The 126630-nt window shown below is 42.8% G+C and overlaps 1 protein-coding gene across 1 annotated transcript; it reads right to left on the bottom strand.

Moving 5' to 3' along the window:
• Nucleotides 1-38493: 38493 nt before the first annotated feature.
• LOC140468002 (adhesion G protein-coupled receptor E3-like) lies at nt 38494-99571 on the bottom strand. Its single transcript, XM_072564132.1, has 18 exons — nt 99507-99571; nt 86143-86312; nt 83546-83626; nt 80321-80455; nt 78686-78817; nt 77681-77736; nt 75561-75659; nt 70076-70253; nt 67026-67142; nt 63376-63578; nt 62741-62911; nt 53372-53563; nt 48940-49175; nt 46853-46919; nt 45495-45586; nt 43696-43864; nt 42027-42113; nt 38494-39447 (listed from the first exon to the last, which is right to left on the bottom strand). Coding segments are annotated over exons 1-18 (2202 nt in total). The 5' UTR covers nt 99509-99571; the 3' UTR covers nt 38494-39432.
• Between the last annotated feature and the right edge of the window lie 27059 nt (nt 99572-126630).

Below are 126630 nucleotides of genomic sequence, written 5' to 3'. Positions count from 1 at the left end.
ACAAAACTCTGGTGCGGCCACACTTGGGAGTATTGTGTACAGTTTTGGTCACCGCATTATAGGAAGGATGTGGAAGCTTTCGAAAAGGTTCAGAGGAGATTTACTTGGATGTTGTCTGGTATGGAGGGAAGGTCTTACGAGGAAAGGCTGAGGGACTTGAGGCTGTTTTTGTTAGAGAGAAGAAGGTTGAGAGGTGACTTAATCAGAGGGTTAGATACGTCGGACAGTGAGAGCCTTTTTCCTTGGATGGCAATGGCTAGCACGAGGGACATAGCTTTAAATTGAGGGGTGATAGATATAGGACAGATATCAGAGATAGTTTCTTTACTTAGAGAGTAGTAGGGATGTGGAAAACACTGCCTGCAACAGTAGCAGACTTGCCAAACTTAAGGGCATTTAAATGGTCACGGGATAGGCATATGGATGAGAATGGAATAGTGTAGGTTAGATGGGCTTCAGATTGGTTTCACAGGTCAGCACAACATTGAGGGCCGAAGGGCCTGCACTGCACTACATTAATGTAATGTTCAATGTTCTGTGTACCATTCCTCTTTGTTTCCTATAATTTTGGATCCAACTCACCACAATCCCCTGCTGAATTTTTCCAGCAATTTCTGTTTTAGAACACCGAACTTAGAGCAGTACAGCACAGTACGGACCCTTTGTCCCCCAGTGTTGTGCTGACCTTTAATCCTACTCTAAGATCAAACTAACCCAAATACACTTCATTTTGCTGTCATCCATGTGCCTATCCAAGAGTCACTTAGATGTCCCTAATATATCTGACTCTACTACCACTACTGGCAGTGCATTACACACACACCCACAACTCCCTGTCTGAAGAACCTACCTCTGATATCTGCCCTAAACCATCCTCCAATCACCTCAAAATTATGCCTCCTTGAGATAGCCATTTCCACCCAGGAAACAGTCTCTGGCTATCCACTCTATCTCAGCCTTTCATCATCTTATACACCTCTATGAAGTCACCTCTCATCCTTCTTCACTCCAATGAGAAAAGCCCCAGCTCCCTCAACCTTTCTTCATAAGACACACCCTCCAGTCCAGGCAGCATCCTGGTAAATCTACTCTGCACTCTCTCTAAAACTTCCACATCCTTCCTATTATGAGGTGACCAGAACTGAACATAATATTTCAAGTGTGGTCTGACCAGGGCTTTATAAAGCTGCAGTATAACCTCGCGGCTCTTAAACTCAATCCCCCGCTCATGAAAGCCAACACAAAATACACCTTCATAACAACCCTATCAACTTGGGTGGCAACTTTGAGGGATCTATGGACATGAACCCCGGGATTCCTCTGTTCTTCCAAACTTCCAAGAATCCTGCCTTTAACCTTGTAATCTGCATTCAAATTTCACCTTCCAAGATGAATCACTTCACACTTTCCAAGGTTGATCTCCATCTGCCACTTCTCAGCCCAGCTTTGCATTCTGTTAATGTCCTGTTCCAACCTACAACAGCCCTCCACACAATCCACCACTCCACCAACCTTTGAATCATCGGCAAACTTACTAAAGTGCCCTTCTACTTCCTCATCCAAGTCATTTATAAAAATCACAAAGAGCAGAGATCCCAGAACAGATCCCTGTGGAACACCACTGGTCACTGAACTCCAGGCTGAATACTCTCCATCTACTGCCTTCTATGGGCCAGCAAAATTGGTATCCAGATATCCAAATTTCCCTGTATCCCATGCCTCCTTACTTTCTGAATGAACTTACCGAGATGAACCTTATCAAACGCCTTGCTAAAATCCATGTACACCATATCCACTGCTTTATGTTCATCAATGTGTTTTGTCACATCCTCAAAGAATTCAATAAGGCTTGTGAGGCATCCTTTCTCTCAGAATCCACTCTTATAGTTTGCCTATCACTGATGTAAGACTGACTGATCTGTAATTCCCGGAGTTATCTCTAGACCCCTTCTTGAACTAGGAAATAATATTTGCCATCCTCCAATCATCTGGTACTACTCCAGTGGACAGTAATCTTGCAAAGATCATTGCCAAAGGCGCAGCAATGTCTTCTCTTGCTTCCCGTATAAACCTTGGGTATACCCTGCTCGGCCCATGGGACTTATCTATCTTCATGTTTTTCAAAATTTGCAGCACATCCTCCTTCTTAACATCAACCAGTTTGAGCATATCAGCCTGTTTCACATTGTTCCTCAGAAACAATTAAGTCCCTCTCACTCATGAATACTGAAGCAAAGTATTCATTAAGGAACTCCCCAACCTCTTCTGAATCCAAGCACAAGTACCCTCCACTATTCCTGCTCAGCCCTACCTTCATTCTGGCCATCCTCTTGTTCCTCACATATGTATAGAACACCTTGAGGTTTTTCATAATCCTACCGGCCAAAGCTCTTTCATGCCCCCTTCTAGCTCTCCTAAGTCCATTCTTCAGTTTCTTCCCGGTTACCTGGTAACCCTCTAGAACTCTGTCTGACCCTCGCCTACTCAACCTTAAGTAAGCTTCCTCCTTCCTCTTGACTAGGTGTTCCACGTCTTGTCGTACAAGGTTCCTTCACCCTACCATCCCTTCATTGCCTCAGTGGGACAAATCTATCCAGTACTCACAGTAAGTGCTTCTGAAACAATCTCCACATTTCTGTCGTGCATTTCCCTGAGAATGCCTGTTCCCAATTTATGCTTCACAGTTCCTGCCAAATAGCATTGTAAATCCTCCCGTCCACAATTAAATACTTTCCCATACCGTCTGCTCCTATCCCTCTCCATGACTATAGTAAAGGTCAGGGAGTTGTGATCACTGTCATGAAAATGCTCTCCCACTGACAGATCTGACACCTGACCTGGTTCATTGCTAAGCACCAAATCCAATATGGCCTACCTTCTAGTTGGCTTATCTACATATTGAGCTTATCTACATATTGACGTACCTGGCAATTTGAGCATCCTGAAGCCGTGCACCAGGCAGTCAACATAACCTTTAGGACTCTCAATCCTGGCCACAGAGAACAGGATCTATTCCCTTGATTGCAACCACATTTCTTTTTCTCCCCCTTTTTGAATGGCTCCCTGTATGACAGAGCTATGGACAATTTGCTTATCCTCACTGCACTCCCCACTCTCATTTATGCAGAGTAAGAATCTCAAATCTGCTTGACAAACCTGTAAGGCTGAGGCTCCTTCAGCTCTACCTCCTGGATTTCTCTACCTGTCTTGCTCATAGTCATTCATTCCAGTTCCTGACTAAGGACCAAATTTGAGTTACTTAATCTAAAGGGTGTTACTGCCTCCTGAAACACAACAAACAGGTAACTTTCCCCCTTCCTGATGTATTCAAAGCTCTGACTGTAACTCATCAGTAACTCTGAGCTCGGAGTTCCTCAGGGAATCAACACTTGCTTCAGATGTGGTCACGATAAATTGCAAAGGGGTCCACCAACTCCAACATCATGCAGTTCCAACATGTTGCCTGACCCAGCAACTCTGTCTTAATTAGTTATGTGATGATACTATGGCTTTAAGGGGTATGTTTTGTCCTTTTGCTTTTGAAGAGAGGAATTGAACTGTCTATTGAAAGCACATAATGGAAACAGCTTGAGAGGTCTTGGGTCTTTTCTTAAATAAGGACAACAGAAGCAGCCTGAATGGGTAGGACAAACTTGCAACAGAACCAGGCTTTTTGGTTTTAGATTTTCAGTATTACCAGTTGCTGAGGTCTTGAAGTTAGATGTAGAAGGTTTTTTATTCCTATCTCAATTAGGAAGCTGGGGGCTCTCTTCCTGTTGCTGGAGTTGCATGTGAGACAATCTGTTTATTCTGCCTTTGCCTTTGTCAAAGGTGTGTTTAAGGGATTTATTATATTGGAACAGTTACTCTTTTGGAGTTAAATAATCTGTTATTCTGTGAAGGTTGCCAATGGAGCTGTTATTCCAATTTCTTCTGTTTTTTGTTGTATTTTATCTACAGTGTATGAATTAAGAGTGTTTTGCTTAACGTTACACTGAACTCAAAAATAAGAGAAAAGTTAGGGTCAAGTCTATCTTCTGAATATATTTTGAGGGGATTTGGTCTGGTCCATAACAAATTCGGGGCTCTAGTCAGGATCAAAATTTCTAATTCAGGTTTGGGTTTTAGATTGTTGGTGTTAAAGCCAGTGGGTGGTGAATGGTAATGTTTTTTAGTTCGGGTGTTGAATTGAATTTGGTTGGTTTAAACAAGGTGTGCCTTGTGTAGTATTGCCTCCTTCAGTCACTAAGAGCTTCCTGACAGTAGAAGTAGTCTCTTCAGGAATTTTACAGAAAGTGAGTAAGACAAAGCTTTTTAAATTAGTAAATAAGCTGAAGTTGGTGTTGCCTGTGTCTGTGAGAAAATGGGAGAAAATTGTGGCAATTGTTCAGAATTTACAATTGCCAGAAACACCATCCGTATCTTTGGAAATGGCTAAAATGAAGCAGCTTGAACATGAAAAGGAAATGAAACAATTTGACTTACAATTAAAAGTGGAGGGGAGAAAGAAAAGGAGTGGAAGACCTTAGCTGAAGAAAGGGAGAAAGAGGGAGGTATTGAACTTCAGAGGTTGGAAACGAACACTCAACGTCGACTTTAAATGGCAGAGGTAGAGATGAAAAGTAGGAATAGTGATGAGGACAGTGATGGGGAGCAATCCCATTGTAGCCAAGGGCCTGGTGGGGATCTTTGAGGAGAAAGTGAGGACTGCAGATGCTGGAGATCAGAGCTGAAAACGTGTTGCTGGAAAAGCGCAACAGGTCAGGCAGCATCCAAGGAGCAGGAGAGTCGACGTTTCGGGCATGAGCCTGAACTTAGGGAAGAAAGATCAAAACCACGGTACAATAAAACAAGAGAGGGAACAGGGGCCACATAGGAGGTAAAAAAGAAAGGAGTAGTGAACCTGCACAGCTGATTGATTAGGCAAGAGCTTTCACAGCTGACTGCCTATGCTGTTTAGTTTCAAGAATCTGTGGACATCAGAGTTCGGTCTGGAAAAAACAACGGGCTGTCCAACTTCACTTTATAAAATGGAAGAGTGCTCTTTTTACCATGAATTCCACATATTACCATCGTTTCTGGCAATACTCCTTCTGAATTACATACCTTCTCAGCTTTCACCTTCAAAGATTGACTTGTTCCCACATCGCTGAGAATCTTAATTTCTTTACTTGCTCCTCCTGGCATACATGTGTAAACCTTACTCAAGCAAGCAAGTTCTTTAAAGAGATCAGGCACTTTCTTCTCAACCAACCCCTGATCAGGTTGTACATTGTTTTGCAGCTTTTTAGCTTCCTTTATCACCTTAACAAAACTCACTGGCTTATCTTGTTTAATTGTCTGTCTTCCCAGTGCTTTTTCTAAACCACCAACACTAATTTTTTATGGCCAACTTTATTGCAGTGAATGCACCTTGGCAGCGAATACACCTTTGTTTTCCCCCTCAAGGGTTTCCTTTTTACCCTGTGCTAGGCTACCTTCACTTTCTTCAATGAGATCTTTTTCCATCACCACCTGAGGATTTCTCTCTTCCTCGATTTCTGTCCCGCACAGATTGAAATTGATGTTGGAAACCAAATTTTGATTTATAAATCAAACTCTTAATCACCTGCCATTTCAGCTGCTAATCTTGCATTCTTAACTCTCTGCTCTTCCACATGAGTTCTCACGACGTCAGGAAGTGAATTTTTGAACTCTTCCAAAATAATCATCTCCTTGAAAGCATCATATGTTTGATCTATTTTCAATTGCGGTATCCACCTATCAAAATTACTTTGTTTTTTCAAACTCAGTGTACGTTCAATCAAATTCTCTCCTTAGATTCCTGAAATGTTTTCCGTAGGTTTCTGGTATTAGCTATATGCACTTTAGATGGCTTTTGTTAAACCTATCGTACTCCCCAGCTACTTTCCCTGATGGTGATGGAAATACCTCACTAATTCTACCTGCCAACTTTGTTTGGATCAACAATACGCATGCGGTCACCGGCCATTTCATTTGTTTAGCCACATTCTCAAATGGAATGAAAAAGACTTCTACATGCTTCTTGTCAAACTTGGACAATACTTGGACATATTTAAACAGATCCCCACCAGGCCTAAAAATGTGTTGCTTGAAAAGCGCAGCAGGTTAGGCAGCATCCAAGGAGCAGGAGAATCGATGTTTCGGGCATGAGCCCTTCTTCAGGAAACTCAGCTTCAGGAAGCTGAGGAGATATGTAATTCAGAAGGAGTATTGCCAGAAACAATGGTAATATGTGGAATTCATGGTAAAAAGAGCACTCTTCCATTATATAAAGTGAAGTTGGACAGCCCGTTGTTTTTTCCAGACCGAACTCTGATGTCCACAGATTCTTGAAACTAAACAGCATAGGCAGTCAGCTGTGAAAGCTCCTGCCTAATCAATCAGCTGTGCAGGTTCACTACTCCTTTCTTTTTTACCTCCCATGTGGCCCCTGTTCCCTCTCTTGTTTTATTGTACCGTGGTTTTGATCTTTCTTCCCTAAGTTCCAAAAGGATGATTTGGATGTGAACACAGGAGGTATGGTTAGTACGTTTGCAGATAACACCAAAATTAGAAATGTAGTGGAGAGTGAAGAAAGTTACCTCAGAATACAATGGGATTATGATCAAATGGGCCAATGGGCTGAGGAGTGGCAGATAGAGTTTAATTTAGATAAATGTGAGGTGCTGCATTTTTGGAAAACCAAATCAGGGCAGGACTTATATACTTAATGGTAAGGTCCTGGGGAGTGTTGCTAAACAAAGAGACCTTGGAGTGCAAGTTCACAGTCCCTTGAAAGTGGAGTCGCAGGTAGGATAGTGAAGGCGGCATTTGGTTTGCTTGTCTTTATTGGTCAGTGCATTGGGTATAAGAGTCAGGAGATCATGTTGTGGCTATGCAGGACATTTGTTCGGCCACTTTTGGAATATTGCGTGCAATTCTGTTCTCCCTGCTACAGGAAGAATGTTGTGAAACTTGAAAGGGTTCAGAAAGGATTTACATGGATGTTGCCAGGGTTGGAGGGTTTGAGCTATAGGGACAGGTTGAATAGGTTGGGGCTTCTTCCTTGCAGTGTCGGAGGCTGAGGGGTGACCTTATAAAATCATAAAGGGCATGGATATGGTAAAGGGACAATGTCTTTTCCTCAGGGGTAGATGAATAGGAAGGATTTTGAGGGATTTGAGCCAAATGCCAGCAAATGAGATTAGATTTAATTAGGTTATCTGGTCGGCATGGACGAGTTGAACCAAAAGGTCTGTTTCTGTGCTGTACATCTTCCTGACTTTATGATTTAATGAATGCAACAGCTTATAAAACAGTAATTACTGCTCCAAGAATTTGAGGAAATCAGCTCCAACAGTGAAAAGAAATCTCAAAACAGGAGCAGCTCTTACAAACACAAGTTTCTCCCATCTTCATTCTTGGTTTACCCAGAAAGCCTGGGATGGCTGAATGAAATAACAAGAGTCCAGTGGCAGTATGTGCCCATTAGGCTGAAGGACAAGGCTGGTAGACGTAGGGAATGCTGGATGACTAGACAAATTGAGGTTGTGGTCAAGAAGAACAAGGAAGCATACGTCAAGTACAGACAGCTGGGATTGAGTGAATCCGTAGAGGAGTAGAAGGGCAGTTGGAGAAGCCGTAAGAGGAAAATCAGGAGGGAAAAAAGTGGACATTAGATAGGTCGGGGAAATAGAGTGAAGGAGAATCCAAAGGATTTGAATAAATACATTAAGCGTAACTAGGGAAAGAACAGGGCCTTTAAAGGTCATCAATACTGCCTATGTGTGGAACCGCAGGAAATGGGTGTGATACTAAATGAGTATTTTGCATCAGTATTTACTGTTGAGAACAAAATGGAAGCTGGAGATATTGGTCAGAACATTGAGTATAGGAGTTGGGAGGTTCTGCTGTGGTTGTAGACAACATTGGTTAAGCCACTTTTGGAATACTGTGTTCAATTCTGGGCAGGATTCAAAAAAGACTGACAAGGATATCACCAGGTTTGGAGGGTTTGAGCTATAGGGAGAGGCTGAATAGGTTGGGGCTATTTTCTCTGGAGTATCGGAGGCTGAGGGGTGACATTATAGTGGTTTACAAAATCAGGAAAAGCACGGATATTGTGAACAGTCAAGGTCTTTTCTGCAGGGTAGGGGATTCCAAAACTGGAGGGCATAGGTTTAAGGTGAGGAGGTAAAGATTTAAAAGGGAGCTGTGATGGACCACGCCAGACTCCTTCAAAGCATTTCAAGGAAGTAGCTCAGACCCTAATTTTGTGAGTTGTTTTAAGCAGGTGTAGAGTGGATATTCCAGGAGAGATGCAGCTGGTCAAACCACTCAGCTGTAAACAAAACAGAATTTATTTACAAGATTACTAAATGAAACACAAACAAAAGAGAACATGACTTAACCTATCCGACAACCCAACAGTTTATCCCAATTGAATGATGCTGTTCCCAATACTTGCAAAATCCCCATCAATACCCCCTGGCACAAAAGGGAGCATCAAACCCAGGAGAGAAGCCAGGGAGAGAGGAAGATCAGCCTGGACCCGCTTCTTTGGGTCCAGCAGCTTTTTTCAACTCTACTGTGCTAAAACCAAAGCAAACCAAACCAGAGCTTGGAGAACTGGCCACTCCCTTTCTTTGCATAAGCGTTTTTTGTTAAAACTTAAAAGCCTTTTGCCTGAGGCAGTATCTGTTAGCTACTATCAAGTTGGCTATAAAACCAATCCAAATCTAGACTTTTTGAAGTCTGTGTCTTTTATAACCTCTCTGAAAAAAAGCCAAGGACAACATAACATTGTTAAAGGAGCAGCATTGTCACACCTCTCTGCTTAAAAAAAATCAATATCCAAAGATGCCTTAATTTTAAAATCTCTTCATCCGAAATTGTTAGTATTCTACAACACACATGTGCAATACATTACATTGACTACAAACATACAAACATGCAAAATGCACTACTACATTCTGTTTCAGTCTATTTTGCTCCTGCCACCGAACACCTGTTTCGCATTTAAGCCTCGACAATGTTGGGGGCGGCACGGTGGCACAGTGGTTAGCACTGCTGCCTCACAGCGCCAGAGACCTGGGTTCAATTCCTGCCTCAGGCGACTGACTGTGTGGAGTTTGCACATTCTCCCCGTGTCTGCGTGGGTTTCCTCCGGGTGCTCCGGTTTCCTCCCACAGTCCAAAGATGTGCAGGTTAGGTGAATTGGCCATGCTAAATTGCCCGCAGTGTTAGGTAAGGGGTAGATGTAGGGGTATGGGTGGGTTGCGCTTCGGTGGGGCGGTGTGGACTTGTTGGGCCGAAGGGCCTGTTTCCACACTGTAAGTAATCTAAAATCTAATGTATTGGTGTAGGTGTGTACCTTTAAGAGAGACGGGAAGCTGGCACAGACTTAGAGAGGCACAGAGTGTGATGAAAGAGTTTAAAATGTAACATTTGACTCTGGAACCAATAGTGCAGCTAAGATGCCATGATACAGAAACAAATTCAAATTTGGCCAATCAGTTTAAATTATGCCCCAGATACCAAATATCCAATCAAATTTGAATTTAATATTTTGGCAACTTCAAACCAATGAAATGATCTGTTGTTTTGGGGTATACACCCAGACATTTCGAACAGTTATGGGGAGGACTGCCAAGAAAACCAACAAGTAGACTGCTAGCTGAATAGCTCTCTGAAAGGTACCTGTTCACATGAAAAACCTATGAAGCAGAATACTGAAGAAAAGATGACAGAGAAAAATCTACAGAGGAAGATACAAAGAGAAGATACAAAGAGAAGATTTGAATTTTTTTGTAAATCTTAATTGTGGTTTTTCTCAGACCAGTATTGTAGAGTGGGAGGTAAAAGATAGGTTGAAGAGAAAGGAGTTGTACATAGTTGTTTAATGTTCTCTTTTGGACTTAATGAATAAAATTGTTAATTTTTACTTTAAATAGTGACCTCTGGAGATAATTCTTTGCCTCTCGAAATTTAACAGATTACGGTGTGGGGTGAGCTTCTCTGTGTGTCGAGTTTAAATTAGCAGAGGGGTTTATCCTGCTAATTCTCTATCACCCTATTGCCAAGGTCATTTCATGACCCCTTCTTACTGTCCTAATTTCCTGCTTGAGTTCCTTGCTGTTTTCTTAATATTCCTCATGGGTCCTGTCCAATTTTAGCTTCCTAAATCTTATATTCGCTTCTTTTTTCCCTTTTGACGAAAGTTATAACCTCCCTTGTTATCCAAGAGTATTTTACCTTGCCATCCTTGCCCTTCCTCCTTACTGGAACATGCTGGTCCTGAACTCTCATCAGCAGGTGTTTAAACAATTCCCAAATGTGGACTTGCCTGATAAGAGTTCCTCCCAACTATTACCTACTTCCTCCCTAATACTGACATAATTTGCCCTCTCCCAACTTAGTACCTCATTTATTTGTTTATACTTTATAATATTCCAAACTCAATGTCAAAATACAGGGTGGGCATTCCAGCCTTCATGCTGGGGAAGTTATTAGAAAGACTTCTGAGGTAAAGTAAATATCCGCACTTGAAGACTCAGATTATTCAGGGATAGTCAGCAAGAATTTGTTAAGGGAAGGTTGTGCTTGGCAAAATTGATTGATTTGTTTGAGGAGTTAACCATGAGTATTGACGAGGGTTTTTGAGGTGGTTTGCATAGACTTAAGCAAGGCATTCAATAAAGTCCCTCATGGCAAACTGATGAAGAAAGTAAGACCTCATGGGATCCAAGGCAAACTGGCATGTTGTTCCAAAATTGGCTGAGACATAGAAAGCAGATTTTTGCAAGGTTTGTGAAGGTTTGTAGCTCAGGTTGAGGTTTAGGGTGTAGGTTTGCTCGCTGAGCTGTAGGTTTGATATCCAGACATTTCATTACCTGGCTAGGTAACATCATCAGTGGCAACCTCCAAGTAAAGCAAAGCTGTTGTCTCCTGCTTTCTGTTTATATGTTTGTCCTGGATGGGGTTCCTCAGGTCTGTGGTGATGTCATATCCTGTTCGTTTTCTGAGGGGTTGATAGATGGTATCTAGATCTATGTGTTTGTTTACGGCATCGTGGTTGGAGTGCCAGGCCTCTAGGAATTCTCTGGCATGTCTTTGCTTAGCCTGTCCCAGTCGAAATGGTGGTTTTTTTCATCCGTGTGTAGGGCTACGAGGGAGAGAGGGTCGTGTCTTTTTGTGGCTAGCTGGTGTTCGTGTATCCTGGTGGCTAACTTTCTTCCTGTTTGTCCTACGTAGTGTTTATGGCAGTCCTTGCATGGAACTTTGTAGATGACATTGGTTTTGTCCATGGATTGTACTGGGTCTTTTAAGTTTGTTAGTTTTTGTTTGAGAGTGTTGGTGGGTTTGTGTACTACTAGGATTCCGAGGGGTCTTAGTAGTCTGGCTGTCATTTCTGAAACTTCTTTGCTGTATGGTAAGGTGGTTAGGGTCTCTGGCTGTGTTAGGTCTGCTTGTCATGGTTTGTTCCTGAGGAATCTGCGTACTGTATTTTTTGAGTATCCGTTCTTCTTGAATACATTGTATAGGTGGTTCTCCTCTGTTTTCCGAAGTTCGTCTGTGCTACAGTGTGTGGTGGCTCGTTGGAATAGTGTTCTGATACAGCTTTGTTTGTGTGTGTTGGGATGGTTGCTGGTGTAGTTAAGTATTTGGTCAGTGTTTGTCGGTTTTCTGTATACACAGGTTTGTAGTTCTCCGTTGTCCTTTCTTTTGACTGTGATGTCCAGGAATGCGAGTTTGTTGTCGGTTTCTTCCTCCTTGGTGAACCTATACCTGTGAGAGTGTTGTTGATGATGTTAAATATCTCTTCTATTTTGTTCCGTTTTGTGATGACAAAGGATTTATCTGCATAGCAGACCCAGATTTTTGGTTTGATGGTTGGCAGGGCTGTTTGTTCTAGTCTTTGCATTACCGCTTCTGCTATGAATCCTGAGAGCGGAGATCCCATGGGTGTGCCGTTGGTTTGTTTGTAGACTATGTTGTTGAAAGTGAAATGGGTGGTGAGGCACAGTTCCACTAGCTTCATGATGTTTTCGTTAGTAATGTGATTGATGGTGGTTGGTGTGCGTGTGATGGTCTCTTCTAAAAGTGTGGCAAGTGTTTCCTTTGCCAGGTCGATGTTGATGGAGGTGAACAGTGCTGTTACGTCGAATGAGATCATTGCTTCATCTTCCTCTATTTTGGTGTTTTTGATGATCTTTAGGAATTCCTGGGTTAAGTGGATGGAGTGCTGTGACTCTTCTACTAGGTATTTCAGTCTTGCGTGTAGTTCTTTGGCCAATCTGTAAGTTGGTGTTCCGGGTAGTGAGACTATGGGTCTGAGGGGGACTCCTGGTTTATGGATTTTTGGTAGTCCGTAGAATCGTGGGGTGTTGGTCCCATCTGGTTGCATTTTCTGGAATTCCGTCTTGTTTAATTGTCCGGAATTGTGTAATTTTCTTAGGAGATATGTAATTTTGTTTCCTAGTTGTGAGGTCAGGTCTAGCATCACCTGTTGGTAGGTGTTGGTGTCTGCGAGTAGTGCATTGGCTTTCTCTATGTAGTCCCTTCTGTTCAGAATGACTGTGAGCCGACCCTTGTCTGCAGGTAATATGACGATGTTTTTGTCTTTTTTGAGGTTTTCTAGGGCTTTCTTTTCTTGTTTGTTCAGGGATTATAAATAGTTGGACCCTGAAAAGTGCTGAAGTTCAAAGGGAAAAAAACATAAAAAATGTTGGAGAAACTCAACAAGTCCAACAAATCTTGGAGAGGGAAGCAGAGTTAATGCTTCAATGTCCAGTCTGACTCTTCTTCAGAAATTCAAAAGATGACAGAGACCTTGTTTTGAGTATCACAGGTCTCTGAAGATAGCAGGGCAGGTAGATAAGGTGGCTAAGAAGGCATGTGGGTCATGTCCCTTTATCACCCAAGACAGCACACAAGACCAAAGGGGTCAAGTTGGAACTGTATATCATGTTGGTTAGGCCACAAATACAGAACTGCATGTGGTTCTGGTTTTCACATTGCAGGAAGGATGTAATTACTTGGAGACAGTGGGAAGGAGACTCTCAACGATGTGACCTCAGCTGGAGGGTCTGAACTTTGAGGGAAGACTGGAGAGGCTGGGCTTGTTTTCCTTGGAACAGCAAAGGTTGAGAGATGACCTGATAGAGGTGCATCAGATTATGTGAGGCATAGGTAGGGTGGATAGAAAGGTGCTTTTTTCCATTAGTAGAGAGGTCAGTTACCAGTGGGCATAGATTTAGAAGTCTAAGAGAAGGGTTGAGCAGCAATGTTTTTTATGCAGAGGGTGTTGGGCATCCAGAACTTAGTGTCTGAAAGGGTGGTTGAGTCGGAAACTCCTGTAACATTGAAGCAGTATTTAATATTCACTTGCATTGCTGTAGCCACCAGGGCATTGGGCCAAGCACTGGAAAATGGGATTAATGTAGTCAGAGCTGTGTTGACTGGGTGGACACGATGGACTAGAAGGCTCCTTCTGTACTATATGTGTCTATGAGATTATGAGCTATGATGAACAGGGATAGATGGGCATAAATATCAGTACAAACTAGCTGGGCTAAATGATTTGTATCTGCACAGAACTTTATATTCAATTCCATGTGGCTGAGAGTCATAGAGTCACAGAAATGTACAGAACGGAAACAGACCCTTCGGTCCAACCTGTCCATGCTGACCAGATATCACAACCCAATCTAGTCCTACCTGCCAGTACCTGGCTCATATCCCTCCAAACCCTTCCTATTCAGATACCCATCCAAAAGCCATCCAATGTTGCAATTGTACCAGCCTCCATCACTTCCTCTGGCAGCTCATTCCATACACGTACCACATTCTGTGTGAAAAAGCTGCCCCTTAGGTCTCTTTTATATCTTTCCCCTCTCACTCTAAACCTATGCCCTCTAGTTTTGGACTCCCCCACCCCAGGGAAAAGACTTTGTCTATTTATCCTATCCATGCCCCTCATGATTTTGTAAACCTCTATAAGGTCACTCCTCGGCCTCTGATGCTCCAGGGAAAACAGCCCCAGCCTGTTCAGCCTCTCCCTATAGCTCAAATCCTCCAATCCTGGCAACATCCTTGTAAATCTTTTCTGAACCCTTTCAAATTTCACAATATCTTTCCGATAGGAAGGAGACCAGAATTGCATGCAATATTCCAACAGTGGCCTAACTAATGGAATATTGCATACAACTCTGGTCTCCTTCCTATTGGATCTTTGTGTCTTTTATTGAAATTAAATGGCTTCAGGTTGCAAGCTTTGTTGAAATATTCATCAGACTGTTAGCAGTGGGAGTTACAGAACAGTCACTTTGTCACACAGCTAATATCTGACTCACACCCAAACTTATCCTTTCCTGTTTCACAAATATAGCATGGTTTGGAGAGTCTCCAGTACCTCCAGCTATAATGGAGACCGTCTTACCTGACGATTGGAAACACAGTAGACGATGAAAATAAAGAGGCCCTGGAGAGTGTTGATGGCAATGAATAGGTAGGAGAGGAAGACAGTGCTCTTGTTGATATTAAATATCCTAAAGATCCAAATACATCCCTGGACAAACAGCCATGCAGTTGCCTTAAGGGTCAGGAGCCTATCCAAAAGGCACAAAATAAAAGTATATTCATGTCAATCCATCTCATCATAATGAAAAAAAAGGTACCCATTTGTACCTGGCCTTTCACTAGCTCAGGATGCCACAATGTGCATAGCAGCCAGTGAAAAGCATTTGCAGTGTTGGCACTTTTGTGATGTAGGAAACATGTGGCCAATTTACACACAGGAAGCTCCTGTCAGTAGCACTGCAATAGTCTACAGTTGATGTTGTTACTTGAGAGATAATTATTGGCCAGGACACAAGGGAAATGTTTTGTTATAATTGTGCGATGGAATCTTTTACATCTAGCTGAGATAGCAGATTCGCTTTCAGTTTGAAAGTCTCATCTGAAAGAAGGTTCGTCTGACAGTGAAGCATGCCCTCTGTATGGCTTTGGGGTCTCAACCCTGCCCTGCACCATCCCGTTCTCAATATGAAGGCAGAATGGACCATCACAGAGACACCTCCCTTCAGCCCACCGCTACTGGGTGGGAGTGAATCATACTGTTGTTAGTGAAGAGGTGTGTGTGTGGTTTGTGTGTCTTTACTGTCATGTACTCTAGTACAGACATGCAAGAATATCGTCAAACGTTTTACAATGTTGCCATTTCAGCTACAAATCTCAGATACAAAAGAGGAATAAAAATAAAAGTACTTGCATTACTTTATAGTGTGTTTTAAATAATTTTAGAAATAAGATGTAGTCAAAGGATTGACATTACAGTCAGATTTTTAAAAAAGTTATGCAAAAAATGTGAAATAAATCAAGATGCTGGAAACACTTAGGTCAGGCAGAATCTGCTGAGCGAGAGATGGATTGAGACTAGAATTGAAAGAATCAAAGTAGAGAGCTGAGAATTTTCAGTGGCAACTGACTTTCTGCCCCACAACAGAGCTGCCAGATTGCAGACGAGCCCGTTAAGAGCTAACTAGTGAACTGCTTAACCCATCACACACTTTGACAATGGAATCCTACCTCATTGGAACCTGGCAACGTCCAGGTCATAAAGACATCAGGCAACACCCAGTCTTCAGAGGATCAAATGAGGAAGTGTATTTTCTTATTGGTTGCAAGGTAGGATTTATGGAAAGTGGGGCTCAAGTGGATTGCTTTCAGAAGCCATCCCTGCTTCTGATCATTCCAGGCTGGAAGCAAATGATGGTTGTGTCTCCGTTACCCCTGTACCATCACCAAACAGGCAAATCAACCCCCTCCCCAATCCTCCCATTTCATTGGAGAGAAGAACGTCTTTGAGCTTTGACACATTCACATCACGAGTGGACAAGTGATGTCTCAGTAAACAGAGTGTCCAGACAAACAACACCATGTTCACCTGGAGTGGAAGAGAAACAGAATTTGGGAAGCAAAGGTAGAATGATATTTTTGAAAGTCTCAGTGCACAGAATGCTATCTGTCTCGCCATCCCAATTATTTATCTTCCAATCCTTCTCCTTGTTCATTATTGGGAAGTGGGCACAGCTAGTAAGGCCTGTATTTGTTGCACACCCCTTATTGCGCCACAAAAGTGGTGGTGACATGTCTTCTTGATCTGCTGTCAATCCAGCGGTTAAGGGTTGCTGAGGCAACTGAAACCAATATGTTCATTCTAGAAGATGAGAGACTAAATAAACAATCCAGGTCTTTTTAAATATATAATTTCAGTTACATCACACTGTAAACTTTTGCTATAAAATCTGGGTCTTAAGATCATATACTCCACAACCACCTGATGAAGGAGCAGTACTCCAAAAGCTAGTGCTTCCAAATAAACCTTTTGGACTATAACCTGGTGTTGTATGATTTTAAATTTTTTACAAGAGTTGTAATTGATTGCGTAGGGCCCCGATGTAAAACAAGAAGGGGAATCAGTATTTGTTAACAATAAATGGATGTGTCCACTAGATTTCCAGAGGCCATTCCATTACACAATATCACAGCTAAAAGGACTGTAGAGGAGTTACTCAAACTTTCACTAGATACGGACTAACCATAGAGGTACAAGCAGATCAAGGGTCAAACGTCACGTCAAAATTATTCAAGGAACTTATGGACAGCTTAGGAATAAAACAATTCAAATCTAATGTAAACCATCCAGAGTCACAGGGAGTGCTAGAAACTTGGCATTAGACATTGAAGACCATGCTGAAGACCTTGGAGGGCTTGTAGTCAAGACTACCATGATGATTGTGAAAAAGGAATTCTGTTCATACTTTTGCGATCAGAGGTGCACCAAATGAATCAACCAAATTCAGTCCATTTGAATTAGTTTTTGGGCATGAAGTGAGAGGACCACTAGAAGTCTTTAAGGGGAAATTGGCGAGTCAGAATTCAGAGATCACATATTTGAAATATGTGTCAAATTTTAGGGAATGGTTAAATAGAGTGAGGGAGTTGGCTTGAAAGCATTTAAAAGTATCAGAGGATACAATGAAATAGGAGGCAAACAGGAAATCAAAACTTCGCAATTTTGCTATCGGAGATAAGGAGTCAGCGTTACTTCCAGTGATAGGTGATACCTTTAAAAGCAAGGTTTAGTGGACCTTAACAAGTCAAAAGGAGATTGAGTGAGGTGAACTATTTGATAAGGCCTAAGATGACAAGAAATCTCGAGTGTGTCATGTGAATATGCTAAAAAGGTATTTTGATAGGGAAGGAAAGCCAAAGGAGACTGTATTACAAGTTACAACATGGAGTGAAGAACCAAATTCAGAGGATTCTGAATTAGACTTGAATCGTCAGCTCTTTTCACTCCTTACAGATGCTGCCAACCTGCTGAGATTTTCCAGCATTTTCTCGTTTGGTTTCAGATTCCTCAAATTAAATTGGACAATGAAGAAGTTGTCAAAAATTGGGATAAATTATTAAGTTACCTTCCAGAGGAAAATCGAAATGACCTGAAAGAGTTATCGATATCGCATGGGGAAATATGTGGAAATAAGCTGAGAAGTATTAACCTAATCATGCATGATGTAGATACAGGAAACCCTGTTCTGATTAAGCAACATCCTTAAGGCCGCAACCCTCTAAAGGTGGCACAGGTTCAAAAGGAGATTGAACGCATGCTCCAAGACGACATAATCGAAGTGAATTACAGTGACTAGAGCTCACACATAATAACAGTGCCAAAACGATTATATGTGGACTATCGCAAAGTAAACACAGTTATAAAGACTGATGCATATCTGAGTCCATGTTTGGAAGACTGTATTGAACAGAGGGCGGCACGGTGGCTCAGTGGTTAGCACTGCTCCCTCATAGCGCCAGGGGCCCAGGTTCAATTCCAGCCTTGGGCGACTGCTTGCGTAGAGTTTGCACATTCTCCCTTTGCCTACAGTCCAAAGATGTACAGGTTAGGTGAATTGGCCATACCAAATTGCCTATGGTGTTCACGAATGTGGAAGCTTGATGTGTTAGTTAGGGGAAATGTTAGAGTAATAGGGAAGAGAATGGGTCTGGGTGAGATACTCTTCGGAGAGTCAGTGTGGAATTGTTGGACCAAATGACCTGTTTGCACACTGTATGGATTCTATTTGTTCTATTCTATTCAGATGGGACAAGCAACTTATATTTCTAAATTGAACTTATTCAGAGGATACTGGCAGGTACCTTTGACCGAAAGAAGGAAGTCAATTTTGGCTCTTGTCTTTAAATTGATACAGTCCATTCAGCATTACATGTCGTTTGGTATGAAAAATGCATCAGCCACATTTCAGAGACTAACCAATAAGGTAATTGCCAGATGACCCAATTGTATGATATATATTGATGACCTCGTGATTTTTAGTCACACATGGAAGGAACATTTATCAAAATTGTTCCATCGACTTCAGGAGGCAGGCTTGGTGATAAACCTGATGAAAAGTGATTTTGCCAAAGCCCAAGTCACCTTCCTGGGCCATGTTATTGGACATGGACAAATGGCTCCATGGGATGCCAAAACAAAGCTAATTGGAGTGGGGGGGGGGGGGGTGGTTTCCCATACCATTGACAAAGAGTACTACAATTCCTCAGAATGAGTGGGTTCTATCAGAAATTTGTACCAAATTTTAGCAGTGTCGCTGCTCCACTCACTGAACTGCTAACCAAAGATGAGACATTTCAGTGGACAGTGGACTGTCAGAAGACATTTGACAGCCTGAAAGCTGTGTTAATTACTGCCCCAGTATTAGCCACACCTAATTACCTAAAGCCATTCAAGGTGGCTATTGATGTGAGTGATGTGGGTATCGGTGCTGAGCTCTTACAGGAAGACGATGAGAAGATAGAAAGGTAAAAACAATGACTGCAGATGCTGGAAAGCAGAGCCTAGATTAGATTAGATGGAAAAGCACAGCAATTCAGGCAGCATACAAGGAGCAGTAAAATCGACATTTCGGGCAAAAGCCCTTCATCAGGAATACAGGCAGAGAGCCTGAAGGATGGAGAGATAAGTGAAGAGAAGATAGAAAGACCTATTGGTATTTCTTCAGGAAATCAAACATTCATCGGCAGAAATATTCGACAGTTGAGAAGGAGACTTTGAGCTTGGTGTTGGTGTTACACATTTCGAAGCTTACGTTGCCAATACTGTATCTGAGACAATCATATACACTGATCATAACCCATTGAAATTTGTGGAGAAATTTAAGGACAAAAAGAGCTTGTTACAGATATTCAATTTGAAAATTGTGCATGTGGCAGGACGAGAAAATGTGATTTCTGACGCATTGTCGAGACTTGAGTGAGAAAGGGAGGCATTTTGTGGCAAATGTAAATGGACTGAAACAGAATGTAGTCGTGCATGTTTACAGTCAATGTAATATATATATATATTATATATATGTCTTGTAGTGTAAGATTAAGGGATTTTAAAATGAAGCATCTTTGGATATTGATGGTTCACTTTGTGTCAGGGCAGAGGTATGATGATGCTGCTCCTTCAACAAGGTTATGTTGTCTTTGGTTCTTTATTCAGAGGGATTGTAAAGGCAGAGGTTCCGATATGTCTGGAAATATCAACTTAGAAAAGCTTTTAAGTGTTTTTTTTAAAAACACTTGTACGATAAAAAGGGGTGTGGCCAGTTCTCTCAGTTCAAGGTTGGTTTGGTTTGGTTTTAGCAAGCTGTTTTGTTTGCAGCTGCTGGTCAAGTTTTAGCTGGGAACCCAAAGAAGCAGCTCCATGCTGATCATCCCTCTCTCTGACATCTCTCCTTTAAGAACCTGTGTATGATTTCACCTCTTTCTGCCAAGGGGTTATCTATGAGATGTTGCAGGTATTTGGAACTAAGGTGTGTTAGAGTCAGTTGGGTTTTCAGATAGGTTGTTACAGGATGTCATTTCCTGTGGTGGCATCATTTCCTATGGTGATGTCATTTCCTGTTCTTTTTCTCAGGGGCTGGTAAATGGGATCCAAGTCAATGTGTTTGTTGAACTGACATCACCAACCCAAGGAAACCCAAACATATAAATAGACTGGGACCCACGGGCACAGCCTTGCAGCGAAAGGATGAGGTTTTAGAACTGAAATGTGGAAAATTTCTTCAGCCAGAAGCTGCTGATTGTGGAACTCATTGCCACAGAATGGAACTTGAGTCATTGAGTGTTTTTAAGTCAGAGGCAGGTAGGTTCTTAAATAGTCAGGAGTTCAAAGGTTACAGGGAGAAGGCAGAAATGACCTAATTCTGTTCCTTTATATTCTAGCCTTTTGTACAGAGGCAGGAAGCCAGAATGATATCAAATTCCTTAGCCCTGTTTCTGTAGAAATGTGATAATCATGATCTTGGAACTTCCTCAGCTCTATGACACAGTATCATTGACAATAATGTTTCTGTATATTCCTTAGAACAATGAGAAAATATTGTTTTGAAATTTTTAATCAGATATCACCATTTAAACTGATACACTGCTTTAATTGAAGAGCCAATTGGCTGAGAAACTAGAGACCATAAATCTGGAAAAAACCTTTTCTTTGATTAAAAGACTCCCTCTGTGTCAACTCCACATCAAAAGGATTAGCATTTGTACTGAGTAATACTTTACCGAAAGAGTCTTCTGAGATTGACTTTGTTCCTCCACTGGGCAAAGTCAAAGCAACAGCCATTGCCATATTCTCCAAGATGGTCGCTGCTACATTTAACCATTGTCTGTTGGTCATGTTCTGTAGCCGTGAATGCCTATTGAGACCATTTGAAAAGTCTGTGATGGTTTAATGATAGAAAAAGAAATGGCTTCTTGAACTAATGGGTCTGTTTTCTTTCCCTTATTAATTTTCTCTCTGAACCACCTCATTCCTCCTCAAATTTTGTTATCTAACCTCCTTTTCCCACACCCCTGTCACTGAGATTGTCTTAGAATCTATTTTTTTTCCCTCTCCCTTATTCCCCCTTCTGTTTTCACCCACCACCCCCTCTGCTTGTGATGCCAATTATCTACCTCAATAAATGAGGTTAATGCCTCTCTCTCTCTTACTATTTGGTGACATATCACAAACAGCAGTGAACTGCAGTTCACAAAAATAAACTTTGAAGTTTTAAAAAAAAAGCCAAAAATAAGCATTTTCACAGAACTTTGACAGTGCCAAAGGAGAACATTCAGCCCATACCAGTTTTGTTTCCTGGCCCCAATCTCCTGCCTTGTCCTCATTGCAAATTACCAGCATCTGTTTCCTAAGCCAGTTCCAGAATGCAGCTCAGCTTCGATTCTATTGCTGTGGGTCTGCTGTCACATGCAGCCCAATTTGTTTTACCGCTGGCACACATCACTCAGATCTACAGTCTGTGTTTGAATGCCCCTACCTTTACAAATGGTCATCTTTGCACCTGCTTCACACATTGGTTCATCAATTTTGCAGGGAAGTGTTATGGACCCCAACAAGTGACAATAATGGGACACGATGCATCCATCAGATAAGAACATCCCATTGGATATCAAACCCGAACTCCGTCTCCTTTCAAAAGGTGGACTTCATTAATGGGCCATCAGCTGAACAGAAAATACAGGCTTCTTTTCCCAATGAGTGTAGGCCATCACGACATGAGGATTATTAAAGTAAGGTACCAAGTGACAACAGTCACATCATGATAAAAGGCTTGGTCAAGGAGATACCTAGGAGGGTTGGCCCATGGAGGCTGCAGAGATAGTTATGCCTCCCTCAGTTCCTCTTAAAATGCTCTTGTTCTCCCTCTGATATAAAGATTATATCTAAATACAGGAACATGTACCATCTACCATCAAAAGACGACAAAGGAAAAACACCTCTTTGTAAGGAAATTTGCCACATCCAAAGTGAACTATTTGACTGACAGGTCGAGCAATTCACTCACTCCTGCTTATTACAGGGTGAAACTAAAGTCAGGTGCAATCCCAGTAGAAAGAGAAAGCTGGGGTCTTAACTCATATTATCCATATTTTAGTACACATGCAAGTCTGGTGTATCAGATTCACTTGCCAAATTCTCATCCTTTGTGTTCATCGTTAACAAGTGTGTTTAATTATGAGCTAATGGAAGGCATTAACTGGGGTCACAATTGAGTCCAAATAAAGAGATGTTCATGATCTACTCCTGGGCCTGGCAAATTAGCCATAAATAGGTCCAGGCAAGCGGGCTGCGGATGGGGTTGTTATGGCTGTTTGCCTGTCCCTCTGCCATGGTTATGTTCAAGCCCAGGTATCCCTGGAGAAGGAGCACGCGGTCTCAACCATCACCCTGGAGTTGTTCAGGGAGAGGTGGGCAACGCAGGGAGTGGAGTGTTTATTTCCTCCTTCAACTCTATTTTGATTTAATCCCTGCCCTCCCCTTCACCTTTTTGATCACACAGCATTGCCCTTTGATGTGAAGGGCACTGCTTGTCACTGGCCACTCGGGTGTTTCCTTTCTTCCTGGTGGTGGGAAATGAATAAAGATTTGTCCACCTGTTGTCTTTCACTGTGTCACACACATCATGGATACTGGAGAAAATATAAGGGGAAAAATAAAAACAAAGAGAAAAAAAACATATAAACCAGGAGATACAGAACAAAAACTAAATAGATACTCAAGGGCCCTCTTGTGGAGCAGTGGTAGTGTCCTGATCACTGGACTGAGGGAACCTGCTTTAATACCCACTTGCTCCTGAGGTACTCAATAACACCTTTGCACAGGTTGATTAGAAAGACAGGTCAATTAAAAATCATTAACATTTTAAAAATTAAACAGACATTCACTGAGAGTATAGATGTTGAGTTTGGAGGCACATGCTTTCACTGTTTCACTCTGTAAGTAAATGTAGGCTTATTTTAAGATTGACTCCAGTATCATTTGTCACTGACTGGCTTTGTCGAGTTGAACACTCTGCACTAGAACCGTGTCACGTTTGGAGTAAATAAAAACACTAGGCCTACGATTCCTTTCCTGGATGGTGTCTATGACGCTGAAACTCTGACAGACTTTACCAAGTAATCGACAATTCAACCTAGAAAATCCACCAAAAGCAATTGTCTCAAGAGCAAAAGACTGGAGAATTGTTTGGATGTAGGGACCTGATACTGCTTGCGTCGATAGTGGTGACGCTGGGATTGTACCAGTTAGTAACGTCTGGTTCTATCTCTCTGGAGTTCACAGCATCAGTGTCAGGGCACCTTGTTGGTATGGGACGTGTAGGCAAGTACTTCCTGAAGAAATAAATTAAGACTGAAAATTATATTGCACCCTTCATTCCCTTTGGATATTTAAAAATGCTTCACAACGAATTTTTTAAAAAATTATATGTTCAAGGGAAATGGGTGTCACTGATTAGGCCACTATTTATTATTCATTACCCATACCTAATTGCCCTATAGAAGGTGATGGTGAACATTTTTCTAGAATTCTTGCAGTCCATCTAATGTCGGGGGCACCTGGAGTGCTATTCATGAGGAAGGGGTGCAGGGTGTTCCAGTCTTTGGACTCAGTCACATTAAGGGAACAGCGATATCATTCCATGTCAGGATGGTGTGTGGCCTGGAAGGTGATATTGTTCCCAAGTGTCAGCTGCCTCAGTCCTAGAGGTGACAGTTTTCTGATGTGCTGCTGCAGGAGCCTTGGTGAGTTGCTGCAGTGTATCTTGTTGATAGCAGACTGTATTCCCACTGTGTGTCAGTGGTGGAGGAAGAGAATGTTGAAGGTGGTGGATGGGGAGCCAATCAAGCGGGCTGCTTTATCCAGAATAGTAACCAACTTCTCGAGTGTTGTTGGAATGACACATATTCAGGCAAGTGAAGTGTATTCTCCCATATAGCTGACTTGTTTTTTGTAAATAATCTACAGGATTTGGAGAGTCAGATGATGACTTACTCATTGCATGCTTTGGTAGCCCCTGTACTTTTACAGCGCATCCAGTTCAATTTTTGGTCAATAGTAACCCCCAGGACATTGATAGTGGGGGATTCAGTAATGATCGTGCCATTGAACGTCATGTTCAGACTTTCTCTTGTTAAAGATAGTCATTGCCTGACACTTGTTAGTGTGAATACAACTTGCTACATATCAACCGAAATCTGAATGTTTTTCAGGTCTTGCTGTTTATGGACACAGATTAGTTCAATATCTGAGGACTTATGAATGATGCTAGACATTGAATGAGCTCCTTGATGCCAAACTTGGCCTAAATGTGAGCTTGATGGAAGGCCAGTCACACTCATCTCACCCTTGCAGGGTAACTATTTTGTCCAAGATATTGATATTGATTTTGTCACAGTTGTAATGTAGGAAAAGTGTCACCCAACTTTCACACAGGAAGTTCCCACAAACAGCAATGCCAAGTAATTAGATAATGACTAGATAAACTGTTTGATGTTTTGTAGTCAGGACTAAATCTTGACCTTGATATCACTGAAAGCTCCACTGTGCATTCTCCACAAGAGTGTCACTGTGATGTTGGTTCTATCCAAGAAGGCTCATGGGATCTGAGTTTAAAACATCTGATTTGAAAGCCGAGCTTATGGTCATGAAATTTGAAACTACAAACAATCATTACCTGTGACCATTATGATCATCCTGTAGCCATTTCAAATCCATGCTCATGTTCAATCAAAAATTGTGGGTACAAAGAAATGAACCCCATTAAGTAGAAGGACTTCTTCAGTCAGTTAGTTTGAGAATAGAACAACATGGGTCACATACCTGTTCAAGGGTTTGTGAATGCTTCCCACCACATTGCGCGAGGGTGGAATTATTTGGCTTTACTGGTTTGGGAAAGTTGAGAGGTTGCGCTGCAAAAATTAGAGTAGTTAAGAGATCTTTCAACATTAGTGCCCAGTTCAAAACTCTGCCATCTTCCTATTACTGATCTCTGATGCTCACCTGATTGGGCAGATGTGGCTGAGTTTTGAAGTCTCACCTAAAGTTGCTCCTCCAAGAGTGCAGCACTCCCTCAGTACAGCACTGGGGTTTTGTGGGACATTATCAGGGGAAATCAGCTTAGATTACACTCTGAAATCATGGCATGATTTCATACCAGTGTCCTTCTGACCCAGAGTGGTAATAACCGAGCCAAACTGACATGCACAATATCAACAAGCCTGCTTAGATATTAGTCTGAATTACAGATTAATGCAGATCAGTTTTTAGGCATCCATTAAGGCCTGTAAATCTGTCAAAGAGGGAACTAGCACCTCTGGGAAGTCCCTGAAAGTACAATTTGCTCCACAGGCTGAAACCTGTGATTCTTGGCATCCAGCAACTAAAGATGAATTCAATTTAATTTCAGTTCCACAAGCTTTCTGATAAATCCTAAAACTCCCACCATTGCCCTTTCTAAGCCCCTTTTCCCCAGAATTGACATCACAAAGGTCCCAAAGGTGACGTTTCAGACCCAAATTCTAAGGCCTCAGGCGCCTCTGGTCCATGAGGAAGCTACCTCTGTATCAGGAGTCTAGGTCTTGTCTTGGGCCCAAATTAATTTCTTCCCCAATATGTGTAGCCTGACCATCCCTCCCCACAAGCCCACAGACCCAAACCTCTAGTGCCAATAAACATTTCTATGCAGTTCTGTGTGTCGGGCATTGCCATCGCCTGTGCAGGTCTCATGTATTTGTTCTGGCGCTGACTGAAATCCTGCCCAATAGGTACAGCGGTAGTTCCCAAAAAGTCATGACAAATTGCGTTCTTGCCATACACATCCTCATCCCCACACTCGTCCACATCTGTAGTGAAGAGGAAAAGAGGTCATATCAACTGCTCCAGAGCTCGACTAAACAGTTGAGCTCCAACTTGAGCCAATGCTTGGTAACTTGGTGTTAATCAGGAGTAGTTCTTCGATCAGGAGGTGAATGCTTGTAAAGTGTATCTCTGTAAATAAATGCCTTTAAAGTGTGCAAATATTAGCTTCAGTTTTATATCAATCATGATTGCAGTAGTAATTTCAATGGTCTCATGCTCTTGTTCTTCTTGGTATTGGAGATGCATTGAAGAAGTTTCATTGAGCTGCTGCAGTTGAGTTTGTAGATAGTACACAGGCACTGATAGTGGGTTGATAGTGGAAGTATGAGTACTTAAGATTTTATCTGTGACATTGATAACCAAAGCATCAGATCCTGCACTTATGCTACGGTGTTCTAATGGAACAATTGGACTTTCTGTAGGCGAGTGCATTCTGTCTTGATCATTCATTTTTTCCTATCTTCATGCACACACCCTCCCCTTTGGGAAATAATTGGGAAGGTTTGAAAGGAATAGCAAACTGATTATTAGCTTCTATTAGCTTCCCAACTTCAATGTGTAGGCCCTGAGCTTCTTATCATAGATTAACCCCTCCCCTCAGGAGGCACCCAGTGAAATTCCAGTGAGGAGTCTCCAAGGCAAGTACATCCTTCATCACAAAGGGCACCAAAACCATTAGGCATGGCTATTAAAGGAGATGGAACAGAGGCAGCTAGTTGGAGTTAAAATGCAGATCAACTATGATCTCACTGAATGACAGAGATGTTTCTGGGGCTGAATGTTCTCCTTCTCTGCCTATAGGCAGTCTACTCTTTAGAAGCTACAGAGCTGAGCATTTTGGCCTGGATCCAGACTCAGATTCCAATGGGGGCAGTAGCAGTTCACCTGATTCTAATGGACAATGTTTTTAATAAGGGTTTGAAGACTGTGGCCAGGAGTGCACCAAGTTTGGAAATGGTCTCTGAACCTTCAGATGGGGTCCTGGCATATTTGGATCCTGGATTTGTCCTCCACTATGTTACTGGCGCTGCATGCACAGGTTTGGGCCCTGTGGAAACTTCAGAATCCAGGAGATCCTACAATACTGATCGTACCCAACCTCTATTTCAAAATGGCAAATCTGGTTCAACAACATTCTGTTTCTTTTTCTGTTTAGAATATGTCAAGAAAACTGAAAAGGTTGAACAGAATGGAGAATGACAATCTGTCTCTTGGGCTACAATTACTAGCAGACACGGGTTTAAGGAAAAAGGGGACAAGTTTAAAAGAGATGTGAGATACAAGTTCTTTTTTTAACACAGAGGTTGGTAAGCGCCTGGAATGTGCTGCCAGAGGAGGTATGAAGGAGGATACAATAGCAATGTTTAAGAGGCACCTTGACAGATACATGAATAGGCAAGGAATAGAAGAATATTGATCATGTAAAGGAAAAGGTTTTTAGGTTAGAAAAGCATCATATGTTAGCACAATCTTGGTGGGCCAAAGAGCCTGTTCCTGTGCTGTACTATTCTTCATTCTTTGTTTTCTTCATTTATCCCTCTGATTTTTCTCCCTGATTTGACTTGGTCATCAGTCTTTAATTCCTTTTGAGTCCATGACCATCCTGGTGAACTGACCAACCTTATCACAATCAAGAGATTAGTGCCTGCTGTTTAATTGTTTGTAAGATTATCATCCTTACCTTCACAAATTGTTACATTGCCAGAGCTCCCAGGAATGGGGATAAACCCTTTGCCATAATATCACTCATAGTCCCAGTTAAGGTGCAATATATTGCAGATGGATCACACGGTGAAGATTTATACTCATCGAAATCTGTGTGAACAGTATTGTTTGTTCATGGCTAGATCACTATTCTGGTGTAATAAGTACCTAAGATACACGAGCGTGACAAGGCCACTTGGCCTCTCAAGCCGGCTCCAGAATTCAATTGCTGACCTGAATGTGGCCTTAAGAAAAGATTTACAAGGACGTTGCCAGGGTTGGAGGATTTGAACTATAGGGAGAGGCTGAACAGGCTAGGTCTGTTTTCCCTGGAATGTTGGAGGCTGAGGGGTGACCTTATAGAGGTTTACAAAATTATGAGGGGCATGGATAGGGCAAATAGGTAAAGTCATTTTCCTGGGGTTAGGGAGTCCAGAACTAGAGGGCATAGGTTTAGGGTGAGAGGGGAAAGATATAAAAAAGACCTACAGGGAAACCTTTTCACGCAGAGTGTGGTACGTGTATGGAATGAGCTGCCAGAGGAAGTGGTGGAGGCTGGTACAATTGCAGCATTTAAGAGGCATTTGGATGGGTATATGAATAGGAAAGGTTTGGAGGGATATGGGCTGGGTGCTGGCAGGTGGGACTAGATTGGGTTGGCATTACTGGTCGGCATGGACGAGTTGGACGAAACGGTCTGTTTCCATGCTGTACATCTCTATGAATTTATGATATGGAGGAAAAGTGGAATGATCAGTGAAGATCTTAATAAATAGTTAAACAGGCTTGAAGGGCCGAATGACCTACTGCTGCTCCTGTTCTCAGTGTGTCAATGACTTGACTGTAGCCTGCTGACAATAATGACACAGTTCCTTTCTTTCAGTCTGTGCTGAATAGCAAGGCCAGGCAGAAATAATATGAGCAACATATTGTTGATACCGGAAATTTGACATTAAAAAAATCAGAAAGTGCTGGAGAGACTCTGGCAGCACCTGTGGAAAGAAAACCTGAGTCAACACTTCAATTCTGATATGACTTTTCTTCAGAAGTAGTATGAGCCCGGTGTGTGGGACTGAAGGGGAAAGCACTAAAAGCCAAGGTAATATAAGGCAGGGATACTGTGGGTATCTTGGTAAAGCCCACAGTGAGCAAACAGCCTGGTGCAGTCCATGAGCTGGGTGTGTGTCCCTGAACACCCTTGAGTGTCCTTGCTGCAGCATGATAATGATCTATGTTGGAGCAGCATTGAAGTGCAGAAGTGGATCAGAAATGTTCAAAAGGGTGCATCGAGGTTCACACATGTTAGATGTCAATGTATGTGGATATGAGCTATGATTGGCCAGTAAAATATTGGTGCCTGGTGTCCAATTTTGAGGTCCTTCTGAGTAAGTGGTGAGCTGTAGTCACCAGGTCCCTGTTCTGACCTCTACGTTGAGCATTCCTGACATCAAGCTTGTTTGGTGAATTTTGTCAGATTGGACGCTGAATACTGATGAGGTGAGTGTCGCTGTTAACAAGGTTCAACAAGGTATAATCCCCTTTCATTGGCAACCCACACTGCGCTGGTATGAAACTCTCCTCGTAGCTTGGCAAAAACATAAGATGCTCCCGGTGTCAAGATGCGCCTTCCCTGAATTCTGGCCCAATTCTGCAACACAGCTCACCATGCCTATCTTGCCCAGACCTTTATGAAATTCCTCCCCACCTTTTATTCTTCCAATGGGTAGAGACTCACCCAACTCTTCATGAGATAATGCCTTCATCCCAGGAACAAGTCTCATGAATGTTCTTCCAATTCCAAATATGTATGCTCTCCCAAAGCCCTGGCTATCTGTCACAGGACTCCTTGCTTTGCTGCTCCATTCCACTTGCAAGAAAGGAAATTTTCCTTCAATTTAAAATGCAAAAAGATGGCTTTTGCAGACAGGCCACCATTGCTCACAGGGTGACGGTCATGGGAATGGGTGTGAAGCATGTGTCTACAGCATGGGTTCAGGGCATGAACATGAGGCATGCGTGTGGGTATTGGTGTGAGCCATGGGTGTGAGGCACAAGTGCTGGACAGGGGTGTAGGAATTGGTCTGAGGCATGGGTGTGAGTCATGGATGTGCATATGTGTGCAGGGTATGGGAGTGGGACATTGTGAGTGAGGCACAGATGTTTGATATACATCCATGCCGCAGGATAAAGACATTGCAGCCTCCTCTTAGCCCCACTGAGAGAGTCAGAAACTGATGGGGAAAGACCTGATCATTGTCTTCAATCATGTAGCTGTCTCATGATCTTGCTGAACACTTACCCACGCACGCATGACGTCTATGACTATAATAACCTGGTGGACAAAAATGAGTCTGGCACAGCCTCCAAATGCAGCAGACCACTCAGAGAAAAAGAAAAGAGGCATTTTAAAATTTTGTTCCTCAGTTGCCTCTCTTCCTGCCCTGAGAGAATTTACTCATTATCCAATCCTTCACCTATCCCCCTTGCACATCCCCCATCAACTTTTCAACCAGCAGGGATTGAGGATGAAACTGGGTTTGTTTGGAACCACAACCAAGGTCCCACTTCATTGTCTGAGTTTGATACATGTGCAAGTTGGCTTGTCCCTTTCCCTGAAAACCGTTGTGAAACTAGTTGGTTTTGTACAACAATCCGGAAACTTCCATGTGGATATTTTATTTGAAGCTAAATGTCAAATTAAGAGACATAATGAGGTCAGTTTCACAACTTACAACATTTGACTCCACCAACTGACCTGGTTGATAAAAATCACTGGCTTTGATTTTAATCCACCACCCATTGGGCAGGGAAGAGTCAAGTGAGGAATTAACTCTTTAAATATTGACTTCCCACCCATTGTGTTGCCAGGTGATGTAATATTAACAATGGCAATTCAGGCTGTGGACAAGGCTCCCAGTAATAACAAACAGGGACCTGCTTAAGACACAGTCGCAATGTAATGACATCACTGGTGTCATGATGCAGCGTTGATGTAAGACTTGCTGGAGACCATGTGACCTGCTACCCTGAGGGGTCAGGTTGTAAAGGATGTTAAGTGATGGACTGGAGGTGGACTTTCAAAATTCAAGACACCTAGCCCCTTCCTATACTAGGGTTAAACTCTAATTGTGTTTAATCAAATTAAGTGTGTATATCTTCTATTTTAAACAATGTGATGGGAGTTTCTACCCCTGCTGCAGCTATTGAGCTCCTGATCCCCATCACCCTGTGGTTGCAAAGATCTACCTGTCGACTTCACTGTAATTGGATTGTCTTATGAGCAAAGATTAAACAGGCCAGGTCTCTACTCACTGGAGTTTCGAAGAATGAGGTGATCTCATTGAAACATGAGGGGCCTTAACAGAGTAAATGCTGACAGGATGTTTCCCCTCATGGGGAGAGGGGTCTAGGACCAGAGGGCAGAATCTCACCACTATGGAGCACCAATTTAAGACTGAGATGAGGAGCACTTTTTTCTCTCAGAGCATTGTAAGTCTTTGGAACTCCTTGCAGAGTCCTTACAAAGTTAAAGTCGCTGCATCCATATCAGACCATGGGGCTGCTCTCTTATTAGACAGTGACGACTGGTCGTGGTTTAACCCGAGGGTCACTGCACCTCAGGTGAGGGGAGAGGTTGAGAAGGAAAAGTCCTTCATGGTAACCTCATCTGGTACGGAAAAGGAACCCACACTGCTGGCTTCACTTGGCAGCATAAATCAGCGTTCTAACCAACTGAGCTAACCGACCTCCCCAGAGCTGTACATGGTACTTGAGCTGAGCTTAATCAGAATTTTATCCTTTTGACCCAATCATTAATGTCTCTTGAAAGTTACCTTCAGTGAACTTACTAGGAAACTAAGACATTGCCAATAAGGTGTGGTCTGTTTATTTCTGTCTACATTACAGTTTTCAGTGACTATGTGGAATCAGCAAAATTTCTCAGAATGGGGAAGACAAGTTAGTTCTGCAAATGCTTACATTTCCTGCCTCACTGTTTAAAATCTTAAAGCTGTATTTTTAAAGAACAATGGAGGAATTGTCTCTGCTCATGACAAATAATCGATCCAGAGTTTTGTCCCTGTGGCAAATACAGGTAATCATGGATTACACAGGATTCAAGGAGGAGAGTATTGTGAGGAAAAACAACAAGAGCAAGAGGTCAGTCATTGGTCTGTTTTCAACAGTGAAAGGAAAACGGGATAGGAGAGAGGCGCAGGGGAAGGGGCGAGAAGAGGTGGGAGTTAGAGCAAAGGAGGAAAGTGGATGTGATAGGAAGGGAGGAGAGGAGACGGGAGAGCACGAGTGAAGAGAGGGGAGATGAAGAGCCAGTAGTCAGAACTGGAGTGAGAACAGGAGAGAAAGAGGGAGAATGCAAAGCTAAAGTGGTGAGAACAGAAAAGTTAGGGTCAGGAAGAGTTGTAAGGGGGAAGGGAAGATGGGCTTGCAAAAAGTGAGCAGGAGGAAAGGGAAGGTGGAGGGAAGAGGGGATGGATGAGGGGCTGAGAAAGAATCGAAGATACAAGATGATAGAGGATAGGAGGGCAATCAGAAAAATACTTTTTAAATACTTTTTACACAAATATGGCAAGCCACAGCTGATTTTCATGTCAACAGTCCTGTTTTCCTTAAATGCTGTAATTGTTGCACTATATTTGCACCCAATATGAGCAAATACTTTCTCTGCATTATTTTTTATTTGTGATGATTCAATCAGCACAGGCAGGACATTAAATCATTTCCTGGTGCCCTTAATAACATGCTTCTGCAGCTGTACAGGGCCCTGGTGAGACCACACCTGGAGTACTGTGTACAGTTCTGGTCTCCAAATTTGAGGAAAGACATTCTGGCTATTGAGGGAGTGCAGCGTAGGTTCACGAGGTCAATTCCTGGAATGGCAGGATTGCCTTACACGGAAAGACTGAAGCGACTGGGCTTGTATACCCTTGAGTTTAGAAGACTGAGAGGGGATCTGATTGAAACATATAGGCTTATGAAAGGACTGGACACTCTGGCAGGAGGGAACATATTTCCGTTGATGGGGGAGTGCCGAACCAGAGGACACAACTTAAAAATACGGGGTAGACCATTTAGGACAGAGATGAGGAGAAACTACTTCACCCAGAGAGTGGTGGCTGTGTGGAATGCTCTGCCCCAGAGGGCAGTGGAGGCCCAGTCTCTGGATTCTTTTAAGAAAGAATTGGATAGAGCTCTTAAAGATAGTGGAGTCAAGGGGTATGGAGATAAGGCTGGAACAGGATACTGATTAGGAATGATCAGCCATGATCATATTGAATGGCGGTGCAGGCTCGAAGGGCAGAATGGCCTACTCCTGCATCTATTGTCTATTGTCTATTGCCGTTGGGCTCTGCGATAATCCTCTTCACTGTGCACTACATCATCTAGTTTGGTGTCATCTGCAAACTTATAACTTTATCTTTTAAATTCACCTCCAAGCCATTTATATAAATGATGAAAAGCTGTGGATCCAGCACCAATTCTTGTGGCAAACCGCTGGTCACAGGCCTCCAGTTTGAAAAGCAGCCCTCTCCTACCACTGTGTTTCCTAACTTCAAGCCAATTTTGTATCCAATTGGCAAACTCTTCCATGTGATCAAACCTTTCTGACCAGTTCCCCCGTGTCAAATCCTGTTGAATGCTTTGCTGAAGCATTCTGTCTGACACAGTGTGGGACTGCTGTCTACCCTCCTTTTGCCAAATATTGTCCGCTTCTTTATATTGCTCCGTGAATGTGAACTTTGGCAAAGTAGAAGGATCATGCCAAAATGATGCAGGGGCAGAGGAGTTAAACATTAGCTATCAATGTTTCCTTGCTAAGGCAAGTGAGCTCATCAATGTTGATTCCTTTATCCGGGTGTCTGCTTCCCAAGGATTGGACATTGCCTACCACAGCTACATCGAGCTCTCCCTATCTATCTTCAATCACACCCTTCATAGCCTCAGGTTTTTGGTATGTTATGTCCAAATCGAATCTCCTGGGGAAATAGGAAAGTTGAGACTAGCCGTTGGTCTGGGTTCAAACATATTGACAGATCGTCCTTGAAGATTGTCTATGTTGGTGGCAGCACATGACAAAGTCGACAGAGTGGACACAGGGGTCTTTGACCTTACTCCACACACACATGATGTGTTAGCCTGTCTGGGTCCCTCACAGGGAACTAGGCTGTTCTTTACAGGTCTGCTCTTCAACTCCAACAGGTTGACATCAGACTTTTGCCAAGTGTCACATCTGACATGGTGTACTTGGTGTAATTCTGGGATTCACCCTCGACACTTTGAAAGAAAAGGGGAAGAAACTCAGGGAGATTGTGAACTTTGATGATTCTGAGCTGAGTTGGAGGGTGAACTGTGAGGAGGTTCCAGAGATGTTTCTGTGTAGTTTAGACAAGTAGAGTGAGTGGGCAAATGCATGGCTGATGTAGTATAATGTGGATAAACGTGAGGCTATCCACTTTGGCAGCAAGAACAGGAAATTGGATTCTTATCTAAATGGTAATAGGGAGGTGCAATGAGACATTGTACACCTGTCACTGATAGTAAGTATGCAGGTGCAGCAGGAGGTGATGAAGGTAAATGGTACAGGAATGGATCCCAATGTAGTTATATGCTAAAAGCTGGATCCTTTGGAAGGTACCAGTCTTGCTAGTAAGCTGAGAAATTCTTCACGAGTAAATGCTGGACATCATCCCAACTTGTATCACTTGCTCAGATCGAAGACAAGGGAATGCTGCCACTGATGTGGACTCCAACATTCTAGCAATTGTAACACGATTGATCCTGCTAAGCACAAAACTGGTGAGCAAACAGGCACTGTGTAGTTGCTGGGATGGTAATTTTCAAGCAGGGAAGTGTGTAACAGATCCTTCAGCAGCACGTGAAGGTGATGAGGGAGAACCACAGGAGCAGTTGATCGTACCCTCTCTGGGAGAAAAAGAATGTCTCTGGGAGGAGTCTCAAATGAAAAAGGAGCAGACAGACAAAAGCTTCCTGGACCTAATGTAAATCCCAGGCTTCATTCCTTGTAAATGTCTCCTTGTTTAATTTTATCTTCATGATTATAATGACTCGATGCCAGTGGAGTACAGGATCCTTACTTCATGGTCTTTGGGCTGTCCATGTATTCAAATCTCATGCCATAATAGGCTACTGTTAGGCAAGCCCCCTGCTTCCTTGACCCTGGAGGAAAGAGCTCTAACCTGTTCAGTCAGACAGATGTACAGCACGGAGACAGACCCTTTGGTCCAACTCATCCATGCCAACCAAATATCCACATTTAATATAGTTTCATTTGCCAGCATGTGGCCGATGTCCATCTAAACCCTTCCTATTCATATATGCATCCTGCAACCTTCTAAATTTTGTAACTGTACCAGCCTCCACCAATTTCTCTGGCAGCTCATTCCATATACATGCCACCCTCTGTGAAAATGTTGCCTCTTAGGTTCATTTTAAATCTTTCCTCTCTCACCTTAAACCTATTCCCTCTGGTTTTGGACTCCCCCCATCCTGGGAAAAAGACCTTCTTCGGGACACCTGCACCAATCAACCCCACCACCCTGTGGCTGAACATTTCAACTCCCCCTCCCACTCTACCAAGGACATGCAGGTCCTGGGCCTGCTCCGTCACCACTCCCTTACCACCTGACACCTGGAGGAAGAACGCCTCATCTTCCGCCTCGGGACCCTTCAATCCCAGGGCATCAATGTGGACTTCACCAGTTTCCTCATTTTTCCTCCCCCCCCCACCTTACCCCATTTCCAAACTTCCAGCTCAGCACTGTCCTCATGAACTGTCCTACCTGTCAATCTTCCTTCCCATCTATCTGCTCAATTCTCCTCTCCGACCTATGACCTTTACCCCCACCTCCATCCACCTATTGCACTCTCAGCTACCTTCTCCATTGCCACACTCTCTTCCATTTATCTCTCCACCCCCGAGGCTCCCAGCCTCATTCCTGATGAAGGGCTTTTGCCTGAAACGTTGATTTTCCTGCTTCTCGAATACTGCCTGATCTGCTGTGCTTTTCCAGCACCACTCTAATCTTGACTCTAATCTCCAGGATCTGCACTACCCACTTCCACCTACCTTGTCTATTCATCCTATCCATTCCCCTTGTGATTTTATAAATCTCTATAAGGCTACCCCTCAGTTCTGACACTCCAGGGAAGTTAACCCCAGTATATTCAGCCTCTCCATATACCTCAAACCCTCCAACACTGATAACTTCCTTGTAAATCTTTTCTGAACCCTTTCAAGTTTCACAACATCCTGCCTATAGCAGGGAGACAAGAATTACATGTGGTATTCCAATATTGGCCTCACCAATATCCTGTATAGCCTCAACATGGCTTCCCAACTCCAATATTTAATGCACTGACCAATAATGGCAAGCAAACCAAACGCTTTCTCCACTATCTTATCTACCTGTGATTCCACTTTCAAGGAACTATGAACGTTCACTCCAAGGTCTCTTTGTTCAGCAACACTTCCCAGGACCTTAACATTAAATGTACAAGTTCTGCCCTGATTGTCCTTGCCAAAATGCCGCACCTCACATTTATCTAAATTAAACTTTATTGATCACTCCTTGGCCCATTTGATCAAGATCCTGTTGTATTCTGAGGTAACTTTCTTTGCTGTCCTCTACACCTCCAAATTTGGTGTCATCTGCAAACTTACTAACCATACCTCCTCTGTTCATGTCCAAATCATTTATATGAATGATGAAAAAAGTGTGAACCTAGCACCGATTCTTGTGGCACGTTGCGGGTCACAGGCCTCCAGTCTAAAAAGCTACCCTCCACCACAACTGTCTGTCTTCTACCTTTGAGCCAGTTCTGTATCCAAATGGCTAGTTCTTCCTCTATTCCGTGTGATCTAACCTTGCTAACCAGTCTTCCTTGAGGATCCCTGTTGAATGCATTACTGAAGTCCATATAGATCACATCCACTGCTCTGCGCTCATCAATCCTCTTTGTTACTTCTTCAAAAACCTGAATCAAGTTTGCAAGACGCAATTTCCCAAGCACAAAGCCATGTTAACTATTCCTAATCAGTCCTTACCTTTCCAAATACATGGAAATCCTGTCCCCATCTACACCCCCTGAGAAAAAGAACAGGAAATGACATCACCAACCCAAAGAAACCCAAACATATAAATAGAAGGCAGGAATCAGCAGCAGTGCTTCGCCTGGAGACCAACTGAAGAGGTTACCCAGGAGGGTGATGAAAGGTCTGGAAATGACCTTTCCAGCTCAGCGAGCAAACCTACTCCCAGAACATCAATCTTAGCTACAAATGTTCTCAAAACTCGCTAACCTGCACACCTTTGGATTGTGGGAGGAAACCAGTGGGCCCAGAGAAAACCCACACAGACACGGGGAGAAAGTGCAAACTCCACACAGACAGGCACCCAAGACTGGGATTGAAACCAGGTCCCTGGCACTGAGAGGCAGCAGTGCGAACCACTGAGCCACCATGCTGCCGTCGTTTGATTTCTTTTCCCCCCAAAGTTTCAAAACATTTCAACAGCTTATAAAACTGTAATTACTGCTCCTTGGATTTGAGAAAATCAGCTCCAGCACTGAAAATACCTCAAAAAAGGAGCAGCTCTCATAGCCGTAATTTTCTCCTCTCCTCCATCTTAGATTACCCAGAACCTGGGGACATGTACTCAAGGTCTCTCACTTCCTTTACCCCTTTCAGTGCCCTCCCTCCCAGTTATTATCTATTCCCTTGCTTTGTTTACCCTCCCTAATGCATCACCTCACACTTCTCAGGATCGAATTCCATTTGTCAAGATTCTGTCACCTCAACCAAACCATTGATGCTCCTGCAGGTCATAGCCATTCTCTTCACCATCAATTGCCATTCCAATTGTTGTGCCAGTTACAAATTTCCCAATTGTACCTCCCACATTGAAGTCTAAATGATTAACATATACCACAAGCAGCATGAGACCTAACACTGAGCCCTGTGGAACACCATTGAAATCCATTCATGAAAAACATCCATTCATCATTATTCTTTGTTTTCTATTACTGAGCCATTTTCGGAACCAATTCACCTCAATCCTCTGCTGAATTTTTTCAACAATTTCTGTTTTAATTTGAGACATCCTGAACCCGAGCACCAGGCAGACAACATAATCTTCAGGACTTCCATTCCTGGCGACAGAGAACAGGGTCTATTTCCCTGTCTGCACTATCCTCGATTATAACCACATGTCATTTTCTCCCTTCTCTTGAATGGCGCCCTGCACCACAGTCATTTTGCGGTCATTTTGCTTACCATCGCTACAGTCCCCATTCTCATCCACAAGGAGCAAGCATCTCAAACCTGTTAGACAAGCTCAGGGGCTGAGGCTCCTTCAGCATTATCTCCCGGATTGCTCACGCCTTCCATTCCCCAACTACTGAACAAATTTGAGCTAGTTATTCCAAGAGTGTGACTCTTTCCTGAAACACAGCAACCAGGCAATTCTCCCCCTCCCAGATGTGTCACAGCGTTCAAAGTGCAGGTTCGAGTTCATCAATTGAGCCGGAGTTCCTCAAGTAATCAAAACTTGCTTCAGACGTGGTCGCAATAAACCATAATGGCCATCCACCAACTCCAACATAATGCAGTTACAACACGTCACCTGGCCCAACATCTCCATTTTAATTATCTAGTACTTGGTTTTAAAAGCTTTATACTGCTCTTTTGGTTTGTACCTGTAAATGGTTTTCTGATTTACCTTCAATCTGAAAGTAACTTATTATAGATAGAAGGCCCATGATGCCGGGCTTCAATTTATTCCGTTAAAAAAAAACCCATGAAATTATGAGCCAAAGAAGGCAAGCAAAAAGCACCTCTTCCCCTCTGCAATGAATTCCCACAGTGCCTCCAAATATCCTAAACTAGAAACTCACTTGGGTTCCTTTATTTGCATTCCAAAACTAATTTTCAAAGCCAGAGAGTAAGGAAGTCTGTGAACTGACACCAACGAGTCAGGCAGTAATTTCATTGTAAGTTGGGTCGAACAACAGTTTATTTAAACATGTCACGAGGTGTGACAGCAGACAGAATCTATTTCACACCAACGTTGTCAATCATCTCCATTGTAGCTCGATCTCATGGTGTCTCCATATAGAGCATAAAATAAAATCTCATTTGCTCACAAATATTACTCAATACACCTAGAAGAGTAATAACCGTAACAATAAACTTTATTAAAATACAATTGGTGAAGCATTATAATTAGCTATTAAACTATCCAGGAAATTTCATGAACAGGTTCTTTTACAAATATGGTTTCATTGCAATTTTAAATCCTGTTAATTGACATTTCCACTTCAAATTTGAATCTGAGAAAAACATGTTCCGGTGTTAAACAAATCCAGAAAGCAGTGTGTAAGACCAGTATCTATAACACACTTTGTTGTCATTCAGCTTGCATATAAGTCAGTAACATGGAGCTAAAGCAAACAATTCAGAAAGCCAAATGTGGCTGTTGTTAGCACTGAATCAACCAGGGTAGGGTGGGAATATGAGCATTATTCTCAATACCACCAATATGTACGTGAGAATCTTGTGTGTATCTGTTATATCTATGTCTCTGATGGCTGTGTATGTGGTTTGTTATATATACGTTGTGTGTGTGTTGTTTACGTATACCTGTTTGTACAACCACACATGCACGTGTGTGTGTGTGTGTGTGAGTGTGTGTCTGTGGGAGCTTACCATTGAAGCCCATATCCCATGAAAGAATGAAGAAAAAGTAACAACTTGTGCGACGAAACAAAATAACTCGCCTGGCAAAGCTGGAAAAACCAACAATACACAAATCCAACTTTTTAAACAATGGACATGCTGTACTCACAGACAGACAGAGATAGAGACACAGACACACAAACCAAGGATGGTCTTATCGCTGTCACCTCTGGAGTCCTCAGGAGGGTTACGTTGTTTTAGTCTAGTTGAGAAAATAAATGAGGATCTTTTATTACTTGCCCCTCTTCAATTCAGCAGATATTTAAGAAAGACACAATTGGCCTGAAACCCCTCGGGTTGCAATGATGATTGTTATGCCTGGGTGCATGGTGCCCAATGATGCCTGCTGGGGTTTGCAGGGTCAATGGGAGATCATAAGATATGTAAACAGAGATAGGCCATTCGGCCCATCAAGAAGGACATCACAGCAGCAGACGTTGGATTGGCACTGCCATGTTTTGGCAGGGGAGCACCAATGCACATCTGCCCAGCCTGTTGGAAATGTTTGTGCCGTCTTGAGATGTAAAGTTGAAGGGCTTAAGACCTCTGTACCAAACATGCTTCTCTTTAACTCCTGAGCAAACAGTTTATTTTGCATTAACGTGTAGCTCACTCCATCAGTGAGAGGGAGACAAAGAAGGTGTGGCAAGGTATAAATACTCTTGTGGTGGACACTAACCCTCCCACTTACTGAGGTAACAGTTCACCACTTTGAATCTGGGACACCCCATGCTGGTCTAGGAGCAGGAGATCAAAGATTGGAGTCTCTACACTGCAACTGGCGGAGAGGGGGCTTAGTGTAAGAAAATCAAAGAAAGAATGGAGAATGAGGGGAGCTAGATTAATCCAGTTTTCAGATATCACCCTCAAACCTTCCCACACCTGCCCACCACATTGAACTGACCACAGTCCCTCCAGGGCCCACCTTTCTCTTGCTACTTTTGGAAACAGTGGAGTCCCAGGAGCCATTGGTTTTGAGCTAAGATTACACAGGAGTTCAGTGGAATTCCTAAGGAATTTTGTTCCTAACTTGATAGGATCAGGTAACGGGTTAGCAGCATGACTCTGTTGCCCTTCATTATATTGACTTCACTTATTTCCCACCTTGTTTGGAGGAGATCGTGATGGTCATGGGAATGCCACTAGACCCAGAGGTCCAGGCTAACTTTCCACAGACAATGGTTTCAATCCCACCATGACATCTCTGAAAAGGGCAGGTGAGGAACCAGGATATGCTCCTGTGGACACTGGGAAGCAAAGTGAAAGCATGTGGTTCTGAATCTGAGCATCGTTCCACAAGAGAAGGTGAACAACCATCACCTCACAGTCCTCCACCCACACATATCCTGTGAATACATACACGTCCTGAGCTCAGACAGACGGCTGGGAACTTGGGATTAAACAGTCCGAGGTATTTGATGTTTATGCAAAGGTGCTATCTTGAAAAGACCACAGAGTGGTACAAAATGCAATTCACCAACACACATTTTCATTGGCAAGGTCAAATGAGGGAACAAACCCAAACCTATCCCCAATAGTTGCACATGACATTGCATAACCCAATGAGCTCCCACACACGTGATGTGTCATTGTCACTTTGGGAATGATGGGGAGTGATGTCTCTTTCAGTATTCACCGTGTGAAACGAGCCAAATAATGGGATGTTAATACATGGCCACAGGTGGTAGGCTTTCTACATTGTAGTATTCAAGACACAGGCTATGTCTTGGGATTACCCTGTGTTTTGTATATTAGTACAGGAATTAGACTCAACAGATACTTTCAAGTAAATTGAATCCATTTAGTTCATTTGTATTATATTTACTTAACACAAAAATATTACTCCAGTTTTGAGCAATATAATTTTAAAAGCTCAATACATGTTGATTTGGTTTGATGAATGTAGATGCAAGTTAAGTATTAATTTCTCAGAGATTAAGGCTGCCTTACGAGGAAGGATTGAGCAGGTTGCACCTGCACAAATTGGAGTTCAAAAGAAAGGTCTGCACTCTCATTGAAACACAATCTCTGAGGGGGTCTTGACAGGGTAAACACGGTGAAGATATTTCCCCTCATGGGAGAATCTAGAACGTGACAGCAGAGTTTCAGAATAAAGGTCTCCCAATTTAGACAGAGATGAGAAGGTGTTTCTTCTCTCAGAGGGTCATTACTGTTTGAAATTCTCTCCCCTCAGGGGGCAGAGGAGGCTGGGCCAAAGAAAGCATTCAAGGCCGGATTCGACTGATTTCTGATGGACAAAGGAGTCAAGGATTATGGGGGACAAGCTAGAAGGTGGAGTTCAGAACAGGATCAGAGGGTGGAGAAGCCTATTTCTGCACACTCTTATGGTCATGTTGAAGACTCTGATGATCTTATAACATAAGATTAGAGTATTTTAAAATAAACATATTATCTGATGGTATTAATATTTATCATAAGAATAATGCCTGTCCTTTAGTTTCTAGCTGAAGTAATTTTACATATGATAATTAATTAAATATTGAATGCATGCAGATTAATTCCATTTAGTAGGGAAAAAAAGCAGAAAACTATTTATACATTCTCTACGGTCCCTTTAATTCAGATTTTTTAAGAGAGACAAGTCGGTGGTAATGAATTGGTGGGTGGGGAGGGACAAAGTATAGTATTCCAGGGGTAAGGTGGCTGGGGTCCATGGGATCTTTCTGCCCTGCCTATAGTATTCCATAGATAGAACTTTTCTCCTCTCTCACGAGCCAATGTCATTGCACATCAATTGTCTTTTGGAGCCTCACTTCTTACCTCGAGAGAACTCATCTGAACATTTGAGGTGTTGTTGGTTGAGTATGTGCTTGATTTGATGAACCATTTCCGAACTTCATCCCTCACCTTCAACAAAATTAAGACAATTAAGTCAGTTACAAGAGATTAGGTTAAGCCTGTGGAGAACCCTGGTTGGACCCAGCTCACACAACTGTGAACATTTCTGGTCTCCACTGTGTCAAAGGAACACACAAACCAGGGTGAAGGGTAGAGATAAAGATTGATTTGGATGGTATCAGAACTGAGGGGCTAAGCAGGAAACATTGAAGAGGTTGGGCCTGGTTTCCCCAGAATAGGGGACGTTGAAGGGTGACTGTTGAGTGAAGGGAATTGTACTTTTATTCATGGAATAGCTACAGAACATGTGCCCAAGGAGCTATGACATAGTCATGGGACTAGAACCTGACTGTAAAGTTCTGGAAGAATCCTCTCTTCTCTTGCATATACTTATCTTTATTGAGGCCTTTTAATGTTCACTTGCAAGATTGCAAACTTGATCTCATGACAATGACTGGAAATCTGTTTCCAGTGAGGATCCACAGAACTCTTGCTGTTTTAGTGTACATTATTGATGTGGACTGAAATAAATGAGGCATAATCAAGAAATTTGGATCTGACATGAAAATTGGTGATGCAGTTAGTGATGTGGAGGCTAGCTGTAAACAGAAGGAGGATAACAATGGGCAAAATTCAAAAGGAATTTAACTCAGAAAGGTGTGATGTAATACACTTGGGGAGGACTACTAAGGTAAGGGATTATAAATAGTAGGACACTGGGAGGTGCTAAAGATCAAAGAGAAAAAAAATCACAGAAAATGTTGGAGAAACTCAACAGGTCCAGCAGCATCTGTGAAGAAAGAAAGAGAGTTAATATTTCAATGTCCAGTCTGACTCTTCCTTAGAACTTCAGAAGATGAGAGAGACTTTGTTGTAGGTAAGCACAGGGTCTCTGAAGATAGTAGGGCAAGTGGACAAGGTAGTGAAGAAGGCAAATGGGAGATGTGCCTTTATTAGCCAAGACATAATACAAGACCATGAAGGTCAAGTTGGAACTTTATAAAGCACTAGTTAGATCACAAAGACTGTAGTGCATGTCGTTCTGGTTTGCACATTGTAGAAAGGATGTGATTGCACTAAAGAGAGTGGGGCAGAGATTCACGAGAATGTGACCTCAGATGGAAGGTCTGAACTTTGAGGAAAGGCTCAAAAGTCTGGGCTTGTTTTCCTTAGAGCAGCAAAGGCTGAGAGGGGACCTGATAGAGGTGCCTCAGATTATGTGGGGCATGGATCAGTGGATGCTTCTTCCCATTAGCAAAGAGGTCAGTTACCAGGGAGTGAAGATTTAGAAGATGAAGAGGAGAGTTGGGGAAAATGTTTTTTTACCTGGAGGATGATGGGAGTCCAGAACTTACTGCCTGAAACAGTGGTTGAGTTAGAAACTCTCATAACATTGAAGCAGTATTTAATATTCACTTGCAAGCATTGGGCCAAGCGCTGGCAGTGAGAGTTACTGGACAGTCACTTTGTCACACAGCTAATATCTGACCCACACCCAGTTCCACTGGGAAACTTATCTTTTCCTGTTTCACAAATATAGCATGGTTTGGAGAGTCTCCAGTACCTCCACCTGTAATGGAGACAGTCTTACCTGGCGATTGGAAACACAGTAGACTACGAAAATAAAGAGGCCCTGGAGAGTGTTGATGACAGTGAATAGGTAGGAGAGGAAAATGGTGCTCTTGCTGATATTAAATATCCCAAAGATCCAAGTGCATCCCAGGACAAACAAACGTGCAGTTGCCTTAAGAGTCAGGGTCCTGTTGAAAAGGGACAAAATAAAAAGAATATTCATGTTAATCCATCCCATCATAATGAAGAAAAAGGCACCCATTTGTACACTGCCTTTCACAACTGCAGGTTGTTACAAAGAGCGTAGGCGGGCAGGAGGCTGGAAGAACACAGCAAGTCAGGCAGCAACAGGAGGGGGAGAAGCCGACATGTCGGGGTAACATTCTTCTGGACTGGGGTGGGTGTGGGGAGAGCTGCAGATAAAAGGGGGTGGTGGGGGCAGGGTGATGAAGTGGGGATAGGTGAAAGCAGGTAGAGAGCACAACCTGGTTGGTCATTGGGAGGAATGAATCTGGTTGGTTGCAGGGGACAGTGGAATGGATGGGGAGGGGCTGGAAAGAGAACTGGGGCATGGGCTGGGAGGTTATTTGAAATTGGAGAACTCAATGTTGAGTCCTCTGGGCTGTAGGTGAAAGATGAGGTGTTGTTTTTCCAATTTGCTGTGTGGTTCATTATGGCAATGGAGGAGGCCAAGGATGGTCATGTCGGGAAGGGAGAGGTTAGGGGAGTTAAAATGGGCGGTGACTGGGAGGTCCGGTCAGCCTCTGCAGGCCCGGCTGAGATGCTCACCAAACCATTTCCCAAGTTTACGTTCGGTCTCCCTGATGTAGAGTTCCCTAAGTTTACGTAGACTTAGGGAATAGTTTGCCGAGCATTGCACAAGTCAACCGGACATCCCAGTCACCGCCCATTTCAATTCCCCTAACCACTCCCTTTCTGACACAACCGTTCTTGGCCTCCTCCATCGGCATAATAAACAACACCACAAATTGGAGGAACAACACCTCATCTACTGCCTGGTCAGCCTACAGCACAGAGGATTCAACACTGAGTTCTTCAATTTCAAATAACCTCCCTCCCCATCCCCCAACTCCCTTCCCAGCCCCTCCCCATCCCTTCCACTCCTCCCAGCCACCAACTGGATTCATTACTCCCATTCACCAACCAGGTTGTACCCTCTATCTGTATTCACCTATCCCCACTTCACCACCTGGCCCCCGCAAACCCCTTTATCTGCAGCTGCCCCCACACCCGCCCTCAGTCCTAAAGAAGTGTTACACCCGAAATGTCAATTTCTCTAGCTGCTAATACCACCTTGCTTGCTGTGTTCTTCCAGCCTCCTGCGTGACTACTTTGGATTCCAGCATCTGTAGTTTTTTCTCAAACAAAGAGCACAGCAGCCAATGAAAAATGTTTGCAATGTTGACACTGTTGTGATTTAGCAAACATGGCAGCCAGTTTGCATGCAGGAAGCTTCTGTCAGTAGTACTGTGATAGTCTTCATTTGGTGGTGTTATCTGAGAGATAATTATTGGCCAGGACACGAGGTATATGTTTGTGCGATGGGATCTTTGAGATCCAGCCGAGAGAGCAGATTAGGCTTCAGTTTGATGCCTCATCTGAAAGTGGGTACTTTTGATAGTGAAATATTCCATCTGCATGACACTGGAATCTAACTGCAGCTCTGCACCATCCAGCTTTCAATATGAAGGTAGAATGGAGCATGCAGAGATATATTGTTGCAGCCACCACTGGGTGGGACTGAATCGTGATATGATCTGCAGGCAGTGGGCCAAGGACTTTCTGCTTGGTACTTACGTGGTGTCTTTAATCTTTGAGACATTCACATCACGATTGGTCAAATGATGCCTCAGTAAGCAGAGTGTCCAGACATACAACACCATATTCACCTGGAGAGGGAGAGAAACAAAGTTTGGGAAGCAAAGACAGCATAATGTCTTCGAAGTTCCCAGTGCACACCATTCCAATTATTTGACTTCCAATCTTTCTCCTTGCGCTTAATGGTTATTTGTTGTTGGGAAGTGGGCACGGCTGGCCCGGCCAACACTTCTTGCTCATCCCTAATTGCACCTGAGAAGGCGGTGGTGAGGTATCCTCTTGAAACGCTATAGTCTGTCTGGTGTGTTAAATATCAGAGATTAATAGTTGCTTCAACAGAGTCCAGCCAAACACCTTTCTGATTTAATTCAACTGATACACCGGTGACTTAAACCACACTGCTAACTTCATCTCTACAATACAGCCAGGGAAGATGGCATAGTGGCATTGTCACATGCAGAGACCCAGAAAGTGGCTTGGTGTTAAATCCCACCCAGGTAGATAGTAAATCGTGTTGACTATCGTTAAAAATAGAGTCCCATGGGCGTATCACAACATGCGTAGGCGTTGATTAAAATATCTATACCGAGTCAAGTTCTCATCCGCCATTGGACTGTTGCTGAGAAAGAGCTTTTTATCTATTTGATATATTGAATATGTGTTAGGAAGGTGTAGTTCAGTTGGCTGGTCAGCTGGTTTGTGGAACAGAGTTACAAAAACAGTATGGGGTCAATTCCCACATCAGCTAAGGTTACTGTGAAGGTCCAATCAGATTAAACTCTGCCCCCCTCATCTGAGGTTTGGTGATCTTCACACCTCCATCAGTTGTCTCTCTCTCTCTCTCATGAGAGAGCAGCTTTATGGTCTGGTAAAACTATGACAACTTTACCTTTATAACTGAGTGTCTTGCTTAGGTGGTTAAGAATCGATAATATTCACAGTATCTAGAGTCAAATGTAGGCCAGAGCAATAAGTTTGACAGATCTCCGCCTTGATGCACATTTATGAACAGGACAATACGATTTTCTGATAGTTATTACTGAACTGATTTTATCCCAGATTTACTAATTGGGGGAATTGCCTTGCTGAGATTTGAATTTTAGTTCCTCTCACACCTTCTTTGCTCTATGGCTTTGCCTATACCTCCTTTTCTCCCTTCTGTTGTCTAAAACTCCTCTCTTCTCTGTATCTTGTGTACATAAATTTGGGCTGATATCCTGATGTCCTGCTGTCTGTCTCTCTCTGTCTCTCCTGAACAAGGCCTTGTGACTGGAGAGGTCCCATATGGTCACCTTAGTGAATATTAGGGGATGTGGAAACACCAGAAGAACACGTACCACAATCACAAAGCAGACTGGCCCTTGGAAACTCCATCGAAAACCCCACTCTAGGCTCAGCCAGCAGCTGTAAGAATCAAAGAAATCATTACTGCATGTCATCCAGTCATTGAAGTACCTTTGCAGTGTTGTTGCTATTGTCATATAGAAAACACAGAAACCAGTTTGTGCACAGCAAGATCCCATATGTGGTATTTGTAGTGACGGGGTTTACTGTATGATATGTAAATGAGACACAGTATACATCATCTCAGGAAGTGATAGGATCTCACATGATATGACCATGGTCTTGCTTTTGACTACAGCTTGGTGGCAAGATAAAGTCTCCATTATTTGTTGTTACTTTCGGTTACGTTCATAAATATTAATCTCCTGCACGCAGCCTCAGTAGACACTGTGGGTATTTGTCAACACAACAAGATCAAGAATATTATAAAGTAGGAACAACTGGCAATGTTACAACAATGACCAGGTATTAATGACTTAATGTTTTAATGAGATTGGTTCAGAGGAGACCCCAGTTTGAGGACTTTAGGGAGATCTCCCACACCCCTTCTCCAGTCTGTCATCAGAAGTCAATGAAAATAAAATCAAAGAGATGTGAAGGGGTTGCTGACTTATTTTATATTCATTCCAGAAAGTCAGGGCCCACTAGAGAGTGAGGAGTAATGAGATTTTTGATGCTGAAAATGCTGCCCTCAAACATCTGAGTAACAGTAAATTCAAAAGATTTGGAGTCAAAGCTATAACACGCCTCCAGCTAGAGCACTCCTGTGTATTGTCTATTCAATCTGCTTAGAGATATTATTACATATATTACACACAGATGGATCTTGAGGTCCTCTAATACAGACGTCTTAAGGAAGGTTCAAGGAGACAGTCTGGCAACTGGTGATGTGCAAACAAAATCTTGTGATGTGAGAAAAAAACATTTTCACACAGCATCTCAAGCGCACAACATGCTTACACAGTGGCACCCTGCAATATGGGGGAAGGCTGCATTCCTGGAGGTAGGGTCAATTGAGGTAATCAAGAGAGCATTCATGATTTTGTTTGGATGTAATGGTGTGAACAGATATAGGGAAAAGGCAGAAGATTAGGGTTAGGGTTGGGTTAAAATAGTTGGACTAGGTAAGCGAACCAAACTCAACAATTGAGGCATATTACGTAATAGAGTCCTACCATCACACAGCATGGTAACAGACCCTTCAATCTAACCAGTCCGTGCCGAACATAATCCCAAACTAAAATAGTCCCACCTCCCTGCTCCTGACTCATATCCCTCCAAACCTTTCCTGTTCATGTATCCATTCAAGTGTCTTTTAGACATTGCAATTGTACCCGCATCCACCACTCCCTCCGGAAGTTCACTCCACAGTCGAACCACACTCTGTAAAAAACTTGCCTCAAGTCTTTTTTAAATCTCTCACTTTAAAAATGTGCCCCAATATTGACATTCCCCATGTCAGGGAAAAGACAATTACCATCAACTCTATTTATATCTCTATTTTATAAACTTCTGAATAGAACTGGACTGGACCATAAACACTGATTAGATAATAGAGCTGAACTAGATAATAAAAGCTGATTGATAATGGAGCTAATGTAGTCACTATATGCTCTATGGCCTCCTTCTGAACTGTGATTCTGTGAATTAGTTTCTGGGATGACAAGGTTCTCCTTTGATGAGGCTGAGTCAATTTTAAAAAAGGTATTTCAAGAAAATGCCCAAGAGAAGTTATGAGATGTAACCACTGTATTTTGCCATAAAAACCCACCTGGTTCACTGATGCACCTTTGGGGAATCTGTTCCCCTTACACATTCTGGTCTACACATGACTCCAGATCCACAGCAATGTGGTTGACTCTTAGCTGCCCTCTGGACAGTTAGAGATGGACAATAAACGCTGGCAGAGCCAGCAATGCCCACATCCCATCAAAAATAAACAAACATTCAGAAGAATGAAACATTGAAATATACAAGATTCTGAAACAGCCCCTCAAAGTAGAGACAGTGGCTTGACACAGCAAGTGACTCCTTCAGTGCTGTTCATTCTGTGATGTCAACTAAACATAAAGTTACTCACTCTTTTTCTGATCCGTAACCATAGGGACGGATTGCTGCCGATATAATTACAATCAGTGCAGAGACAGCATAGCCAGAGGGATACAGGTATCTCCGTCTGATGACGTATGTGTGGGTAAACTTTGTGACTGTGAGGTGTCTGCACACAATAAAAACCTGCAAAGCATCCAGGAACATCCAGGCAAAGACAGTTAGAAAGAAGTAATGTAGGCATCCTGCAACCAGGGCACACACCACCTGGAGGGAAGATCAGAGTAATTGGTTAGGCTTCAGCAGTGAGCAAAAACACACAGCCACAAAGACAGAGAGAAACACAGGCAGACACACAAACACGATAAACACAAAGGCTAACACTCTGAAGGCAGACATAACATACAGATACAGAGAGAGACACAGACAGAAACACATATGGAATAACATAGACAGATCACCTCGACAGATATACAGGCGGACTCATAGAGATAAACACAGACACAGGAGACACACGGGCAGAGACACTTGGACAGAGGCACACATAGATAACACCCACAAGCAGGGAGAGACACTGTGTGAAGCACACACACAACACAGGCAGCAACATACAGAAATAAATACACAGATAATACAGTCAGAGAGACACAGTGATAAACACACATAATAAATTCAGAGAAACATAGAGATAAAGACAGAGACATGGGCAGAGACACAAATACAGACAGTTGTAGAAACAGGCAGAGACATACAAATACATAATACACACATTCACAGTCAGAAGCAAGGATTTATGAAATCTATAACCACAAGATTTGAGATGTAATTTAAATTATAATGATATGGCAAAGTCTGTTGATTTTAAAGATCATAGAACTTCAGCAGGGTCCTGACCTCCTAATAAATTACCAATAGACAGAGGCAGATGGAGTCATGGAAAGTTATATTGGTGAGTGGGAGATGCTGTTCTGAGGTGAGGTAAAATAGTAAACAGTGAGGAGAACAGTCTTACATTACAGAAGGATATAAATGGACTGATCAGATGCTTCAGTTATGAATAAACCTTCCAAAGTCTGATGTTGTTTTCTTTGGAGAAGAGGATACTAACAGGGGACACGATTGTGATGTTTAACATTATGAAGTGGAAATGCCGGTGTTGGACAGGGGTGGAAAAATTTAAAAATCACTCAACACCACAATATAGTCCAACAGGTTTATTTGAAAGTACAAGCTTTTGGAGCGCTACTGCTTCGTCAGATAATTAATGGGGCAGGATCATAGGGCACCGAATTTACAGTAAAAAATCAAAATGTCATACAACTGATGCGATGCATTGAACAAACCTAGATTGCTGTTAAGTCTTTAATCACTTAAAATGGGGATGCAGGTTTCGATTAATACGTAAATTGCAGAACTTATTTCAAGTCACTGACCCTCAACAACTTAATGTTTTATCAGTATTAAAAAAAGTGATATCTCAATTCAAACAATGCATTAAAGGTATGAGGTTAGAGTCTGCTTGTACCCAAACCTGAATCAGACTGGTTCTATTTTCAAAGTGGGAATTTATAAAATGTCTCAAGGACTGACTACCTACAGATTATCTGCTTTTGAACAAAGTAGAATGCATCTGCAAATACAAATATGCAAATACAAATTCACAGCATTGACTTCTATATGTGTCTACGAGCATATGTGTGTCTATGTGAGGGAGGGCTGGGGGGGTGAGAGAGAGAGAGAGCACAAGTGTGTGTGTGTGTGTGTGCGTGTGTGTGTTTGATAGAATGTGTGCGAATGTGATAGAGTATATGCCTGTGAGAGTGTGCACGTGAGTGTATATGAAAGAGAGCGTGTGCATGAGAGAGGATCTGCGTGATTGTGTGAATGTGATCGTGTGTAAGAGTTTGTGTGCTTGTGTGTGAGTGTGTATGTGAGAGTAGATAATGTAGTGGGGACACCTGTAGGATGACATGAACCCAAGATCCCAGTTGAGGCAATCCTCATGGGTACCAAACTTGGCTATCAGCTTCTGCTCGGCAACTCTGCATTGTTGTGTATCCCAAATCCCGCTTTGGAGGATGATCATCCAAAGATGAGGCTGAATGTCCTTGTCTGCTGAAGTGTTCCACCATTGGGAGGGATCATTCTTGTCTAGTGATTGTTGCGTGGTGTCCATTCATTCTTGTCATAGCGTCTGCCTGATTCAGCCAATCTACCTGCCTTGGAGCATCATTGCCTGCAGTGTACAGACGACGTTGGCCAAGTCACTTGAGGATCTGCTGCTCATGTGATGGGTAGTCTCCCTATGTGTAATGGTAGTATCCATGTCGATACTCTGACACATCTTGTCATGACAGGGTAGTACGGTGTTGTGGTCAAAGTTGTCCTGAAGGCTGGGCAGTTTGGTGTGAACAATGGTCTGTTTAATGTTCGGTCGATGTTTCAAGGTAGAGGTGGAAGCCCAGGAAAGGTCTTGGCAAGGTGCTCATCCTCATCGATAATGTGTTGCAGGCTGTGAAGAACATGGCAGAGATTTTCCGCTCCCAGACAGTACTGGACAACAAAGGGCAGCCTATTGGCTGTCTCCCATATCTGTCTCCTGAGGAGGTCATTATGGTGGGCATCCTTCAGCACCTTCAGGTGTCCGTGGTGTTCATCCTTATCTGAATGTGTAGGACTTGTCTGTAGGGGATGGCTGTTTTAATATGTTCAGGGTGTGCCTTATGATCCTGCCCCACTAATTATCTGATGAAGGAGCAGCACTCTGAAAGCTTGTACTTTCAAATAAAGCTGTTGGACTATAACCTGGTGTGTGATTTTTAATATTATGAAGGCAGAGATAGAGTAGGTAGGAAGACATTTTTCACCTTGTGGAATGGATCAATGACCAAGGAGCACAGATTTAAGGTGAGGGGCAGGAGGTTTAGAAGAGCTGTGAGGAAAACCTTTTTCATCCAGAGGGTAGTGGGAATCTGGGGCTCACTGCCTGTGATGTTGGGAAAGACAGAAACTCTCATAACATGTGCACTTGTGATGCCAAAGCATACAAGGCTTTGAGCCAAGGGGTGGAAAATGGGATTCGAATCTTTAGATAGTTGCTTTGGAATGGTATAGACACAATGGGTCGAAGGGTTTTTTTTTTGCATTGTAGATCCCTATGACACTAACTGTGTTAGTCCAAATCTTATTGCACATCTCGATGATAACAGCAAATGGGATTCCGTTCACAATCCCATCTAGAGTTGCGCAGGATAGAGACTGAGATCTGGTCGTGAAGAACTTAGGGCTGTGCTCCACTTCCCAGAAATTCATCAGAATCTCATCAGAACCAATTCTGGAGTCACTGTGGAATGGATACCGGGGCAATGTATGAGTAAGTGTTGAGGTCCCTCCCATGGAGACTCCTCTGTGGTCCCCATTCATTGTGGCGTACAAGACCAGTGCTAAAACTGAAGAATCAACTGATCGGCCAGTCCTCAGGGTACTTCTGTGTTCTTTCAAATTTCCAACTTTCTTTTCTGGAAAGAAAGAACTGGAAGAAATTTGGAACTAAGCAGCAGATGAGCACTCTCTTTTGGCTGACCAGAAACCCACTGGGAGCCCACCATGGATATTAAATGAAATAAAATACCACATTCCCCAGCTCCTCTGTCTAAAAATATTAGCAAGGGTAGGGTACTGGGGCAACCCTTCTCTTTCCTCACAGGTTTAATTCTTTCACAAGGCAGGGGAGGCAAGGTTGGAAGGAATGTTAACCCAGACCTCCTGCAGGACTCTCCAAACCTGTGATTGCAACCATCTAGAAGGACAAAGGCAGCAGATATAAGGGAACTCCAGCACCACCTGAAAGGTCCCACTAACCACACACCATCCTGATTTGGAAATATGTTGCTGTTTCTTCACTGATATTCAGTCAAAATTCTCCCTAACAGCACACTGTGTGTGTTCTCACAGTATACAAACTGCAGTAGCTCACGAAGGCAGCTCATCACCACCTTCTCCAGTGCAACTAGGGATGGCCACAGCCTTTGATCTACTGAGAAAAAGTGAGGATCAAGTGTTAAGACCAGACTAAGAAGAGTGAAGAGTGAGTTTGGCTGGATTGACAGTGGTTCATTTGAGAAATCAGATGTTCAAATATCTGCCTGAGAGATCAAAGCGAAATAAAATTAATTTTTCTGTGCAATTAGCTGTCTAATAAGTTAACTAGCGCTGCAGGATTATGAAGAAGCACCCCGCGTATGAGGGAAGATTTGGAGTGTTTTGAACTGTTAAAGCTGAAGATTGGAGACTGAATTCGAAGGGACTGAAAGTGAGGTCATGGTGTGACATCTACGAATCTTTGATTGCGAAAGGTGGACAGCTCAGGGAGACGGTAGAGGTCAAGGGTCCTGTGGCGTGGGTGAGGAGCCTGGGTTCAGCTGTCTGATTCAGGGCGGTGGTCTATGGGTTGGCTTTCTCACCTTGTTGGTCACATGGATTCCTGTCAGGAAGATGAGCTGTGCTAGGAAGAGGTTGATGCTCAGATGCTTGTACACGATGATGCTGGCCTTTTGGATGGAGCGGCACTTGGTGAACACAACGATGGAGGCGGCGAGGCACAGCAGGGATACTGTGAGCCCAACAGTGGAGATCAGCAGCAAGGACCAGTCTTCCTGCAGCAGCGACAAAGAGGGAATCACATGCTGGGGGACAGCTGTTTGGATGTTCTCACAGAATTACATGAGGTAGACAGCACAGGAATAGGCCATTCAGCCCATCCACCAGCACTGATGATCATGCTTTAACCAAACCTGCCTCTATGTCTTGACATCTCATTCTATCAACATGAGAAACTTCTATTCCTTTCTCCCTTGTGTTCATCTAGCTTTCTCGGAAATGCATCAACACTGTTCACCTCAGTCATTCTGTATGGTAATGAGATTCATATTCTAAATATTCTCTCCATAAAGAGGCTTGTCCTGAATTCCTCACTTTCTCAGCGTTGCTCAGGGGAATGTGGGCATCACTAACATGCTCACTTGATGTTGCCCACCCATAATTGCCCTTTAGAGGCAGTTAAGAGTCAACCAAATTGATTGTGGGTCTGGAATCACAGACTGGGTAAGGCTGGCAGATTTCCTTCCCCAAAGGACATCAGTGAACCAGATAGGATTTTTTACAACAGTCAATGGTCACCTTCACTGAAACTAGTTTTCAATTCCAGATTTTATTAATTATATTCAAATCCCACCAGATGCCCCAGTGAGATTTAAACCCATGGAGGCAGAATATTAGCTCGGGCTTCTGGATAATGAATCCACTCACATGACCACAAATATAAAGAAATTAAGTCATCATAGTCTTACCAGAGCACAGGGCTGCTCTCTCATGAGAGAGATAGAGAGAGAGAGAGAGAGAGAGAGGGGTAGAGAAATGACTGATGGTGGTTTAACCTGAGGGTCAATACACCTCAGGTAAGGGGAGACGGTGTGAAAGACAGCCCTTCACGGTAATCTCTGCCAGTGCAGGAATTAAACCCACTCTATTGGTGTCACTCTGCATCACAAACAAGCCATCCAAGGTAACTAACCCCACACCACAAATATACAGACATATAAAAACATGAGGAAGGAACAGGAGTAGGCCATTTGGCCCCTCAAGCTGTTTTTGCTATTTAATATGATCGTGGCATATGATTGTAACCTGAACTCTGCATTCTGGTGACCTTTCACCTTCTATTTTATCAGGAATCGATTCACCTCTGCCTGAAAAGTATTAAAAGATTTTTCTTCCGCACACTTTTGAGGAACAGACTTATGGGCCTCTGATGCAAAAGACTTGGGTTTCATGGTGGCAGTGGTTAGCACTACTGCCTCATAGTGTCAGGAACTCGAGCTCAATTCCAAATTGCCATGGTGAATGCAGAGTTATGGGGTGGGTGGGATGCTCTTCAGAGGATTGGTGCAGACTTGATGGGCCAAATGGCCGCTTTCTGCAATGTAGTGATTCTAGTCTATGACTTTGCTTTCATCTCTGACTTAAATGGGGAACCCATTATTTTTAAGCAGTGACCCCTAATTCTAGATACAAGAAGGGGTATCCTCTCCACAACACCCTGTCAAGAGCCTTTAGGATCTAAAATGTTTCAATCAAGATACTTCTTACTGTTCTAGACTCCAGCAGATACAAACCTCAACTGTCCAATGTTTCCTGCTGAGACTATTCATCTATTCCAGCTATTAGTCTGGTAAAATAAAACAAAGAAATGTGGATGCTAGAGATCCGAAACAAACAAACACAGAAATTGCGAAAGAAACTCAACAGGTCTGGCAGTTTCAGTGGAGCGAAAAACAAAATCAAATGTTTCCAGTCCAGTGTCTTGCAACCCGTAAACCTTCTGTAAACCGATTCATATTCATTTACTTCCTTCCTTAGATAGAGAGACCAAAACTGTCCACAATTCTCCAGGTGACATTGTGAGGCAGCAGCATGGATTGTGCAGATGTTCCTGAGGCTACAGACTTACTTTAAGATTCATCATAATTTTATTACCATTATTATATTTCATTACTATAAGCTTTTTATTCATTTTGTAAGCATTTTTTTCCAAAATGGATCACTTTTGCGAGCTTTTCGGAGGTCATCAGTGAACGGCTCAAGTTTTTTTATTTGAAGTCTATAAGCATAACAAATCTATATGCATTTTAAGCAGACTATTTTTTAACATTGCAAGTTTTTTTTTGAACAGCTGAACAATTTCTTTTTGAATGGAGTTTGTTTTCATTTTGGGGGGGTCCTGCATGTGGTTGGTTCTGGAGAATTTCATTTTTACCCAAAGAATTTATTGAAGAGGAGCTAATTTAGTTAATCAGCCAAGGGGTTGATTTTATTTAAGATTTATATATTTGATATACATTTTTTTGCATTTTAACATTATATTCTAAAGGCAATCAAAGGTAGTTTATTTTACATGTAAGACGTTATTCAAAATTGCTTTATTTATTCTTCATTCCATAGAATCATAGAATCCCTACAGCGTGGAAACAAGCCCTTCGGCCTTACAAGTCCACACCAACCCTCTGAAGAGTAACCCATCTATACTGATTCTCATACCCTATGACTCTACATTCACCCCCCGACTAATGCAACTCATCTACATATTCCTGAACACTACAGGCCAATTCACCTAACCTGCACATCTTTGGATTGTGGGCGGAAACCAGCACGGACACGGGGAGAATGCACAAACTCCACAAAAACAGTTGTCCTAGGCTGGGATCAAACCCGTGCTGTGAGGCAGCAGTGCTAACCACTGGGCCACTGTGCCACCCATTCACAAGATGAGGGGGTTGCAGGCTAGGCAGCATTTATTGCCCATCCCTAATTGCCTAGAGGGCAGTTAAGAGTCAACCACATCGCTGTGGTTCTGGGATCTCATGAAGGCCAGACCGGACAAGGACGGCAGTTTCCCTCTCGAAAGGACATTAGTGAAACATTTTTTTTTCCAACAATAAACAATGGATTCATGGTCATCATTTGAATCTTAATTCCAGATTTCTTTGAATTAAATTGAAATTCCAGAACCTGTCATGGCAGGATTCAAACCCAGGTCTCCAGAACGTTAACTGGGTCTCTGGATGAACAGTCCAGCGATAATACCATGAGGCTATTACCTCTTAACATTATTAAGGACATATCAAAGGTACAGTGTCAGATGGCTAGAAAATTTAGAAAAATGATTACACAGCAAGATCAGTCAGATAGATGGGTGACTATCAGGAAAGGTAAAACCTTAGTTTGAAAGTCTCCATTGTATTTATGTTACAGTGAAAGCTATTTCTCTATTAAATATATATTGAGTCTCAGGTACTGTTGAAAGGACTAGCCTCTCTGAGGAAAATAGGAGGAGCAGTCAGTTATTGGACTGATTATTGATAATTATGTCAGGCATTGTGGGCGGCACGGTGGCATGTGGGCGGCACGGTGGCACAGTGGTTAGCACTGCTGCCTCACAGCGCCAGAGACCCGGGTTCAATTCCCGCCTCAGGCGACTGACTGTGTGGAGTTTGCACATTCTCCCCATGTCTGCGTGGGTTTCCTCCGGGTGCTCCGGTTTCCTCCCACAGTCACAAAGATGTGCAGGTCAGGTGAATTGGCCATGCTAAATTGCCCGTAGTGTTAGGTAAGGGGTAGATGTAGATGTAGGGGTATGGGTGGGTTGCGCTTCGGCGGGGCGGTGTGGACTTGTTGGGCCGAAGGGCCTGTTTCCACACTGTAAGTAATCTAATCTAATCTAATCTAAAATTTAAATGAGGAATTGTTACAGGGATGCTCCTCTCAAGGGCTCAGAAAGGACATTCTGTGGCAGTGAGTGTAAATTAAAGACAGTGTGTTGCTTTCCTGGTGCTATGTTTAAGGATATCTCTGAACATTTCAAGCATATTGTTAAATGGGAGATTGAGAGGCTGAAAATTGTGCACATTGGTACGGAAAAGATTAAAACTTTACACGGTGAATTTAAGAGGTTAGTAGAAGATTAAAAAAACAACTTTAAAAATAGTAATCTCTGGTTTACTCCTAATGCCAAACTCGAATGAGGGAAGGAACAAAAGAATAAAGGCTATAAATCAATAGCTGAAGAGGTGGTTTATTGTTCAGGGATTCAGTTTTGGACAACTGGCATCTTTTCTGGGGCAGAAAAGACCTGTTCAAAACAGATGGATTTAACCCGAACTGGAAAAGGACCAATATCTTAGATTTGCTAATTCCATTAACGGAGACTTTATACTGCTAGAGAGAGGGATGAAGGAATTCCAAGTCACATTGTAAACAGAAAGATTGATGAGGAAGGTTCTGAATGTTAAAGGAGCAAGTCAATCAGAACCAAAAGACAAAAAAAAGTCAGAGAATGTAGTAACTTTGAAAAATGGAATTGCATTTATTTCAATACAAGGGATCTTTACAAGTAAGGCTGATGAACTTTGGGCATGTTTAGGAATATGAGATTGGGATGTCATAGCTGTTACAGAAACATAGCAGAGGGAGTGACTGGCTCAATGTTTGGGGTTTTAGATGCCATAGGAAGGGAGGCAAGATAGGAGCGAGAGTGATGTTTTTGATTAAAGAAAACATTACTGCTGTAACTAGTGAGGATATTTCTGAAAAATTGTCCAGTGAAAACATATGAGTAGAAACTAGGAATAAGAAAGGAAACATCACTTTAATGGGATTGTACTGTAGCACCAACATCCAACTCCCACCCCCCTCCCGCCAACCACCTCACCCCCTTCACACTGCTGGCCCTCCCCCATAGTCAGAGAGCAATTGAGAAATAAATATGTAGAGAAATTGCAGACATATGGAAGCTTGATAAGATTGCAATAAAGGGGATTTTAATTTTCCAAATATTGACTGGGCTAACATAGTGTTATTGGTTTAGATGGTGAAGAATTTGTCAAATGTGTTCAAGGAAATTTTCTTTACCAAGATGTGGTATGAGACAAGAACATGCAACAGTTGATTGGAATACACTGTTTGCAGGTAAAATGACATCTGACAAGTGGGAGGCTTTCCAGGATGTGATGACGAAAGTTCGGAGGCATTGTGAAGGATAAGGCTGGTGAGATTAAGGAACAATAGGTGTATAAAGATATTGAGGTTCAAGTCAAGAATAAAAAAGAATTTTATATTAGATATAGACAACTGGTTTCAAATAAATCTTTTAATCAATAGAAAGAGTATCTAGAGAGAGGGTAGGGGCTCCTTAAAGATCCAGGATGTCATCTTTGTGTTGAAACCCAGGAGATAGGAGAGCTACTAAATGAATATTTCCTGCCATGTTTTACTGTGGAGAAAGAAATTGAGGCTAGAGAACGCAGGGAAATAAATAATGACGTTTTAAAAACAATTCACAATACAGAAGAGGATGTTCTGGAGGATATAGAGATTTTGAAGGTCGATCAACCTCCAGGACCTGATCTAATGTATCCCAGAATGCTGTGGAAAGTAAGGGAGGAAATTGTGAGGTCCCTTGTAGAAATATTCGCATGATCCATCGTTAGAGGTGAGGTGCCTGATGGCTGGAGGGTGACCAAAACTGTGCTTTTGTTTAAGAAAGGTTGTAAGGAGAAACTGGGGAACTACAGACCTTTGAGTCTGACTTTGGTTGTTGGTAGTATGTTGGAGGAAATTTTAAAAGAAAGGATTGATAGACATTAGAGAGGCAAAAATTGATGAGGGATAGTCAGCATGGGTTTGTGCAAGGAAAGAAAGTTCCAACAAGATTGATGAGGTCAAAGCAGTCAACATTGTTTACTTGGACTTTCGTAAAGCCTTTGACAGGGATCTGCACAGTAGAGTACTTAGTAAAGTTAGGTCACATGGGATTCAGGGAGAGTTTGCCAATTGGATATCTAATTGCCTTAACGGGTGGAGACAGAGGGGTGTGGAGGGTTGTTTTTAGGACAGGAGACCTGTCACCAGCTGTGTTTCACGGGGATCGGTTCCGGGTCCTCTTTTTTGTCATTTAAATAAATTATTTGGATGAAAATGCAGAAGTCATGGTTGGTAAGTTTGTGGATGACACTGAAATTGGTGACATAGTAGACAGTGAAGGTTTTCTCAGCTTACAAAGTAATCTTGATCAAGTGGGTTAATGGGCTGACAAATGGCAATTGAAGTTCAACTTGGATAAATGTTTTGGCACAACAAACAGGGCAGGCCTTGTAAAATTAATGGTTGGACTTTGGATACTGTTCTAACAGAGGGACCCAAGGGTTCAGGTACATAATTCCTTCAAGTTCGCACCACAGGTAGGCAGGGTGGTTAAAAAGGCATTGAGCATGCTTGCCTTCATCGCTCTGTCCTTTGGATACAGGAGTTGGCAAGTCAAATTGAGGTTGTACAAGGTTGTACAAGGTATTAGTGAGACCTCTTTTGGAGTAGGTTGTCCAGTTCTGGTCACCAAGTTAAAGGAAGGATATTATTCAGCAAGAAAGGGTAATGATGAGATTTACCAGGATATTGCTGGGTATAGGAAAGTTTGAGTTTAAAGAAAGGCTGGATAAGCTGTGACGTTTTTCACTGGAGTGTAGGAGGTTCAGACTAGGGGGCATACTTTTAAGGTGAGAGATTTATATAGACATAGAGGGTGATTTGCATGTGGAATGAACTTTCTGAGGAAGAGGTGGCTATAGGCACAGTCACAAGACACTTAAATACGTTCAGGAATAGGAAAGGTCTGGAGGGATATGGGCCAGAAGCAGGCCACTGGAGCTAGTTTAATTTGGGATTGTGTTTGGACTGAAGAGTCTGTTTTGGTGCTGTATGACCCTATGACTCTATGTAATCTCATTGGTGTCTTGTATAACTGAAACATAGCCTCCATACCTTTGTATTCAATTCCCTCACAATACATGATAACATTCTATTAGTTTTCCTTAATACTAGCTGTAGCTACAAAACAGCCTTTTGTGATTCATGCACAAGTCCCTCTATATCTCAGAGCTACGCAACCTTTCACCATTTAAATAATAATTTTATTTGTAATTCTTCCTGACAGAATAGACAATTTCACATTTTCCCACATTATACTCCATTTGCAAGATCCTCATCTGTTCACTTTATTTATATGTATTCAGAACTTCTACATTCTGATGCAACCAACACTTCTATCTTTTTTGCACCATTGGCAAATTTAGCTACCCCATATCTTCAACCTTTTCATCTAAGACATTGATATAAATTGTTAAAAGCTCAGGCACTAGCACTGATCCCTGTGGTACACCAGACATGACATCTTGCTAACACATTTTATGTTAACTCTTGTTAGCCAGTCAATCTTCTATCCATGCCAATATATTAACCCCTACACCATGAAAGTTCACTTGCTGCAATAACCTTTAACGTGACACTTTATCAAATGCTTATTGAAATCTAAGTACACTACATCTACCACTTCAACCACGACATGTATTACTTTATCGAACAATTCCAATAAATTGGCTAAATATGATTTCCGTTTCACAATAACTATTATTTTGAATTTTTCTGAGTCCTAGTCTAGCATCTCTAATAATAGCTTCTAATATCTTCCCTTGGGCAGATGTTAAATTAACTGGTTTTCAGTTTCCCACTTTCTGCCTCCCTCCTGTTTTGAATAAAGCTGTTACATTCACTGTTCTAAAGAGGAGTCATACCAAATTCAAAACTTTAACTATTTCTTTCTCTGTAGATGTTATCAGACTTGCTGAGTTTCTGCAGCCTTCTCTGCATTTGTTTCAGATTTACATTATCTCAGTGTTTACTTTTACTTGAGTTAAGTTCAAATGGAAGAAAGTGAGGACTGCAGACTGGAGTTCAGAGTCAAAAGGTGTAGTGCTGGAAAAGCACAGCTGGTCAGGCAGCATCCGAAGAGCAGGACAATCAACATTTCGTGCATAAGCCTTTCATCAGGAATGTGAAGGAGTGAGTGCTGAGGGATAAGTAGGAGGGTGCCTTCCCCCAGCCCCAGCTGCATCCTCCTATTTATCTCTCAGGCCCTTTCCCCCACCCCCACATTCCTGATGAAGGGCTTATGCCTGAAACATCAATTCTCCTGCTTCTTAGATGCTGCCTGACTTGCCGTGCTTTTCCAGCACCACACTTTTTAACTTAAATTCAAATGGATCTTTCCCAAAATGCAGCAATCTTTGAATATTGGAATCAATGGATTAGATATCTCACTAAGCACTTTTTACAGTAACCAGCTCCTCCTATTGAATCTTAACATAAAACAACATCATATTTATGGTCAATGAGTCTGATCTCTGCCACATGATTTGTACCAGGGACTGTGACAGATTGGGTGGCACTGTGAGCTGCAGCTAATGCCAGTCAGGGTATTAATTTCAGGGGCACACAGGTTCAATTGCCAGAACCACTGAGATCACCATGAAGACCCTGCCTCCTCAAGCTCACTCCTTGCCTGGGACATGGTCATCCCCAGGTTACGCTCATTGCCAGTCATCTCTTTTAAATAACTTCGTGGTCCTCTGGAAACTTTCACTCATGTAAAACAATGACAATCAATTCTGAAAGAAGAGTCATACTGGAATTGAAATGTTAACTCTGTTTCTGTGTCTCCAGAGTTCACCAGACCTGCTGAGTTTCTCTAGCAATTTCTGTTTTGAGTTCAGACATCCAGCATCCATAGTATTTTAATTAACCTGTTCAGTGGTGTAATTATACACCTCTGGGCTCGGTGAGATTTCAAATTAGGTCTCTTGACTCAGGGCAGGGCCATTACTACTGTACCACAACCTTTTTCACACTTTGTTCATCTATTAATTATCAGTGATTCTAGTAATGATCAGTGATGTTGCTTCTGGGATAAATATTGATGTTGGGTTAACTCCACTGTTATCCTTCAAAATAACACCATGTGATCTTTCACGTCTGAATTCATTGTTCTGCTGTCTGTCGAGGGGCCACTTTCTCAGGCCATTCCCTGGGGTCACTCTTTGGGGTCAGACTCTGGATCACTTTGAGGGGTCAGTGGTCACTCTTTGGGGTCATATTGGGTCTCAGTCTGGGTCACTCTCTGAAATCACAGTCTGGCTCACTCTGTGCTGTTTCAGGACTCTGCGGACTCACTCACTAGATCACTCAGTAGTTACTAATGGAGTCGCTTTCCTGCTCTCTGGCACCCTTGGGTGTTATTCTGAGTCTCCAGCTTCATCATCTCATTCTTGTGTGTCAGATTCCTGACTCTCTGATTCTCTTGATCTCTGGTTTCTGACTGTTCCACTTTCCTGTTTCCCCTGTCCCTGAGTTTACTTCCCACTTTGACTGGAGTTTGAACAATGTTTTACCTCGATCTCAATTGGAGACATTAAAATAGCAAAGCTCGTCAGATGGTTACATTGGCATATTGCGTAGCTTCCATTGGAACTAATAGGGAAGCAGCCCTCAGATGACCAGAAACTTCCCTCTTCTGTTATCTTTAAATAAACGCAGTCAGCCTTCTCGTGATCTTTGGTATCCTGCATGAAGGAACAAACCTCGTTAAACAGCCTGCATCTACTACAGATATTCCCAGCTCTCTGAACCGCAGCCATACAGAAAGCAACCAGACAATGAGGACACAGTAACCTCCTCGAGATAGGAAGTTAAAATGTAAGAACATGTTTCATACCATTATGGAAGGTTCACGAGCAAATTCTCCCTCTACACTGTCCCCAACAAAAGCCTTCAAGACAGGAACAGTACAGGGTTAGATACAGAGTAAATCTTTCTCCACACTGCCCCATAAAACATCCCAGGACACGGACATACAGGATTAGATACAGAGCAAAGCTCCCTCTATGCTGTCCCAGTCAAAGACTCCCAGGAAAGCAACAGCACTGGGTTAGACATAGGTAAAAGAGCTCTCTATGCTGTCCAATCCTTCATCTTGAACCATTGCAGTTCCTGTTGCATGACAAGCCTGAAAGTCACCCTAACAAACCTGGTTGAGTTTCAGTGTAAAATTGACCATTTCTGTCAGTTCGTGGCTGGCTGCTTTGTTACTGATTCTGGCTGTTACCACTTTGGAGTTTAACCAGCCTGTTCCTTCAGTTGCTTCCAATTGCTTGCTGCCATCTTTACGGATCGTGTTGTTCAAAATGGATTCCATGTCGCTGAATACAAAGAAGGAGACTGCAGCAAAGTCTGGGGGAGCAAAGCGATTTGGACTTTGGGTGAGTGTCAAGTCATCTGAAATAATGTGGCAACAGCAGTTGATCTAGCTATAAGTCCAATTCCACAGCTCATTGTGTCCATTCCAATGATGGATTGTAGAATGATTCCAAATATTAAAGCAAGACAATTTTAAACATTGCAAAAAAATGTATGAGTTGCTCAGCAGCACGGAAGCTGGATATGGCTCAAAAAGTAGAAATATTCATAGCTTTCTGCCTTGCACTCGTTGGGACAGAATACCAAGTCTCAGAGGAAACAATAGTTTGTACTGCATGAGAAGAGGTGGGAAAATTTCTACCAGCATTGATTTATTGCCACAAGAGCTCACAAGCATATATGTGGACTTTAATTTATACAGCATCTTTCATGATATCAGGATTTCCAAAAACACTCTGCAGCCAATTAAATACTTTTGAAGTACAGTCATTGGAATCACGTCAGCCAATAGATGCAGAAATTTCAACAAACACCAATGAGACAATGAGTAGGGAACCTACATTTAGTAAATATCAATCCGTGTGATATTCATAAACTAAGAACCTACAATTTCACTGCTGTGATGAACTTATCACTTACTGACAAGTTGTAGAATATTACAAATGGGACTTTGGGTGTTGAAGTGACTGCTAGTTTTATACACATTATGCACAAATATAAAGATTAAATTACTCAGAGACAGACTTCATTCACGGTGAGTGAAACTGGATGTCTCCTCAGTTGGGAACTGCTTTTACAATAGGAGCTCTCTCTCTCTGAACATCACAGAGCTTCCACATAGAGGGAGACACAGACTAATGATGATCTACTCCTGGAGATACAATACTAACAGCTAAATTACACATATTTAATTCTGTACCTCTCACTGACACACTAACCCTTGTAGTGCTTTTTACTTCTAGCCAAATACCTTATTTGATGATCCTTCCACAATATAATCCCTCCCCACCGATATCGCTGATTCCTTAATAAATATTGCAACCCCCTTCCCCTTTTATCCTTCTCTCTCTCGTCGAAATACCCAATAACCAGAAACGTTGAGCTACCAATCCTGCCCATCCTTCAGTGACATTATAGCATGATGTCAAACTCCCACCTGCCTGTCTGTGCCCTCAATGTGTCTGTCTTATTCCTCAGTCTCCTTGCATCAAAATATATTCCACTTGGCATTGCTGAACTTTTTTCGTTGTTGTCTGTCCTTTCCTAAGCAGCCAGTTTCCTCGACTCACCCAATAATATTTTAATCCCCTTTTCTCTCCCCTCGTTCAAAAGCTGCTTGTCAGGATCCCATCTCCTTGCCAATCTAATTTAAATTCACCATTAAAAGCATGAGCAGACCCCTCCCAGAAACAGTCTCCATGCCTCAGGAATCTAAAGCCCTCCCTTCTCCATCAGTTCTCCAGCCATGCAACTTGATCCTTCAATTCTTATACTCATGGGGTAACTGTGTGCCATTGGGAAGAACCCAGAGATTACTATCTTTAAGTCCTGCTTTTCAGTTTCCTACCTAACCCCCTAAAGTCTGTTTGCATGACTCATTTTTTTTCTTCCGATGCCATTGGTCCTGATGTGGGTCATGATCTCTGGCGGATCATCCTCCCTTCAGAATTCCTTTCAGTCATTTCATGACATCCTTGACCCAGGTACTCAGGAGAAGATGTGTCATCTGGAATCCTATCTCCAGCCACAAAGTGTCTGTGTGCTCCCTCACTAGCAAATCTCTGACCACTAATAACCTTTCACACTTCTTTAGTCCTCACCCCACCTCAGCCGTCAAACAGCTGGACTGTGTTGGCTCTGACTGGCCTCCACAGAAGAATTCCCACTCTCACCGTTTCTCAAGACCAAGAAATAATTTTGAAACCAAATGCACAACTTGGAGCACCTGAGGAATGTTTGGGAATTCTGGGTTTATATTTGATAAAGTTAATAAGGATGAGGTGGGGGGGGAAACCTAATTAAAACTTACAGAATACTGAATGGCATGGACAAAATAGATGTTGGGAAGAAGTTTCCATTGGTAGGAGAGACTACTTCTGAAGATACAACACTTACAGCAAAATTGCACATATTTAATCCTGTACCTCTCACTGATATACCAACAGTGTGTCCTACAGCATATCCTTAGAGTAAAGGGAAGTCCCTTTAGAAGGAGATAAGGAGAAACCTCTTTGGCCAGAATCTATGGAATTTATTGCCACAGAAGGCTGTGGAGTCCAGGTCACTGAGTATATTTAAGACTGAGATAGATAAATTCTTGAGTATCAAGGGGATTCTGAAGACAAAGCAGGAGAATGGGGTTGAGAAACCTATCAGCCATGATGGAATGGCAGAGCAGACTCAATGGGCTGAATGGCTCAATCGTTTTATTGAGCAGGAATAGACCATTCAGCCCATTGAAGCATATCTCTCAGTCAATAGATTTGCAGCTCACCTAATTGTGACCTAAACTCCACTTTCCAGCCTGTCTCCTCCCCATCCCCCAATGACCTTTGACAATCAAACCTCTGTCCTTAAGTAATGACCCACCTCCACTTTTCATTGGAGCAGGGAAATTTAAACACTAATGACCATCTGAGAGAAGAGACACCTCATCCACTCCCTTCTCAATGGGAGACCTGCGGCCCCTAGTTCTAGATGAATGAGGTTAGTTGCCCAGTTTATTTTATTCATTCCCAGGATGAGGGTGTCATTGTCTAGGTCTTCATTTTTTGCTTATCCCACATTGCTCAAGGACATTCAAGAGTCAAAAACACATTGCTATGTGTCTGGAGTAACATGAAGACCAGACCAGGGAAGGAGGGCATTAGGACATTAGTGAACCAGATGGTTTTTTCCCCAACAATCAACAATGGATTCAGGTCACCATCAGACTCTTAATTCCAAATTTTTATTGGAGTCAAATTCCACCATTTGTCAGGGCAAGATTGAACTCGGGTCCACAGAACATTACCTGGGTCTCTGGATTAACAACCCAGCAATAATACCACCAGGCCAATGAATCCTGCAGTTGGTTGGATGCAGAGTAATGTCAACAATGTAGATTTAATTTCTGCACTAACTGAGGTTATCACGAATGTCATTCCTTCTCAATCTCTCCCCTTCTCTAAGGTGTGATGACTCACAATTTAAAACAGCACCTGTCACCTCTCTCTAATAAGACAGTTAGCCTGTGGTCTGGTAGGACAGTGATGACGTTATCTTTAGTTCTCGATTTCCCTACAAGGGGAATCAGTCTATCCAGTCGAATCCCTACATGTTTCAGAATTATCACCGCTCATTCTTCTGTGCTCCAATGAGGATTGATCTATCTCCTCAGGGGACAAATTCCCTTAAGGGAAAGAAGGAAGACAGGAGAAACTATTTTAAACACAGTGCTGCAAAATACAAATTTGGTTGCAAACGAAACTAAACATTTACCAGAGTTCTTTGCTCCCATGACCGTTCTCCAGTTTATCTCCATGGTGTTATTCTGGATCTCGATTCTTGCCAAGTCATCTGGCATATTTTGACTACCAAACACCTGGATCTTGCCAGCTAAAATTAAAGATAAGTCCTTGTGAAGGATGCAGTGCCTTTGGAAACCCCATGCCTCTTTCTCTCTCACAGATTTACATGTTTGGATTAGATTAGATTACTTACAGTGTGGAAACAGGCCCTTCAGCCCAACAAGTCCACACCGCCCCGCCGAAGCGCAACCCACCCATACCCCTACATCTACCCCTTACCTAACACTATGGCCAATTCACCTGACCTGCACATCTTTGGACTGTGGGAGGAAACCGGAGTACCTGGAGGAAACCCACGCAGACACGGGGAGAATGTGCAAACTCCACACAGTCAGTCGCCTGAGGCGGGAATTGAACTCGGGTCTCTGATGCTGTGAGGCAGGAGTGCTAACCACTGTGCCACCGTGCCGCCCACGGTGTCTTTGATGTTATTTGATGATTCATTTTGAGCCTACCTCATAGCCTCCCTGCACTTTGCCCCCTCAGCCTGAGACAGCACGCTCTTTATTTCTGAAGGAGAATCATATCAGATTCAAAGCATAAACTCTTTCTCACTTCACAAAACCTACTGAGTTTCTCCAGCACTCTGTGTTTGTTGTCAAACATATCCCTTTGTTTGTGGGGAACGTATCACTGTCCACGAATGTATGTTGCTTCTTGTGCAAGTAAATGAGCTACGTTGCAAGGCCAACTCACTATCTTACAATGGTTATTTGTAGAACTATGAGCACATTCTGGACATTCCACCCAGCAGCCAACTGAGCAATGTTATGTTTGAATTTCAATGTCAGTGCAAAATTTGGCACATAGCCTACACATCTCAGCAAGTAGCTGATTAAATCAAACAGGATGTTCCTCCTATTGATGATATAGACCTCACCCAAACAGCCTACATTTGCAAAACCCAAAACAAAACGTCTATTGCTCAATGTGATTCTGCAGCAGTTGGGCAGCAGTTGCTTAACAGTCTCAAGGAATCTTGACTTCATGTTTTATATGAAAGTCTCTGGCAGTGTAATGCTCCCTCAGAACTGTTGTGGAATTGTCCTCCTCAATCCTGTGTCAAAGCCTCTGCAGTGAGACATGAGCCCCTGATCTTCTGACTATGAGGCATTAAAATTACCCACTGAGACCCAGAAGAAATAGTGCAAACGCTGAGCACAGCACAGCACAGGAGATAGAAACCTGTTCTCAAACAATATTCACACACCATCACTTTCCCAACAATTGACACTGTTGAATTTGAAAGGATGAGGGATGAGATCATTGAAACTTCCTGAATCCTGACAGCACAAGATAGAGTGGATGGCATAATGGCTCAGTGGTTAGCATTGCTGCTTCGCAGAGCCAGAGACGTGTATTTGATTCCACCTTTGCGCACTGTCTGTATGGAATATGCACATTCTCCCCGGGTGAAAGTGTGGGTTTCCGTTGGGTTCTTTGGTTTCCTCCCACAGTCCAAAGGTGTGCAAGTTAAATGGATTGGCCTGTAGTCTTTAGGGATGTGTAGATCAGGTATATTAGTCATGGAGAATGCAGGGTTATAGGGAAAGGGTAAGGATTGAATCTAGTTCAGATGTTCTTAGAACATAGAACAATACAGCGCAGAACAGGTCCTTTGGCCTTCGATGTTGTGCCGACCAGAGGATTGGTGTGGAATTGTTGAGCTGACTGGCCTGTTTCCACACTGAAGGGGTTATATGTATATGATTCTATGGAGCGGGCGTGGAGAAGGTATTTTCACCAGTCGGAGAGACTTGGACTCGAGGGCGCAGCCTCGGACTGAAGGGATGACCTTTTAGAACTGAAATGAGGAGGAATTTCTTCAGCCATAGAGTGGTGAATCTGCTCAACTCACTGACACAGATGGCTATGGAGGCTAAGTCATTGAGTATCTTTAAGTCAGAAATAAATAGATTCTAGAATAGTAAGGAGATCAAAATGTGATGATGCTGTCCCTTTAAAAAGGTTATGTTGTCCTTTTTTTCTCAGAGCTGTCATAAATGTACAGTTGCTGAGAAGTTTGACTTCGATGGGTTTTAGGGCCAATTTGATTATACCTAATAGATACTGCCACAGACAAAAGACTTTCAAATTTAAAAACCCACTTGTACAATGAAAAGGGAGTAGCCAGTTTGGTTTGGTTTGGGTTTTAGCAGTCTGGCTGTTCCGAGAAAGCAGTCACTCAGTTTTGAGCTGCTGGTCCAAGAAACTGATAGATGGAAGAAGGTGTTCCATTCTGAGTCTCTCTGCCATTTCTCTCTCTCCTGTAAGACCCTGTATCTGATTTTACTTTTTGTGCTAAGGGGTATTTATGGAGATTGTTGCAAGTAGTTGGAATAGCATCATTAAGTTGGAATAGCCTGTTGGGTTTTCGGATAGGGTAAGTTATTCTCCTTCCTTTATGTTTCATTTGGTAATCTTGCAAATTAACTCTGCTTGTTTAAAACGAAGTGGTTGGGCCATCTGCATCACTCCTGGAATATCCACATTACACCTGCTTAAAACAACGAGCAAAGTTTCTCTCCAGGCTGCTTTCTTGAAATGTTTTAAGGGGGTCTGGTCTGTAACAAAACATTACAAGGAGAAGGCAGGAATGGCCTAATTCTGTTTCTATATCCTCTGGCCTCATGCACAGAAACAGGAACCTAAATTGATATCAATTTTCTTAGCCCTGTTTCTGTGGAAATGTAATAATCAAATACAATTCAGGAACTTGCTCAACCCTATGACACAGCATCATGGACAATAATGTTTCTACATGTTCGTCAAAACAATTTTATGAAATATTGTTTGAAATTTTTAATCAGATGTCACCATTTTAATTGACACATTTCTTTTAGTAAAGTGCCAATTGGCTTAGATAGTGCTGACCATAAAACTAGAAATAAACAACCTTTCCTTTTACTAAAAGATGCCCTCTGTGTCAAGGGTTAGCATTTGTACTGAGTAATATTTTACCAAAAGAGTCTTCTGAGATTGACTTTGTTTCTCCACTGGGCAAAGTCAAAGCAACAGCCATTGCCATATTCTCCAAGAGATTCAAGATGGTCGCTGTTACATTTAACCGTTGACTGGTCGTCATGTTCCGTAGCCGTGAATTCCTACTGAGGAGACCATTTGTAAAGTTTGCGATGGCCTAAGGATAGAAAGAAAAAAGCTTCTTGAACTAATGGGTCTGTTGCTTTCTCTTCTTATTTTCATTTTCTCTCATTCTCTTTCTCTCTGAACCATCTTCTCCTCCTTCCTCCTCAAATTTTTTTGTTTTCTGTCTTCCGTCTCCCACATCCCCTTCACTGTGATTGTCTTGGAACCTTCCTTTCCTCTCGCTTGCTCCCTGTTTCTACCTTCCACCCCTTCTGCCTGTAACTGTCAATTATCTGCCTCAATAAATTAGGGTAACGCTCCTTTCTTTTACTATTTGCTGAAAGATATCACAACAGCAGTGAGCGGCAATTTGAAATAAAAGAAACAGCCACAGTAAGCATTTTCATAGAATCACAGAACTTTGACAGTGCCAAAGGAGGAAATTCAGCCCATTCAGCACCACTTCTGTAACCTGGAGCCAATCTCCTGTCTTGACCGTATTGCAAATTACCATTATTTGTTACCTTTCAATTGAAAGGCTTCCTAAGCCCTTTCCAGAATGCAGCTCAGCATCAATCCCATTGCTGTGGGCCTGCAATCACATGTAGCCCACACTGTTTTACCATTGGCACACATCACCCAGATCCTGCCTAACTTCCAATCTATGATTTGAATGCTTCTGCCTTTACAAAGGTCCTCTTTATACCAGCTTTACATATTGGTTAGTCCACTATTGCTGGAGGTTCTTATGGGCTATACAATGAGCGTACATGACATATCCATCAAATATGAACATCCCATTGAATATCAAACCCATATTCATATTAAAAGATCCACTCTCCCTTCAGAAGGGGGGAGTTTGTGAAGGGGCCATCAGCTTAGCATAAAGTATAGGTTTCTTTCCCCAAAGCATGTAGATCATCACAAACGGAGGATTATGATACCAGTTCACATTAATCACATTGTTACTTCAAGCTTGATCAAAGAAATAGAGTTTAAGTTGTGTTTTAAAGTGGGGGCATGAAATGCATTGTTGCCAAAATGGCTTGTGAGACAAAGGTACCAAGAAATGATACCGACTGTTGTAAAGACCAAGCACATTCATCAATGTCCTTTCGGGATGAGACATGCCACCTTCACCCGGTCTGGCCTACGTGTGATTCCAGACCCACAGCCATGTAGTTGACTCTTAACTACCCCCGAACCATGGAATCCTACAGTATGGAAGAGGCCTTTCAGCCCATCGAGTCTGTACCACCTCAAAAATGGCCTCAGTTTCAAGGCAATTGAGGAAGGGAAATAATTACTAATCTCGTCAACAATGCCCACCCTCCATGAAAGAGTAAAATATACATAGGAAAGCAAGTCGAAGAGGATGCAAAGAGTCTGCAAAGGAAAACAGATCGGTAAAGGAAATTGGCAGATGGAGACTAATGTGGGAAAACATGTGATTGCCCACTTTGGCAGAAAGAATAAAAATTCAGAACATCATTTGAATCGAGAAATATCATATAATGTTGCAGTACAAAGTGGTCTCAATCCCCTTGTACATGAATCATACAAAGTTATTGTAATGGAAGGCGGCGATGTGGAGGGAGGGCGCTGAGCAAGGAAGTGACATCATTTGTGCCAAGGCTGGAGGCAAAAGAGAGATTGGTATCTGGAGTAGCCAAACAGACCCTGTCTGGAAAAAAGAAGTCTCTTTGGGGAAAGGAGGCTGAGTGAGAAGGAGCAGTCAGACAAAGTATTTCTCAACTCATTGTAAACCATAGGCTTCATTCCATGTAAATACTTCCTCAATTAACCTTAATTTCCCTTCACTTTTGTTGTGACTTGATGGCAATGGAATAAAGAATTAATGTCTCAAGATCTTCGGACCATCTTCGGATGTCATGTTAAATGAGCAAGAAGATTCCCAATCCCTGTACTCAATGCTCTGACCAATAAAGGAAAGCATACCAAATGCCTTCTTCATGATCCTATCTACTTGTGATTCCACTTTGTAGGAGCTATGAACCTGCACACCAAGGAATCTTTGTTCAGCACTTACCATTAAGTGTATAAGTCCTGCTAAGATTTGCTTTCCCAAAATGCAGCACCTCGCTTTTATCTAAATTAAACTCCATCTGCCACTCCTCAGCCCACTGGCCCATCTGATCAAGATCCCATTGTAATCTGAGGTAACCTTCTTCGCTTCCCACTACACCTCCAATTTTGGTGTCATCTACAAACTTAACTATACCTCCTATGTTCATATGCAAACCATTTATATAAATGATGAAATGTAGTGGATCCAGCATCAATCCTAGTAACACTCCAATGGTCACAGGCCTCCGGTGTGAAAAGCAACCCTCTGTCTACTACCTTCAAACCAGTTCTATATACAAATGGCTAGTTCTCCCTGTATTCCATGAGATCTAACCTTGCTAACCAATCTCCCATGGTGAACCTTGTCGAACGCCTTACTGAATATAGATCATGTCAACTGCTCTGCCCTCATCAATCCTCTTTATTACTTTTTCAAAAACTCAATCAAGTTCGTGAAACATGATTTCCCACGCACAAGCCATGTTGACTATACCTAATCAGTCCTTGACTTTCCAAATACATGTAAATCCTGTCCCTCAGGATTCCTTCCAACAACTTGCCCACTACCGGCGACAGGCTCGCCAGTCTGGATTTTCCCTGGATTTTCCTTATCACCTTTCTTAAATAATGGTACCACATTAGCCAACCTCTGGTCATCTGGCACCTCACCTGTGTCTATCAATGATACAAATATCTCAATAAGGGGCCCAGCTTCCTTTGCTTCCCACAGAGTTCTAGGGTACACCTGATCAGGTCCTGGGGATTTATCCACCTTTATCCGTTTCAAGATATCCAGCACTTTGTCCTCTGTAATCTGGACATTTTTCAAGATATCACCATCTATTTTCCTACATTCAATATCTTCCATGTTCTTCTCCACAGTAAACACTGAGGCAAATTACTCATTTAGTATCTCCCCATCTCCTGCGGCTCCACACAAAGGCTGCTTTGCTGATCTTTAAAGGACCCTATTCGCTCTCTACTTACCCTTTTATTCTTAATGTATTTGTAAAAACCCTCTGGATTCTCCTTAACCCTTTTTGCCAAAGCTATCTCATGTCCCTTTTTGCCCTCCTAATTTCCCTCTTAAGTATATTCCTACTGCCTTTATACTCTTCTAAGGACTCACTCGATTTTTCCTGTCTATACCTGACATATGCTTCCTTCTTTTTCTTAACCAAACCCTCAATTTCTCTAGTCATTCAGCATTTCCAATGCCTACCAGCCTTTCCTTTCACCTGAACAGGGATATACGGTCCCTGGACTCTCTTATCTCATTTCTGAAGGCTTCCCATTTTCCAGCCATCCTTTTTATGTGCAAACATGTGCCTCCAATCAGCTTTCGAAAGTTCTTGCCTAATACCGTCAAAATTAATCTTCCTCCAATTTAGAACTTCAACTTTTAGATCTGGTCTATCCTTTTCCAACACAATGTTGAAACTAATAGAATCGTGGTTGCTGGCCCCAAACCGCTCCCCCACTGTCACCTGCCCTGCCTTATTTCCCAAGAGTAGGTCAAGTTTTGCACCTTCTCTAATAGGTACATCCGCATACTGACTCAGAAAATTTTCTTGTACACTCTTAACAAATTCCTCTTCATCTAAATCCTGAACACTATGGCAGTCCCAGTCTATGTTTGGAAAGTTAAAACCCCCTACTATAACCACCCTGTTATTTTTAGAGATAACTGAAATCTCTTCACAAATTTGTTTCTCAATTCCCTGTTAGCTATTAGGGGATCTATAGTACAAACCCAATAAGGTGATCATCCCTTTCTTATTTCTTAGCTCACCCCCAAATAACTTCCCTGGATGCATTTCCAGGAATATTCTCCCTAAGTACAGCTGTAATGCTATCTCTTACCAAAAACTCCTCCTCCTCTTTTGCCTCCCTTTCTATCCTTCCTGGAGCAGTTGTATCCTGGAACATTAAGCTGCCAGTCCTGCCCATCTCTGAGCCACATTTCTGTTATTGCTATGATATCCCAGTCCCATGTTCCTGATCATGCCCTGAGCTCATCTGCCTTCCCTGTTAGGCCTCTTGCATTTAAGTAAATGCAGTTTAAGTTATCAGTCCTACCTTGTTCTCTGGTTTGTTCCTGCCTGCCCTGACTGTTTGACTTGTTTCTTTTCTCAACTGTACTAGTCTTAGATTGATCTCTTTCCTCAGTATCTCCCTGGATCCCACCTCGCCTCCCTACTAGTTTAAATCTTCCAATGCAGCTCTAGCAAATCTCCCTGCCAATATATTACTCCCCTTCCAATTCAGGTGCAATTCACCATTCTTGTACAGATCCCAATGATCCAAAAATATGATTCATTTTCCCATATGCCAGCGCCAGGAGTAATCCAGATATTACTACCGTCGAGGATATCTTTTCTAAATTCCTGCCTAACATTCTTTGTTCTCCCTTCAGAATCTCATCCTTTTCTCTTCCTTGTTGTTGGTTCCAATGTATACAATGGCCTTCTTTTGGGCTCTCTCCCCTTTGAGAACATTCTGCACCCTCTCTGAGACATCCTGGCACCATGTAAGCAGCACACCATTCTGATTTTTCGCTGCTGGCTGCAGAAACATCTGTCTGTGCCCCCAATTAGAGAGTCCCCTAACACAATTGATCACTTGTATCCCTCATTGCTTTAGAGCCATTCTTGATACCAGAAACTTGGCTGTTCATGCTACATTCCCCTGAATGTTGATCACCCCCTATATTTTCCAAAACAGCATACTTGTTTGAAATGGGGATAGCTACCGAAGACTCCTGTACTACCCGTCTACCCCTTCTATCATTCTTGGAGTTAACCCATCTACCTGACTGTATCTGCGGCTTTTCTTCCTTCCTATAACTGCCATCCATAACACCCCCAACTCCTGTAAATTCCTCATTACCTCCAACTGTTGCTCCAACTGATCCATTTGATCTGACCGGATTCACAACCAACAACATATATTGCAGACATAATCTTCAGTAGACCTCTGCAAAAGTCCCACTTTCTCCAAAGATGCACAATAACATCTCTTAATTAGATGATTGGGAAAACTAGGTCAATTCTAAAAAAGAGAATTAAAAATTAAAGGGATTCACTGAAACTATAGATGGTTGAGCTTGTAGCTGCATGCTTGTACTGTTTCGCTCTGTTTATAAATGTAGGTCTATGTTAAGATTTGCCCCAGTCTCATTCTTCACTGACTGGCTTTGTACAATAGAACACAGTACCAGAAGCATGTCACATTTGGAGAAAATAAAAACACTGAGCCTATAAAACCTTACCTGGATATCGTCTGTGACGCTGAAATTCTGACAGACTTTATCAAGTAATCGGTGAGCTGATTCCATTACGAGGCAAGACTCATCACCCACACAGTTTGGCTAGACAGTGGAATGAGACAATAGTTTAAAATCCCCCCCTCTCATTGATAACCATCACTGAACAAGTCAACCTACGAAATCCACCAAACCAACAGTCCGAAGAGCAAAAGCCTGGAGAATCAACTTTGTATTGTCTGGAAATAGGGGATGTGGCATTGCCTGTGTCGCTAGTGGTAACACTGGGATTGTACCAGATAGTGATGTATGGTTTTATCCCAGAGGAGAAAGTGAGGACTGTAGATGCTGGAGATCAGAGTTGAAGAATGTGGTGCTGGAATAGCTCAGCTAGTCAGACAGCATCCAAGGAACAGGAGAATTGACGTTTCTGGCATAAGCCATTCATCAGGAAAGGGCTGATGAAGGGCTTATGCCTGAAATGTCACCTCTCCTGCTCCTCGGATGCTGCCTGACCGGCTGTGCTTTACCAGTGCAACACTCTTCAACTCTATTCCAAGGGAATCCACGGCATCAGTGTTGGGGTACCTTGTTGGTATGGGATGTGTGAACAAGTACCTTCTGAAGAAAGAAAGAAACAAACAAACACAGAAAATATATCGTATCCTTCATTCCCTTCGGACATTTAAAAACATTTTACAACTAATTGTTTAAGATTTATCTGTTTATGCGAAGTAGGTGTCACTGATTAGAGCAGTATTTAATTATTCATTCCCCATACGTAAATGCCTCTAGAAGGTGATGGTGAACTTCTTTCTTGAATTCTTGCAGTCCATCTAATGTAGGGGACACCGGGAATGCTGTTCATGGGGAAGGGGTGCAGTGTGTTCCAGTATTTGGACTCAGTCACAGCAAGGGAACAGCAATATAATTCCATGTCAGGATGGTGTGTGATGTTTCCAGCTGTCAGTTGCCCCTGTCCCAGGGGTGACAATTTTCCAGGGTGCTGCTGTTGGAGCCTTGGTGAGTTCTGCAGTGTACCTTGTTAATAGTACACTGTCCTCCCACAGTGCATCCCTGGTGGAGGAAGAGAATATTGAAGGTGGTGGATGGAGAGCCAAAAAAAAAGGCTGCTCTCTTCTGAATGGTCTTATTCCCAGCCTCCTTTTCTTTATCCCCTTTAGGCACCCGTCCACATTCCTGATGAAGAGCTTATAGTTGAAAAATTGACTCTCCTGCATTTTGGATGATGTCTGACTGGCTGTGCTTTCCAAGTGACACACCTTTTTTGACTCTGATCTCCAGTATCTGCAGTCCTCACTTTCTCCTACGAAATATGGCAACCAATGTTCACAGAGGAAGTTCCCAAAAACAGCAACACCAAATAATCAGATATATGATAAACTGTTTAATGTTTCAATTGAGAGCTAAATCTTGATTCAGACATGACTGGAACTCCCTTATGCTTTCCCCACAGAAGCACCACTGAGATCTTGGTTAAAAATCACACAACTGCAAGTTATCGTCCTAACAGGTTGAGTTGGTACTACTAGCTTAGCGCTCCGAAAGCTAGTACTTCCAAACAAACCTGTTGGACTATAACCTGGTGTTGCGTGATTTTTAACTTTGTTCTACTAGCCAAATACCGGCAGCTCTACATCACTGTGATATTGGTTCTACCTGAGGATGCACATGAGATATGGGTTTAACATCTCATTTGAAAGTTGAAACTATGGTCAATAAAATTTGAACCTGCCTGGGGAAGATTGGCTTACCAACTAATGAAGTGGGGGTTCAGGTTGGAGGGTGGGAGGTGAGCAAAAGTTTGATAATTATTTAGTGGTTGAGTTGCCCTTATCAGAGCAGGGCATAAGCTTCCAAATGAAGTCTCTTTTAATTTGAACATTCTGACCCGAGGTAACAGTGAAGTGCTATTTTGCTGTGAAAGTATCTGCTGAAAATGTCATTTTCTTTTGTTCAACCTTTTAAATCTGCAATCTGTGACCATTATAATCATCATGTAGCTATTTCAAATCCATGCTCATGTTCAATCAAAAATCATGGGTACAAAGAAATGGACCTTTTCAGTGAGTCAGTTTGAGAATGGAACAATATGGGTCACATACCTGTTCAAGGATGGAATTGTTTGGCTTTTCTGGTTTGGGACAGGTGAGAGGTTGCACTGTAAAAATTAAAGTAGTTAAGAGATACTTCAACATTAGTACCAGTTCAAAACTTTTCTTCAGGAGGGTTACACCTGAAATGTTGACTTCTGTACCTCCTGATGCTGCCTGGCTTGCTGTGTTCTTCCAGGCTCCTGCCTGTCTCCCTTGGATTCCAGCAGCTACAGTTTTTTTTGTCTTTAACCCAGTTCAAAACTTTGTCATCTTTCTATTATGGATTTTGGATGCCCATCTCACTGGGCAGATAGAGCCCAGTTTTGATATCTCAGCTGAAGGATGCTCCTCCAGTAGGGCAGCACTCCCTCAGCACAACACTGGAGATTGGCAGGGAAAGAGCATCAGATTAGATTACACTCTCCAATCCTGGCATGGTATTTCATACCAACGCCCTTCTGACCCAGAGTGGTAATAAATGAGCCAAACTGGCATATACGTTACTAACAAGCCTGCTGACATACTAGTCCGAATTATAGATTAATGAAGGTCAGTTTTTGGACATACATTAACTCCTGTAATTCTGTCAAAGCAGGACTTAGTACATGTGGGAAGACCCTGTAAATAAAATTTGCTTCACAGGGTCAGACTTGTGATTCTTGGCAAACAGCAACTAGAGATTAATTTAATTTGATTTCAGCTCCACAACCTTCCTAATATCCTAAAACTCCCACCATTGCCCGTTCTGACCCCTCCTCCCCAGAACTGACCTCACAATTATTGCCAGTTGGCTGAAGTTCCTCAGACAAGGCCCCAAAGGTGAGGCCCCTGGCTCAAGTTCCCATGTTTCAGGCATCTATGGTCCATCAGGAAGCAACCTTTGCATCAGGAATCAAGGCCTCGTAATGAGCCCAAACTAATTTCTACCCCCATATGTGTAACCTGACACCCCCACAAGCCCTCAGTGTCAATAATCATTTCCACGCAGCTCTCTGTGTCAATCATTGCCTTCACCTGTACAGGTCCCTTGTGTTTGTTCTGGCACTGGCTGAAATCCTGCCTGACAGATACAGCGGTAACTCCCCAAGGTGTTATGACAAGTTGCGTTCTTGCCACACACATCTTTATCCTCACACTCGTCCACATCTGCAGTGAAGAGGAAAAAAGGTCACAGCAACTGCTCCCGAACTGGACTGAACAGACATGTACTATACGGACTCCCACTTGGTAATTTGGTGTTAATAATCTACGTTACATAAAACTTCCAGCACAAAAACAGGACATTCGGTCCATTAGATGGATAGTGGTCTTGATGCTCTATCGAAGAGCCTCCTTCAACACTGTCTCACACTATCAACACAGCTTACTATTCCCTTCTCCCTCGTGTACTCATCGACCTCACGCATTCATGCTCAATTATTCCATACCATAGCAAGCTCCACATTTTAACAATGTTTTGGGAAACACAATTTCTCCTCAACTCTTCACTGGGTTTATTAGTAACTATTAAATATATACATTCTCTTGGTTTGAACTGACCCCCCATCTTAAGCTGGATTCTGACCCAGCAACACTGAAGAAGTGGCAATATGTTTCCAAATCAGGATGGGGTTTTGCTCAGAGGGTACATTGCAGGTGGTAGACTTTAGTTTCATTGTATTTCCTTGTATGCAGATTGTGGACATTATCTGGGATTCCCTTTCATAAAAGAACAGAGTAGAAGAGTGGACTGTTTGTTACGTTAACAGGTGCATGTTTGTAAAGTGTATCTCTGTTAAAGTGTGCAAATATTGGCTTCAGTTCTACATTCAATCACTTAACTTTCTGGAAAATTGCATTTATAAGTTTAATGGTCTCATATTCTTGTGCATCTGGGGACTGGAGATGTGTGCATGATGTTTTGTCGAGCTGTTGTGGTGCATTTTGTAGATACTGCACATGGCACTGACAATGGGCCATTGGTGGAAGCATGACTACTTAAGATTTTATCTGTGCCATTGATAACCAAAGCATTAGGTACTGCACTGCACTATGGTGTTCGAATGGAACACTGGATCAGCTGTAAGAGAGTGCATTTTGTCTTGATGACTTATTTTCACTTTGTTTCATGTATACATCCTCCCCTTTAGGGAATAACTGGGAAGGTTTGAAAGGAGTAGCAAGCTGATTATTAGCTTCTCAACTTCAATTTGTAGGCCCAAATTACTGAGCTTCTCATCATAGATCAACCCCTACTCTCAGGAGGCACCCAGTGAAATTCCAGTGTGGAGTCTCCAAGGCAAGTACATCCTTCATCACAAAGGGCACCAAAAACATTAGTCATGGCTATTAAAGGAGATGGAACAGAGGCAGCTAGTTGGAGTTCCGATGCAGATGAACCATGATCTTACTGAATGAAGATAGTGGCAGGAAGCTTTTAGATTTGAAACACACCATGTATCGCACAGTCTCAGTGGGCCAGAGCACCTATTCCTGTGCTGTATTATTCTTTATTTTCTTCAGTATTTCTCCAATTTTTCACTCTGGCTTGATTTGGACATTAGTCTCTAATTCCTTTTGAATCCAGGACCATCCTGGAGAACTGACAACCTTATCACAAACAAGAGATTCGTGCCCCCATTTAATCACCCATAAGACTATTCTCCTTACCTTTACAAGTTGTTGCAATGCTGGAGGTCCCAGGATTGCGGGTAAACCCTTTACCACAGTAACACTCATAGCTCCCAACTGTGTTGCGACATATTGTGGATGGATCACATTGTGACCATGTACACTCATCAATATCTGTGTAAACAGTGATGTTCATTAATGACTGGACCACCATTTTCTCAAATTACAAGCTAAGATACAGGAACATGAGCAGGGCACTCAGCCCATCGATCCTGCTCCACCATTCAATAGGTGACCCAATTGTGGCCTTGACTCCACTTTCCTGACAGGTCCTCATTATCCTTGTCAATTATTTTGACGATCAAAAATCTATCGCATGCACCTTGAATAGAGAAACACAGAGAATTGGAGCAGGAGTAGGCCATTCGGCCATTCAAGCATGCTGTATCATTCAATATAATCATGGCTGACCATCCAACTGGCTTCTCTACACAGGGCATGTAAAGCCATGCAGCCATTAAGAAACTTGGAGGGTATGCCATGCAGGATATGGGGTAAGCTATTTAGGACTGAGATGAGGAGAATTCTCTTCACCCAGAGAGGGGTGAGTCTGTGGAATTTGCCACCACAGAAACCAGTCAAGGCCAAAACATTGTAGGATTTCAAAAAGGAGCTGGATATAGCATGTGGGGTGAAAGGGAACAAAGGATATTAGCGAGGTTTGAGAAGATTTGTAGCTCAGGTTGAGTTTCTGGATGTAGGTTTGCTCGCTAAGCTGGAAGGTTCACTTCCAGATGTTTCATCACCATCACCAGTGGGCCTCCAGGTGAAGATGTTACCTAGTAGGGTGATGAAACATCTGGAAATGAACCTTCCAGCTCAGTGAGCAAACCTACATCCAAAACAAAGGATATGGAGGAAAAGCAGGAATACGCTACTGAGCCGGATGATCAGCCGTGATCTTAATAAATATAGACACAGGCTTGAAGGGCCGAATGGCCTATTCCTGCTCCATGTTTCAATGATGACTGTGGCCTGCTGACAACGATGACAAGGTTCATTTCTTTCAGTCTGTGCTGAATAGCAAAGCCAGGCAGAGGTAACATGAGCAAAATACTGCTGAGGCTGGAAATTTGAAAGGATGTCAGAAAGTGCTGGAGAAGTTCTGTCAGCATCTGTGAAGAGAGAAACCAAACTAACGTTTCAAGTCCGACATGTCTTTTTGTCAGATGAATCATGAGGCTGTGTGTGGGACTGATAGGGAAAAGTACAAAAAGCCAAGGTAATATAACGCAGGGATAATCTCGGTAAGGCTCGCAGTGAGTGTGCACTATGGCAGTGAGCAAACATCCTGGTGCAGTCCATGAACTGGGTGTGTGTCCCCGAACACCCTTGAGTGTCCTTGCTGTGGCATTACATGGCCGTATGCTGGAACAGTGTTGAAATGCAGAAGTAAGTGGATCAGAGAGGTTCAAAGGAGTTCTGCGAGGTTTGCGCATGTTGGCTGTCAATGTACATGGACATAATGATTTGGGGATGCCGATGTTGGACTGGGGTGTACAAGTTAAAAACCACATAACACCAGGTTATAGTCCAAGTTTATTTGGAAGCATTAGCTTTGGGAGCACTGCTCCTTCATCAGGTGGTTGTGGAGAATAAGATCGTAAGACACAGAATTTATAGCAAAAGTTTACAGTGTGATGTAACTGAAATTATACTTTGAAAGAGACCTGGATTGTTTGTTAAGTCTTCTAGTCTTTTAGAATGACCATGTTGGTTTCAGTTCTTTCATACGTATACCCCAGAACTTGTTAAAAGTTACGTTCTCAAGTGAACTTTAACAGTAGGTGCCATGTCGGCCCAGATAATGCATTGAAGGTCTGAGGTGCCCTGTGTGAGGCTGTCTGTGTCCCAATGTTCAGACTGATTCTATTTCTAAAAAAGGGATTTACAGAATCCCTTGGTGACAATTTCATCCCTTACCATCAGCCACACCCACAAGGTAGAGCAAAACATCACCCAATCACAATGCAACGCCATCCATGTTCTTAAAGCCAATCACAACATTGTCATCAAACCAGCAGACAAAGGAGGAGCCATCGTCATTCAGAACAGAACAGATAACTGCAAGGAAGTGTACCCACAACTGAACAACCAGGAACACTACAGGCAACTATCAGCCAATCCGACCAAAGAGCACACCTGTGAACTAAACCCGTGAAGGAGCAGTGTTCTGAGAGCTAGTGCTTCCAGATAAATCTGTTGGACTATAACGTGGTGTTGTTTAATTTTTAAGTTTGTACATGGATGTGAGGTGCATTTAGCCAGTAAGATATTGGTGCCTGGTGGCCGATATAGGGATCCTTCACAGTCAGTGTTGAGCTGTAGTCACCAGGCCCTGTTCTGACTCCTGAATCGAGCATTCCTGACATCAAGCTTGTTTGGTGCATTTGGTCTAATAGGAAGCTGAATATTGATGAGGTGAGCAATGCTGTTAATCAGGTGTTTAACAAGCTACAATCCCTCTTCATTAGCAATCCATTCTGCCTGAATGGGAAACCTGTCTCGCAGCATGGCAAACACGTGGTCCTGACATCAAAATACTCATCGCCAACCCCGTGTCCAATGCTGCCACAGAGCTCACTACAGCCAATCTGGCCCAGACCTTTATAAAGCTCCCCCTCCTCTCCTTTTGTTCTGCCTGTGGATATAGTCCCACACAATCTTCATGAGATAATGCCTTCATCCCTGGAATGAGCCTCATGAATGTTCCTCCAATCGCTTCCAATTCCAGATATATCACTCCCCCAATAACCTGCATACAGGAAACTAGATGTGCTCTCTCTCAGGCCCTGTATATCTCTTGCAGGATCCCTTACTTTTATACTCCATTCCACTTGTCATAAAAGCCACTTTCTTTTACTTTGAAATATAAAAGATGATGGCTTGTGCAGACAGCCCATCATTGTGACACTCATTGCAGCTGGGCATTGGTGCGGGTAAGACTGTGAGGAATAAATGTAAGAAATTGGTGTGGGGTATAGATATGAGGTATGGCTGTGGGCCATGTGGGAATGGCATGGATGTAGGGAAAGGATGTGAGGCATGGGTGTGGGACATAGCTGTTTGATATTCATCCATGCCACAAGATACAAATACTGCCGCCTCCTCTTAGTCTGTTTGAGAGTCTCGGAAACCAATGGGGAATGACCTGATAATTGTCTTCAATCATGCAACAATCTCCTGACTTTGCTTAACACTTACCCACACAGTGAAATTGTTTGTCATAAAGATAACCAGGCGAACAACGCTGAGTCTGGCACATCCTCTGAATGTAGTATACCACTAGGAGAAAGAAAAATGAAGTATTTTAAACTTTTGTTCCTCAGTTGTCTTTCTTCCCTGCCCTGAAAGAGTTTACTCATTCTCCAATCCTTCACCCATTCCCCATGCACAGGCCCATCAACTTTTCAACCAGCAGTGATTGGGATGGAACTGGGTTTGGTTGGAACGATGAGGTCCCACGGCTGAGGTCCCACTACATTGTCTGAGTTTGATACATGTGCATAAGGGCCCAGGCTAGGTACAGTTGGCCTGTCATTTTCCCTGAACACCATTGTGAAACCAGTTGATCCTCTACAACAATCCAGAAACTTCCATGTGAACATCTTACCTGAAGCTAAATGTCAAATTAAGAGTCATAATGAGGTAAGTTTCAACATTAACAAGATTTGATTCCTCCAAGTGACCTGGCTGATAAAATCCATTGGCCTCGATTTGAATTAAACACCCCCTCCACCCCACCTCTACCATTGGGTAGGGAAGAGTCAGGTGAGAAATTAATTCTTTAAATATCGACCTCCTATCCATTGTGTTGCTGGGCGATGTAATAATAAGTGGCAATTCAGGCTGTGGACAAAGTTCCCACCAATAACGAACAGGGAGCTGCTTAAGACACAGTTGCAATGTACTGACATCACTGATGCCGTGGTGCAGCGTGAATATAAAGTAGCTGGAGACCTTGTGATCTGCTGCCCTGTGGGGTCAAGTTTTAAAAGGCGCTAAATGATGAACCGGAGGGGGATTTTCAAAATTCGAGTCACCTAACTCCTTCTCTGGCTCTTTCCTGCATTGGGGACTGAACTCCAATTGTGATAAATAATGTGAAGTGTGTATATCTTCTATTTAAACAATGTGACAAGGGTTTCTGTTCCTGTTGCAGCCAGTGAGCCCCAGACCTTCATCACCCTGCGGTTGCAAAGATTTATTGGTCAACTCCATTCTAATTGGATTGTCTTATGAGCAAAGGTTAAACAGGTTAACCTTACTGCAGTTTAGACAAATGAGAGGTGATCTCATTGAATCATAAGGGACTTGACAGGGTAAATACTGAGAGGATATCTCCCCTGATGGGAGAGTCTAGGATCAGAGGGCAGAATCTCAGAATAATGGGGCACCAATTTAAGACTGAGGTGAGGAGCAATTTCTTCTCTCACAGTGTGATACGTCTTGGAACTCCTTGCAGAGTCCTTAGAAAGTTAAAGTTGCCATTACCTTACCAGACCATAGAGCTGCTCTCTCATTAGACAGAGATGACTGGTGGTGGTTTAACCTGAGAGTCACCTCAGGTAAGGAGAGAGGAAACCTCAGCCAGTGTGGAAATTGAACCCATGCTGCTGACATCACTCTGCAGCACAAATCAGCTGTCTCACTAACTGAGCTAACTGACCTCCCCAAAGCTGTACATGATAATCTAGCTGAGGCTTAATCAGTGTTTTATCCCTTTGATCCAAACGATAATGTCCCTTGAAGGTCATCTTTAGTGAACGCACCAGGTAACGAAAGGAATCTGGTCAGCATGGACAAGTTGGACCGAAGGGTCTGATTCCGTGCTGTACATCTATATGAGTCTATGACTCGGTGACATTGCTCACCCATATGTCATGTCTGTTTATCGCTCTCTACAGGCCTGTTTATAGTGACTGCAGAATCAGCAACATTTCTCAAAATGAGGAAGGCAAGTTCGTTCTGCGAATTCTTATGTTTCCTGCCTTGCTGATCAGAATCTGAAAGCAGTATTGTTAAAGCACAATGAAAGAATTGTCTGTGCTAATGACAAAAAAAATTGATCCAGACTTTTGTTCCTGTGGCAAATACAGGTCATCATGGATTACAGAGGGTTCAAGAAGGGGAGTGTTGTGACAGAAAACAGAAGAGCAAGAGGTGCCATCGGTGAAAATGCAGTCATCGGTCTGCTTTCAACAGAGAAAGGAGACCAGGATGGGAGAGAGATGCAAGGCAAGTGGCTAGAAGAGATGATAGAGCAAAGGAAGAAATTGGTTTGGATTGGATGTGAAGAGAGAGCACAGCGAAGAGAGGGAAGATGTAGGGTCAGAAGATAGAATTGGGAGTGAGAACAGGAGAGAAACAGGGACAATGCAGAGGGAGGGTAGTGAGGACAGGGAAGTCAGGGTCAGGAAGAGATGTTCGGGGGGGATGAGAGAGGATACTGCTGAAAATGTGTTGCTGGAAAAGCGCAACAGGTCAGGCAGCCTCCGAGGAGCAGGAGAATCGATGTTTCGGGCATGAGCCCTTCTTCAGGAATCATGCCCGAAACGTCGATTCTCCTGCTCCTTGGATGCTACTTGACCTGCTGCGCTTTTCCAGCAACACATTTTCTGCTCTGATTCCAGCATCTGCTGTCCTCACTTCCTCCGATGAGACAGGATAGGCTTGCAAAAGGTGAGCAGGAGGGAAGGAAGAAGAAAGAGGAGACAGGCATGGGATGAGAAAGAATGGAAGGTGAAAGATGATATGAGGGGAGAAGAGCAATCAGAAAAATAATTAATAAAATGCTTTACCCAGAAACGACAAGCCACATCCAATTTTCATGTCAACAGAACTGTTTTCCTCAGGTGCTGTAACTGCTGCACTGTATTGGCACTGAATGAGAAATACGTTCTCTGTATTATTTTTCATTTGTGATGATCCAATCAGCAGGGGGAGGAAGTTAAATAATTTCCTGGTGGCCCTGGTCAAGACCAGAAAAAGAAAACTCATTTTGATTGAAGTAATATGACTATTGTCATTTCAACAGAGGCCGAATCGGGACCAACAAAAACAGGACCTTTTCTCAAGGTTTGGGTCTTCAGGAATGAATATCCTGCCCTGGGATTAGGAGTCACATTAGCAGCCACAATTTTCGAGAGACCACATTCACTGCAGCACTGCCCTAGTCATAATAACGATTCCCTTGGTATTAGCAACCTCAACTAAGACATCATAAATCAATGGTTAAGTTTCATCCAAACTGAGGGACACCACTTAACAGACTCCAACTTGATTTTAATGCACCTTCAGCATGAGGTTTGAATAAAAGTCCTGAAAATTTTAAGAAAGCATTTTTATCGCTAACCTTGATATTGCAGAACTGATATTCTGTCATGAAAGGTATTGAGACTTCTTGAATTGTGGCATAACCCTGACCAGAGAAGCCATTGAACTAACCACTGAACTATTTCACACTTATCCAGCTTCTTCTTAAATACAGCTATATTTAACTATTCCTTATGGTTGCAAGTTTCACTTTCTCAACAAGTCATTTCTCCCAAAATCTCAACTGCATTTATTTGTGGTCATTTGTATCTATGTCCCTTCAGTTGATTTTTGCAGAGTCCACTTGATGAAATAAAGTTAAAAATCACACAACACCAGGTTATATCCAACAGGTTTATTTGGAAGCACTAGCTTTTGCAGTGCTCCAAACGCTAGTCCTTCCAAATAAACCTGTTAGACTATAACCTGGTGCTGTGTGATTTTTAGCTTTGTACACCCCAGTCCAACACTGGCACCTTCACATCATGATAAAATAAAGCGTAATGGAACCTCCAGCAGCAGATGGCGACGGTGAGAGAGAGCAGCTGGAGCAGTCGAAAGAAAGGGTGTCTGAGGAGAAGGCAGCCTCATGTGGATTTGAGCATTCGAGCAATTGCAACACAACTGATCCTGCTAAGTACGCAACTACTTTGCAGACAGGCACGATGTAGTTGCTGGATTGGCAACTTTCAAGACAGGGAAGTATGTAGCATGTGATGATGGTCAGGCAGAGCCACTGGAACAGTTGATCGGACCCTTTCTGGAAAAAAGAATGTTTCTGGGAGAAGGATTTCTCATTGGGAAAAGGAGCAGACAGACAAAAGCTTCCTGAACCCAATGTCCATCCCAGGCTTCATTCCTTGTAAATATCTCCTTGTTTAACCTTAATTTTCCCTTAATGATTATAAAGACTTAATGCCAGTGGAATAAAGGATCCTTGTTTCATGATCTTTGGACAGGCCGTGTGTTCAAATCTCATGTTACAATAGGTTACTATCAAGCTCTGCTTCCTCCATCTTGGAGGGAAGAGCTCTAACATATTCAGTCTTTCAGCCTGTAATTAAACAACATTAGGGTTCAATGTTCTCGTCCAGCTGTTCGAAAATTAGTTCTAATTGGGAAATCATTAAGACTGTAATTGCTTCGCCCAGCACTTGGCCCTCTGGTCTGTAAACCATCCATCCAAAATGACGAGATAAACAATTGAGTGAATTAACATCAATCTCACCCGAGTCAGAAAATTATTTTTTTCATAATGAGACCAATTCATACATTAAACATCAAACTGAATGAGATGACAGAGTGTGATAGCGTCAAGGGAGATTTACTCTGTACCTAGCCTGCAGTTATTCCTGAGACGGACCTAATACCAGATTCTACGAGATAGAGTTTTGTCTGTCTCTGACAACAAGAGGAGATGAGTTGAGTTGCTCATCACATGGTGTTTTAATGATGATCAGAACCCTGAACATTTATAAACATTTCCGACTTGTAATTCCAAAATATATTGTTTGTCGGAGGATGCCAGCTACAGAAAACCTGTGGATTTAAATTCCGTGACTATCTGACAGAGTCCTATGTGAAACTAATGGACTGATGTGCATATTAGTTGGCAGGAGAAAGTGAGGACTGCAGATGCTGGAGTATGAGAGTCGAAAGTCTGATGCTGGAAAAGCACAGCAGGCCAGGCAGCATCCAAGGAGCAGCAGAATTGACATTTTGGGCATAAACCCTTCAGTGGAAAAATGGGGGGCACGGGGTGAAGCGGAGAAGGGAGCTGAGAGATAAATGGGAGGGTGGGAGTGAGAGTGGGGTGGAGGTGGGGGGAAAGATAGCTGGGAAGCTAACATTTTCATTTTGGAAACCCCTGGGTGACCTTAGTGGAGCCCCTTTGCTCAGGACAAGCACTCTTGCTCCCCATAATAATGTGCCATCCTCTATGTTGATCTACTCTCACTGGGTCAAGAAAAGTTTCAGTTTCTGATTGTGATGGCCCTTTTGCTTCCCCCATCACCACCAGCTACTTTAGTTTTTCCAGGATGGAATCTTTTTGTGTCCACAGTCTGATATTGTCAATGGTGATCTAAAGGTGTCCAAAAAGTTTAAAACCAGAACTGACTCTCCTATTGGCAGCACCACCGGTGGTGTATCGGCCAGTGGGAAGTGGCTCATAGCATCCACATTTGCCACTTGGCCTCCCAGACGGTATTCCAACTTGTAATTGTAGAGTTCAGCACTGAATTCAACCTGAAGCTGTGGGCAGCATAGCCATGTCCTTTTTAAGTAGCCTGAGTAGGGACTTGTGGTCCATCACAAGTTTACATCCGTATAGGTATTGGTGAAACTTTCTCACACCAAAGATAACCACCATTTCTTTCTTCAACTTTCCTTCTCGATCTGCGTGTAGCTTCGTTTGGCATCAGCCAAAGTCCGGGAAGCATATTGTTGGGGATGGAAATACATTATGAAGTGGGTGACTCGCTTGTAGCAGTCCAATTTAGATAAGTATTCGGGCCACACAAATCTTGAGTTATTGACGGGTTTATTCGTGAGCTCACAGGGAAAGACAAATCGACTGAATGGTCACATGTCACTGTGAAGGGAGACAGAGAGTTGCGTGATTATATAGGTTACAATCGTTTAATAATTAGCAAACTGTTAAGTGCAGGATAATGAGCAAGCTAGGCACCTTGCCCAGTCATTAGTTGCAGGCATGTAAAGGCTGGACAGTATCGGTTAGTAGCTGATAAGCAGGTGTAAGTATATGATAGGTTTTTCCAAAGAGAAGAATAGCACCATGCAAGGAAATAAATCATTTATCATTTATCAGGTATCAGGACAGCTGCAAGGCCAACTGTCTTAGCTGGGCATGGGGGGGAAACACAGGCTTTTATCGAGCAGACACTCAGATGAGATTCAAAAATGGTTTCCAGGCTTTTAATATGTAACAAAGTGGCTGCCCCAAATTTAACACTTCTCCCACAATTCCTTCCTTTTTTTCTTTTCACCAGATCAGAAAGGCAGTTCAGGAGGATGTTAGGGGCTCGGTGGGTATCCTGGAATAAAATCCCTATCCCTCATCCCTATCAGTGTCATTCCCTTTGTCAAATAGAGTCAGTATGCCAGACATAGGCTCAGGATTCCGAGTAGAATGTTAGTTTTGTTTTTACAGCGTTGTTGCTTTAACCGCTTTTTTAAAAAAATATTCCTCAGCCTTAGTGGCCTAACACTGTTTCTTCTGTTCCCTTTGTTTTTCATCTACCTACTCACAGTCAGCTATGAACATCTCTCAGCTTTTGGGAATTCCATCTGTCGTACATACCTCTATTCCCCTACCATATGCGTAATTCCTTCAACTAGCCGGTAAGGTATCTTTTCATTTAGTATTGGCTTTATCTTTTCATTCTTTAACTAATAATGAATTAATGAAGCCATGCTTCAAATTACCCATGAGGCAATGAAACACGTCACTGACAATGTGTAAAAGTATAAAGCCAATTGGTCCTATCAATTAGTTCTGATTATGTGGTTTAGAGCTAATACAATTGTTTTTTAAAATAATAACTAATATAATTATTATCTATAATTGAGAGGTGAAAACTGAACAAGTGACTAAGATATCATCAATATAAACTGGAAATGCATTTATTCAAAATCCAATTTTGGGCGGCACGGTGGCACCGTGGTGAGCACTGCTGCCTCACAGCGCCGGAGACCCGGGTTCAATTCCCGCCTCGGGCGACTGACTGTGTGGAGTTTGCACGTTCTCCCCGTGTCTGCGTGGGTTTCCTCCGGGTGCTCCGGTTTCCTCCCACAGTCCAAAGATGTGCAGGTCAGGTGAATTGGCCACGCGAAATTGCCCGTAGTGTTAGGTAAGGGGTAAATGTAGGGGTATGGGTGGGTTGCGCTTCGGCGGGTCGGTGTGGACTTGTTGGGCCGAAGGGCCTGTTTCCACACTGTAAAGTAATCTAATCTAAAATGTAAAATGTACACAATTTCCAATTCTGAGATCCATTATAATTATCAGGTTCTAGTCCCTTAATTAAAATCCCAGATTAGGTTCCTTAAACAGTCCTGACCAGACATTGCTCATTTACAATGCTATAGGCTGTGAAATTACTGCACCTGCATTAAAAAGTCTTGTCTCCTCACATGGTAACAAAATATTTCTAATGCATGAGTAATGGCCGAAACCAAAGACACAGATATTAACATTAGGATATTAATTTTTGTTACATGATTTTTCCACAACATAATGTTGAACTGAAACTTCAATTGTCAGCGAGGGAGGGAAATTGACATAGAATAAAAGTACAACTGTCACTCCATAATCACCAATCAGATACAGCAGTTTGAAAACTAAGTGGAAACAAATGAGTCTGAAATAAAAAATTTAATCTGCTGGTACCTTTTTCTAAAAACAATACTGTTGATTTGGGATATTTTGGATCAATCTTTATACTTCCAGTTTTACAATATTTAACTAAATTAAACAAAGTTCATTCAACTCCTCCACTCAATGAGTAAATGTTACAGCCTGAGATGATTTCCTCATGTCAGGTTTAGATTATAATTAAAAATTGAGCAGAGATCTACTCTCATCCTGGAATAGCATGATTCTGCACCTGAGGCCAGGTTTAGTGCTTCTGCTTTTACTTTTTTTAGTCAAAACTATGGAGAAGGTGAGAGCAAGTTTATACTGATGTCAAATGGTGCAGAATCTAAGGAGAAGACTTTTTTTTAAAAAGATTGTAATGTTGTCTTCCTCCATATTTAACTGATTTGAATTTGAATTGGCTTTCATGTAAGCATAAAAATTGATTAGTTAGAAATTGACAGTAGGGCAGTCATGGTAAGTAAGAAGAACAAAGTGAGGTAGTTAATATTTCATTTCATAATCACTGATGGTTCCTTAACTTTAAAAGAAATCATCTTAAATCCCAAAATGCAAAGCAAATTCAAAACTGTTCTGGATCTTGAGCTCCAGGGAACAAAATACAAATATTCAATCACCAACAAGTAAACGTGCATTCAAACCAGATCACAAAGGGTTAACCTTTCGGCAAGCTGCAGGGAAACAGTCCTGAGTCTCTCTCTCTCGCCACACACATGAACATTTTCCAACTTTCTACCTATCTCAGTTTTTAGCTTTTGTTTATTCCTTGCTTATAAGGGGAATAAGACACTCACATTCCAGAACAGTCAAAGCTAGGGAGCTCGCCTCATTAATCCTGGTTGTGACACATAGCTGCTGAACCAGGTGCGCAAAATCTAAATACCTCTCAGCCATTCCATTTGTAATTTAACAATGTTTTCCAGGCAAGTTGTTCGGCTCTGCATTAGTCCACAACCCAAGGGAAATACAAAAGAGTCTTCAATAGTTGCCCAATTCATTAAAGTCTGGACATCTTGAAGCAAGCAACTATAATTACTGCAGATTTGTACTAGCCAATTAAAAATAATGTTGGGCACTTGAACGGATCGGGGGCATCCTGAAGCATGCCTCAGTGTGGGTCCAGGGCTTACCAAATGGGGTTTCACTTGTCATAACCATGGGGCAAGCAAATTCTTTATTATTAATTTTGAAAAGCGTCAGATGCTTTCCGTTCGGACACAAGGACCCCGTTGTGTACTCACACTAGTATCTTGTGGTCAAGTAGCGAGAGTTGTATTAGCGTTTCTAACAGCACTTTTGTCCTTGGCCAGCTTTCTGGTTTTTTTTTGGACGCGGCAAAGCAGCAACTGCCCTCTATATTTCATCACTCAAACAATATCGGCCGGTGGTCTGGGTATCTCCTCCCTGACTCTTGATTCGAGCACATTTACCACGGCACTTCTGTGTTTTCCTTGAGACAGCAACCAGACATGGGCGAGACAAGATTTACTTGTCCCCGGGGGGGTGTGGGGTGGGGCAGCCCTTCTCTTGTATTTAGAGTTTAGCAATCCCATTATCCTGAAAGTAAACAACAAGAAGCAAAGAACAAACACCAAAGCAAACAGAACAAAACCATAGACAAACCAGGACAAACAAACAAAGACAAAAAACAAACTGAGACAGGCAACAAATATCGGGATCCAGGTCAACAACTCAAGGTGAACGCTGCCAAATTAGTTACAAAGTCCCTACTCATACTGCACCTGCACATTCACTAATATCATTTATTGTATCTGTTGCTCCCGATGCGGTCTCCTCTACATTGGGGAGACTGGACGCCTTCTCGCAGAGCGCTTTAGGGAACATCTCCGGGACACCTGCACCAATCAGCCACACTGCCCCATGGCCCAATGTTTCAACTCCCCATCCCACTCTGCCAAGGAGATGCAGGTCCTGGGCCTCCTTCACCGCCGCTCCCTCACCACCAGACGCCTGGAGGAAGAACGACTCATCTTCTGCCTCGGAACACTTCAACCCCAGGGCATCAATGTGGACTTCACCAGTTTCCTGATTTCCCCTTCCCCCACCTTACAGTTCAGCACTGTCCTACATGCCAATCTTCCTTCCCACCTATCAACTCCACCCTGCACTCTGACCTATTACCTTCATCCTCACCCCCATCCATCTATTGTACTCTTTGCTACCTTCTCCTCGGCCCCACACCCTCCCATTTTTCTCTCCACCCCAGAGGCTCACTGCCTTCATTCCAGATGAAGGGCTTTTGCCTGAAACATCGAATTTCCTGCTCCTCGGATGCTGCCTGACCTGCTGTGCTTTTCTAGCACCACTCTAATCTAGACTCTTAACTGTTTATACTCATGCCATTTGGTACAAAAAATTCACGATCCACATTTCAAACACTAGCCAATAAAATCATTTTGGGACTACCTAACGGTGAGATGTACATTGACGATTTGGTGACTTCAGTCACACGTGGTAGGAACTTTTGAAGCATCCGTTGCATAACTTTGTCCCACTGAGACAGGCAAGGAACAGTAAGGTGAAGGAGCCTTGGATGACAGGAGCAGAGGAGCTTCTCGTCAAAACGAAGATGCTAGCTTACTTAAGATTGAGGAAGCAAGGATCTGGCACAGCTTTAGAGTAATACAGGGTAGCTACGAAAGAACTCAAAAATGGATTGAAGAAAGCCAGGACGGGCACAAAAAAGCTTTGGCAGAAAGGGTTAGGGAAAACCCAAAGGCATTCTACACGTATGTGAGGAATAAGAGAATGATCACAGAGAGGGTAGGGCTGATCAGGGACAGTGGAGGGAACTTGTGCCTTGAGTCTGAAGAGGTAGGTGGGCCCTAAATGAATTTTTGCTTCACTATTCACTAGAGAGAGGGATCTTGTTGATAATGAGAACACCGTGGACCAGGTTAATATGCTTGAACAGATTGATATTAAGGAAGTGGATGTGCTGGAAATTCTGGGAAGCATGAAGACAGATAAGTACCCAGGGCCAGAGCAGATATATTCAAGGTTTCTACGGGAAGCAAGGAATGAGATTGCTGCACTTCTGACAATGGCCTTTGCATCCTCACTCTCCACTGGAGTAGTACCGTCTGATTGGAGGAAGGTGAATGTTGTTCCTCTGTTCAAGAAAGGGAATGGGGAAATCCCTGGGAATTACAGACCAGTCAGTCTTATGTCTGTGGTAAGCAAGGTACTGGAAAGGATTCTGAGAGATAAGACTTTTGACTATTTGGAAAAACATAGTTTGATTAAAGATAGTCAGCATGACTTTGTGAGGGGCAGGTCATGCCCCACAAGTCTTATTGAGTTCTTTGAGGAGGTGACAAGACAAGAAGACAAAGGTTGAGCGCTGGGTGTGGTGTATTTGGATTTCAGTAAGGCATTTGATAAGGTTTCCTATGGGAGGCTTATTCAGAAAGTTAGGAGGTATAGGATACAGGGAAATTTGGCTGTCTGAATACAGAATTGGCTGGCCAAAAGAAGACAGCGAGTGGTAGTGGATGGAAAATATTCCGCCTGGAGGTCACTGACCAATGGTGTCCTACAGGGATCTGTGCTTGGGCCTCTGCTCTTTGTAGTTTTTATCAATCACTTGGATTAAGAAGTGGAATGGTGGGCTAGTAAATTTGCTGATGACACAAAGGTCAGTGGTGTTGTAGATAGTGTCGAGGGCTATTGCAGGCTACAAAATGACATTGACATGATGCAGCAGATGGAGTAGAATCTGGAGAAATGTGAAGTGATTTATTTTGGAAGGTTGAATTTGAATGCTGAATACAGGATTAAAGACAGGATTCTTGGCAGTGTGGAGGAACAGCGGGATCTTGTTGTCCATGTACATGGATCCCTCAAAGTTGCCATCCAAATTGATAGAGTTGTTCAGAAGGCGTATGGTGTTTTGACTTTCATTAACAGGGGGTTTGAGTTTAAGAGTCATGAGGTTTTGCTGCAGCTCTAAAAAATCCTGGTTAGACCACACTTGGAATATTGTGTCCAGTTCTGGTCGCCACAATATAGGAAGGATGTAGGTGCTTTAGAGAGGGTGCAAAGATTTACCACGATGCTGCCTGAATTGGAGAGCTTGTCTTATGAAGAGAGGTTGAGTGAGTTCGGGCTTTTCACACTGGAGAGAAGAAGGAAGAGAGGTGACTTGAAAGAGGTGTACAAAGTAATGACAGGCATAGATAGAGTAGATAAATTTTCCCCAGGGCAGAAATGGCTGTCATGAGGGTTCATGATTTTAAGATTTTTATAATTGATTGGAGGAAAGTGTAGGGGAGATGTCAGAGACAGGTTCTTTAAGCAGAGAGTGGTGTGTGCGTGGAATGCACTGCCAATGGTGGTAGTAGAGTCAGACATATTAGGACATTTAAGCAACTGCTGGCCGAGCATGAATGGCAGTAAATTGAAGAGTGTGAAAGTTAAGTTGATCTTAGATTAAGATAAGTGCTCAGCACAACATCGTGGGCTGAAGGGTCTGTACTGTACTGATCTATGTTCGATATTCTATTGGAATTGTTTGATTGACTTCAGGAGGTGGTGATAAAGAGTGAGTTCGCCAAAGCCCAAGTCACATTTCTGAGTCATGTCATTGGACATGGAAAGATGGCCCTTCAGGATATGAAAACAAAGATTATTGGGGAGTTTCCTATGACACCTACAAAGGTTCCTGGGATTGAGAGTGATTTTTATCAGTAGTTCATACTGAATTTTAGCAACGTGGTTCCTCCACTGACTTGTTAAAGAAGTGCAGAAAATTTCAGTCGATGAAGGAATGCCAGAAGGCATTTGACAGCCTGAAAGCTGTGTTAACCACTGCCCCAGAGTCAGCCACACTTAATTACACAAATCCATCCATCGTGAGTAATATGGGTGTCAGGGCTTTACTCTTGCAAGAAAATGACAAGAAGATAGAAAGACCTATTCAGTATTTTTCCAGGAAGCTGAATAATCAGCAACAGAAATATTCCACAATTGAACAGAAGACCTTGAGCTTGGTTCTGGCATTGCAGCATTGCAACATTTATATTGCAGTAATGTGTCTGAGATAATTGTATATATTGATGAAGATTCCTTAAAAGCTTTAGGAAATATTTAAGGATAAAAATTGCAGACTGTTTAGATACAGCTTATTATTGCAGCCATTCCTTATATTTGTGGCAGGACAAGAAAATGTAATTGCTGATGGATTGTCATGACTGGATTAAGGAAAACGGCGGGAATAGACATACTGAGCTGGAAAGTAACAGTGAATATTTGCATGCTTAGAGTCAATGTAATGTGTCCGTATTGTGTAGGACTAAAGCTTTTTTAAAAGTGAAGCCAACTTTCTTTATTGATCATGATTTGGAGATGATGAAGGAGCGTCGCTCCGAAAACCCGTGTGCTTCCAACTAAACCTGTTGGACTATAACCTGGTGTTGTGTGATTTTTTTTTTCTTTATTGATGATCCACTTCTCTTTAAGGGGGCAGGTGTGACAATACTATGTCTTTAAGAGATGTATTTTGTCCTGGATTTTATTATGAAGAGAGATTTTATGTCTGAGGTGCTAAACTGTCGATCTGGAATCCATAGTTTGCGAGGCCTTGGGTCTTTTTTTCAAAGTAGGTATAGTGGAAGCAGCTTGAATGGGTGGGGCCAGCTCCCATACAACCAAGATTTTTAGTGTTAGTTTTCAGTAGTAGCAGTTGCTAGTCTTGAAACTGGATGTGAAAGCTTTATCTTTCCTCTCTCAGTTACAGATAAAAACTGAGAGTTCTATTTTAAGAATACAAATAGAATAGTTAGGGGTTGTATTTTAACACAATTTATGAATAAAGTCTGTTTTGCTTAATATCAAGTAGTTTGACCAATTGAATTGCATCTGGAACCAACACCTTACACCTACCTTTAAAATAAGAAAAAGATGAGGGTGTAGATGATCTTCTGAATATATTTTGGGTAGGTTTGGTCTGGTCTATAATACTTGGATCTTAATTTGACATTTAAAAGTTTTGTAATGGTGTTTTAGGTTGTACGCTGTAAATGTTTCTCATTCAATATTTACATTCAATCTGAAAGTAATTTATAACAGATGCAAAGTCCCTGATCCTGGGCTTCAATTCATCCTGTTTTAAAAAACACTCTACAAACTGGAACCAGAAAAGACAAGTAAAAAGCACCTCTTCCCTTCTGCAATGAATTTTCACGCTGCCTCCAAAGTTCCAGAACTATAGACTCACTCGGGCTGCATCTTACTCGGGTTCCTTCAATTTACCATCATTGTCCATTTGTGTAAGACAGAGAATAAGACAGACTGTGAACTGATACGACTGAGTAAAGCAGTGAGTTCAATACAGCTTGAGTCTAACAATAGGGTGTATTTAAACACGTCACTTGGTGTGACAGCAAACAGAATCTATTGTACACTGACATAACTATCAGCTCCATTGTAGCCAGGCCTCGCGGTGTCTCTATATGTAACATAAAATTAAAATGCACCTGAATACACCTAAAACAGTAATAACAGTTAAAAAAAACTTTATTCGGTTAAGATACAATTGGTTAAGAATTGTAATTAATTATGAAATGGTTCATAAAATTTCAAGAACCTGCTCTTTTGCAAATGTGCTATAATTTTAAACCCTGTTAATCAACATTTCCACTTCAATCATGAATCTTCTAAAACATGTTTGGCATAAAACAAATCCAAAATGCAGGGTGTAGCACCAATATCTATAATACACCACATTATCGTCAGTTTGCAAAGAGACATTGGAGTTAAAGCAAACACACAGTAGACCAAAAGTGGTTGGCACTAGCATCGAATGACCCAGGGTAGAGTGGGAACACAAACATTATTCTCAATTCCTTCAATATGTACATATATGAGTGTCTTGTGTGTATGTGTTATATCCATGTTTCTGATGTGTAGGTGGTTTGTTATGAGACAATGTGTGCATGTGTCGATATCAATATATACATTTGTCTATGTGACTGAGCATGTGTGTGACCTTACCGGTGAAGCCCATAGCTCATAAGAGAATAAAAACAATAATTCTGTGATGAATAAAAAAACCTGTCTTGCAAAGCTGGAAAAGCCAACAGAACACAAATGCAATTTTTTTGATTAATTGCACATGTTGCAGTCACAGACAGACAGAGAGAGAGACACACACAGAAACACAAACCAAAAATGCTCTTGTCCCTGTCATCTTTCAAGTCCTCAGGGGGGTTATCTTGTGTTAGTCTAATTGAGAAAATAAATGAGGATCTCTTATTACTTGGTCCTCTTTGGTTTGGCTGATCTTTAAGAGACAAAATTGGCCTGAAGCCCCTCGGGTACCATTGATGATTGTCATGCCTGGGCACATGGTGCCCAATGATTCCTGCTGGGGTTTGCAGGGTCAATGTGGGAAAGACCCACACTAATTGGCAACCATAGGATGTAGGAGCAGAAGTAAGCCATTCAGCCCATCAAGGAGAGCATCTCAGCAGCAGAGGTTAGCTGGACACTGCCAATGTTTGGCAGGGGAGCACCAAAGCACATCTGCCCAGCCTGTGGAAATGTTTGTGCCCACTTCAGATGTGAAGTTGAAGGGCTCAAGACCTCTGTACCAAATGTGCTTCTCTCTAACTCCTGAGCAAACAGTTTATTTTGCTTTAACATGGAGCCCACTCCATCAGTGAGAGGGAGAGGAAGAAGGTGTGGTAAGGCATAAATACCCTTGAGGTGAAAACAGTTAAAAAGCATACAACACCAGGTTATTGTCCAACGGGTTTGTTTAGAAGTACGAGCTTTTGAGGTGCTGCCTTACTCAGTCATGTCAGTTCAACAGGTGGTTGAGAAACAGGACCATAAGGCATAGAGTTTATAGCAAAAGGTCATGGATATATTAAACAAATTTAGATTAAGTCTTTCATCTTTTAGAATGGGATTTGCTAGTTTTGGTTCTTTAGTATGTAAATCCCAGAGCTCCTTTTGAGTTACATTCTCAAGATATCTTCAGCTTTTCTAACAGTAGGTGCCACCTCAGCTCAGACAATGCATTAAACATTTGAGGTTAAAGTCTGTCTATGTCCCAATGTTGAGTCAGATTGGTTCTATTTCTAAAGTGGGACTTACAGAATCTTACATCAGCCTCTCTCAGATCAACGTAAACTCAGACTACAGTCCATATAAATATATCCTCATTTAATCTTAATTTCCCTTCACTTCTGTTATAACTTGATGCCAGTGGAATAAAGCATTAATGTTTCATCATCTTTGTGTGTTAAAATCTCATTACAATAGCAAGAAAGTTCAGCAAATAATTAACAAGGCTAATAGAATGTTAGCCTTAACATCAAACAGGATGAAGGATAAAAAAGGAAATGTTTTGCGACAGTAAGATGGGCATTTGTGCGACTGCATCTGAGCACTATTTAAATTACAATATTACGAAAGGGTTCCACTTACATCAGAAGTAATTCAAAGAATGTTCGCTCAGCTGATTCTTGGGAGAAAGTGGTTGCCTAATGTGGAAAGGTTAGGACTTAGACGCATTGAAGGTATAGAAGCTTGAACACACACACACGCACACGCACACACACACACACACCAGCAAGTTCAATAATAGCTTCTTCCTTGCTGTGATTTGACTGACGAATTGATTCTTGAACTTCAAATAATGCTGATCTTGCTAATGTTGATCTTCATTCCTGAACGTTGATTTTCCTGTTCCTCATATGCTGCCTGACCTGCTGTGCTTTTCCAGCAGCACTCTAATCTACACTCTGATTTCCAGCATCTGCAGTCCTCACTTTTGCCTAATGTTGATCTTGCCTAGCTCACGCCCTGTGCCATGTAACCCGTATGTCTCTGACCAAGTTTTATTTCACCCTATGATCTATATGTTCTTGCTTACTATGATCTGTCTGTACTGCTTGTAAAGAAAGCTTTTCTTTAGTAGATCGGTCAAATCAAGGGGGCTTTTATTATGTTGGCTGCTTTCAGGCAGCGAGAACTACAAATGATTTGATCGATGGAAGGCTGGTTTAGTCCTTTGTGTTAATTGTTTACCAATTGTGTTTGATTATGTGCTAATGGAAAACATTAATTGGGGTCTCAATTGAGTACATGGAAAGAGCCATTCAAGGGCCGTCTTGTAGCACAGTGGTAGTGTCCATACCCTTGTACTGAGAGAACTAGCTCCAGATCCCACCTACTCCAGAGGTATATTGTATTCCGAACAGGTTGATTTAAGAAAAAGGTCAATTAAAAAAACACTTAAAAACTTAAAAGTTAGAGACATTCACTGAATCTATAGATGGTTGAGTTTGGAGGCATATGCTTGTATAGTTTTACTCTGTAAATAGATGTTAAGATTGGCTCTAGTATAATTCTTCACTGATTGGCTTTGCAGAGTAGAACACTGCACCAGAACCATGTCACGATTGGAGCAAATAAAAACACTGATTCCTTACCTGGATACTGTGATGCCAAAATTCTGATAAACGTTTTCAAGTAATCGGTGAGCTGATTCCATCACAAAGCAAGGCACATAACCCACAGAGTTTGGCTAGATAGTGGAATGAGACAATCGTTAAAAAGCACCCTTTCCCATTAATAACCATCACTGGACAATTTTACCTAGAAAATCCATCAATGGAACAGTCCCAAGAGCAAAAGCCTTGAGAATCAACTTTGTATCGTCTGAAAACAAGCGACATAACAATACTTGTGTCACTGGTGGTGATGCTGGGATTGTACCAGATAGTGATGTCTGGATCTATCCCACAGGAGTTCACAGCATCAGTGTTGGGTCACCTTCTTGATGCTGGATGTATGGGCAAGCACCCCCTGAAGAATGAAACAAAGACTGAAAGTTATATTGCCTCTTTCATTCCCTTTGGATGCTTTACATCTAATCTTTGAAAAAAAGTATCTGTTCATGGGAAATGGGTGTCACTGGTGAGGCCAGTATTTATTATTTGTTGCCCATACCTAATTGCCCTCTAGAAGGCAATGGTTAACTACTTTTTTTTTAAAATCTTGCAGTCCACCTTGTGTAGGGGGTACCTGGAGTGCTGTTCATGGAGAAGTGTTGCAGGGAACTCCAGGATTTGGACTCAGTCACAGCAAGGGAATTGTGATATAATTCCAAGGAAATGTGTGACCTGGAGGTTGGTGATATTACCAGGCTTCAGCTGACCTTGTCCTTGTGATGACAATTTTCCAAGGTTCTGCCATTGAAGCCTTGGTGATTCGATTCCCTGCATCTTGTTAATAATGCATTGTACTCCCACTGTGCATTATTGGTGGAGGGAGAGAATATTGAAGGTGTTAGTTGGGGAGACTGAACAGTTTCTCGAGTGTTGTTGGTGCAACACTCACCCAGGCAAGTAAAGTGTATCCCACCACATCCCTGACTTGTGTTTTGTGAGTCGTGTGGGGAGACTGAGATGATGAACTCCCCACGGCAGGATTGACCTGCTTGATAGCCCCTGAACTTATATAGCGGGTCCAATTCAAGTTCTGGTCAATAGATTGGATCAATGTCTGAGGAGTCAGGAATGGTGCAGAACATTGTGTGAATGTTTTTGCTTATGATGGTGGGATGTTTACTGATGAAGCAGCTGAAGATGGGTTGAGCTTAGGACAAACCCTGAATAATTCCTGAAGAGATGTCTTTGAGCTGGATGACTGCCCTCCAACAATCACAAACATGTTCCTTTGTGCAAGTTAAACTCCAACCAGAGGAGAGTTCACCCTAATTCCAAGTGGCATTCATTTTGCTAGAGCTCCTTGATGCCAAATTTGGTCAAATGTCGACTTTATGTCAAGGGCAGTTTCTCACCTCTGTAGCTGTCTTGTCCATGATATTGATTTTGTCACAGTTGGAACATAGGAAACGTGACACCCCAGTATGCACACAGGAACATCCCATAAACAGCAATGCCAAGTAATTAGATAAACTCTTAACATTTCATATTGAGGACTAAATATTGACTTAGACATCACTGGAAGCTCCCTGTGCTTTCTCCACAGTAGTGCCACCGTAGATTAGTTTACATTCCCTATGGTAAGGAAACAGGCCATTCGGCCCAACAAGCCCACACCGACCCTCCGAAAAGTAACCCACCCAAACCCATTCCCCTACAATTACTCCTGACTAGTGCACCTAACACTATGGACAATTTAGTATAGCTAAGTCACCTGACCTGCACATCTTTGGATTGTGGTACAAAACCCACACAGACACGGGGAGAATGCGCAAATTCCACACAGACAGTCGCCCAGGCAGGAATCAAACCCAGGTCCCTGCCGCTGAGAGGCAGCAGTGCTAACCACTGAGCCACCATGCAATCTTGGTTCTACCCAAGGTCACACATGGGATCTGGGTCTAACATCTCATTTGACAACCGAGCTTGTGGTCAAGAAAGTTTGAATCTGTCTGAGAACAGAGTGGCTTCTCAGGCCTCTTTCCAATGAATGAGGTGGGGGATCAGATTGTGGGATCTATAAATTATCAGAGCAATGGGAAAAACTTCCAAATGGGGTCTCTTTTGGTAATGTCTAAGGTAACATATTCAAACATTCTGATGCTAAATAACTGTGAAGTGCGAGTCTGCTGTGCAAGTATCTGCTGAGTTTTAAAATGTTATTTTATTTTGATCATTACCTGTGACAATTATAATCATGCTGTAGCCATTTTAAATCCATGCACATATTAAATCAAAAATCGTGGTTACAAAAAAAGTGAATCCCATTAGGCATAAGGACCTTTCCAATGTCAGTTTCGGGATGGAAAAATATGGGTCACACCCTGTTGAAGGGTTTGTGAATGCTTCCCACCACACTGTACGAGGGTGGAATTATTTGGCTTTTCTGGTTTGGGACATTTGAGAGGTTGCACTGTAAAAATTAGAATAGTTAAGAAATCTTTCAACATTGGTGCTCAGTTCAAAACACTGCCATCTTCCTACTGCTGATTTCTGATGCTCCCTCACTGAGCAGATGGAGCCCAGTTTTATCATCCTATTTAAAGAATGCTCCTCCAACACTGCAGCACTCCCTCAGCACAGCACTGGGGTTTGGGAGGGGTGGAGCATTTGCTTTGATTACATTCTCAAATCCTAGCATGGCATTTCATGCCAGCGCCCTTCTAACTCAGAATGCTAATAACCGAGCCAAACTGACATTCACAATATCAACAAGCCTGCTTAGAGGCTAGTCTGAATTATAGTGTTTTTAGGCATCCATTAACTCCTGACATTTTGTCAAAGAGGGACGTTAGCACCTTTGGGAAGACCCTGCAATTAAAATTTGCTCCACTGGGTCAGACTCATGATTCTTGGCAACCAACAACTGAAGATGAATTTAATTTCAGCTCCACAACCTTTCTGATATCCTGAAGCAACCACCATTGCCCAATCTGAACCCCTTCTTCCCAGAACTTACCTCACAGTCATTGCCAGTTGCCCAAAATTCCTCAGCAGAGGCCCCAAAGGTGAGGTCTCGTGTTCAATTTCGTCAGCCTTAGGCATCTTTGGTACATCAGGGAGCTACCGGTGCATCAGGAAGCTACCTGTACATCTGGGGTCTAAGCACAGCAATGGGCCAAGTTCATTTCTACCCCCATATGTGTAGCCTGACCCTAAACAAGCCCATCCAAATCTCCACTGTCAATAATCATTTCCACACAGCTCTCTGTGTCAATCATTGCCTTCACCTGTACAGGTCCCTTGTGTATGTTCTGGCACTGGCTGAAATCCTGCCCGACAGATACAGCGGTAACTCCCCAAGGTGTTATGACAAATTGCATTCTTGTCACACATCTTCATTCTCACACTCGTCCACATCTGCATGAAGAGGAAAAAAGGTCACAGCAACTGCTCCAGAGCTGGACTGAACAGACTTGGACTACTCAGACTCCCACTTCAGCCAACAATGGATGACTTGGTTTTAAAAATCTATATTACATAGGACTTGCAGCAGAGAAACAGGCTATTTGGTCCATTAGATAAATGGTGGCATTGATGCTTCACCTAAGGGCCCCTCCATCACTGTCTTACTGAATCAACATAATTTTCTATTCTTTTCTCCCTCATGTACTCAATTACCTCATGGATCGATGCTCAATTATTCCATGCTGTAGCAAGTTCCACATTTAAAGAATTCTGTGGCTGACATGGTTTATACTCAACTCTTCATTGGGTTTATTAGGAACTATTAAATGTGTATGTCTTTTAGGTTTGAACTGACCCCCCAAGCTAGGCTGGATTCATAGAACATAGAACATAGAAAAATACAGCGCAGTACAGGCCCTTCGGCCCTCGATGTTGCGCCAACCGAAGCCTACCTAACCTACACTATCCCAATAACCTCCATATGCTTGTCCAATGCCCGCTTAAATGACCATAAAGAGGGAGAGTCCACCACTGCTACTGGCAGGGCATTCCATGAACTCACAACCCGCTGAGTAAAAAATCTACCCCTAACATCTGTCCTATACCTACCACCCCTTAATTTAAAGCTGTGTCCCCTAGTAACAGCTGACTTCATCAGCGGAAAAAGGTTCTCACTGTCAACCCTATCTAAACCCCTAATCATCTTGTACACCTCTATCAAATCTCCCCTAAACCTTCTTTTCTCCAATGAGAAAAGCCCCAAGTGCCTCAGCCTTTCCTCATACGATCTTCCTACCATACCAGGCAACATCCTGGTAAACCTCCTCTGCACTCGTTCCAGTGCCTCCACATCCTTCCTATAATATGGCGACCAAAACTGCACACAATGCTCCAGATGAGGCCGCACCAGAGTCTTATACAACTGCAACATGACCTCAGGATTCCGGAACTCAATTCCTCTACCAATAAAGCCCAGTACACCATATACCTTCTTCACAGCACTATTTACCTGGGTGGCAACTTTCTGAGATCTGTGTACATGGACACCAAGATCCCTCTGCTCGTCCACACTACCAAGTAGTCTACCATTAGCCCAGTAATCCATCTTCTTGTTACTCCTACCAAAGTGAATGACTTCACACTTAGCTACATTGAATTCCATTTGCCACCTTACTGCCCAGCTTTGCAACTTATCTATATCCCGCTGTAACCTGCCAATCCTTCTTCGCTGTCCACAACTCCACCGACTTTCGTGTCATCCGCAAACTTGCTCACCCAGCCTTCAAGCCCCTCCTCCAGGTCATTTATAAAAATGACAAACAGCAATGGTCCTAAAACAGATCCTTGTGGAACACCGCTAGTAACTGCGCTCCAAGATGAACCTATACCATCAACCACTACCCTCTGTCTCCTTCCAGCCAGCCAATTCCTAATCCAAACCTCTAATGCACCCTCAATGCCATACCTCCGTAGTTTTTGCATTAGCCTGCCATGGGGTACCTTTATCGAACGCCTTGCTAAAATCCATATACACCACATCTACTGCTTTACCCTCGTCCACCTCCTTAGTCACCTTCTCAAAGAATTCAATAAGGTTTGTGAGGCACGACCTGCCCTTCACAAAACCATGCTGACTATCCTTGATCACATTATTCCTATCCAGATGTTCATAAATCCTATCCCTTACAATTCTCTCTAAGACTTTGCCCACAACAGAAGTGAGACTCACTGGCCTATAGTTACTTGGGATATCCCTGCTCCCCTTCTTGAACAAGGGGACCACATTCGCTATCCTCCAGTCTTCTGGCACTATTCCCGTAGACAACGACGACATAAAAATCAAGGCCAATGGCTCCGCTATCTCCTCCCTAGCTTCCCAGAGGATCCTAGGATAAATGCCATCAGGCCCAGGGGACTTATCTATTTTCATCCTTTCCAGAATTTCCAACACCCTTCCCTACATACCTCAAAGCCGTCCATTCTAATTAATTGTGACTCAGTATTCACATTGGCAACAATGTCCTGTTCCTGAGTGAATGCTGACGCAAAGTATTGATTTAGTGTCTCACCAATCTCCTCCACCTCCACACGCAACTTCCCACTACTATCCTTGACTGGACCGATACCTACCCTAGTCATCCTTTTATTCCTGACATACCTATAGAAAGCCTTTGGGTTTTCCCTAATCCTACCAACTAAGGACTTTTCATGTCCCCTTCTCGCTGCTCTTAGCTCTCTCTTTAGATCCTTCCTGGCTACCTTATAACTCTCAATCGCCCCAGCTGAACCTTCACGCCTCATCTTTACATAGGCCGCCCTCTTCCCTTTCACAAGGGATTCCAATTCCTTGTTTAACCACGGCTCCCTCACAAGACCCTTTACTCCCTGCCTGACTGGTACATACTTATCAAGGACACCCATTAGCTGTTCCTTGAACAATCTCCACATATCATTTGTGTTCTTCCCTTGAAGCCTATTTTTCCAGTCCACGCATCCTAAGTCATGCCTCACTGCATCATAATTTCCCTGCCTCCAGCTATAACTGTTGCCCTGCAGTGCACACTTATCCCTCTCCATCACTAGAGTAAAAGTCACCGAGTTGTGGTCACTGCCCCCGAAGTGCTCCCCTAACTCCAAGTCTAACACCTGGCCTGGTTCATTACCTAGAACCAAATCCAGTATAGCCTCACCTCTTGTTGGCCTGTCTATATATTGTGTCAGGAAACCGTCCTGCACACATTGGACAAACACCGACCCATCTAACGAACTCGAGCTATAGCTTTCCCAGTCAATATCTGGGAAGTTAAAGTCCCCCATAACAACCACCCTGCTACTTTCACTCTTCTCCTGAATCATCCTCGTAATACTTTCCTCTACTTCTCTCGGACTATTAGGAGGCCTGTAGAAAACTCCTAACAGGGTGACCTCACCTTTCCTATTTCTAACCTCCGCCCAAACTACCTCAGATGGCAAGTCTTCCTCCATCACCCTTTCTACTGCTGTAATACTATCCTTGACAAGCAATGCCACACCTCCCCCTCTTTTACCCCCATCTCTGACCCTACTAAAACATTTAAACCCTGGAACCTGCAACAGCCATTCCTGTCCCTGTTCTACCCACGTCTCTGTAATGGCCACAACATCGAAGTCCCAGGTACCAACCCATGCTGCAAGCTCACCTACCTTATTTCTTATACTTCTGGCATTGAAGTATACACACTTCAAGCCACCTTCCTGTTTACAGACACCCTCCTTCGAGATCGATGCCATGTTCCTAACCTCCCTACACTCAAGGTCCTGCACCCTAAAGCTACACTCCAGGTTCCCATGCCCCTGCAGAGTTAGTGTAAACCCTCCCAAAGAGTACTAGCAAACCTCCCCCCAAGGATACTGGTGCCCCTCAGGTTCAGGTGTAGACCATCCTGTTTATAGAGGTCCCACCTTCCCCAGAACGAACCCCAGTTATCCAAATACCGGAATCCCTCCTTCCTGCACCACCCCTGTAGCCACGCATTTAACTCTTCTCTCTCCCTATTCCTCGACTCTCTATCACGTGGCACGGGTAACAAACTAGAGACAACAACTCTGTTTGTTCTAGCTCTGAGCTTCCAACCTAGCTCCCTGAAAGCCTGTCTAATATCCTCACCCCTCTTCCTACCTATGTCGTTGGTGCCAATGTGGACCACGATCTGGGGCTGCTCCCCCTCCCCCTTAAGGACCCGGAAAACACGATCAGAGACATCACGTACCCTTGCACCTGGGAGGCAACATATCAATCGTGAGTCTCTGTCGCCCCCGCAAAACCGCCTATCTGTGCCCCTCACTGTTGAGTCCCCAATAACTATTGCTCTACCTTTCACCACCCTTCCCTTCTGAGCAACGGAATTTGGGAATTCTGATCCAGCAACATAGAATAAATGGCAATATATTTCCATATTCACAGGGTGTACAGCTCGAAGGGTAAATTGCAGGCAGTAGAATTTAGTTTAATTGTATTTTGTTGCATTGGGGTTGTGGACATTATCTGCGATTCACACATGCCATTTCATAAAAGAACAGAGTAGAAGAGTGGAGTGGTTATTATGTTAACAGATGCATGTTTGTAAAGTGTATCTCTGTAAGTTAAAGCCTGTAAAAATGTGGAAATATTGGCTTCAGTTCTATATTCAATCACTCAACTTTCTGGAAAATTGCAGTAGTATTTTCAAGAGTCTGATATTCTTGTTCTTCTGGGTATTGGAGATGCATTGAAGTAGTTTTGTTAAGCTGTTGCAAGCATTTTGTAGATAGTGCACATGGCAGTGACAGTGGGTTGACAGTGGAAGTATGAGTACTTAAGATTTTATCTGTGACATTGATAACCAAAGCCGTAGGTACTGCAGTTATGCTACGGTGTTCTGACTGGACCTCCTGTGAGTGAGTGCATTTTGTCTTGATCACTTATTTTCACTTCTTTTCATGCACAGATCCTTCCCTTTAGGGAATAATTGGGAAGGTTTGAAAGGAACAGCAAACTGATTATTAGCTTCCATTAGCTCCCCAACTTCAATGTGTAGGCCCTGAGCTTCTCATCATAGATTAACCCCTCTGCTCAGGAAGCACCCAGTGAAATTCCAGTGTGGAGTCTCCAAGGCAAGTACATCCTTCATCACAAAGGACACCAAAACTATTCGTCATGGCTATTAAAGGAGATGCAACAGAGGCAGATAGTTGGAGTACAGACACAGATCATGATCTCACCGAATGACAGTGATGTTTCTGGGGCTGAACAATCTCCTCTTCTGCCTAGAGGCAGCCTACTCTCGAGAAGGCACAGAGCTCAGCATTTTGGCCATAGGTCCAGACTCAGATTCCAGGGAGGCAGCAGCAGTTTGGTATTCCAATGGACAATGGTTTTAATGAGGGCTTGACTGTGGTCAGGAGTGCACCAAGTTTAGAAATGGCGGCTGAGCCTGCAGACTGGTAACATGGCATATTTGGATTCTGGGTCTTTCTCCAGACCCTCACTGGCACTACATACACAGGTTTGGACTCTGAGGAAACCTCAGAACCAAGGAAATCCTTTAATAATAAGCACACCAAACCTCTGTTTCAAAATTTGTCCAACATTATATTATCTCCTTCTATTCTTAACATATTGAGAATATGTTAAAAAAAAAACTGCAAGGCAGAAATAGAATGGAGAGCCAGAGTTCTTCAATCGGGGTACAATTACCAAGGGACATAGGGTTAAGGGAAAAGTGGGGAACTTTAAAGGAGATGTGAGAGGTTAAGCTTTTTTTTACACCGAGGGTAGTAACAGCCTGGACTGTGCTGCCTGAGTACGTCGTGGAGGCTGACATAATATCAAAGAGAGATATAGAGTATATGGAGGTGAAAAAGTTTTAAGTCTAGAAATGCATCATTTCTCTATGACTCTATGACTATGTGTCGACGCAGTCTTGGGGGAGCCAAACGGCCTGGTCCCGAGCTGTACTATTCTTTGTTTTCTTAATTATCCTTTTAATTTTACTCCCAGATTTAACTGAGACATCAGTCTCCAATCTCCTTGGAGTCCAGGACCATCCTGGTGAACTGACAGCCTTATCACAAAACAGGAGATTAGTGACACCCATTTAATCGCTTTGTAAGATTACCCTCCTTACCTTTACAAGTTGTTGCAATGCTGGAGCTTCCAGGAATGGGGGTAAACCCTTTACCACAGTAACACTCGTAGTTCCCAATTAAGTTGTGACATATTGCAGATGGATCACATGGTGACAGTATACACTCATCAAAATCTATGTAAACAGTGATGTTTGTTAATGGCGGGATCACCATTTTGCTTTAATGAGAACCTCAGATAAAGGAGCATGAGCAGGGCCCTCAAGCCTGCTCCACCGTTCAATAACTGACCTGATTATGGCCTTTACTCCACTTTCCTGTCTTTTCCTGACGACCCTCAACTCTTTTGTTGATCAAAATTCCATCTCATGTGCCTTGGATATAGAAACATAGCAAATAGGAGCAGGAGTGGCCCATTCAGCCCTTTTACATATGTTGTGTCATTCAATGGCTGCACATCTGATTGGCTTCTGTGCATAGGCCTTCAAGAGACATTAATAAACTTAGTGGGCATGTTGTGCAGGAAATTCTGAACAAAGCCTTTCACCCTTGATTTTTTCTGTGCAGTTTTGGTCTCCTTATCTGATGAGGGATGTTGTGGCTATGGATGCAATGCAGTGAGCTGATTCACGGGATGGTGGGACTGCTCTATGAGGAGAGGTTAAATCAGTTAGGATTATATTCACTGGAGTTCATAAGAATGAAGAGGGCACTTCATTGAAACCTATAAAATTCCAACAGGACTAGGCGGGGTAGATACAGGAAGGATGTTCCCAATCGCGGGAGAGACCAGAACCAGAAGTCATTATTTAAGGATATGGGATAAAGCGTTTAGGACTGAGATGAGGAGAATTCTCTTCACCCAGAGAGTGGTGAGTCTGTGGAATTTGTTGCCACAGAAAGCAGTCAAGACAAAACATTGTAGGATTTCAAAAAGGAGCTGTATATAGTATATGTGGCTCAAGGGATCAAAGGATATGGAGGAAAAGCAGGAATATGCTGCTGAGTTGGATGGTCAGCCATGATCTTAACAAATATAGAAACAGGCTTTAAGGGCCAAATGGCCTCTTCCCGGTCCTGTTCTCTGTGTTTTGATGACTTGACTGTGGCCTGCTGACAACCATGACAGGGTTACTTCCTTTGAGTCTGTGCTGAATAGCAAAGTCAGGCAGAAGTAATGTGAGCAAAATACCGTGGATGCTGACAATTTGGAAAGAAACTTAGGAAGTGCTGGAAAAACCGAATTAACAATTCAAGCCCTATACAACTCTTCTTCAAAATTAGTAGAAGCCTGGTGTGTGGGACTGAGGGGGTAAAGCACAAAAAGCCAAGGTAACGTAAGGCAGGGATACAGTGGGCATCCTGGTAAGGATCGCAGTGAGTGTGCACAATGACAGTGCGCAAACAGCCTGGAGAGACAGTCTGACCCAATCTATGAGCTGTGTGTCCCTGAGCACCCTTAAGTGTCCTTGCTGCAGCATTACAATGATCTGTGCTGGAGCAGTGTTCAAATGCAGAAGTAAGTGGATTGGAGTTGTTCAAAGAGTTCTTTGAGGTTGGCACATTTTGGATGTCAATGTCCATGGATCTGAGGTACATTTGACCAGTGAGATATTGCTGCCTGGTGCCTGATAAGCAGGTCCTTCAGAGTAAGTGGTCAGGTGTAGTCACCAGGTAGAGGATAGTGAGGACTGCAGATGCCGGAGAGTCAGAGTAGATAGAATGTGGTGCTGGAAAAAGCACAGCAGGTCAGGCAGCATCTAAGGAGCAGGTAGGTTGATGTTTCGGGCAGAATGTTGTTAAGAAAAGCAACAAGAGCTAGAGTGACTGGTGAGAATACAGCCATCCATCTGTTTTCTACACAGAAAGAAGAACAAGATGGGAAGGAGGTGCTGGGGAAGAGGCTAGAAGAGGTAGGAGTTAGAGCAAAGGGGGAAAGTGGATAGGATGGGAGGAGGGGGAGAGCACTGGTGAAGAAAGGGGAGGTGAGGAGTCAGAAGACAGATTTGAGAGTGAGAACAAGAGACAAACAGGGAGAATGCAGAGAAAAGATAGTGAGGACAGAGAACTTAGGGTTCGGAAGAAATGTTTGAGGGGAGGAAAGGATGGGCTTGCAGAATGTGAGCAGGAAAGAAGAGGAGAGGGGTGTGGGGAAGAAAGAATGGAAGATGGAACATGATAAAGCAAGCAGAAAAATACTTATTAAATACTTCTAGCCAGAAACGGCAAGCAACAGCTGATTTTCAAGTCAACGGTACCGTTTTCCTCAGAAGCTGGAAGTGCTGCACTATCTTGGCACTGAATATGAGAAATACATTCTCTGCGTAAATTTTCATTTGTGATGATTCAATCAGCAGGGACAGGAAATCAAATAATTTCTTGTTGGTCTTGATCAAGACCAGAAAAACAAAGCTTATTTTTCTTCAGGTAACATGGATGCAGTCATTTCAACAGAGGCCAAATCAGGACTGACAGAAACAAGACTTTTTCCCAAGGTTTGGGGTTTCAGGAATGAAAACCCTTCCCCGGGATTAGGAGCTACATTAGGAGCCACGGTTTTATAGAGACCGCATTATCTACAGCACTGTCCGACCATAATGCCAATTCCCTTGAGATTAGCATCTACAACTAAAATATCATAAATCAAGGGTTAAGTTTCATCCAAACTGAGGTACATCAATTTCAAGAACACTGCTGGACTGCAATTTGATCTTAATGCACATTCGGCAGGCGGTTCTGAATAAAAGTCCTGAAATTAAATTCTTTTTTACTAATCCTTGATATTTCGATATTCTTTCATGGAAGGTATCAAGGTAATTGTGGTGGGAGCTCCTTGTATTGTAGTATATTCCTCTTCAGGAAAAGAGTAAGGCCATTGAATTAATCACTGAACTACTTCATGCTTATCCAGCCTCCTCTTAAATACAGCTATCTTTAACTTTTCCTTGTGGTATAAGTTTCAGTTTCTCAACAAACTGTTTCTCCTGAAATCTCAACTGCATTTAATTAGTTGTTATTTATACTTACGTCCATTGACTTGATTTTTGCAGGCTACTTGATATAAACGCCTTCATAATTTTAAACCGTAATGGAACCTCCATCAGCAGATGACAACAGTGACAGACAGCAGCTGGAGCAGTCAAATGGACCCTCTGTGGAAAGAAAGGGTCTCTCTGGGGGGAAAGGCATCTCTGTGGGAAGATGACAGACAGAAACAAGTCAGGCCAGGTGTCAGATCTCTCGGTGGGAAAGCGTTTGGGTGACAGTGACCATAACTGCCCTCACCTTTACCATAGCCATGGAAAGGGATAGCAACAAACAATATGGGAAGGTATTTAATTGGGGAGGGGAAATTATACTGCTGTTAGACAGGAGCTATGGAGTTTAAATTGGGAACAATTGTTCTACAGGAAATGCACAACAGAAATGTGGAGGCTGTTTAAGGAGCACTTGTTGACAGTTTTGGATAACTTTGTCCCACAAAGACGGGCAGGAATGCTAAGGCGAAGGAGCATTGGATGTCAAGAGCAAAGGAGTTTCTCATCAAAAGGAAGAAGGAAGCTTACTTAAGGTTGAGGAACTCAGCTGACTCAGCTTAGAGGATTACAGGGTAGCTACAAAATAACTCAAAAATAGATTGAAGAGAGCTAGTAGCAGGCACAAAGAAGCCTTGGTAGGAAGGGTTAGGAAGAATCCAAAGGCGTTCTACATGTACGTGAGGAATAAGAGAATGATCAGAGAGAGGGAAGGGCCAATCAGGGAGATTGGAGGGAACTTGTGCCTTGAATCTGAAGAGGTAAGAGTTAGAGCAAAGGATGAAAGTAGATAGGATGGGAGGAGAGGTGAAGAGAGGGGAAGTGAGGAGAAAGAAGAGTTTTTTGCTTCAGTATTCATGACAGAGAGGGACTTGTTGATAGTGTGAACACTCTGGACAAGGTAATAGGCTTGAACAGATTGCTATTAAGGAAGTGGATGTGCTGGAAATTCTGGGAAGCATCATGGTGGACAAGGCCCCAAGGCCGGACCAGACAAAGAACACTGAACAGTACAGCACAGTACAGGCCCTTCATCCTTCGATGTTGTACCGGCCTTTTATCCTACTCTTAAGATTAGACTAACCTACATACCCTTCATTGTACTAACTTCCACATGCCTATCCAAGACTTGCTTAAATGTCCCTAATACATCTGACTCTACTAGCATTCCACACACCCTCCACTCTCTGAGTAAAGAACCTACTTCTGACATCTCCCCTAAACTTTCCTCCAATTACCTTAAAATCATGCTCTCTCATGACAGATATTTCCACTTTGGGGAAAATGTCTCTGGCTATCCACTCTATCTCAGCCTCTCAACATCTTATACACCTCTATGAAGTGACCTGTCATCCTACTTCGCTCCAGTGAGAAAAGCCCTAGCTCCCTCAACCTTTCTTCAGAAGACATGCCCTCCAGTCCAGGCAGCATCCTGGTAAATCTCCTCTGCACCCCTGCTAAAACGTTCACATCTTTCCTATAATGTGGCAATCAGAACTGAACACAATATTCAAAGTGTGGTTGAACCAGGACTCAATAGAGCTGTAGCATAACCTCGCAGCTCTTAAACTCAATCCCCCGCTAATGAAAGCCAACACACTACATGTCTTCTTAACAACCCTATCAATTTGGGTGGCAACTTTGAGGGATCTATGGACATGGACCCCAAGATCCCTCTGTTCCTTTAGACTGCCAAGAATCCTGCCTTTAACCTTGTATTCTGAATTCAAATTTGATCTTCCAAAGAGAATCACTTCACACTTTTTCAGGTTGAACTCCATTTGCCACTTTTCAGCCCAGTTCTGCATCCTACCAATGTCTCGTTGCAACCTACAACAGCCCTCTACACTATCCACAACTCCACCAACCTTTGTGTCACCAGCAAACTTACTAACCCACCCTTCCACTTCCTCATCCAAGTCATTTATAAAAGTCACAAAGAGCAGGGGTCCCAGAACAGATCCCTGTGGAACACCAATGCTCACTTAGCTCCAGACTGAATACATTCACCACCACCCTCTGTCTTTTATGGGCCAGCCAATTCTGTATCCAGACAGCTTTTTTAATCTTTCTCCTTGCGCCTGAAAAATATGCCCCCTACATTTGAACTCCCCACCTCAGGGAAAAGATGTTTACTATTCACCTTCATGATGGTACAAAACCTTTGTAAATCACCCCTCAACCTCCTATTTGTGCCTTTGACTATCCTTCACACTGACCTTACTCACCTCCACACTGGGCCTGCTGTCCCCCATAGAACATGGATGATGCTGAGTGACTTCAAAGAAACATTGACAACTCGGCTAAATTGGCAGACACCAATGTCTGACCATTTCACTTCATGTTTGCACTGACATGAAGTCAGTGGAATACAGAATCCCTGTTTCATGATTTGGGGCCGTCCATGTGTTCAAATCTCATATTACATTTCTGAGGTAGACACCAGGAGTTCACAACGTTCCAATTCTTGGGAGATGAAGTTGAAAGGTGCCTGGCCAACATGGAGTGGATGGTTGGGGGAGCTGGAACTGTCTATGCTCATGAGGGGGAAGGCTGAAGATCTATGGGATCATTGGAGATCCATCAATTTGCAGAGAGAATCAGATGTTTATGCCATACCGAGGCAGAGGCTCCTCATCTGCATTCCTTTGACACAACGGAGGAAGGAAGCAGTCATCCTGGTCAGTACTTACCTGCCAATGAGTGAAAAACTGAACAGACTAGGGGGGAAGATTGGAAAAATATGGTGTTCAGTGCAGTATCTGCCAACACTGCAACAGTGCATGCATGCTTGTGTGGAAATGCGCATGTGCACAGTTCCACACCCTCTTATGTTGCTCCATCACGCACAAAGTGTGCACTGCAGATGTGTACAAAGCAGGAACGACATTGAAATGGGGATATGGGTGGAGAGTAAGAGGAAATGAATGGTAGGGGAGGGAGAATAGACAGAGCTGGCGAACAGATGGGGTGAAATTAAGGAGGTATTCTTCTATTCTCCTCCGGATACCCCATGCACTACCAGCCCACTCTCCTCCTCCAACAGCCCACCTCCCCTGATGCTCAGTCCCATGTAGAGCAACAGAGACTTCGAGTCATATAACACGGAAACCCTTGTGTCCAACTTGACCATACTGACTAGATATCCTAATCTGACCTGGTCCAATTTGCTAGCATGTGCTCCATATCCCACTAAACCAGGGGTGAGGAACCTGCGGCCTTCTAGGCTATTGTGTATGGTCTTTTGAATGAATCCAAAATTTGCAGAACACATCTTTTATTTTTTATTCATATGTTTTTTTCATCCTTTATTATTTTTATTTTAATCTTAAAATGAATATATTTAAAATACCAGAGAGTAAAAAAAAATTCAACAAAATAATCCTCACAGACTGGCCACCACAATTAAAAAATTGGTAAGTCATAAGGGCTATTGGTAAGTCTCGGATGTGGCCTTATTAGATTACAACTAACATAATACGGTCTTCCAACATGAAAAGGTTCCCCAACTCTGCACTAAACCCTTCTGATTCATTTCCCCATTCAGATGGCTTTTAAACGTTGTAATTGTAACAGACTCCACCACTTCCTCTGGCAGCTTGTTCCAGACTCATACCACTCTCTGTGGTAAAAAGTTGCTTCACAGGTCCTTTTTAAATCTTTCCCCTCTCGCCTTAAACCTATGCCGTCTAGTTTTGGACTCCACTTTTGGAACAAGACTTTGGGTATTCACCCTATCCATTCCCCTCATGGTTTTATAAACCTCTATAAGGTCACCCCTCAGCTTCTGACACTTCAGGGAAATAAGCCCCAGCCTATTCAGCCTCTCCCTATTACTCAAACTCTCTAGCCCTGGCAATATCTTTGTGAGTCATTCCTGCACCCTCTCCAGTTTAACACCGTTCTTCCTATAGAAGAGCAACCAGAATTCTACACAATTTAGAAGTGGCCTCACTAATTTCCTGTACAGCCACAACTGGAGATCTTAACTCCTATATTCAGTGCTCTGATCAATGAAGGCAAGCGTGTCAAATACCTTCTGTACCAAAGCTGCGACCCCACTTTCAGGGAACTTATGCACCTGTACCCCTATGTCTCTTTCTTTGATAATATATCCCTAGGCCCTACCATTAACTGTATAAGTCCTGACCTGGTTTGCCTTACCAAAATGCAACACTTCACATTTATCTTGATTAAAATGCCACTCCTCAACCCATTGACTTATCTGATCAAGGTGCCATTGTACTCAGATAAAAATCTTCATTGTCCTCTACACCAGCCTTGTGGCACACTGTTGGTCACAGGCCTCCAGTCTAAAAGCAACTCTCTACTAACACAGGTACTAGCATTGTCAGTAGTCAAATTCTGCTTTCTGTTTAAACACAATGCTCCTCTTGGGGCTCTCTGTGTCTGTTAGAGCCTTTATAATCAAGGCAAAGTGTGCAATTAGTCTCTAGCTCTGGCCTCACAAATAACCAAAGCTCATTTAGTCTGTTCCTTTACTTCTAACATAAGCCGTCCCAAAGTTCATAAATGGGCTGAAAGGCAGGTTTTGACATAGTTTTGATTGTGCACTGCATGGGGATCTAGCTGGACCTCTGCAGAGAGGAGCTGTTTCGGTGAAATTAGCTGGTGTGAGGAGTGAAGGTGATACAGAGAACTGAGAGATAACATTGTGACCACACAGATCCCAAAATGTGGAGAACAAATTGAAACTAAAACAGGGTAGGAACCCATATGCCATTAGGAAACACACACACACACACTTCTTTCCCATAATTCTGCCTAGACAGTTGAACCATAGGATGTACACTGCGACTTTACTCAGAAATCATTAGGATATCATATCAGTACAAGACCTTCCCATAAATACATAAACAGCTCTTATCATCTACAAGTGGGCCTGGCAAAGGACAGCTGGAGCATCAAAATGTCATTTTTACAGGATGGGAACCATGCAAAGGCCTTCAGGAGCTGTAAAATTGACTGCTGTTTCAAAAACCTCTGTATTTCCAGTTTGATTTTTCAAAAATCAACACAGCTTCTGTTCTAACAAGCTTCTCCTCTCCTCTCCCCTCCCTGTGGCGCTGAATACACTGCCTTTCAATTGCCTGTAAGCAATTCCCTGGCAATTACCCTACCAGGGAAAAGATTCACAGAAATATCAGTACAGGCAGCCAGAATGCTGGTCAACGAGGTAGCATTTTGAAGTTTTTTTTTGGCAATGGAGGAGGCCAAGGAGGTCATGTCAAAAAGGGAGTGGTTAGGGAAATCGAGATGGGCAGTGACTGGGAAGTCCAGTTGGCCCTTGCGGACCCAGCTCCGATGCTCGGTGAGCCATTCCCAAGTTTATGTTTGGTCTCCCTGACATAGAGAGGACCACATCGGGAGCACCTGATACAGTAAACTAGGTTGGAAGAGAGGCAGGTGAACCTATGTCTCACCTGGAAAGACTGTTTGGTGCCCTGGATGGAGGTGAGGGTGGTGGTATACTGGCAGGTTTTAGATTAGATTGCTTACAGTGTGGAAACAGGCCCTTCAGCCCAACAAGTCCACACTGACCCGCCGAAGTGTAACCCACCCACACCCATTCCCCTACATTTACCCCTTCGCCTAACACTATGGGCAATTTAGCATGGCCAATTCACCTAACCTGCACATTTTTGGACTGTGGGAGGAAACCGGAGCACCCGGAGGAAACCCTCACAGACACGGGGAGAATGTGCAAACTCCTCACAGTCAGTCACCTGAGGCGGGAATTGAACATGGGTCTCTGGCGCTGTGAGGCAGCAATGTTAACCACTGTGCCACCTGCATCTTTTCTGGTTGCAGGGTAAGATACCTGGAGGTTTGGTGGCGGGGGTGGCATGAACCAAGGGCTGTCAGAGGGAGTGGACACAGAAAGTAAACCTGAGATTACAACAGAGAAGTCCTGTATTTCAACTTCCAACCTACTACCTAAGTTCCCTTTGCAGGACCTCATCTCTCTTTCTGCCTTTGTAATCAGTACCACTATGAACCACAACCTTTGGCTGCTCACCCTCCCCTTTCAGAATGTCCTGTGCCTACTCAGAGACATCCATGACTATGGCACCAAGGAGGCAAAGTACTATCCTGGAATCTCACTTGCAACCATAGAAATACTTTATCTCTCTGTGTAGCCCTTACTAGTGGTGTGACCAACTCAGTCAATTACCTTTCCACACCCATGATGATCTATAGTGAGTCCATTCACAGCTCCAGCTGCTCCATGCAATGTATCAGGAGATGCAACTAAACACACTTCCTGCATACATCATCACAATGGAACTGGAAAAAAAATCATAGAATCCCTACATGGTGGAAGCAGGCCATTTGGTCCATCAAGTCCATATCATCCCTCCAAAAAGCATCCCATCCAGACCTATCCCCCTACCGTATTCCTGTTAACCTGCATTTCCCATACTAATCCACCTACCCTGCACATTTTGGCACTTTGGAAGTGTTACTGATTTCCTACATACTGAAGGAAGAGCATTTCATAGGCTGGGTTTTCCTATAACTGTGAACATTACCAGCTACAAACAACAAACTATTCACAAACTTACCCACTACTAACCAACATCAGATTTCTCACTTTTGCTCTCTCTTCCTAAGATACTATAAATCATAAAAATAAGTACTTTATCTCTGGGTATCGCTCAGTCATTCTCCAGACCCGGTTCCCAGCAGCCAAGCCTACATCACCTATTGAAACCCAGGATTATCTCTGGAGCTTTGCCTCTTGATTCCCTCTGACTGACCTTGATCCAAACCCTACTCCTCAGGTGTTTGGTCAGAAGGTCCTGCTGCTGTTTATTCCCAGGTCGGCTTTGTGGTACTCTCACGGCCATTCTGACTGACCTTTGTTTGATCCGGATTTCCACCACCACAGGAAATTATTTCTGCGTGTAAACAAAAGAATCAACCCTTTAACCATCCAAAAACACTTTTAACAGAACAGAGAATATAGAATAGTACAGCACAATACAGGCCAGGCCCTTCGGCCCTCGATGTTGTGCCAAGATCCGACTAATCTACATAGGCTTCACTGTACTAACTTCCATGTGCCTATCCAAGACTTGCTTAAATGTCCCTAATGCATCTAACTCTACTGACACTGCTGGCAGTGCGTTCCAGGCACCCACCACTCTCTGAGTAAAGAACCTACTTCTGACATCTCCCTTAAACCTCCCTCCACTCACCTTAAAATGATGCTGCCATGGGAAAAAGTCTCTGGCTATCCACTCAATGTATGCCTCTCAACATCTTATGTACCTCTATAAAGTCACCTCTCATCCTTCTTCGTTCCAACGAGAAAAGCTCTACCTCCTTCAACCTTTCTTCATTACACATGCCTTCTAGTTCACGCAGCATCCTGGTAAATCTCCTCTGCACCCTCTCCAAAGCTTCCACATCTTTCCTATAATGAGGCAACCAGAACTGAACACAATATTCCAAGTGTGGTCTAACTCTAACTCTGTGAGCATAACATCGCAGCTCTTAAACTCAATCCCCCTGCTAATGAAAGCCAACATTCCATACGCCTTCTTAACAACACTATCAACATGGCTGGCAACTTTGAGGTACCTATGGACATGAATCCAATGATCCTTCTGTTCCTCCATACTGCCAAGTAACCTGACTTTAACCCTGTATTCTGCATTCAAATTCGAGCTTCCAAAGTGAATCACTTCACGCTTTTCTAGGTTGAACTCCATCTACCACTTCTCAGCCCAGTTCCACATTCTGTCAATGTCTCATTGCAATCTATAACAGACCTCCACACTATCCACAACCTTTCTGTCATCGGTAAACTTACGTCCTTCCACTTCCTCATCCAAATCATTAATAAAAATCACAAAGAGCAGGAGTCCCAGAACAAATCCCTGCAAAACACCACTGGTCATCAAACTCCAGGCTGAATACTTTCTATCTACCATCTCCCTCTGTCTTATATGGGCCAGCCAATTCTGTATCCAGAAAGACAACCTTCCCTGTATCCCATGTCTTCTTATTTTCTGAATGAGCCTACCATGGGGGATCTTATCAAACATCTTGCTAAAATCCATATACACCACATCCACTGCTCTACCTTCATCAGTGTGTTTTGTCACATCCTCAAAGAATTCAGTAGGGCTTGTGAGGCATGACCTGCCCCTCACAAAGCCATGCTGGCTATCTCTAATCAAACTATGGTTTTCCAAGTAATCATAAATCCTGCCTCTCAGAATCCTCTCCGATAATTTGTCCACCACTGATATAAGACTGTTTGGTCGGTAATTCCCAAGATTATCTCAATTCCCTTTCTTGAATAAGCGAATAACACTTGCCAACCTCCAATCATCTGGCACTACTCCAATGGACAGTGAGATGCAAAGATCATCGCCAAAGGTGCAGCAATCTCTTCCCTCACTTCCTATAGTAACCTAGGGTATATCCAGTCTGGCCCAGGGAATTTATCTATCCTTATGTTTTTCAAAGTTTTCAACATATCCTCCTTCCTAATATTAAACTGTTGTAGCATATCAGTCTGTTTCACACTATCCTCTGAAACAACAAGGTCCCTCTCAGTAGTGAATACTGAAGCACTCCCCTACCTCCTCCAACTCCAGACGCAAGTCCCCTCCACTATCCCTGATTGGCCCTATCCGCACTCTCGCCATCTTCTTGTTCCTCACATAATTCCACCTGTCCTGGAGGTGCATAGAGAAGATTCATTAAAAATAATTTATTTGAGTGACTTTCCTCTTCATTCCAAGGCTAAGACAGAGACAGTGACATAGCCACTGGACAATAATCCAGCGATCCAAACGAATGTAATGTTCTAGGGACACAGGTGTATAGATGCTACCATGGCTAGTGAGATTTAAATTCAGTTAATAAACTCTGGTCTCAGGATTATGACAATCATCAAAAGTCATAGTGGCACATCTGGTTCATTAAGATCCTGGAAGGAAAGAACTCTGCCATCTCCACCTGCAATGTTCAAAACATGACTCCAGACCAACAGCAATGTATTTTTTCCCCTTTAGTAGAGTCAGAGATAGGCTCTTTGGCCCAAACTGGTCCATGCTGACCAAAATGTCCATCCGTATATTAACCCCATTTCCCTTCACTTGGCCCATGTCCTTTTAATCCTTTCCTATCCACATATTTGTCCAAATGCCTTTTAAATGCTGTTAATGTAACTACCTCAGTCACTTCCGCTGGCAGTTAATTCCATATCCATACCACCCCGTGTGTTAAAAAGCTGCCTCTCAGGTTTCCTTTTATTCTTTCCCCTCTATCCTTAAACTATTCCCACTAGTCCTCAATTTCCCAATCCTGGGAAAAAGATTGAATTCATTCTCCCTATCCATGCCTCTCATGATCTTATACCCCTCTATAAGATACCCCCTCAGTCTCCTATGCTCTTAAGTAAAAAGTCCCAGTTTGTTCAACCTCTCTCTATAACTCAGACCATTGAGTACAGGCAACATCTTGTAAATTTTCTTCTGCACTCTTTCCAGTTTAATAACATCTTTCCTATAGCAAGGTGACCAAAACTGAACACAATATTCCAAGTGCGGACTCACCAACGTCCTGTACAACTGCAACATAACTTCCCAACTTCTATACTTAATGCCCTAACTGATGAAGGCTAGTATGTCAAAAGTCTTCTTCACTACCTTGGCGGAAGTGAGGACTGCAGATGCTGGAGATTAGAATCAAGATTAGAGTGGTGCTGGAGATGCACAGCAGGTCAGGCAGCATCCGAGAAGCAGGAAAATCAATATTTCTGGCAGGAGCCCTTCATCAGGAATGAGATTGGAAGCCTCAGGGGTGGAGAGATAAATGGGAGGGAGTGGGGCTGGGGAGAAGATAGCTGAGGGTGCAATAGATGCATGGAGGTGGGAGTAAAGATGATAGGTCAGAGAGGAAGGTGAAGTGGATCAGTGGGAAGAAAGATTGGCAGGTGGAACAGGTCATGAGGATGGTGCTGAGCTGGAAGTTTGGAACTGGGATAAGGTGGGGGGGGGGAGGTGAAATGAAGAAACTGGTGAAGTCCACATTGATTTCTTGGGGTTGGAGGGTTCTGAGGCGGAAGATGAAGCGTTCTTCCTCCAGGCATCAGGTGGTGAGGGAGTGATGGTGGAGGAGGCACAGGACCTGTATGTCCTCTGGAGTCACATATGGACCTGACACTACTCCTATCGCAAAGTCATTCAACTTTCTGAGGTCTCTCCACTCCTCCAATTCTAGCTTTGTTCATGCCTTCATTGCTGGCTGTGCCTTTAGGTCACAAGAAGAGTGAAGTATACAGAATTGGAGACAATCCATTGGTTTGGATCAGGAGTTATTAAGAGCTGGAGACAGAGAAGAGCTACTCAACAATAGGAACAGCAATACTGACTCACATTAGCATAATATGTCCATTGGTATCCCCAAGGATCTGTATTAACATCCTCTGCCTTTCACTGTATTTGTAAATGACTGGAACAAAGAAACAGACAGATGTTCTCAGTTATTACAAGGGGGCATAGCTTTAAATTAAGGGGGGGGTAGATATAGGACTGATGTTAGGGGTAGGTTCTTCACTCAGCAAGTCGTAAGTTCATGGAATGCCCTGCCAGTAGCAGTGGTGGACTCTCTCTCTTTATGGGTATTTAAGTGGGCATTGGATAGGTATATGGAGGATAGTGGGTTAGTGTAGGTTAGGTGGGCTTTGATCGGCGCAACATCGAGGGCCGAAGGGCCTGTACTGCGCTGTATTCTTCTATGTTCTATGTTCTATGTATATCTAGGTCTCCTGACAACACTAAGCTCAATGGCACAGTAAATATTGCAAATGGAAGCAGGAAGTTACAATGGGATTGCAATAGATTCAATAAGTAGACAAAATGAATGTGGTAAATTGAATCTGGTTAGGCAAAGTGTGAGGACATCCAAATTGGACCTAAGGAACATAGTACAAAGTATTCTTTAAGTGACAAGAAGTTGGGAATTGCCAAAGGCAAGAACTTAGGAATTCATTCACAGAAATCACAGAACAGAAACAAAAATAATCCTCATGCCAAATCACCCACTACAAACTGACCAGTCAAATAGTAGCCTCTCTCTCAAAGAGTGAATAGAATGGGGTTTGAGGTTTGTTACAGCTGCACATGGGTCTGGTTAGTAAATATTGTTAGTCTTTTCATGGGATGGCAAGGCCAGCATTTATTGCCCATCCCTAATTGCTTTGTTCAGAGTCAATCACAAAGGAGAAAGATGGTGACACAGTGGTAATATCACTGGACAAATAATTGACACACATCTACGAATGGTCTGGCCATTCCCACCACAGCAGCTGCTTGAATCTGAAATTCAATTGATCATCGCTAGAATTGAAAGCTAATCTTGGGAATGTTGACTAGGAAATTACCACTAGGAAATCCATCTGATTTACTGATATCCTTCAGGGAAGGATATCTGCTGTTCTTATCTGGTCTGCCCTACATATGTTTCCAAACCCACAGCAATGTCGTTAACTCTTCACTGCCCTCTGAAACAGATGAGCAAGTCTCTCAGTTCAAGGAAATTAGGTGTGGGCCACAAATGATGATCTCCTAGCAATGTCGACATATCACAAACAAGTTTTTAAAAAATAGTTTGGAGCTTGTGAGGATTGTAAGACTGGAGCAGGCTATCAAGATACAGTGGGTTGGACGGCTGGAAGAGCTTACAGAGATGGGAGGGAGTTACGGGAGGGAGTTACAAGAGGAAGAATTGTAAGATCAGAAGAGGTTACAGGAAGGAAAGGATTATAAGGCTAGAGAGATTACAGGAAGGCAAGACAGAAACAGGGAAACATTGAAGATAAAAGCAGGAGTAGGCCAATCAACACTTCGAGTCAGGTCTGCCATTCAGTATAATTATGGTTGATCATTAACCTCAATATCCTAATCCCACCCTCTTCCCGTATCCCTCGATCTCTTTAGTCACAATTCCAATATCTACCTCCTTGAAACCAAATGATAGTTTGGCCTCACGTTCTTTCTGTGGTAGTGAATTGCACAAGCTCTCTCTGCGAAAAAATTTCACCTCATCTCAGTCTTAAACGGTTTACATAGACTGACTTGGAGAGATTCTTGCTTTATCTGGTTGAGTTGGAGGAAAGTTCACTGAAAATAAGCCGATTTAAAGCAAATTCTGGATTAGTGGTGCTGGAAAAGCACAGCAGTTCAGGCAGCATCCAAGGAGCTTCGAAATCGACGTTTCGGGCAAAAGCCCCTCAGCAGGATTAAAGTCAGCTAGAAAGAAGCTGAGTTGGTCAAAACTTTACTAAAGCATGAGCTGCCCAACTGATCTCTCCCATTTCTAAAAAGAAAACTCTACATTGGCTCAGGGTGAAACCTATTTATTCTTTTGACGGACTGAACGAAGACACATTAGTACACAAGTGAATGATGCCCGCACACGTCCAAACATCAGAGAAACAAATCCAGAACATTCAATGCTTTATTCTTTTGCATTCAAGAACAACCCAGCAGTTTCTCTATTCAGAAGATTTCTCTGCAGGGACTGCTTTATGTTCGTGTGCAATTTGCCAGACTTCTGTAGTACCGACTGTGTACATCAACCAATTTTTGTGTCTTTATTTTGAGAATTTTTATTTTGAGAATAAACTCACATTGTGTTTATTAAGAGATCCAGCTGATAAATCTATTTGTTTAAAACCTGATAAATGTGAGTTATTTAGTTGGTAAAATACTGGGGGGGGGGGGGAGCAGAAAAAGGTAATTTTATTTTGTGTTGTCATCCATGTTTCAGTGGAGTTAGAGAGTGAGGAGTGAGTGTGAGAGTGATAACAGCTTCAGCCTTAGTTGCTGGAAATGGTCAGGGAGCAGTATTTGTAGCAACATCAGGGACCTTTTCTTCTCCAATACGAGAGGGATTTTATGCTGATGTGGTAGGCTGGATATTATTTATTGTCACAAATTGACAGAAAGCAAAGATCCACACCTCCAGAGATTCTAATCAGCATGTCCGCTGCGAAGGAGAAGGTGAGGATAGAAGCTGTCAGAGTGGTTGTGTTTGAGGTGGACTGTCTTTGTGTCTGAACTGTCAGCATCTCTGAAGTGTGATAAATCAGGTGCTGCTTTCGCTTGAAAAGGCCAGTGTCTTTATTCAATGGAAACTCTGCCCTACTCAAGTTCAGTCGAGAGGGAGGTCACTGCTTCTCAGAGGAAGGTTGCAGGTGGATGCAGGAAACAGGAACTTATATTTATATTGCGCTGTTCATGACCTCAAGATGTCCTAAAATACTTTTTGGTATTTGAGGCATACTAATGTTGTGATGTTGGAAACCACTGCACGCACAGTAAGAGGAACACCAGGTTGATTCCTGGGTTGGCAGGACTGAAGTATCAAGACAGAAGGGATCTGTTAGGACTATATTTCACTTGACTTTAGAAGAATGAAGGAGAAATCTCACAGACACCTATAATATTCCAAAGGGCCCAGACAGGGCAAATAGAAGAAGGATGTTCCCATTGACCATGGATCTGAGGGGTCAGAGTTGTAGAGTACAGGGTAGGCCATTTAGGACTGAGATGAGGGGAAATGTCTTCATCCAGAGGCTGGTGAGCCTGTTGAACTCTGCCACAGAAAGTATTTGAGACAAAAACATTGAATATTTTCAAGGAGTTAAATATAGATCTGAGGGCTAAAGGGATCAAAAGGGATGCTTTTTGACATTTCTATCATGGGATAGCCATAATGTCACCCCCTCCTTCACTTACAGCCGAGAGCAGAATTTCCTCCACTCACTCACCTGCAGGGTTGCCCCCTTTAGTGGAGATGCTTCTCCATGCTAGTCTGTAGGTCAACAAGTGGAATTGGACAATGGAGACATAGGGCTCAAGACCCAAACATGGGGGCAACAGGCACTGAAAGAGAACTCCACAAACACAACGATCCAACAGGAGGAGAGGCTCCAAGATTTGAGGTGTCTACTGCACCCACTTGCTTATCTGTTTATAGTTCTGACCACTCTCGTAACGCCCCTCA

This window comes from Chiloscyllium punctatum, chromosome 46 (assembly GCF_047496795.1).
Source record: "Chiloscyllium punctatum isolate Juve2018m chromosome 46, sChiPun1.3, whole genome shotgun sequence".
NCBI classification, from domain to species: Eukaryota; Metazoa; Chordata; class Chondrichthyes; order Orectolobiformes; family Hemiscylliidae; genus Chiloscyllium; species Chiloscyllium punctatum.
The sequence above is the reverse complement of the archived record's forward strand: the minus strand, read 5'-3'. Positions and strand labels throughout refer to the sequence as shown.

Coding starts and splice junctions, on each gene's coding strand:
- LOC140468002 (XM_072564132.1), bottom strand. Junction 70,254..75,560: donor GCGTCACAGACGATATCCAG/GTAAGGTTTTAT, acceptor TTCTATCCTTAG/GCCATCGCAAACTTTACAAA. Junction 46,920..48,939: donor GGTTACGGATCAGAAAAAGA/GTGAGTAACTTT, acceptor TGATTCTTACAG/CTGCTGGCTGAGCCTAGAGT.